General features: G+C 41.7%; 1 protein-coding gene across 2 annotated transcripts; it reads left to right on the top strand.

Moving 5' to 3' along the window:
* The first annotated feature begins 24,523 nt into the window (after positions 1-24,523).
* Positions 24,524-143,915, top strand: SRFBP1 (serum response factor binding protein 1). 2 transcript variants are annotated; one of them, XM_060235550.1, is made up of 8 exons: positions 24,524-24,680; positions 58,126-58,214; positions 61,774-61,846; positions 105,044-105,115; positions 118,778-118,859; positions 140,875-141,595; positions 142,284-142,321; positions 142,813-143,915. In XM_060235550.1, exons 1-8 carry the CDS (start codon positions 24,651-24,653, stop codon positions 142,989-142,991), a joined length of 1,284 nt encoding a protein of 427 aa, XP_060091533.1. In that variant the 5' UTR covers positions 24,524-24,650; the 3' UTR covers positions 142,992-143,915. The 2 variants fall into 2 exon arrangements, with proteins under 2 accessions (XP_060091533.1, XP_060091534.1); XM_060235551.1 differs by lacking the exon at positions 105,044-105,115 and having other exon boundaries at positions 24,555-24,680.
* The last annotated feature ends 264 nt before the right edge of the window (positions 143,916-144,179 follow it).

Here is a 144,179-nt window from a genome sequence, read left to right as displayed (position 1 = left end):
TAAGGTGTCAAGTTTCTTTCCCTTCTTCTCAGGTGGGCCCAGATGACATGTTTGTTTGGATTTAGATGATGTTTTTAAATGTCAGAACCCAAGCAAACCCGTGCAAGGGCTACCTCATTGGAGAAAATGCAGGATTAGCTAGAGGCAATGGAGGTCAGAATGATGACAGGCATGAAAGAGATGATAACTGCATCTAAAAAAGAAATTATAGAAGAGATTAAAAAAGATATTGAAGATCTCAGAAACGAGACAGAGGAAACATCTAAGAAAGTGCAGGAGGTAGAAGGGAGAATGAAAGTACATGATTGTACCTTGTTGAAATTACAAGAAAAAGTAGCAATCCATGACTGCAAATTGATGGAGACTCAGATATGTCTGAGAGGACTACCTGAGAAGTAAGATGGTGATTTGAAAGAATATATAATAAAAATAATTGCAGAATTTTTAGAGGAAGATCCTGAAGAGACTAAGAATATGTATATGTACAGAGTGAACTCACTCTATGCCAAAAAAAATAACTTACCAAGAGATGTTGTCATAAGATATATGACAAAGGAAATGGTGAGAAACTTCATGAACAAAAACTTTGAAAAGACATTGATAGTGGGAGGCAGCAGAGTAAGAATTATGAAGGAGTTGCCAAGGCAAGTGATAAATGATAGAAGAACATACAAAAAACTGACAGAAAAATTACGGGAAAATGAAATGAGGTATAGATGGATAATAGTTTGAACTTCAGGGGAAAAGAACCACAATTACAAATACACAGGAACTGCGTAGATTTTATGAAGAACGTAAAGATTTTGCACCATGATGGATTATGAATTATTGTCTTGGAATGTAAATGGACTAAATTCACCACCAAAAAGAAGGGCAACGTTTCATTGGATTAAAAAGCAAAACTGTAATATAGTTTGTTTACAAGAAGTGCATATTAAACAAAAGGATTATAAATTTTTATGGAATAAGCAATTGGGATTAGAATTTTATTCATTGGCTGAACTGAAGAAAAGGGGAGTGATTTTTTATATTAAACAAGAATTGGAGCCGAAATTAGTGTTTAAAGATAAAGATGGAAGATTTGTAGCAGTGGAAATAATATTAAATACAAAAAAAGTTGCTATTGGGACTGTATGCACCAAATGGTGCAAAGGATGCTTCTTAAAAAGACATTACACAACAATTTGATGAACTGACTTATAACCAAGTTTTGATAATGGGGGACTTTAATGGAACAATTAAGAACACACTGGATAGGTCTGGGGGAAAAAATAATAATAAAGAAGGAAAATTGCCAAAGTCTTCTTTTGAATTGGTCAAACAAGAAAATTTGGAGGATATATGGAGGAAATTTAACCCTGAAGTGCGGGACTATACCTTTTTTTCAGCAAGACATAAAACTTTTTCCAGAATTGACATGTTGTGGGGCACTAAAGACTTAGGTCTTATAACAAAGAAAATAGAGATTTTACCTAAAATTGGAGCTGACCATAACCCAATAATGTGGATTACAAAATTGTCTAAATTGAGAAGATGGAGATTGAATGAAGAATTACTACAGAATAAAGAAATAGTGACATATATAGAAAATGAAACTAAAGCTTTCTTCCAAATAAACGGCAAAGAGGATATAGAATTTCAGACGGTCTGGGACACTTATAAAGCAGTAATGAGAGGAATATCGATTACATTGAATAACAAAGATAAGAGGGCAAAAGAAAAACAGATGTTGGACATTCAAAATGAAATAAAGAAAAAAGAGGGGGCGTTGGAAAAAAGGCCAGGCAAAAAGAAAATTATAAGGGAAATTACAATACTATAAACGCAAATGAGACATTTGTTAAATAAAGAATTGGAATGGAATCTGAAAAGATTGCAGCAGAAATCTTTTGAGAGTGCAAACAAAGCTGGAAAATATTTGGCTTGGCAACTGAAGAAAAAAAGAGAAAACAAAATTATTAATAAAATTGTGGTAGATGGAAGAGAGGTGGTTAGCCAAGATGGAATAAAAAGAGAATTTTTTAAATATTATGCCAAGTTGTTTAAAGGTGTTAAAATAAAGAAAGAAAAGATGGATGAGTATTTACAAAAGATAAAAATAGAATCCTTAACAGAAAATATGCGAAAAGTTTAGAATGATCCAATTGAAAAAAATAGAAATTGAAGCAGCAATTAATGCAATGAAAAATGGAAAGGCACCTGGGCCAGATGGATATACAGCTAAATACTTCAAAACCTTTAAAGAAAAGTTAATACCGAAATTGCAGAAGTTGATGAACATGATGAATAAAAGAGAAAATACCAAACACATGGAAGGAAGCTTTTATTTCGTTGATTCCAAAGGAAGATAGAGATGTCATGAATGTAAAAAATTACAGACCAATTTCGTTATTAAATAGTGACTATATATAGAAGAATCTTGGCAGAATGGCTTAAACAACATTTGATAAATTTTATAAAGGAAGATCAAGCAGGGTTTCTTCCCAAAAGGCAAATAAGAGACAATATTAGAATTGTTGTAAAAGTTGTAGAATATTATGAAAGACATCCAGAAAAGGAAGTAGCATTATTCTTTGCGGATGCAGAGAAAGCATTTGATAATTTAAACTGAGACTTTATGTTTGCAGTAATGGAGAAAAAGGAGTTGGGAGAAAGCTTTATAAGAATGATAAAAGCAAAATATACTGAACAACGTGCAAGGCTATGCATCTTACGGAAGATGTGATAATTAGCAAAGGGACAAGACAAGGCTGTCCGCTTTCCCCATTGTTGTTTATAATGACTCTTGAAATATTATTGATGCAGATTCAAGAAGATAAAGAAATAGAAGGATTAAAAATAAAAGGATTTATTTACAAATATAGAGCATTTGCAGATGATATAATGTTTATAAATGAAAATCCCATACAAGTTACACCTTTGTTGTTTGCTAAAATACAAGAATATGGGGAGTTAGCGGGACTTTGTATTAACAAAGAAAAATCAAAATTTTTATGTAAAAATATGCAAACAAACAAGCAACAGGCCTTGCAGAGACTGATGGGCTGCGAAGTTACCTCCAAGGTAAAATATTTGGGTGTGGAGATAACAATGAAGAATATTTATTTGTTCAAAAATAACTATGAGAAGTTATGGTGTAAAATGAATATATGTCAAAATGGAATAAACAGTTTGTCATTGCTGGGTAGAATAGCTGCAATTAAAATGAATATTCTACCAAGAATAATGTATTTGTTTCAAACTATTCCTATTGTGAAAGATAGTAAACAATTTGATAAATGGCGAAGAAAAATTTCAGAATTTGTATGGGCTGGGAAGAAACCAAGGATCAAAATGAAAATTTTGACAGATGCAAAAGAGAGAGGTGGATTTCAATTACCGAATTTAAAATTATATCAAGAAGCAGTTTGTTTAGTGTGGATAAAGGAATGGATAATGATGTTAAATAAAAAACTCTTAGCATTGGAAGGTCACGGAAATAAATTTGGCTGGCACGCATATTTGTATTATGGAACAAAGAAGACGGACGGTTTTTTCTCTCACAATTATATAAGAAATAATTTGTTAAATACATGGATGAAATATAAGAAATATGGAGATGAGAGAAGACCGCTATGGATAGTGCCAGCTGAAGTAATAAAAATAACAGCTGAGATAGGTGAAGAAAAGTGGTTGTCATATAACTAATTATTAAAAATACAAAGTGGCAAAATAGAATTGAAAACTGCTGAAGAGCTGAATAATAAATATGATTGGTTTCAAATGCAACAAATAAAGAGTTTGGTGGATAATGATATCAAAACTGAAGGAATAAGAAAATAACAAATAGAAATGGAAAAAGTTCTGCTTGGAGACAATGAAAAATTAATTTCAAAAATATATAAATTACTTTTAAAATGGTCTACAGAGGATGAAGTAGTGCAATCTCAAATGATTAAATGGGCAATTAATGTAAATAAAGAAATACAGATGGAAACTTAGGAATACTTGTGGAAGAATTCTATGAAGCTTTCGACGTGTCATAGTATTAAAGAGAACTGTTTTAAAACGATGTATAGACGGTATATGACTCCTAAAAAGATGGCAAAGATGAACAACAAGATGCCAGATAGATGTTGGAAATATAAAAAACATGAAGGTTCTTTATACCATATGTGGTGGACTTGTGTAAGAGCAAAAAACTATTGGCAGATGATTCAACAAGAAAATCTAAGATCTTGGGATATGAATTTAAGAAAGTTGCAGAGACTTTTCTGTTGGGATTCCAAATGGAAACATTTCCAAAAGAAGATAGAATTATAATTTGGTACTTGCTTTCAACTGCTAGGACATTATATGCGCAGTTGGGGAAGCAAGAAAAAATACGAGAGAAATGGGACAGGATTGTAAAAGTTATGATGTGGAGTGAAATTGACAAATTAACAAGAATTCTAAGAGACTATGATTTAGAAGTTTTTAAGATGGAGTGGAAAAAGTTCAGAAGATATGGAAAGTAAAAGGACATTGGACAATTTTTGATAATGATTAAGTCTTTAAAAAAAGGAGAATATTAATTTTTGTTTTTATTAGTTAAGGGTACCTTTAAATATTAATATTTTAAGTACATAACACCGGCAGGGGTCAAGTAACAGGGGGAGGGGTGGGTAGAAAGTAATATATGGGATAGATAAAAGAAGTTATTAATGATGCAAGAAATATAACTTGTTACCATATGTTACCAAATAAAATTGTTTTAACACAATAAGCATGCCTTTACTTGTCCCTCTGTGATTAATTTGATGATTCTGTAACATTTGATCAGGCTAACATTACTTGATTCCATTTTAAACAGGGGTAAAGTTCATTTGGGAGCCAACAAGGCTAGCATATTTTACTTTGTGTCCAACTTCCTGTCATCTGGGCATCAAGACATGGCTCTTCCTCCAGCCTAGTACTTAATCAAGCAGAAGTATCCATAAGCACTTGAGAAGGAACTGATCAGACTAGTCAGCTTGATCTGATTCCAAAATCATCAGTTAAAAAGGGTGCTACTAATCAATCAGCTGAAGTGTTAGTTGATCAAACTATTGCTTGAACCTTACTATAAACTTTTTTTTAATAAATAAAAAAGATCCTTCTATGAAGGAAATTTGCAGTGTGCAAGTGCCCCCAAAGTATCTTTCAGAGCAATTTTTTTTTTTAAAAAGTGGGTGGATATTTAATATTTAGGAAGACGGCTATGGTTGTTATGGATGTATGCTTAAATTTTAGATAAGCACTTTTTTGTTCCAGTTTTGCAACCATCTTTCATCAAGCAACAAACCTCTTCCCAATCCAAGGCATCTTCAGGGCTCTTGAGATCAGGACTGCAGTGGTAGTCACAGCAGGTACACTTCTGTATCCTAAAGAATGGCTGGGGAGGGAAAGGCTGGTCTACTCCTCTCTAGGAATCATTGGGTGACCGCACATGCTGAGGTTGTTCTAGCAGGTGCACTCTCCACTTCAATGGCATAAGCAAAAGGATGAACTCAAGAGGACTTGTAGGGGAGGGAAACTGGGGGTGAGTAGTGTACTGGCCAAGTTTGAAGATTACACCAAATCATTCAGGTGATGAAAACCAAGGCTGACTGTGAAGAGCTCCAAGAGGACCTCCACAAACTGGGTGAATGGATGACATTGTGGCAAATGAAGTTCAGCATTGGTAAGTGTAAAGTGATGCACACTGGGGCAAGAAATCCCAGCTTCAAATATAAGCTAATAGGGTCTGAACTGGCTGAGACTGAGGGAGAAAAGATCTTGGGTCACTGTTGATATGTCCATTGTATTCTATGGGACTAGGGTTGCCAAGTCCAATTCAAGAAATATCTGGGGACTTTGGGGGTGGAGCCAGAAGACTTTGGGGGTGGAGCCAGGAGACATTGGGGGCGGAGCCAGGAGCAAGGGTGTGACAAGCATAATTGAACTTCAAGGGAGTTCTGAACATCACATTTAAAGGGACCACACATTTTTAAATCCCTTCCCTCCATAGGAAATAATGACGGATAGGAGCACCTTCTTTTGGGGCTCATAGAATTGGACCCCTTGGTCCAATCTTTTTGAAACTTGGGGGGGATTTTGAGGAGAGGTACTGGAAGCTATGCTGCAAATCTGGTGCCTCAACCTCAAAAAACAGCCCCCCCCGAGCCCCAGATACCTGCGGATCAATTCTCCATTATTTCCTATGAGAATAAGTCTCCATAGGGAATAATAGAGTTCCCTCCCCTCCCCCCGTTTTCTCTCTCTCACTCACATACACACTTAACTGTCTCTGGTGCAAGTGGGCAGTCCCGTTGGTCTGAAGCAGTAGAACAAATCAGGAGTCTCTGGTGCCTCCACAACAAGGTCTGGAAAGTACAGGGGCTACGCTGCTCTTTTACACACACACTCACTTGTCGGAAAGGAAAGCAAAACAGAGGGGCTGCACTCACGAAATCTGTTGTTGCTAACCCTTCCCCATGAAGTACTTCCTGCTCCAATTTAAAGGCACGCACAGATTTTAAAACTGGACCTGTTTGCAGGTTCTGCCCAAAATGTAGAGGTACAGGGTGGCTGTGGGGGAGGAGCTTCCCCAGCCGGCCAGCTGGCTGGGGGCGGGGGGAAGCCTGTAAAACCAGGGAATCCCCTGCAGGGGCCTGGGGATGGGGAAGCCTATATGGGACCATAGAATAGAATGGCCCATAAGGGGGCGTCATTTTTTAATTTTGCCCCCCCCCGTTCCTGTCCCCCCCGCAGCTGTTTTGAAATATTGAAAAAAGCAGAGGTGTTAAGATTACAATGTTGCATTTGCCACATGCTAGGCAGACTGGAGACCAAGTTTTGTGAGTCACCCGAAAATACTGCACTATGACTGGAGCACTGGAAACCTGTTACTTTATTTTTCAGTACACAGCTGAAAACAGAACAAAGGCACCAATAGAAGAATTAGCAGCTTGCTAGGAGACAATAGCTGCTATTACAAGTACTGTAAAAAAACCAACCAACCACCCATATAACTTCTTTAATAAGACCAACCAAAATAACACAAAACATTGTTCAAGTTTCTAACACCAGGGCTTTTTTTTGTAGCAGGAACTCCTTTGCATATTAGGCCACACACTCCTGATGTAGTCAATCCTTCAGGAGCTTACAATAGGCCCTATACTAAGAGCCATGTAAGCTCCAGGAGGATTGACTACATCAGGGGTATGTGGCCTAATATGCAAAGGAGGTCCTGCTGCAAAAAAGCCATCTGAAACTCTTCATTAAAGTGGATGTTAAGGGTGGGAATGTATCAAGCCATGATCTTAAAGCCTCTTGTCTGCAACTTGTATAGTATGCCAGATATATCTGAAGAGATACAACAATCCTAAGTGGAGCTGATATCTAGTTGCACCTTTGGCAGGGAGCGAAAGGAGGGTGAGAATGGCAGCCTCCAATTGCAAATATAAAAACCAGTAATTAATCAAACATTTCTAGACTATCGTGTTGATGGTGTGATGTCACTTCCATATTTGCCCTGGAAATGATATCACATGGATGATGCAATGACACCCTCCACATGACCCATCTCCTGCCAGGTGCCAACTACTGGCTGGCAACCATGCTGTCATCTTTTGGCATGCTAGCTGTAATAACATAATGCATGTAAACACAAATGTCTTTCTTGGGAAGAGCAGACTTTTTGCTTCAAGGTTTTAGTTTTAAAGTTTAAAGCCTTACGCGGCCTGGGACCAACATACCTGCAGGACTGTCTCCTCCCATATATGCCTGGGAGGTCGTTATGTTCGGCCTCGCAACATCTGTTGGCCGTCCCCAGCCCAAGAGACGCCCACCTTGCCTCAACTAGGGCCAGGGCTTTTTCAGTCCTGGCCCCGACCTGGTGGAATCAGCTTCCTTCAGAGATTCGAGCCCTACCTGGCTTACTAGCCCTCAATAAGGCCTGTAAAACGGAGCTGTACTTCCAGGTTTTTAGTTGAGGCTGTGGGCGTCTAATTCTTGATCTGGTTGGCCTCCCTTGCCGGCACTGTCACCTGTGCTATAAAATGGAATAATATCTGCCATCTCTATGGGTTAACATCTTATTATGATGTGAGATGGCCAAGCTGGGCAATATGGGATGATATTGAAAATTTTCTGAGTGATGTTTATAAAATGAGTTTGTTTATAAAATGTATTTTATTGTTTTATCATATGTTGTACTTCGCCCTGAGCACTACAGGGAATATGCAGAATAGAAATATACTAAAATAAATATATAAAATGGTTGGACTCAGATTTTTTGGTAGAGTGGTCAGTGGGATATAAGATACAAAAAGTAGAAGAATGTGAAGAATGTGATTTTGTGAAGAACATAATGAATTTGAACTATGATGGATTACAAGTTATTATCTTGAAATGTAAATGGACTAAATGTGTTTTTTATTCCTTTGCAAAATTTTATATATATATATCTTTTTATTATTAAGTTTCTTTTAAAGTTAAGGATACCTTTTGATATTAGTATTTTAAGTAATTGGCACCGGTGGGAGTCAAGATTTGGGGGGAGGGGAGGAAGAAAAAGAGTAATGTATGGGGAAGGTATTAAGTGTTTATTAATATTTTATTAGTATTGGATATAATTACCATATGTTACCAAATAAAATTGTTTTAACCCAAAAAGTAGAATAATGTATACAATACACTAAAAATCACAGAACAATTCTTTTTAATCCTAAATTTCACATTTAAGGACTCTGAAAATACATTAGCCCTGGCTAAAATGGAACCCTGGATAAAAATGCAACAAGAGGGGAAATAACAGAAGAGCTTATTAGGGTAGTATTTCTGGAATGAGGAGAGTATCACAATCATAACAATAATCTGGGTACAGTATGGTCATTGTGGAAGGAGAACATAAGATGGAGGATGTATCTAAAGCTTCTTTGCCAATAAAATTTGTATGTTTTCCTATCTGAGTTTAATAGTTTGGACTTTAATAAGAAAAAGGATATTCTGCAGAGCAAAATTATCATTTGGTTACAACCACTGGAGAAAACAAGATGTCAAGTTTATTATTAGTTTCTTATTTATTTATTTAATCTCATTTGGGCCTTTCTCCTCAGTGGGCGCCCAAAAAAGGCTTACATATTATTTTTCGCCACTCCATTTTATCCTCACAACAACCCAGCCAAGTCCAATATAAGTTAGGTGGAGAATGTGTGACTGGCCCAAAGTAGGGTTGACCACTCTGAGTTGGGAAATTCCTGGAGATTTCATGGTGGAGGCTAGAGAGGATGGGACTTGGAGAGGGAAGGGACCTAAGAAGGATATAATGCTATACAGTCTACCCTCTGAAGCCACCATTCCCTCAAGGGGAATTGATCTCTATATTCTGGATATTGGTTGTAATTCTGAGAGATTTCCAGCCTCATCTGCATGTTGGCAACTCAAGCCCAAAGTCACCCAGCAAGTCTCCATGGCGAAGTGGGGATTTGAATCTAGGTCTCTCAGATCCTAGTCTGACACTCTAACCACTACACTGGCTCTCCAGTACTGCTAAATACCTGCCGGTGTAACTTAAATCCCTACAAGATCTGGTTTGTAGAAGTGGATTTTGATCATACAGTGGGTTGGTGGAGGCTAAAAGCAAGCCTTTATGATATACTGCCCTGCATGTAACCTAACTAGATATAGCTGCAGCAACCATGTGACATGCTGGTCCTTCCTAGCACTCCCACATCAGGTCTGAAATGGAGGAAAACAAGAGAGTGAGAAGATTTGCCTCCACATGACTTGATACTAAAGGTGTTTTTCATCATTAATTTGTTAGAAAATTTCTATGACAAATCTCCAGAGAATTTGTTCAAGTAAAATGTAATAAAAAGCACAGAACATCATAAAATTGCTAACAGTTTAAAAACAATTTTAAAACAGAGAAAGAGAGCACAAAACAGCACTGAGAAGTTTATAAGAAGTTATCTAAAACAGGCTAGGAGACTACAAAAATATTAAAATCTCACCCCTTTCAGTTAAACATTTTGGCTAGGCACCTAAAAGAGAGTAGGGTATGTCCCAGGTGACCCTCAAGTAGGGCTGTCAGGTCCCCCTGGCTACTGGCTGGGAATGGGGGTTAGAGTTGCCAGTTCTCAGTTGGGGAACTCATGGAGATTTGAGAATGGAGTATGGGAAGGACAGGGACCTCAGTGGGTTACAATGCCATACAGTACACCTGTCAGACTATCATTTTCTCTAGAGGAACTGAACTCTGTAGTCTGGAGATGGATGTACTTCCAGGGGATCCCTAGGTCCCACCTGGAGTCTGGCATCCTTAAGGGAAGGACAATCCACAGGTAAGGTGCCACCAATTAAAAAGCTCTGTCTCCAGTCACCAACCTTCTCACCTCTACATGGCATGGGCACAGAGGAAGAGGTTAGCTGACAGGCTAGACAGTATAGAAAGAGGTCTCTTCAGCAGGCCTTGGATTCAATGGGAGCTCACAGAAGCACAGCTCCTGAACCTTTCTGAGAATTCCACCTCCTCCTTCTGAGAGTTCCACCTCCTTGTCCATTGAATAGTATGTGTGGCTGCATAACAATCCCTGGATGAGCTCCACCACCTATTTTTCTACAAAATGACCCCTGCCCTTCAGGTTCCCTAGTCCCAAGCCATTTAGGGTAAAAAATAGCACTCTGAACTGTGTCAGACTGTCAGTGCTGATCTTTCAGTACAGAACTGATACAACCCCTGTATCCAGCCCCTGACAGTAGCTTAGTTACCACATTTCAGACCAACTGAAGTTTCCTGACAGTTTTCACAGACAGGATGTATTACAGCTATCTTGTGTGTTTGTACATGTGACTACAACATTGCAATGGTCTCTGTGACCAGCATTCAGCTACTAGCCACCCAGTACTTACAAGGCATTTTCTATTACTCATGGTAGGGAACAAAAAACAGCACAAATTGATCACCTTTTAAAGCCCTACATGAAAAAGGTATAAACTATACTATCTGCAGAGCTTTAATTTAGCCAACAAACACGCACTGAGCTTTAAGCAAAGCAAATTTACCATAAAATTCCATTATCGTTATTTCCATTGTAATTAGGTGCTAACACCTCATTTCACAGCACATGTTAAATATATTCAATAACATAAGAAATCTGTGTGTATTCTGCAAGGCATTACATAGGCATAGGCATTTTTTTCTTTACTACATAAAAGTAGTCAAAGTTCTTATATAATTGTTGTGAAATTAGGGCTGGATTGAGACTCAGTCCCCTGTTAAACCTATTACTTCAATTTCTATAGTAAATTAGCTTCTATAGTTGAATCTTTGGTTTTGTTTCCCAGGAGGCTGCAGAACTCTGCTGGTGTTGTGGCCTTCTGGTACCAATAATCCTGTACATTATTTTTGCCTTAGAGGATGTTTATACATTCCAAGAGTTAGTTGTGCCACTATTAAGGTTTAATTAGCATATCAGAAGCTAGCTTCCTTGACTCTCTGAGTTACCCTAGCTTTCCCGGACTTTCTTCCACCCTCCTGACCCCAGAGATAAAGAAAAAGGGCTGAGCTTTGTTGTGTAGCTCAAGTAGATGTCAGATGCTTAGCAACAGATTTGACTGTCAATTACATAAGCTTCTATGGATGGAAAAAAGTACTTAATGGCTGGATTTACTTTTGTTCGGGGTTGTATGCCAACCACCCCTGTGTTATGGGATTTGGCAGGCAACCAGGACATATCCTTTATAAAATTATAGTGCACTGTAATTGTATGCTGCATACTAGATTCTTATATGTTTTAAAGCGGGGGTATCAAAGATATGGCCCACAGGCTGTATCCAGCCCCCAGAGGGCTCCAATCTGGCCCACTGAATAACTGGCATTCTGCTGCATTGCAGCTCCTTTTGCCCAGTCTCTCTTATTTCGTACTTTGCAGAGGAAAGAAAGTCTTCCCTCGATTGGCTGAGGGAAGGAGGGCAGAAAAAGCCAGCAAAACCTTCCTTCAATTGGTTGAGGACTCCTCCCCCTCCTTCTCCTCTGGGGAGGGAAAGAGCCAGAGAAGGAAAGAGGGAAAAAAATGTCATCCCATGGCTTCAGATCAACAACATTTTATTCCAGGTATAAGATTTAGTGTGCAAGCACACTTCTTCAGAGGGGGGGGGGGAGGAGGGGGGAGGGAAAAAGCCAGATAGAGCAAGCCACAGAAAGAGGGGGGAAACTGAGTCCTCTGTTTAAGACCAACAGTGTTTTTATTCCTGGTATCAGTTTTGTGTGCAAGCATACTTTTTCTTCAGAGAGATGGGGGAGGCAGGAGGGAAAGAGCCAGAGAGAGAGAGAGAGGGAGAGAGACACACACGGAGAGAGAGAGAGACAGAGAGCACTTTCTACTTCTTACAGATGAGCTTGTATTCTTTAAGAGTTGAAGGGAACAAGAGTCTAATAGCACCTTAATGACTAACAAAATTTGTGGCAGGACATGAGCTTTTGTGAATCACTGCTCACTTCTTCAGATACAGCTAGATTAGAATGTGAGTCCATCTGTCATATCTTGGAGAATGAAGTGATTTCAGACATCAAATGACAATAGCAGGCATTGGTAATGAAAGAAGAAACCTATGTTTCAGTCCAGTACAGGAGGATGCATTGCTTTGAGCTTCATTATCAGTTGCAATTCAGCAGTCTCTTTTTCTAATCTCTGAAATTCCTTTGTAAGAGAATTGCTACCCTTAGGTCAGCAACTGAATGGAAGGTTAAAATGCCTACCCTGGTTTTTGAATGTTGTGGTTTCTAATAGGCAGGAGTCATTTTGCAGAAAAATAGGTGGTGGAGCTCATCCAGGGATTGTTATGCAGCTACACATACTATTCAATGGGCAAGGAAGTGGAACTTTCAGAAGGAGGAGGTAGAACTCTCAGAAAGGTTTAGGAGCTGTGCTCCTGTGAGCTCTCACTGAATCTGAGGCCTGCTAATAGCAATAAAAAAGAGCAAGAGTCTTGTAGCACCTTGTGGTAGGGTATGTTCTTTCATGAGTCACTACTCACTTCTTCAGACTTATTTCCATTTATTCTTTGCATCCTCCTGGGCGGAATCCTCCTGTACCAAATTAAGACCTAGGTTTACAGTCTCGTTACCAATGCTGGTATCTCTTTGCTCTGCATATCATACCTAATCCAATCAAGCCTTCTATTGCCATTCGGCATCTGAAATAAACTGTCGGTCTTCAGAATGGTTCCAACTGTAAACTGTAATCTCCAAACTGACTACTGACCTCAACAGTAACACCTTCAGGATGGAACAAAATGGAGTCAAGGTGCATCTTTAAGACCAACTTAGTTTTATTCAGAACGTAAGCTTTTGTGCTTCAGGATGGAAGAAGCCTGTTACCATTCCTATTAGCCCTTTGGGGGAGAAGCCAGAGGTACTAATAACAAGCTGGGCAACCACCAACTGCCACCAATGAATCTGAGTCTTCTGCCAGGTGGAGTCATATGTCTTGCACTCCGTACCTGTGTTGCTATTTAGATTCCCTACCTAGTTGCTATGTGTACCGCTATGCTGAAGATGGCGACGAGGCAGGAGCTCTGGTGCTAGGGCTCCTGAAAAACTGAAACCTTATGCCTACCGCACGCCTGCAATAGTTGCTTCTAAGGGCGGACCTAGCAACTTGTTGCTAGGGAAAGGTGAGGAGCGAAAATTTAAGAACCTGGAGGGTTCCTCAGAGCGTCAGCTAAATTATAATTGCCTACCGTTTTGGTGAGTCGGGTCTGGCGTTGACGTGGAGGGCTGTGGAGAGACAAGTGGCGAGCAGAACCAGGTGGGCCCATACGACTAGCAAAGCGCTGGGCTCCGGTGGAGTCGGATGCCAGAGAGCGGAGAATTGGCGGTGGCGATCAGCCTCAGCTGCTGTGCCTCTGACTTGGGCGAGGAGGGCTTTAAAGCAGCTGCCCTGGGTGTTGACGAACCCACGAGCAGAGCGGAGTGCTACGGCAGCCATCCTGGGCGATACACGGCCCCACGAGTGGAGCTTTGGAGTCTGTGTTGCGTCGTGGGGAGGCACGAGGGGGTGTCTATACCCCTCCCAGGTCTGCCAGGCTGTGCAGGGGGATCGACAAGTTAAAGCCTCCGCTCGAAAGGATGAAAATTGGAGACCTCGCTCTGTACCTCACTGTATGACCACTGCACCTAGCTCTGCACCTTATTGCACGATTACGCTTTGAGAAACTGGGGACCCTGCTTTCGCACAACTGCAACTTGAGGATATTTTGCACAGCATCCGCTTTATAGAAGCACAACAGCACTTTATTTTGTTACAACAACTACCTCCAATTATCTCCGAGCTGCTAGTTTTAATGATTGAATTTTTAAACTGCTAATTGATGAATTATTTTAGCTAACTAATTTATAGAGAAATTTATTGTTGGATTGGCTTTAGACAGAATATATATATTTGGCAAATTAATTAAGGGTGTTTTACTGTTGGGGTTTTTTATAATTAATAATGCCATCAGAATTAAATTAAGTATTTTAGCTAATTAATTTATAAGGGAGATTGTGGATGGGGTTTAAATTTGGTTGGTTAACTTTTAGAATCGGCAGGTTGGTAAATTAAGGGAATTGACTGGCAAGGGCGGAGAGGATTGGGGAGTTAATAAATTGTAGGGTGTGAGTTGTGCTTTCCGCATTGGCTCTGACCGAAGTAGAGACCAGTGGGAGATGACAGGCCTGGGGATTCCAGTACTCCTGGGGAGGGGAAGGTATGATGGTGGGAACAGACAATGATGTAAGGGAAGGAGACCGAGACCAGGTAGTGCTCGAGCACCTTCCGGTCTGTGTCCCATCCTGACGGTGACAGGTAGTGGGGCCAGGTTGAATTACTCACCTTCATCATTGGTGTTATGCAATGCCAGGTCCATAAATAATAAGACCTCCATCCTCCGAGAGTTTCTGTTCGAGCCGGACATGGACCTGGCTTGCGTGACTGCGACCTGGCTGCGAGAGGGAGACACAGTGACCCTCTCCCAAACGGTTCCCCGTGTTACTCAGCCTTTCGCCAATCCTGGATTAGCGAGCAGGGGGGAGGGGTGGCTCTATTAATAGGAGAGGCTTACTCCTTTAGGACTCTCCTGGCCCCAGAGATCAATGTTATTGAATGTGCCGGTCTGGCGTGGGACGTTGGGGAGGGGTTGGCGATTTGGCTGGTGTACCATTCACCTAACGCACCAGCCAGTGCCTTACCATCCTTGACTGAGGCCGTAACAGGCTGGGCATTGGAGTACCCAAGGCTTGTGATCCTGGGTGACTTCAATGTCCATGCTGATGATGCAGCTTCTAGTCAGGCGATGAACTTAGTGACATTGAGACTCTCCCAATTTGTTACATCGCCCACTCACCAGGCAGGGTACATGTTAGATTTGATCTTTGCTGCCGGGGTTATGGTGGACGATATAACTGCGGAGGCGGTGCCATGGTTGGACCACTTTGCCCTTAAGGCTCATGTGGATGCTCCACTCCAAACCTGTTTGGGCGGTGAGCTTATTTTGGCTCGCCTGTGGAGTCTGATGGACCGTGAGCAGTTCCAAATGGTTCTACGGGATCCCTGGCGATTCTCTCGATTATCTGGTTGACTCATGGCATGGCCGACTCTCCAGAGTTATTGATGAGATCGTGCCTCGACACCCTCTGTGCCCACGCATTAAGCTATCCCCATGGTATACCCCGGAGCTGTCACAGCTGAAATGAGGACTCAGGTGGTTAGAGAGGCAATGGCGGTGTACTCGAGATGAAGCGACTAGAAAGTCTTATAGAGAGTTTATGAGGTCCTATGAGATGGCAGTCAAAGGCACAAAGAAGACTTACTTTGTGGCCAAGATTGCGTCTGCAAATTTGCACCCGGCGCAATTGTTTAGGACAATTCGGAATCTTACAACACTGCTGCAAGGCAGGACAAATGCTAAGGAATTAGAGATAGGCTGTGAGGCTTTTGCGAAATTTTTTGCAGACAAGGTCACGTCGCTCCACCACAACTTCTCCGCCACATTGGATATAGTATGTGAACTCGAGGCCCCGTGCCTGTCTTCTGGTTCAATCCTGAATCGCTTCAACACACTCAGCTTGGAGGAAGTTTACAGAATCTTCTCTACTGTACGCCCAACAACTTGTGATCTGGACCCGTGCCCCTCCTGGCTAATTAAAGCTTGCCAGAGGTAGTTTAGGGGTCCTAAACGGGACATCGCAAATAGATTCCTCTCGGAGGGTTTTTTTCCCAACGCCTCTTAAAGAGGCTGTGGTCCACCCCCTCCTGAAAAAGGTTATATCAAATCCGACTGAATTGGCACATTACCGGCTGGTCTCAAACTTGCCCTTTTGGGGCAAAATTATTGAGAGGGCAGTGGCGTTACAATTGCAGAGTTTTCTGGATGACGCTTCAGTCCTAGATCCCCACCAGTCCAGCTTCCGCCTGGGCCATGGGACGGAGACAGTGCTGGTCGCCCTGGTGGATGATCTCCAGCGGCATCTGGATCGAGGTGGTTCAGCAGTGCTGTTGTTGTTAGACCTTTCGGCTGCATTCGACACGGTCGACCATCAGTTACTGACCCGCCGCCTTGCCGATGCAGGGATTCAGGGGCTGGCCTTGCAATGGCTTTCCTCTTTTCTTGATGGTTGGGGACAAAGGGTGACAGTTGGGGGAGAACTGTCCCAGAGGCACCCACTTAATTGTGGTGTGCCTCAGGAGGCGGTCCTCTCCCCAATGTTGTTCAACATCTACATGCGCCCCTTTGCCCAGATTGCCCAGAGGTATGGGTTGGGTTGCCACCAGTATGCTAATGACACCCAGCTTTATCTACTGATGACGGACAGCCTGGTGATGCCCCAGAAAATCTTGACCTGGTGCTGCAAGCCATGGCAGGTTGGCTCAGGATGAATAGGTTGAAGCTGAATCCAGCGAAGACAGAGGTCCTTTGCCTGGGAAGGGAAATCCCCCTACCAGTTTTTGATGGTGTGCCATTGGAAACAGCACACAAGGTCAAGAGCCTGGGGGTGCTACTGGAGCCTTCCTTGTCAATGGAGGCCCAGATAGCAGCCACTGCTAAATCCGCCTTTTTTCATCTTAGGCGGGCAAGGCAGTTGGCTCCCTTCCTGGAGCATGATGACCTGGCAACAGTGATCCATGCAATGGTCACCTCGAGGTTAGACTAATGTAATGCCCTCTACATGGGGCTGCCCCGTGCTGAACCCGGAAACTGCAGCTAGTGCAGAACGCGGCAGCCAGATTGTTATTGGGACTCCCTAAGTGGGAACACATACAGCCCAGGCTATGGGAACTGCACAGGCTGCCAATTGTGTACCGGATTCATTACAAGGTGCTGGTTATTACCTCTTAAAGCCCTATATGGCCGAAGACCTGCCTACCTTAGGGACCTTCTCTCCCCATATGTTCCCCAGAGGGTACTGAGATTTGGCCTGCAAAATCTACTGACAATCCCTGGGCCAAAGGAGGCCAAACTGAAAGTTATGAAAGAAAGGGCCTTCTCGATTACAGCTCCCCACTGGTGCAACCAATTACCAGAAGAGGTACGGGCCTTGCGGAGCCTTAACCAGTTCCGCTGGGCCTGCAAGACCACCCTCTTCCAGCTGGCTTTTTCTTAATGTGGAATTATTTTACCATTGTCATGTAAAACTGTGTCATGATGACTAACATCAAGATTGTAGCACCGAATTAATTTGTTAGTTTTAAATTTGATAGTTTTAATTGATTGTTTTAATGTAATAGTATATTTTAATTGAGAAATATAATTGTTATGTAATTAGCGTATTTTATTATTGTAATGTCTGCATTTTATGCTATGTAAGCCGCCCTGAGCCTGCTTCAGCGGGGTGGGCGGGATATAAATTAAAAATTATTATTATTATTATTATTAACATTCAACTGATCATATATTTTCCTCCACTGATGCTGGAGAAGAGAAGCACCTATCACTCAAGCTCTCCCTTCCAGGAAAAAATTAACTATTTATCTCCCAGTTCTCTGCTTTTGCTGCAATATGAAACCTGTTTTTAGAGTGCAGTCAGTCACAGAGGCCCAGCCAATGTTGCAGTGATGTGTATGCCACTTCTGATACCCTGGTATTTGGGCAAAAACTCGATGTTAAATTTCGATTCTACCACAGAGTTGTTGGCCAAATATCAGAGCATCAATGTAACCAATGTGATGTCACTTCCAGGTCATGTCAGAAATGACATAGACGCATCGCTGCAACATCAAACTGAACCTCACTCTTTTTCTGGGTAAGTCCCCCTTGCTGGCCAGCTGATCAGCAGTGGGGCCTCGCAGCTTGGGAATCCTGCCTCCACTGGGGGGGTTGGCAATCACAGAACTGACTGAAATTGAATTCCACTTGCTATGTGGAGTTTCTTTTTGCTGGTATTTCTTATATGGGGGAGTAGATCTGCTGCCCTGCAAGAGGACTCTTTCCTTCCTCCACTGTTATACGCATATATTTGCAAATAAAGATAATATTACTAAGCCTTCATGCTTTCTTAGCCAAGGAAATCAAATCTGGGAGGCATTATATCTAAAATTTCCCATTGCTCAGAGACAGGGGGCATGCAGTAATATATTTCTGAAAGCTTTACTTGTAGGGTTATCTACATTGATTGTTATATCTTAGGAGTTCTGCCTAAAAAATTTGCTTGTAATACAGAGCCAGATTTGCAAAATGAAAACATAATTCTGGAAATGAAATAATGAAATAATGTCAGATATATTCAACTGAAAGCATATGAACAGTGCTTAGTGAAATCTCTAAAAGTCAATCTAAGCAAGGTTTCAAGCTGTCAAAAGATGAAATTTAAATATTATGTAAAGTTTTTTGCTCCTCTCTATGCCTAAAAGAAATAAAATCACCAAAAAAATGCAGGAGTGTAATACACATTAATCTACATTGGTTGAAGTATTGGGGGGAGGGGATAGCAATTGAGTTATCTTTTAATTCTTTTTGGTTCTGAGTATACAGAGCCATATGTAACAGTTTTTCTGTTATTTAAATCCATCTCATTTCAGAACTATTTGTATTTTTCAAATTTTTAACCATGCACAAAATTTGCTCGCAGTTCAGAAAGAAGAATTGCATATTTATACCCCATCCTTCTCTCTGACTCAGAGACTCAGAATGGCTTACAATCTCCTATATCTTCCCCCCCCACAACAGATACCCTGTAAGGTGGGTGGGGCTGAGAGGACTCTCACAGCAGCTGCCCTTTCAAGGACAACTCATGTGATAGCTATGGCTTACCCAAGGTCATTCCAGCAGCTGCAAGTGGAGGAGTGGCAAATCAAACCCAGTTCTCTCAGATAAGAGTCCGCACACTTAACCACTACACCAAACTGGCTCTCATAGGTACTACCTCCTAATTGTTACTGAAGAAATATTGCCACTAAATCAGGTTATATATTTTTGTAACTTAGTCTAGGTTTTACAGTTTGTTTCATACATGTTAACATGAAACAAATCACCATATGGAAACTAATCCATAAATAGCTCAGTTGCACTGACATTTTCCAGTGAAGAAAGCCAATTCAGAAAATGGCATTACAAAGCTTATGGTTCATGCTTGAAAGGTGTTGTTATTGTTTTCAATGATACTTCCAATTATTCAACATTTTCCAGGCCATGTGGTCTCCTGCCCACAAGAACACTTGTAGTTTGCAGAAGCAGAAAGAGTTGGAAGGGATTGGCATGGATTGGCATCACATCACCAGTTATGCAGGATACAGTGTTGGAGTTACCTTCCTATAGTTACCAGAAGGAAATGTGGTGCATCAAGAGACATAACAAAAGCCCTTGCATCCAGGGCTGCTTCTTGTGTTCCAGTCAGAGCAGAGGAAGACCAGCTGCTCAGTCCCACATTTCTCTGTGCCTGAGGCTCTGTAAGAATTCTGCCTATGACTTGGTTGCTGCTGTCATTAGAGGAGAGAGTATGTTCCAGCCAGAGTTGATGGAGACCAGCTGTTCAGCCTCACCTTCTCATGTGCCATTATAAGAACTTCTGCCTGAAAAAGTCTGCAATCTGCCTTGCCAGATACATTTTTTTTTATTATGGTCTAGTTAAATTGTGGGTAACAGAGAAGGCTGTTCTCTGTGCCTGTGTACTCTGAACTTTAAGTTGTGTAAGTTGCTTTGAGTCCAACAATGCAGGAGAAAACAGGACAGAAATATTTTAATGAATGAATAAATGTGCCTGGTTAAGAACCATTGCAAGATGCAAATCTGTTCTGTAGAATAATGGTTAATCTACACATGATCAGGACATGGCAACTCCATTCTTCCATCTTAATACGGCACATAAGGAATTTAGACTTCCCAAAACTGCCAGTTCCTCCACAATGGCAATTTCGAGTCCATTTGAACTATTACAAAGCAGCCTTCTATTTTTGTTATCCCAAAAGTATTACACTGCATACGGCATAGATTGCAAACCTAGTGACAGAGGCTTAGGAAAGCAGGATTACGTAGGTCTTTAAAAAAATAAAGTAGGCTGCAAATCCTGTGCAAACTTTTTTGAGAGTTATCAAATTTAGTGGAATTTCCAAGTAAGCCTACATAGTACTGAGCTGTAAGAATACAGAATTTGAAGATCAGTATTATGCCATACGCTCTTGTAGAAACAGCACCAAAACACATGGCAGACTTGCATCTTCAGTTTACACTATCTAGGCTGATTACTGTGTTAAAGCAGGCATATTTTTATACAAGCATTGCCTACATTTGGTCAGGTGCAGAACATCCATGAGCTCCTGCCAGAGGTTGGGTTGAATGTGTATCAGCAACCCCAGCCACATATCCACAGAGCCATACCTTTCAACAGCACATTAAACTCAGAACTAATGTTTGTAAAGGAGGAGAAAACAGACACATTCACATTGCTGTCATATAGAGAGCAAGTGTAGTACAGGGGTTAAAAGATTCCCCGTAGACTGACACAGCCATAAAGCTCACTGGATAACTCTAGTAATTCTCTCTCAGCCTCATTTACTTCACAGGTGGATGTGAGGAGAGAATGGAAGAGACAGATGTGTGCCAGCCTCAGCTTCTTGGAAGAAAAGTAGAATAAAATGAAAAACATAATAATTATATATGCATAGTGACAGGAGCTGCCCGCCCAGCAGAATCTCAGTTTTAACTTTCCTGTAGAAAACCCTAAAAAAACACACCAAACCTCATTCTATAGAAAAAAGCAATTGCTCCACTGACTTTTAAAGCAAGCATTCTTTAAAAGCAAAGGCACAGCTAGTAAATCACCAGAATACTTAATGAAATGCCAGAGTTTAATTGAAAACTTCTGCCTCAAAACTAGAAAGCCTCACTATACACTGATTGTACAAATCACAGTGCAAGGTATTCCAGCCACACATGTTTACCAGCACCCTTTAGCCATCACGACCTGAATGTCATTATTACAGGAAATTGTGGGAACAGCACAAATCACTTGTTTGCAGGGCTAGATGAGTACATGGAAGATAAATCATCATCAGCCACTAAGCCAACATCCCTTTTCAGAGAAAGAATGCTCCAACTACAAGATGCTGGGAATTAACAATGTGAAATGAATCTTGCTATCATGTACTGCTGGTGAACCTGCCTGAAGCATCTGTCTAGCTACTGCCAGTAGATGGGGTGCTGAGATAGATGGGCTGTTGTTATGACCCAGCATGCTACTTCTTATGTTCTTAACACCAAAAGGTACATAGATCTAAATGCTACACCATAAATCTTACAAACTAGAAGCTTCTGATATCCATTTAATTTTTTTATTCAGTTCAAAATACTGTAATTCCAAAACAATAGTGCCACCCAGAGGGTGATCAATTGCTAGCTCAGAACCCAAAATTGAATTGATTATATTCAAAGAAAATTCTGTGGATTCTAAACCAATGAAGTATGCTGGTTTCAAGTTTCAGTAACAGACACAAACTGGAGGCACACATACTACTTTGCATTCTTGTATTATTGGCACCATGGCTCCACTTTCAAAATATCCATACTAGTTTTCAGAATGGGTCTACAAAGGATGAAGTGCTTTATAAAACTCTTATCATGTCCACACTTAGGTCCCAAATCCTCCAGCCTTTCCTTGTAGGGAAGGGGTGTGTCCATCCAAACTATGATCATTTTGTTTTCTGCATCTTTTTGTAGTGCCACAATGACCTTTAAGAGGTACAGCAACCCAAACTGTATATAACATTCCAAATGCAGCCACACTATACATGAACATAAAGGCATTAGGATACTGCTCATTCACATATTGGCAGTGACCCATAGTATTTTGTGTTTACAACAAAGTCATTATATTATATTATTTCACTGCTACCATTAGTCTTAGCAAAACTACTTACACTTAACACTTAGTGAAAAAGCGAGTTACCAGGAATTACATAGTGTTAGAAGCATAGTTTAGCATAAAGCATAGTTTAGCACAAGAATCTCCTAGATATTTTTTATGAACTCACAAAGAGGCTTTTGGAAAAGCAGTGTTCCTGCACCTAATTTGGGGGCGGGGGGGGGGGGGAATGTGGATAAGAGTACTGCTCTGTTTTACTAGGTTGTCAATGGATTGCATCAGTAAAGCTTTTTGAATCGACACTATTTATAAAATATCACCAGAAGTCTAGAAGGAGACTAACACAGCCACTTCTCTTGAAATCGTTATAAACTGCTACCTTTTCAGACATCCTCACCCCAGTGTACAAGTGAATGCCAGTCTGTTATTGTCCTCCATTTGTCTGTTCTCTAATCATTTGCTTTTAAAGATGGTGGACTGAATGATTCCCACCGATTCAAGATATTAACATATGAAGCTGCCTTATACTGAATCAGACCCTCGGTCCATCAAAGTCAGTATTGTCTACTCAGACTGGCAGTGGCTCTCCAGGGTCTCAAGCTGAGGTTTTTCACATCTATTTGCCTGGATCCTTTTTAGTTGGAGATGCCGGGGATTGAACCTGGGACTTTCTGCTTACCAAGCAGATGCTCTACCACTGAGCCACCATCCCTCCCCATAATCTCTCTCTGCACGTTCACATTACTTTCCTCCGCAACGATGATATTTCACCCTGATTAATATGAATTTTGAACACTAGCATCAAATCTGTCTGCTTTAGGCGTCTCCTTTAATAAATAAGGCATCATTACTTTGGTTTCATTGCTTTACAATATGAAACAAAAATTGGAGAGGGAGGACCTAAAAACCACTGCCAACACTGCCAACCCTACTTCTTTCTCTCCAGCGCCCAGCCCTCTGCTCACTTCCTCGAATCAACAGTGCACAAATCAAGTAAGCGATTGTGGAAATTTGTATGACAGTGTCGAGGCTGGTATAGTATGACAAGCACATAACTTGCCCAATAAAAAATAAGAGGTGGAGACAGGGCAGGCGGAAAGAGAAAAACACCGAGGTGCATAGAGATTAAAAAAAAAAAAAAACAGTTGAAAACTATCTCACAGAAGCCATTTGCTGCCAAGGCTAACTTGCTGCCATTTGCGGGACAGAAGCCTAGGTCAAAGAAGCAGTTGACCTATACTCCAGCACCTTTTCCCTGCTAAAAAAAAAGTCTTGTGGCAGATTCATAGAAGTGACTTATGAAGGCAGAACTTTTCATGAACTAGCGTTCACTCCCCCTGTACCTGAATAAATCTGTTAGTCTTGTTTGTCTGACTATACCTATTAGTCCTTAAATCGCTACATGACTCCGGCAATAGAGTAAAATGGCTAATGTTTTGGAATATTTTTCATATTTCTCACGAAGTGAGCTTTGACTTACTGATGCTTATATTCTGGGAAATTTTGTTGGACTTTCAAGGTTCCAGTAGACTTGAATTTTGTTCAACTGCTATAATCTAAATCGCTATAAATTAACAAGGCAATGCACCTTAAGCTTCCTATTTCTTTGAGTGAATTACCCTTACACAATCCATTGGGAACGGAACTGTCATTATTTCAAGGAGCCGGTTGTCCCTGTCGGAGACAAGACGCAAATGACTGACAAAGTGAACCACCAATATGGCGTTCTGGAGGACAGTAAATAAATAGAAACAGCCTAGAGTATTTTGTACCTTGAGAGTTATAGACGGAAGTGAGGAACCGGTAGTATTTGTTGTTTTTTTTTAAAGGACAACGGTTACCGCTTTTGACAGTAGTTTGCTCTGATCTAAAATCAGTACCAGGGACAAAACGAACAGCACTTAAGGATGCAATACTGTGCAAACTTATTTGGAACTATTAAAATCAATGGGCTCTTACAATTCTATGCATACTTACCAGGAAGTAAATCCTATCAAACTCAGTAGGATCTGAGTAGATCTGTCTAAGAATGAATTTATTACGAACTAAAGCTTTGGGGTTCAATCCAAACTAACAACGTTTTATCCAAGAAGAGTTAGGGTGAAGGCTACATCTCGAACATTATTGTGGGGGGTGGGGAGACTGAGTCCCAGTGAAGCTGTTTCTATCCTTCTCTATACGGAACTGTACCATAGAGAGTGAGGTTGAGCGTCACGTGGACGGGAAAGAGGAAGGACGCAGGCGCGTGCTTTCGGTTGCCTGGTCCGCGGAGAAGCGTGCGAAGCGGTGCCGGTCCAAGGAGTCCTTGTGAGGGATTCCGGCAGCAGAGGTGATGGCGCAGGTCCTGAACCTCAACAATGAGGTGAGTTTCTCTCTTCTTGCCTCACAAGATGCGGAGGTGTGGGTGCGAGTGGCGGTGCGGAAGAAGACCGGGGCGGAGGTTTCTGGCTTTAGTTTTATTTACTTGACTCATTTTTATCTTCAAGGATGGCAGGGTGGTTTCCCCACTCCTGCTCCTTTTATTCACAGTAGCCTTTGAGGTTGAGTTGGGCGAGGCTGCATGATTGTCCTGAGATCCTGGAGAGGCGTCATGGCAGAATGTGGATTTGAGCCTAGTGTACCCTAGAGATGTGGCGTCACCCCATGGATCGGTAACGTCTTGGTGCTTGCACAGGGGGCTACCTTTCCCTTTTCACTCTAGTGCAGTGGTGGCGAACCTATGGCACGGGTGCCAGAGGCGGCACTCGGAGTCCTCTCTGTGGGCAGACTCGCTCGCTCCCCCCCCCCCCCCCAAAGCACGATGCTCTGGAGTAATATCTCATTGAAGCTCATTCTCTCCCCAAACTCAGGCTCCTTCCCCCAAATCTCCAGGTATTCCCAACCCAAACCTGGCAACCCTAACTGAGCCTCCTTCAGAGACACAACAGGGCATTCCAGTCTTTTTGAGCTCGTGGGCACCTTTGGAATTCTGACATGGGGGGTGGGTGCAACCACAATGAAGCCCCCAAGCCCAACACACAGAGGAAAATTCCTTGCAGGTGTCCCCACAGTTTAAGGGAGGGGGTTAGATGGGACCCACTAGGGCAGGAGTGGTCGAACATGCTTAACATAAGAGCCACATAATAAATGTCAGATGTGTGAGAACCACCAGACACAAATGTCAGATGTCTGAGAGAAGGAAGGAAGGAAAATAGATGGGGAAGGAGAGAGAGAGGTGGAAAGAAAGCAACTTGAACTTTAAATGCATTCTCCAAGCCACTGGCTGGCTTGACTTGAAGAAGTGGTTTAAAGAAACAATTGCCTTCCCTGGTGGGGGCTTCAAGAACCACACGATGTGTGTGAAAGAGCCACATGTGGCTCCCGAGTCACAGTTTGACCACCCCTGCACTAGAGAGATGGGTATAAGGCAGCTTCACATTTTCATGTGGCCAAGACCTGGTTGTGTTTCATATTTCAAAACTGTTGTGACACGGTCCAAGCTGAAGGGAAGAAGAGTGCATGGGTGTGTGGGGATTGGAGGGGGGGAAGGAAGAGATCAGGACCTTGAATCAAGCACTTTTTTTGAAGGGATATGGGTTTATTACAGGAAATGTTGGATCCCACTAATCTGGCAGAAACAGCAGCCAGGATCGCCTCTGGTTTAGTAAAAAGGGAGGAACTGCGGGCTTCCTTGCTTTCAAATACAATGCTTCTGATAGCAGTATCTGAGCAGAGCTCTTTCAAGCTACAGGGTGCATAAGGCAAATGGTTGATAAGCTGTTTTTTAAACTGTTGCATTTGCTGTTCTGGTTTACCAGAGCATCCCTGACAGGTGTTTGTCCAGCCGCTGCTTAAAGACTGCCAGTGAGGGAGTTGATTGCACTGTTGAACAACTCTTAATGTTAAAAAGTTGTTCCTATGCCAGTCCTCTCCTCTGCTGCCAGCAGGAACAGCTTCCTGCCCTCCTCTAAGTGGCAGCCCTTCTAATACTTCAAAAGAGCAATCATATCTTCCCTTAGCCTTTTCTCATTGGGCTAGCTCTCCATGGTTACTCGGAAGTAATCTACAGTGACCTCTGTGGCACCTACTCTCTACACATGCACAGGATTGCAGTTTTAGTTTAAAGAAAGAAGAAGATATTGGATTTATATCCTGCCCTTCATTCTGAATCTCAGGGTCTCAGAGTATCTCACAATCTCCTTTATCTTCCTCCCCCACAACAGACACCCTGTGAGGTAGGTGGAGCTGAGAGAAGCTCTCCCAGAAGCTGCCGTTTCAAGGACACCTCTGTGATAGCTATGGGTGACCCAAGGCCATTCCAGCAGTTGAAAGTGGAGGAGTGGGGAATCAAACCCAGTTCTTCCAGATAAGAGTCCACGCTCTTAACCTCTACACCAAACTGGCCCTCCTTTTTCACATCAGACTTTCTCGTTAATACAATTCATACTATCCCTGAAGTTTCCAAGGGTAGCCGTGCTGGTCCATAGTAGAACAACTAGATTCAAGCCCAGGAGCACCTTAGAGACCAACAAGATTTGGGTGAGGGGGAACAAGCTTTTCAGCATTAGAGCTCCCTGAATTAGATAAAAAGAGCTTTGACTCTCAAAAATCTTGTTCTCTAAGGTGCTGCTAGACTCAGATTTAGCCATATAAATCAGTGGGTTCCTTTCATCAACTTTATTTATTAACTAACATCATGTATCCCCTGCTTCCTCCCCCAGAAGGACACTGAAGTGGTTTGACACACTCTCCCCTTCTCTTTTATCCTCACAATGAACCTATGAGGTGGGTTAACTCAGAGTATATTACTGGTCCAAGGTTTCCCAGCAAGCTGCCAGGGCAAAATGGGCATATGAATCAGGACCTCCCAGATCTGATTTGGACATCCTAACCACCAGCTCCTACTAAACACACTATTTTAAGGTATTCTTTTTTCCTAATGGCAAACTAAAATGATGTTTATAATGTATGTTACATGTTCAAAAGTAAATTAGGCGGACAGGAACACCTCTGGGAAAGGCATGTTCTCAGTTTAACCCAGATCTGCAAGAAACAGAGCAATGAACAGCCTCCATTTAGTGCCTTATGACACTCTCACCATCATTCTCTCATTCTGACATGTTACTATTTTGTTGGTTTCCTAAGCAAATGCTACCCAGACCAAATGTTCTTTCAGTTTATTAATTTCACTATGAGTTGTTTTTTTCTAAACTAAAACCTCAGTATTCAGGTTAAATTGCTGTGTTGGCACTTTGCAATAAATAAGTGGGTTTTGGGTTGCAGTTTGAGCACTCTGTCTCTAAAAGGTTCTCCATTACTGCTCTAGTGTAATGCTGTAGCAGCACAACGTTGATGAGATAGCAGCAAGTGATGGTTTTTGTAGTATTGGCAATATAGTAAAGGACCATTACTAATGGTGTAGATTTTTTTCCTGCTAGTTGTGTATACCTGTAAGCACAAGAGTATTACTACAAATGGTTGCAGCAATAGTCTTGTAAGGTATGGGAACCCCACTGAAGTAGAAGAGAAGTCTTCAGAATCAATCCATGTCATTTATAGAATTGTAATTTATGTGGTAAATAGCACTGGGCAGAGGCATAATTGGTTGGGAAAGGCCTTTTCAGGCTCTGTTTGAAAAAATGTGTGGGCATTTAATGCACAAGATCACACATGTTAGTCTTGGTTTGCCAAACAGATGTGCTGCCATTCACTGTTTATGGGCTATCACTTGCAGTGGGTATATTCACTTGTGAGAGTCAGCACTGTGTAGTGGTTAAAGAGCTTAGGACAAGTTTCTGGAAGAATTGTGGTTGCCAACTCCTTGACCCACCCTGCCTTTGCTTTTGGTTGTGCAGAGATCTGTTAAAAATATTTCAATCTCAAATATGTTTGGTGGTCGCAATAATTCTAATATGCCTGTTTTACTAATCTTTCTGATGTGCACACTTGGTTTTATCACTAGAAGCCTGAGTGATGTAGTGGATAGAGTTTCTGGCTAGGATCTGGGAGACCCAGTTTTGGATCCCTGCTCTGCTGCAGAAGTTAGCTGGGTGACCTTTGGCAAGTCACACAGCCTAACTTTATTCACAGGGTTGTTGTAAAGCTAAAATGAAGGAGAACATTGTAAGCTGCTTTGGGTACCCTTTGGAGAGAAAGGGAGGGTATAAATGAGGTAAATAAAAATACGTTCGTTTTTTGTCTGTTTTTGGGGTGTTAATGCTTTTTTTTTAAAGCATAGAGGCAAGTAGAAACTTTCTGGGGGAAAAGATGTTTTACCTGTAACTAAATAGAAAAAGAAAAAAAATACATTCTTGAAATTATGATGACAGCAACATCTGTGGTTTTTGTGTGTATTTTAAATATTGCCAAGTCCCTTTTGATTTGGGGTGGATCTATGAATTAATGTCCTCCAAAATGTCCTATTGTTAACAGTGTTGCTCAGCTCTTACAAACTGAGGGCAGTAACTACTTGGTAGAGTCAATCCATCTCATGCTGGGTCTTCCTCCTTTCTTGTTGCCTTCATCTTCTCATAGCATTGTTGTCTTTTCCAGTGTCTTCTCATAATGTGACCAAAGTGTAATAGCCTTAGTTTAATAATATTAGCTGCTAGGAAGAGTATTAGCTTGATATACCATACACTTGTTTGGCTTTTTGGCCATCAACGGTATCCATAAAACTCTCCTCCAACACCACATTTCAAACGAATCAACATTCTTTCTGTTGATTTTTTTCTTTGCCCAACTTTCACACCTATACATAGTAATGGGAAATACTACAGAAAGTGTGAGTGACTGGCCCAAGGTCAGCCAGCAAACTTGCACGGCAGGATGGGATTTAAACCTGAGTCTTTGAGAGATGCTGAAGTTGCACCTGGTCCAGGCACTTTCAGTTTATCCTTCCTTTGGACTGCACTACTAATTTGCCAAACAATGCATCTAGGGAAAGGCTATTCCTCATCCTGTACATTTAGAACTGCAGGCAAGTGTGTTTGGAAAAACCTACACAAAGGTACACGGTTAGAGCCAGACTAGATGTGTCCACCATGGATATGCTTCCACCATTTCCTCTGTTTACAAAAGCCATGAATGCCCAGTCCTGATCCAGTTAGGTGTAGTGGTTAAGTGTGTGGACTCTTATCTGAGAGAACAGGGTTTGATTCGCCACTCCTCCACTTGAAGCTGCTGGAATGGCCTTGGGTTAGCCATAGCTTTCGTAGGAGTTGTCCTTGAAAGGGCAACTGCTGCAAGAGCTTTTTCAGCTCCACCTACCTTACAGGGTATCTGTTGTGTGTCTGGGGGGTGGGGTGGGGAAGGTAAAGGAGATTGTGACCGCTCTGAGATTCAGAGTATAGGGTGGGATATAAATCCAATATCATCATCATCTTCTTCAGAGTATTCCTAGTGTTTGGGTTCTTCAAATTATCTACAGGCAGGGGAAACAAGTGCCCCACCTTCCCATCGCTAAGTGTAAGCAAAGGAAATGAAGTCTTGACTAAGGATTCCAGATTCTGGTCTAGAAGCAGCAGCATTGCTAGCGCTTTCACAGCATGTAGGTTACATAATATCAAACTGTCAAGTATAGTACAAGAGGTGTTGAAGGTCCTCACTCCAGCTGAATACTCATTTTCTAATGAAAATTTATTTTTGGAAGAGAATAGGCCCTACTACAGGTGACTTTTCAGAAATTAAAACAATCCATTGCAAAGTTAGTGAAGAGACTTGTAAGGTTTTGCAACAAAACATAGTGTTTGTCAGCAACCTTTCCCCAAAAACTTAAATATTATTGATAACAGATTATAAATCTATAGTATAGTGTACTGTAATACTTTTTCATTTTCTGCATTTCATGTTTTTAGATAGTGTGTGCTTTTAAGGTAAAAATAAAGATTAAAATACCAAATTTTGTATTAGTTGATGTGCAAATTATTCTTGGCAATGTGGCTAGGTGGCAGCATATAATCAGTAATAGATTTCTTTTTGTCCATAGGTTTTTGCCCAGAATACCTTGCAGATATATTTAATACGAAAAGTGATTCGTTTAAATTTTGATTAAATGTTTATATTGTGTATATGTGATGTTTAATATATTTGTTTTTGCAAAAATAATTGTTTGGGTCTCTATTTATTGAAGTGACTCTCTTTTGACTACTTGTGTATCCAAAAACAACTGTGCCAAAAATACCAAACACTTGATGCAAAATTTAGAAAATTGCAATATAATCTGAAGGTGCACAAGCATCCAAAAATTCACCCAAAATAGCAATAATATGCATAATAATCTATAATGAAAAGTCCCATACAACATATGTTAATTGCACTGGATGACTCTGAAGAAATTCACAAGTCTTTCTTGAGTAATTCTACTCAAAAGTAATACATAGAATGGAGTCCTTCCACAGATGTCGACTTCAAAGGAAAATTCACCTTCATATGATCACCGGCTTGATACCACCTTCTGCTGATTACAGCTTCTTCATAAGCCAATTTACAGAGTCATCTTGGCTGGTACTCATACACGCCCATTTTTAATCTCTCAAGTGATGTCAGTTCACTTGAGAGATTCAGTCTCTCAAGTGACATGAATTTTTCTTCGAAGCCAACATCTGTGGAAGGACTCCATTCTACGTATTACTTTTGAGTAGAATTACTTAAGAAAGACTTGTGAATGTCTTCGGAGTCATCCAGTGCAATTAACATATGTTGTATGGGACTTTTCATAATAGATTATTATAGCTATTTTTGGATGAATTTTTCAATGCTTGTGCGCCTTCAGATTATATTGTAATTTTCTAAATTCTGTATCAAGTGTTTGGTATTTTTGGCACAGTTGTTTTTGGATACACTACGCTGTAGATCAGGGGTGTCAAACTCATTTGCTAGGAGGGCCAGATCTGACATAAATGGGACTTTGTGGGGCCAAGCCATGCGTGTCCTAAAATGTAAATGCCAGATAGCAGAGAGATAGACTTTATAGAGGACACAGGCCAAACACAATTGAAGATATCATTTTTTAACTTAAAATACAAACATGATTAATACTCTTGCAGTATTTTGTTTAAAACAGAAAGGGGAGAAAGTGGGATTTTGCAATGCAATTTTAAAAATAAAAAATCAAGAAAAAGCACAAGGATCATAGCAGAAACTTAAGAAAGTAAAATGCTCTCAGCCTGGGAAAACATGAAATGGCAGGCATTGCAAGCTTCTTCCCCGCCACCCCATCCCCAGTCTACTGAGATTAGCAACGGCTCCCCAGTGTAATATCCCCCTTTGACTGTGGGTTCCCAAGGTAGAGTACTCACTAGGCACTAGTTCTCACTCTACTGAGAAGAGACAAAGCTGGCTCAAAGCATCAACGCTTGGTTTGCAAGGACACAACTCCAGGAAGCTTCAGTTGACCATAGGAATGTTGAGAAGTTCCTCTCCATTGAAACACATATAGTATGTCACTCATGCAGCCCCAGACCATGACATTCCCACCACCATGCTTGACTGTAGGCAAGACACACTTGTCTTTGTACTCCTCACCTGGTTGCTGCTGCACACGCTTGACACCATTTGAACCAAATAAGTTTATCTTGGTCTCATCGGACCACAGGACATGGTTCCAGAAATCCATGTCCTTAGTCTGCTTGTCTGCAGCAAACCATTTGCGGGCTTTCTTGTGCATCATCTTTAGAAGAGGCTTCCTTCTGGGATGACAGCCCTGCAGACCAATTTGATGCAGCATGCAGCGTTTGGTCTGACCACTGACAGGCTGACCCCCCCACCCCTTCAACCTCTGTAGCAGTGCCATGGTCTGGGGCTGCATGAGTGCTGCCGCACTGGAAAGCTACAGTTCATTGAGGGAACCATGAATGCCAACATGTACTGTGACATACTGAAGCAGGGCATGATCCCCTCCCTTTGGAGACTGGGCCGCAGGGCAGTATTCCAACATGATAATGACCCCAAACACACCTCCAAAACGACCACTGCCTTGCTAAAGAAGCTGAAGGTAAAGGTGATGCACTGGCTAAGCATGTCTCCAGACCTAAACCCTATTGAGCATCTGTGGGGCATCCTGAAATGGAAGGTGGAGGTGCGCAAGATCTCTAACATCCACCAGCTACGTGATGTTGTCATGGAGGAGTGGAAGAGGACTCCAGTGACAACCTGTGAAGCTCTGGTGAACTCTATGCCCAAGAGGGTTGAGGCAGTGCTGGAAAATAATGGTGGCCACACAAAATATTGATACTTTGGGCCCCATTTGGACATTATCACTTAGGGGTATACTCACTTTTGTTGCCAGCAGTTTAGACATTAATGGCTGTTGCATAATTTTGAGGGGACAGCACATTTACACTGTTATACAAGCTGTAGACTCACTACTTTGCATTGTAGCCAAGTGTCATTTATCACATGAAAAGATATACTTAAACATTTACAAAATGTGAGGGGGTGTACTCACTTCTATGACATACTGTAGATAAAGTTGGAAGGAAAACGTGGAGTGGGTTTTCTGTTCATATCTGCTCCGCTCAGAAGCCTGAAAAGGAAATCCATTCCACATTTTCTTTGCAGCTTTGCTTTCAGCTTTAGCCTTTGCAAAGAGAAAGCAGAAGGAGCTGGGAACGTTGTTGGCAGCCTTGGAGCTTCACAGGGTGAGGACGGGAGGGGGGAGAAGAGAGCCCCGTGGGCCTGATTGAAACCCTGGGCAGGCCAGTTTGGCCCGCGGGCTGCGTGTCTAACACTCCTGCTGTAGATGTCTCAAGCAATGCATCCTGTACTTTTCTACTTTTTAAAAGTCATTTGGTTCTGGTAATATGGGAAATTGGAAAGCTATTTGGCAAATCTCCATGTTCTGTGAAGAAAAGAGGGCGTGCTTTCAGAAGCGCACTATCAGTGCAATCCTAAAAACACTTCCCTATAGTAAGCCCTATTGAATAGACCATAGTAGAATTCAGAGTAGACCTTCTTAGGATTGCTCCCTCTTACAGCTAAACTTAATTTGCCTCTGTGTGCCCTTAGCCTTACCATATCCAGTGATGTCTTTAATTCTGAAAACACAGATTTGCTCACTGAAGTATATTCTTTTATGCCTGGATAGCTCCAGCAGTGGTTCTGGCAAGCTAGATGTCTAAAAGAAAATTTTTTAATTGCCTAGTGAGAATGGGTGAAAGAAAGGCTGACCCAGCATAAAAACAGGAAGTAAATTATTTTTCAGTATTCTTTCTGTTGAGACAGGTTAAGTCAGGTAAGCAAAACTTTAACGTACCTATCAGATTCATAATTAAATTGACTGAACGTCTGCTTTTGTTAACTTGATTAATTTTTTCTGCAAGTATTGTCTATGTGCCACTTTTTATTCATTCATTTTGAAGACATAAATATGTGCAGTGTTAATCTTTGGGTTTTAGTCCATTTAATTTCTTAGGGAATGCATGCAACAAAATTTGTTTAAAATAGTATAATGTGAACAGTTACTCTGGTAGCTAGAGAATTCCCTGACATGGATTGGGTTCTGCTGAAAAATCTGACATTCTTTCACAGACCATGTCACTGTTCTAAGCAATAGTTTCATCAAAGTCTGTGACATTTCCAACTTGCAGAGACTGAAAAATTCAGAGGAACAGCATTTTTGCTAGGAACCACTCCAACAGCTATTATTCAGATTGAAGTTGCCACATCATCAGTTGGAGAACATTAAAGATAAACTGCTATCAGCTGCTCTTAGCAGTTAGTGAAGAAATTAAACATGCAGAAGCAGTCTGCATATTTATCATAAACTGAACAGTGTTAAATTGACTGTTGTTGAAAAACAGTTTCTTGTTAACTTTTCTCAAAGTGACTTGTATAATGTGTATGTGGTTGAGCCACGTAGGCTAGTTAGAGGTTGCCAAAAATAAAACATGTGGCTTTTTACTGGGCCAGTGCATAATTTTAAAAAAGCAGCTCAGTCATGAAAAATCATAGACCACATTTGAAAGCCCTGTAGTTTAACTATAATGAGGGCAGCAGCTAGAGTTCATTGCAGTATGTAGAGATATCTGTAAAGGATCCATTTAAAGGTTTTCTGGCAGTTTATCCCCAGTTGTTGACCTACAAACGCAGGTGTTATGTTTCTAACTTTCATTACTGAGTGTTAATTAGTACTGCAGTTGTAAAGTTCACATAATTCAGTTTTATTTTTAATAGCAGTGAGTAGGATTTCCCCCCCTTACCTTTTCCTAAAAGTTGCCAGCCTGTCATAGTATGTTTTATTGCAAATGTGTCAAAATTATTTAGTTACATATTGCCCCTGTTCATACAGCGTGTCGAGTTCGTGTTAAACTGACCCGGTTCTGTTCCGAATATCTTTGTTCCGGATGTTATCGATCAGACTGTCATACTACAATTCAAATCACTCCGCGGTGAAACCGTCTTCTGCCGTCCACACGACAGCACCACATAGTTCTTTTTTTCCTCCACAATTATGCGCATGCGCACATTATGCACATATGCACGCATGCGCATAGGCTAAAACATTATGTGGTTATCTGCATATTGCTAAGTAGTAAAAAAAAATGGCGACCGTAATCCGGATGTCTGAGGCTCCTTTTGCTCTGGGACAGCCTTCAGACATCCGGAAGTTGGTTAATATCGCAGCAGAACTATCCAGACGGAGAAAACTACGAGGTGAAGCCGGAGAACTCAAAAAACACCGCAAAGGAGCAGGTAACAAAATAATCCAGTTTCGAGAAGGATTGGGGGAGGGCTACCACAAGTTAATACCAGGAGGCAGATGTTGTCTAATCAGCCACTTTAAATCTGGAAGGAAACAGCAGCGACATCTGATTATACTGTGCGTCTGAACAGGGCCATTGTTTTTGTTCCCCAGATTACTTGTCAGGCTCTATCTTGATCCTTACTTGCTTTAACCTTTCTCAAAGTAAGATGTGGAGACTCGTAATTGGATAAAAGTACTCTGTTCTTTAACTACTCTACAATATTTTTTTCTTTGTTTCAGTAGTATTCTGTACAGTAGTATTCTCTTAATGGCTACAATTATGAACATAAGAACATAGAAACATAAGAGAAGCAATGTTAGATCAGGCCAATGGCCCATCCAGTCCAACACTCTGTGTCACACAGTGGCAAAAAAATTTATATATATATATATATACACACACACACATACACACACACACACACACACACATTGTGGTTAATAGCCACTGATGGACCTCTGCTCCATATTTTTATCTAAACCCCTCTTGAAGGTGGCTATGCTTGTGGCTGCCACCACCTCCTGTGGCAGTGAATTCCACATGTTAATCACCCTTTGGGTGAAGAAGTACTTCCTTTTATCCGTTTTAACCTGTCTGCTCAGCAATTTCATCGAATGCCCACGAGTTCTTGTATTGTGAGAAAGGGAGAAAAGTACTTCTTTCTCTACTTTCTCCATCCCATGCATTATCTTGTAAACCTCTATCATGTCACCCCGCAGTTGACGTTTTTCCAAGCTAAAGAGTCCCAAGCGTTTCAACCTTTCTTCATAGGGAAAGTGTTCCAGCCCTTTAATCATTCTAGTTGCCCTTTTCTGGACTTTCTCCAATGCTATAATATCCTTTTTGAGGTGCGGCGACCAGAACTGCACACAGTACTCCAAATGAGACCACACCATCGATTTATACAGGGGCATTATGATACTGGCTGATTTGTTTTCAATTCCCTTCCTAATAATTCCCAGCATGGCGTTGGCCTTTTTTATTGCAAACGCACACTGTTTTGACATTTTCAGTGAGTTATCTACCACGACCCCAAGATCTCTCTCTTGGTCAGTCTCTGCCAGTTCACACCCCATCAACTTGTATTTGTAGCTGGGATTCTTGGCCCCAATGTGCATTACTTTGCACTTGGCCACATTGAACCTCATCTGCCACATCGACGCCCACTCACCCAGCCTCAACAGATTCCTTTGGAGTTCCTCACAATCCTCTCTGGTTCTCACCACCCTGAACAATTTAGTGTCATCCGCAAACTTGGCCACTTCACTGCTCACTCCCAACTCTAAATCATTTATGAACAAGTTAAAGATCATGGGACCCAGTACCGAGCCCTGCGGCACCGCACTGCTTACCGTCCTCCACTGCGAAGACTGCCCATTTATACTCATTCTCTGCTTCCTATTACTCAGCCAGTTTTTGATCCACAAGAGGATCTGTCCTTTTACTCCATGACTCTCAAGCTTTCTAAGGAGCCTTTGATGAGGAACTTTATCAAAAGCTTTCTGGAAGTCAAGGTCCGTGTTATAGAATGTTAGGGGGAAAGGGTATCTGTATGGAGTAGACTTGCCAATCCCCAGGTCCCAGCAGAGGATCTTCCAGTTTTGCAAGCTCTTTCCCACCTCCTAGCTGGCCAGCAGGGGAGGAGAGGAGAGGAGAAGAGAAGCAGGGAGGGGAGAAGAGGAGGTGCTGGCCGGACGCCTGCCTGGGCTGCCCGGCCTTTGTTTCCTGGCGCCTCCGGGAGCCTCTCCTCTCCCAGAAGTGTGGCCTCCTCTGACCTTCCCCCCCCCTTTCTTGGCCCTACCTGGCGTTTTTTCTCTTTTTTTCTTTTGGTCCTCATTAGCAGGCTGGGAGTTCAACGTCGCCCATGGCAACCAGCTCCGCTTCTTCCACCTTCATCTTCCTCACTCCCCCCCTCCCCTCCGCGCTTGGCCCAGATGTGTGGCTTTGCCTTGGCCCGGGCGGTTGCGGGGAGAGAGAGGGGAGGGGAGCCCTGCCTCAGGAATGGTAGAAGAGAGGGAGGGGGAGATCGGGCCAGGGGTCGTTTTTGTAGACAAATAGGTGCTGCCGCAGCGGTGGGGGGTGCGCGCCGCCGAGGCCAGGCGAGGCGGGTGTCCGGCTTGTGCCCCTTCCCAAGGTAAACCCAGCCTTTCTCCTCCTCCTTGCCCTCCCGCTTTTCTCTCCTCCCTCCCTCCCGCGGGGGCCGGTGCTGCCTGGGCGTGAGAGAACCTCCGCCTTCCCTGACTCCCATGCCGTGCCGTCCCTCCCCGACCCCCGGTCGTCAGCGAGTGAGCGAAGGAGCAGAGCGAGGCATGTGCCAGGAGCAGCGGCAGCCCAGGGCTGGGGGGCTTGTGGCGAGCGGTGGCGGCACTGAGGCGAGGCGAGGCTGAGGGGAAGGTGCCCCTATCCTTCATTATTTCCTATGGAGGGAAGGGATTTAAAAGATGTGTGGTCCCTTTAAATGTGATGGCCAGAACTCCCTTGAAGTTCAGTTATGTTTGTCACACCCTTGTTCCTGGCTCCGCCTCCAATGTCTCCTGGCTCCACCCCCAAAGTCTCCTGGCTCCACCCCCAAAGTCCCCAGATATTTCTTGAATTGGACTTGGCAACCTTAATAAAAACTAACACAAGAGCATGGTGGAGGATAGGCTGGCACTAACCCCTTTAAAAACTGGAATAGGTGGAGTGCTAGCAATGTGAATATATCCAGGGGATATGTTAACATATCCAGGGAAGGGCTATGGGTCAGTGTTAGAGCATCTGCTTGGCATGCGGAAAGTCCTAGGTTCAATTCTGCAGCATCTCCAGTTAAAAGGATCAAGTAGTAGGTGATGTGAAAGACCTCTGTTTTGAGACTCTGGAGATCCATTGCCAGTTTGATGATGCTTTCATACTCATTGAATAATGCACTTTCAATCTACTTCTGATGCACTTTGCAACTGGTGTTTAAGTGTGAACGTGCAAAATCTACTTGCAAACAATTGCTAAAGAAGATTGAAAGCGCATTATTCAGTGTGTGTGAATGACTGCTGAGCAGACGATACTGGCCTAGATAGACCGATGGCGTGATTGAATATAAGGCAGCATCATGTGTTCATAAGTGTTCATCTCATAGTTTCATTCATATTAGTATGGCAGTTCTTCAGGCTTTCCATCTTTAAGGCCCTTTTAGTAAATAACATTGGTCAAGTAAATTCAAAGAAAACCCTAAATATAACTTCGATTTATACTTGTGTGTGTGTGGTGGAGAGGTTGTTATAAAAACATCAGGATTGCAGTATTAGTTTGGTGGCGGTGTGGCATTCCCAGTTGGTGTTTGTATCTGATCTGCAAGGAGAAGAGAGGACATTTGGAGGGACAAAACAGTGGATAGGAAGGGGTATTTAACCCTTCTATTGTCTGCTTCCTTTTCTCTTCAGTCTTTACCCTTTCTCCCAACTTTATTCCATAATTCCTAGTCAAAAGTGGGGGGAAACCCCCACTGGGGTGGGGTGGGAGAGTTAAAGAAGAGGTGGAAGCAGAGAAAGTTAAGTACTCTCAAGTTTGATTCCCCACTCTATCACATGCACCTGCTGGGTGACCTTGAGTTGACCACAATTCTTGTAGAGCTGTTGTGCTAGCAGCAGTTCTCTGAGAGTTCTCTCAGCCCCACCTACCTCACAGGGTATCTGTTGTGGGGAGATTGTAAGCTGCTCTGAGACTCTGAGTGAAGAACGGGGTATATGTCCAATCTCCTCCTCCTCGTCTTCATCTTCTCCTATCAGAGGCAAGCATCAGATGAAAATCCTATATTTGCCATTGAACATGTGGCTTTATTCTTGGTTTTCTGTTGTTTTTTTGATGTTGCATTCCACAGATTTTTCTCCCATTTTTATACTTTATTTCAACTTAACAGTTTTGTACACTTAAATTTTGCTATACTGACTTTAATTGTATAAATATAAATAGAGTAACAAAGTGAAAGATTTATTATGTATTCTTTGTTTGCATTTATTGCAAGTGAGAGAAATGGCTGACCCAATCTGAATAAATATAATCCATGAATATAAAACAAATATGCCAAGAAGGGAAATCTCTTAATTTACTGCCAGCTGAACAGAATTGTGGCCATAGCATGTGTGTTTTATATAAAGTTTGCTACATCTGTTTTCATGTCAGTTTAAAGGAGGCCTCGATAGGGGGCTAAAATCTAGGTTTTAAAATTCATCAAACACTCTTTTGAAACTTCTCACTCAAAAAAATGCACTTTTCAGATTTTCCCTATTTGTATAAAACTTTTTTTTTACATGTCAGTGTACCTTCTTACTATTTTAAATAGCTTTAGTATTTATTGATGTTTTTAATTGTCTGTGGTGATGTTATGTGAGCCGCCCTGGGCCCCTTTGCAGGATAGGGTGGGATATAAATTGCAATAAATAAATAAAATAATGATAGAATCTGCGTTGCCTGTTATAAATGTTAAGGCAGTGCTGAGCTGTGAACTCTGCATTTGGGATAGCTTTAGTGATTCCAGGCTCTTAAGTGCTGCAAAATAAAAACTGTAAAAGATTATTTCCTGTCTGAGAAGAAAGTTGTCATCTATGTATGAAAAACTGTAACAAGTGTTAATTACAGGAAATTGTATTTAGCAATATTAAACATGAAAACTCACATGGCCTTCATTTTACCAAGATAATGAACTAAATTAGAACCATGTCTCACAAAAAGGAAAAAAACCCAGCAAAAATTAGCATTTGAGAGAAGAATCTAGGGAATCAGGGCCCTTATAAATTAATTTTTGCCATAGTATATACTTGACCTTTTTAAAAAATAACCCATGACACTAATAACATCCTGCTTACTATGATTTCTTCAAGTCTAAAAGTAGCTGCTTCGCCTCCAGTGGGGGGGAAGTCAACCTTCTCTGGATGACTTCCCACCTACTTACTCCAAGGCAGGATTTATTTAAATTAAATTGATCCCTAAGAGCATCAGTAGGAAGCGGACCTTGGCCAGTAAGAAAGCCCTGCCTGCTCCAGGCATGATTGGTATAGTGGTTAAAAGTGGTGGACTCTAATCTGAGGAACTGGGTTTGATTCTCCATGTCTCCAGATGAAGCCTGGTGGATGACCTTGTGCCAATCACAGTTCTCAGAACTCTCTCAGCACCACCTACCTAACAAGGTGCCTGTTTTGGGGAGAGGAAAGGAATGTGACTTTAAGCCACTTTGAAATTCCGTATGGTAGAGAAAAGCAAGGTATAAAAACTTATTCTTCTGTTTTGCCAGCTCCATCTTTTAGGCTCCCAAAAGAGTGAGAGAATGAATGTTTGGGGCTAGCTTCTTCAGCCGTTAACTATGCCAAAGGCAGTTTTTAAAAAAATCAACTGCCTCAGTTGCCTTAAAGCTTCTTTCATCAGCAGTCAAGAAGAAAAGGGCCAGGGCCTTGCTTGAGGACTTGTTCTTACCTCTCCAGAACTGTGCCAGGCCAAGCCATCATTGCTCCAGACATGGGTGTGTGGTGATAGGCTAGGATTGCCTACAACTAATCCCTCAGAGCTCTCCATAGGCCCATCAGCAGCTGAGTTTCAGTTTTGGCTGCTTTCAAGTGGGCCTCTCTATCCCTCACTCCAAGGCCTTGTCTGGGATGAGCACACAGGTGTTATGGACCATCTCTGCTTCATCATTGGTAGAGGTAGCCCTCACTCATAGTACTACTGGGATGCCCCCCTTTGCCTCTACAGTCCCTGTGCAGGTGGCTCAAAGCAACACAACTGTGGCACTTCCTCAACGCTGCTTTCCAAAATAATGGAATGCTGTGGGTTTCCTGCCTTTCTAAGCACCTTTGGTCACAGCAGTCAGATTCCCTCAAATGTCCTTTCTGCCATGTCTGCTCAATCTTCTGGCTTCAGAAGGGACCTCTGGCATCCAGGGCTTTGTTCCTTGGCAGTATTTTACTCAACTACAAGCAGTTTCCAAAGGGAAAAAGCAGGAGAGCAAGCCCTGTAAGAGACGCTTTGTAGCAATCAGTGAACCCTTCATTCGGATTCCTCATCCAAGAGCCATTTTGGCGTAGTGGTTAAAAGCAGCAGACTCTAATCTGGAGTACCAGGTTTGATTTTCCACTTCTCCACATGCAGCCAGCTGGGTGACCTTGGGTCAGCCACAGTTCTCTCAGAGCTGTTTTCTCAAGTGTATGAAATTAATGTACAGGAAGTTGTGTTTTTTTGTTTTCTTTTGGATGTACAGAAATGGTCCTGAGTTCCCTCTCTATCCCTGGTGAATCTTCAGATTCCTCTCCAGAGCTCAGGGCAGTGGCTAAGGGAAGGGTACAGTCTTGGGGCTTTTGAATCATCTACAATCTGAGGACAATTAGCTAATACAATATGCTTTAATAGCCTCTGACAAAGAAGAGTGGGAATGGTCAGGCAAGGGCATTGTGACGGAACCGGCCCGATTCTGCCTTCAGACCCGGTTCCGTCAACTCCCTGTTGAGTCGCCAACTCCTGGAGAGAGCTATTTCTCCTCCGGCCACTTGGGCTCGCTGCCACCACCTGCTCAGTCTAGGGGTTCAGATTGAGAGGAACAGGACTCCCAATCCCCCTCTCCAGCTATGAGGCCAGGCCTCAAGGTCCTCTGCCACCCTGTACTTGGGTATCACAGAGACCACAGCACTTTTTCGGGGAACCCCTGGAGGATTGGCACCTTATCCAACTGCATGCCTTCTCCCTTCCCCGGGGCCCCCTTCATAAAGCAGCGTGGTCTAAGCAGTTGGGATCTATGTGGTACAGAGTTTGACTGCCAGCATTCAGCATTTCTCCACATGCATCACTATTTCTGAAACTTCCACTGTTGATAAAATCTTCATCCAGGGAAAGTGCCCAACAGGATCTAGAAAAGATCCTCCACCTTCTGCATCTTTATGGTTTTTTAGTGAATGCCTCCAAGAGTCATCTTATCCTGACCCAGGACATCTTCCATCTGCGAGCAAGAATTGTCACCTCATGGGGAAAGGTCTTTTTTACAGAGGAAAAAAATAATCCAGGCTGTTTAAAGCCTTTTAATCAAGAGATCAGGGGATGACATGGTCCTAACCAAACTTCTGGGCCTCATGATTTCATGGACACGGTTCAAGGGCTCATTTCACTCTTGTTCCCTCTTATGGGCTCTCCTACTATTTGAACAGAACGTTCTAAGCCATCACGACAGGAAATTCCATTCCCACCATCTTTACATAGATTCTGGCCTGGTTGTGCAATGAAACAATCTGAATAAAGAAGTTTCATTCATATCCCCTGGTTGTGACAACCAACACCAGTCTTCTGGGTTGAGGAGCCCATTGTTTGGGTCAGCTGGCCCAGGCAAAGTGGGCAATGGTGGAACGGACCACAGCATTTGTTAGCTAAAGTTGCATGCTCTCAGGTTGACACTGGTAGCCTTACAGCAACTGATAGTCAGAAGGCACAACCTAGTCAAGACAGCCTGCACAATGGTAAAATCTTCAAAGCCCTGTGTGGTTTCCAAGACTTCTCTACTGGTGTGCTCAAAAATGATGATTCATCAAGTTGTCCTGAGTAGACAGCTTCTTAAACAAAAAAAACCCTGAAAAAGCTTAACTCATTTTGAGTTTGATATGTGTATTATGCTACATCTACAGTGCGGGGCTCTGGGCAATTTACAATAGTGGATTATAAATACAATCATATAAAAACCAATAAAATCAATTAGCTAAGGTTATAAACCCTGATGGCATCCTGTTTACATTCTTCTAATCCCAATTTCCGGATGCTGCATTGGGGGAGGAGACCCCATAGAGGTGGAGGGGGGAAGTGCCAACTCGCTAACCATCATTATCCGAATCAGAAGCCTGGCAGAAGATTTCTGCCTTATGGGCCCTGCAGAACTGTAAAAGATCTTGCAGAGCCTTGATGTTCTCTGGCAGAGAGTTCTACAAGTGCCCAAATGTGGCAAAAAAAGAAAAAGAAAAAAGAAGCAGCTGGAAATACTTTCTTTATATACAATGACAGTTCGTGGCAACCTTCCATTAATTCAACTTCTGCTTGCAAACAGTGTTTTCTGCCATCTTTTTCAGATGGAGATTTCATTCTTTAGATGGTCATGTTATTTTTGTGGGTTCCTGTATGTGTTTGATTACAGGTAATGAGCTATTAGCCATGATTACAATATGTCTCTAGGAATCTCCCAGTTACAGATTTTTATCCAGATCTTCAAATCTCAATACCATAGTACAGTGGCTCCCAACCTTTTTGGCACCAGGGACTAATTTTATGGAAGACAGTTTTTCCACAGACTGGTGTGGGATGGTGGTGCTGGGGTTTTTGCCACCCCAAGCTGCCCCCCACCCTGGCCCTGCCCCCATGGGGGTCTTTAAATGAGGGGTAGGCAAAGATCACTGCCCCTTTCACCAGCCTGGGATCTGGGCAGATGAAAGAGGTGGAGCTTTGGAGCGAGGTCACGCTGCCTCTTTCATCTGCCTGGGTTCCTGGCAGGTAAAAGGGGTGATGGGGCTGCTCTGCCTCACTCTGTTCAGGCAGAGTGAAAGAGGCAGTGTGAAGCCTCTGCCTCGCTTTGCAGTCCGGTTGCTAACAGGCCATGGACCAGTACCAGTCCGTGGTCCAGAGGTTGGTGACCCCTGCCATAATTCATAGGCAGTGGGAAAGCCGGAACAACAATTCCTTGTAAACAAATACATAGAAGATGGTCAAATGAAGTTCTCAGAAACCACAAGCAGAGAGCTATCATGACTCAGCTGAGAGTTGGAAATGAGGACTGTATTTGCCAGTAATAGTGATTATCACCTCACCAACATGTCTACCTTTCAGTGCTCCCTTCAGTGTTAAACAAATTGCTAACAAATCCACAGAATTCATTGTGTGTAATCCAGTGCCTGAATAGCCTAGTTTTATTTCTGAACAAAGGTATTAATTTGTATGATCATTTCATGCTTTTTTTTTTTAATTACAGCCTGGCTGACCTGAGGAACCAATGAGGTCTGGCTGCTAACAGAAGCAAAAATTTTGCATGAACTGAAAAGAAATTGTAGCTATGCTGTTTGGAATGAAACCCCAAGGCTCTTTTTTGTAAGCTCTTGGAGGATTGGTTACATCAGGGGTGTGTGGTCGAATATGCAAAGGAGTTCCTGCTAGAATTCCACCCCTGGTATGAGTTATATACTTGTTGGGTTGTAAAAATATCTTCCTATGATATTTAGAGTTAAATCTAGAGATATGAAAAGCAGTGTTCCCTCTAAGCTGAGTTAGCATGAGCTAGCTCACAGATTTATAGCCTCCAGCTCATACATTTTTGTCTTAGTTCAGGAAGGATGGCCCCAGAGCACAATAATTTATGCAGTAGCTCACAACTTTAATGCCAGCAGCTCACAAAATAGAATTTTTGCTCACAGGACTCTGTAGCTTAGAGGGAACATTGATGAGAAGTACTCTTTTTGTTTGGTTTTACAATTAATAGTCTATGGTTCAGTTTCCTTTTGACTTCATAATGGCATCTCAGTTATGCAATTCCCTCCCAGTCAATGCCCTCCTGTGTTATCCCAAATGCTATTGATTGCCCCAAAGGAGCACTATCTCCTGTTTATGTTGGAGAATTAGCCAGGAGACAGATGTCTTGTGAGAGGGAGGTAGTGAGACTCTTCGCCACCCATGTTTTACAAGGATTTTTCTCCTAGAGAACTCTTTGACATAACCAGTCCATTGATTAACCAAGAAAGGTTACGGAGAAGTAAAATAATGCACACATAAAGAGAATAAAATGCACAATGGAAGCAACACACAAGCTGGCTCAAATACAGGGGTGAGAGGGGATATAGCAGGGATTTAAGGGGTGATAGCTACCTGTCCAGGAGAGCTGTGTTCTGTAGAGAGAAGGCTGTGAAATGAACCATCATCTCATGGAAGGACCCAAATGGATTTGGGGGAGAGATGTCACTGGGCACCCTGGACAAGAGCTGTGTGCATCCAGTTATAGGCAAAATGTAACCTAGTGGTGCGGGGGAGAGGATGATGATGCAGTTGCCCTTTGAAATAATATACTGATGGGATTACCTGAGCAGTTGAATGCTGTTCCCAAAGAAACAGGAGATGGTTGGGAAGAGTTCCTAATGACAAACAAAGCTTGGCTTGAAACTCTGTTTCCTCTGATGAACCAGAGAACTAATGGTTTGCTAAGTAATTAGATTATTATATTTGTTTTTAACTGGAGCTATCCACTGTGAGATGATATTGTGAGATTATTATTGTTAGCCGCACTGATTTGTTTTTCCACCAAAGCCAGAACAGACATTTTCTAAATAAGGAGACAGGACCCTAGGACAAGTAATATAGTGGTCTGAACAGGAGCTCCCCAAACTCACTAGCTTGGAAGAAGGACCCCTCTAATCCCTGGCTGCAGGGCCTGTAAATTTCATTGCCTTTTATAATGGTTCATATAATGTGAAACACATGCCCTTCAAAATGTTTTGAGATTTCACATCTCTAGCTGTCTTAAAGCAAAACACATGTATCAGACAGGAATTAAACTGAAATGGATGTCACTGTGAAATCTTGTATAATTTGCTGAATATCCTGAGAATATAAGAAAACTCTTCTAGGTCTGGAAAAGAATGTAAGAATTTTGATTAAATGAGTTCCTTTTCAAAAAGATGATGTTGCATTCAGACTAACAATTTACAGCTGTAGCATTTGAAACTGCAGTTAGGATGTGTATTATTTGGACTTCAATTATATATACTGTGTTTCTTCACTTGTATGCCAGTTTAGTGCCATTTCACACTGCCGCTCAGTGCATGGGTCTTGCATAGGGTTGCCAATCCCCAGGTGGGGGCAGGGGATCCCCCGGTTTGGAGGCCCTTCACCCGCTTCAGGGTAATCAGAAAGTGGGGGGAGGGGAGGGAAATGTCTGCTGGGTACTCATGATTCCCTATGGAGGCGTATTCCCATAGAAAATAATGGAGAATTTATCCTCGGGTATCTGGGGCTCTAGGGCCCCTGTTTTTTGAGGTAGAGGCACCAAATTTTCAGTATAGTATCCAGTGGCTCTCACCAAAATACTCTCTAAGTTTCAAAAAGATTGGACTAGGGGGTCCAATTCTATGAGCCCCCAAAGAAGGTGCCCCTATCCTTCATTATTTTCTATGGAAGGAAGGCAGTTAAAAGATGTGCAGTCCCTTGAAATGTGATGGCCAAAACTCCCTTTGGAGTTCAATTATGCCTGTCACACCCTTGCTCCTGGCTACGCCCCCAATGTCTCCTGGCTCCACCCCCAAAGTCCCCAGATATTTCTTGAATTGGACTTGGCAACCCTAGTCTTGCATGTGTCATCTCTGTGCCACAGCTACTATTAGTTGTGCAGAATTAAGTTTTTTTTGTGTGGCATTGCAAATACTTGACATGACACCAGCATTTAGGCAGCCTCTGTGTGCTACAGATAGGCAGAGAACTAGCATATGTGGGACTTTGTAGTACCCAGTTATCACGTATACTGTACCTCACTGTTACCAGTGTCTGTGGGCTGGCATCCATTTACTTAATGGATACCTAGAATCATTGTCAAATTGATTTAAGCTGGTTTATAGATCTGGCCATCCAAGTCATTTTATATCATTACACAGTAAAAAATCAATATTTCCTTATCTTTGTATTGGTTAGCTGTTCAAGAGCATGGGTCTGATTCTTAAAGAATAGCACAGTTTTGTTTAACTACTTTTCTGTATCTATATAACCCTGATGTATTGTACCTTTCACAGGACCCGTTCTGTGCCTGCCCTTTGAGTTGACATTCCTAATAGCTTTCTTAAATTCTTGGCTTTGTCTTAGCTTAAGTTGGAACCCTTTTCTAAGTTCAGACTTAAAGTGAGCCCCAACGTGGCCAAGCATAACATTTTATTTTAATGCAATCGTTATTTCCATACTTGCCACCCCTTACAAGGGCCTTGCAATGTATAATTTTTGGCCATAAACCTCTGAGTCCTGAACACACCCTCTTGTTGCTCCCTTACACACACACCTCCCCCTTCCAAAGCACTAAACTTCTTCATTGTTAACTTGAATAGGTGCTGGAGTAACCCCTCCCCCATACACATTGCACCATACTTGTAATGAATATAAATTATTAAATTCTTTACATGGTGGGGGAGGGGAAGGGGTTAGAAAATATATTTGGTCATATTTCCCTAATAAGATTTGTAGATAATTTCTCACATCAAGTTTGAACTAAGAAAAAGTCTACCAGGTTTGTTTTGGTTCTGTAGGAAAACATAATTGCTGTTGAGTAACTGCATGAGAGTTGTATAAAATGAAACCTGAAAAGCAGGCTTCAGTAAAGAATCATTCCTATATGCCATATTGACTGAAGCAGATTAGTACTTATGAATTTTTCTCAGATGGCATAGCCATGTCCAGAATGAGCATTCTAGTTTCCTGAGTCTTCTCTAGCAGTAGCTCAGCCCAGACTCCAGACCATTATTTTGCATGATTTTGCCTCTTCCATGTGTAGTTCCTTGGTCAACTCAGCAATCATGTTTATATTTTTTCTATTCCAAATATATATTTTACCAAATGTCCACTACATATGATTTTCTGATATCCAGCTGTGTTCAAGTTAACGGTTCAAAATCCAAAATGCTATTGTATATAAATATAAATTCTTAATAATTTGAACACTGCTGTCTCTACTGAAAGTGCAGTTCAATGTGTCCTACTATTTCTAGCTTTTTTGGACTTCATTGGCTCCACTTGGATGAACAGACAGTTTGTATTTTAAAACTCGTCTATGTATATAAAATGGAGTATAGTTTAGGAGATGTTCACTAGATTGTAACTGTAAACAGAAATGCCCTTATCTATGTTTGTAGTAAAAAATCTTAATATTTCCAATATTTTTTAAAAATGCAAAATTTGTTAGCAAACTTGAAAATATACAAGAGTGTGTGCAACATGTAAAACTGTAGTACATGCTGCTTCTGCTTTTTTTTCAGAGAAGCCAAAACTGAACTATTTCTCTGTTTTTAGAGGTTGTCACTTTTCTAAAAATTTTCTAAAAATTTAATGAGTGTAGCACCAGGTTTACAGTGTGCTCCTAACCTGAAAGACACCCTTCTAAGTTGACTTTGAAGGGTGTAACTCTGATTAGGACGGCACTGTTAATTTGGTAGGTTTGATTTAGTATGCTTAGAGAAGTCATCACAAATGTTAACAGTCTATCAAGCTAAACATTACTTCTTCAGATATTCCTCAACTGAGTTGGGAAACCACATGCAACATGTCAAGTAAATCTGAGGCATCCCATTTATGATCCAAAAGAATCTTTGTAAGCAGGTCCACAAAAGCAGCTATTTCCTGTGGTCACTTATGCCTATGTTAACTATCAACCACATGTTTTTTTGTTCCCTATGAATCAGGATTCCCAACATTAATTTAAACCTAGTGTGTTCAGAAAAAATCACAGGAGAGAGTAAATTGTCTCTGTTCTATTTCCTCACTACTATCACCATTTATAAATATAAGAAGAGCCCTGCTGGATTGGATCAATGGTCTAATCCATCTTCTTTTCACACACAGTGGCCAAAGTGTTATTTTGGAGAGCCACCAACATGGCAGAGAGGCCAAGGAGTTCCCCTAATGTTGCTTTCCATTACAAAGGAGCATTGTCTTAGCTGATTTTAATTTGTTTTAGCTTTTGTTTTAAATAGTGATCTTAACTTTTGTAAACTTTTGTTTTAAATAGTGCTCTGTTCTTAAATGGTGTTTTATTCTTTTTTGTTGTTTTTAATTGGTTTTAGCTTAATATGTTGTCGAAGGCTTTAACGGCCAGAGTCCATTGGCTACTGTAGATTTTCCGGGCTGTGGTCTTGGGATTGTGAGATCTGATGGCCACACAGCCCAGAAAATCAACAACAGCCAAAGGTTTTAGCTTATTTAAAAAATTTTTTAAACAGTTTCTTCTTTTAACTTTTAAATAATTTTAGATCCTTTTTAAAAGTCTTTTTTTTAAATCTTTAAAAATTGTAGTTGCTTCAATTTAATATAGAGCTAACCAGCTGCATATTGATTATAGGGTATAGAGTTATATTGGTGATTATTGATCATTGAGAGAAAGCTCATGTTCATGAATCAGATTTATTTGACAGAATGATGTGTGAGAGTTTTAGCCAACCAGATGAAGGCAAAAATCTTTCACCCTTTGTCATCTCCCTCAAAAGATAATGGATGCAAATCTTGTTCAGTCATTTCATTCCTTACCCTTTGAGGAACAAGGAAACTAGACTGACTTTGCAATCTTTTGGAGGCAGATGATTTGATTATTGCCTTCCTATTAAAGTTAGATGACATGACAGTTATCCTTTTCTCTGTTTATGTTCCGCCTTCTAGTATATTGGTCCAGAGATGGGATTGCCTGGGTAAAATTGTTGATGACTTGCAAGCCTGTTTTCCAGAGACCCTGTTGCCGCTATTGGGGAACTTTAATGCAAGGATTGGCAGTGACAATTTTATGCTGTTCTCTAAATTATTAGGCTTTGATAGTGATGAAGCCCTGTTTGGCACAATAGGAAAATCTAAGGATGATATAATAAACAGAGGTAGTTTGGAGCTGCCTAATTTTGAGATTCAGAGAAACTTTATCCCTCTGAATGGCTACTCAAAGATTGATGGAGGCAGTGACTTCAATTATGTGAGTCCCAAAGGAGCCAGTATAATAGATTATATCCTGGCCCCATTTGAATATATCCACCATTTTAAGTTCCTAATAATTGGTGACTTCTTGGGAAGTGATCACCTCCCAGTCTTTGTATATATAGGCCTATCCTTAGAACACTGTCTTATTCCAATACAAAGTTTCCCTCTCTCATGAAATCAAAATATAGTCTGTCAGTTATACTGGAGCTCTAACTCTAGTGTTAAGATTTGAACTATAATGGGCTCCTTATCTTCCAACACTCTTGTTAACAAGGCTTTACAGTTTAACTCAGTGTGCAATTGTTTACATATCTAGATGAGCTATTAAAACTGTCTAGACTACTTTATGTAAAAAATAATCTCTATAGGAAATTCCCTGAAGAGGAATAGCTGGTTGAATGGTGACTGTAAAAGAATGAAAAGACACATTCAACAGAAGCATTGGGAGTTTAAAAGTAACTGTACAATAACAGCCTTCTAAGAGTTGATGAATGTGAAGAAAATGTACAGAGAAATTATTAAGACTGGTAGATGGGTGGCCTTAACAAAGAATGGGAATGTTTTATCTCAGCTTTCAATAATAATGACAATGCCTTCTAGTCTATTGTCAATACTACTTTAAACTCAGCATCTAAAATTCCATGCTGTATTGCGCCTTTGACGTGGGAAGTCTGTTTAAAGGAGCTATTCTCCTATGTTAATGAGTCTAGTACATCTGCTATTCTTCTTGATGCAACAGCATTCCTGGCCCGCGGTGAGAGATCATTTGCCTTATCAAGGGATTAAAATTAGGAAAAGCTCTGGGCTCTGATCTAATCCCTAATAGCCATTCAAGGCTGATTATGGTGGGCCCCAATCCTGGCCCCAGTTTTCACTCAAATTAGCGTCAGCAGACAAATACTTGATTGATGGAAATAGTCTTATTTTCCCAATATTTAAAAAGGGATCCAGAAGTGACCCATCCTGTTATTGACCAATCAGCCTTCTCTCCACTCTGGGAAAACTATATTCTGCTTGCTTACTAAAGAAGCTCCTTAATTGGATGGAATCAGAAACCATACTAAGGGGATGAACAGATAGGATTTAGGCAGGGTTCCTCGACATATTACCATTGTCTAGTTCTCTATCACTTTTTTGGGGGGGGGGGGATGGGGATTATATGTGGCTTTTATTGACCTTAATGGGGCTTTTGACCATAGATTGCCCTGGACTGGGTGAATCAGGTCCCTGGAAAGCTCCTATTAGGTCCCCGAGCAACTGGCTGCTTTCTTCTCCCTGTCTCTTTTTTCCTACTGCATCACAGCTTGCCTTGCCAGGCTTGCTCATTCACACAGGAGCTACAGAACAAAGCTTCTGTTTTCTCCATTGGATAAGGCTCCTCCCTTGGGGAGGAAGCGGGGGGAATTGCTTGCTTTGCCAGGCTCTCTCAGCTACTGAACCAAGCCTCTCTTCCTTTTATTGGCTGAGGCTCCTCCCCCTCCTAGTCCCCTAGGGAAGGAAGGAAAGGGCCACAACTTCCTTTGTCCAGTTCCCTGGATCACACAGTAGCAGGGCCAGATCTGGGGGGGGGGGCAGAGAGGGGGGTGCTTGCCCTGGGCGCTGACAGAGGGGGGGTGCCAAATTGGGTATGGAGTCCATTGTATTCTATGGGACCATAAGATAGAATGGTCCATAAGGGGGCGTCATTTTTGAATTTTGACCCCCTTCAAAAAACATGTAGATCTGGTCCTGCACAGTAGAGATACAAAGAAAGCACCTTTAAGACCAAGTGCTAATGCTTTAAGCATGTTTTATTTAAAGTTTTTTAAATATTCAGTTGTGTTTGTCTATGTCCTTATAAAGTTTATATCTCTTCTACTTGGCAGCACATTTTATGACACTCATGGCCCAACAAGGTTACATTTATGCCAGATAACTGCTTTGCCAGACTCTCTCAATTAAGGCCTATATTGCTTATAAGACAGCCTACCTGGAGCTTATTATATCCAAAAAGAAAATTTTCTTTCAGAATAAAATCTAATGATAGTAAGGCTTTCTGGAGAATCATTTCGGGTAATGAAAAAAACAATTTTGTTACTGACCCAACTATTTCTGCGCAAACATGGGTTGATTACTTCTCTAACATTTTTGCTGCTCAATGTGTATCCCCTTCCATTTTAGTAAACCCCATAGTTACTGATATTCCGGTCTGGCCTCCAGTAACTATAGAGGAAATCAGCAGTTTATTGAAGGATTTAAAAGTGGGTAAAGCACTGGTCTTCCTGCTGAGGTATTCACAAAGTTTGCCGACTGGTGGCTTTTGCCCCTTGCAAAATTGTTCTCTTTCATTGATCTGCATGGTTCCATCCCAGACTCTTGGCTTGATTCTATAATTATCCCAATTTACAAAAAGGGGGGATTGGAGTTACCAGAAAATTTCCGCCCCATTAGTTTATTACCTAAAGTGGGCAAATTGTATGCCAAACATTTAGAACTCCGATTGACTGGATGTGCCTAGATAACATCATAGGTCCTGAACAGATTGGCTTCTCCAAAGGCAAATCTGCTATGGACCATTTCTGTACTCTGGCCTTCCTTGCTGAAAAATATATGCATACCGGGACAAAAAAATTATATGCTGCCTTCATTGAACTGAAGGGCGCATTTGCTTCAAAAGATAGAGCCCATCTATGGATTAAGCTAGGATACCTGGGAATGGACCCTTGTTTGCTGTTTCTCTTGAGGAAACTTCATTCCAGTACCTTTTGCCAAGTGAAATTTTCTTCTAGTGGTGACCTGACTAGTAAAATCCTAGTGTTAAAGGGGGTTAAACAAGGTTTTGTGCTGGCCCCACATCTTTTTAATTTATTTTTAACTAACCTGGCACAATTTTTGAACCCTGTTAATGGTCATCTGCCTAAACTAGCAGGCCGAGCAGTCCCCTTATTACTATATGCCAATAATACTACCATCCTCTCTTGCACAAGTGTGGGCCTGCAAAGGTATTTGAATGCCTTCTATGACTACTGTAATTGTAATTCATTCTCTATCAATTATGCCAAATCTAAAGTAGTTGTCTTTTCAAATTGCTGGCACCCACAGAGATGGTTTATTGGCAACTCAACAATTGAGCAAACAAAAAATTAGTTCTGGCAGCAATTAAAGTGTTCAAAGCTAAAACACTAGCCCAAATTCTCTATGGTATCCCTATATGGATCTCAGCATTTACCAGGAAAGTGGAGGGTATTCAAACCCCATTCTTTAGACATTCTTGGTATGCCAAAATGTGTGTCCTACTTTGCTTTCTGCTCTGAAGTGGGTCAGTCTTTGGTGGAGACAAAAGCCTGGATTGCAGTGTTTAAATTCTGGCTCAAAATTCACTTTAAAACAGATCCTAACAACCTTCTTGATTGTCTGCAAAGAGACCCTTATATCTCATCCTTGTCAGCAGTTGTTATGTCCAAACTTAACCAGTTGGGGATAGATGTTGATGATTTTTTTTACATCTGATGAGTCATATATCTTCAGATGTATTAAACTGAGATTGTTGGAGTTGGAGGAAACGAAACTACGCTCAACAGACCCTTATATTTGCTCTCCAGCATCCTTAGGTCTTTTTTAATCTTTCTGTGGCAAAATGCCCCTTATCTATCAGACTTAACCATTCCAAATCATCGCAGGGCATTTATGTTGGCTAGACTAAATGCATTTCCCTTCAAAGTTCTACAAGGGAGATATCATCGAGTCCCTTTAGGCGGCAGACTCTGTTCCTATGGAGCAAATATTCTCGACTCAAGCATATATTGCTTGATTGTTCCATTTATCACAACCTCCATAAATTTTGCAAGCCTTCTTTCTCCCCAGATTTGCCTATTCTGCCACCCTATTATTTATTGAATGATACTGAGTGGGAGGTTAGCGTGGCTGTGGCAAAATTTTTGGCTGACATCCTTAAATTTAAATCTGACCATGTATGAATGCATCTGTAAACTCGGTTTCGTTTTGATTTTATCTCCAATGTTTAAATTTTATATTTTGCGTATTTTTATTCGCAACTGTTATGCCATTAGAGGTTTGGTTTATTTATGTCAGATCTGGCCCTCATAGCAAATGATTTCGACACCCCTGCCTTAGATTGTGGAACAAACCATCAAACTACCATGCACAAAGGGGTCCTAGGACTTCTTCAACGCTTATACTTGGGCTTGACTGCCCAAGTACAATATGGGTAAGATGGGAATTTAACAGATCCATTTCATTTGGAAAAGGGAGTTCATCAGGGATGCTTGTTGGCACCTTTCTTTTTAAATTTAAAATTATGCAGCATCAATTTTTGCATCAAAATTAGCTGAGATTGGTGTACTTATTTTGCTTTATGCGGATGATGTTGTAATTTGTCCCAAACCAGGGTTGGACTAAAAAGGTCCTTGTACTCTTTTGCCAGTTATTGTTGGCAGGAAAGCCTAGTGATTAACTACCCAAAATGCAAGATCCTAGTCTTCACCAAGACCAACAAGTGGAACCCATCTCAATAGTCTTATCAAGGGCTCCAATACTGAGCATGTCAAGGCTTTCTAGTATTTAGGGATTTTGTTCTCGGCAGACCTATCTTGGACCCCTCCCCCCAAATTAGAACAGAGCTTAATAAAGCAAAACCTTGTGCAAATGCCACATATAGGTTTTTCCACAAAAAGGAGGAGAGTATATTCCTGTAGTGGTACAAGCCTTTAGTTTGAAAGTGGTTCCCATCCTTTATAGTTTAGCTATTGAAATTAAAGCTATCTCTGATAATATCGATTGTGCACTAGCCCATTTCTTAAGGAAAATATTCAGTATTCCCTGCTGTGTGTCAGACATTGCATTATGAACAGAATTTGCACAGATATCCAAGCAAGAGCATGGCTTTTTGTCTTCAACTTTTGTTTCAGCTCTTTGCTGAAGATGGTTTGTTATCCACTTTAAATTGGGATACCCACAGATCAACCTGGATGAAACTCCTGTATGAGAAACTGATGAAAGTTAGAAGGGCAATTGATTATATTTTTGAGATGGGCAAAACCAAAGTATTTTCTGTGATCAAAAAGCAAGACCTCAAAATCAACCATTGTAGTTTAAACCTGAGAGCCTGCAGAGTATGATCACCCCTATTTTTCAGTCTCTCTAACCCAAAATCTTTAACCCCCCCCCCCAATAAGGGGGTATCTTACCATTCCACATTGCTGCAGATCCTTTTTGTTTGCATGACAGAACATTATACCTACAATGGTTTGCAAGGGAGATTTTTTAATAGACCCTGCACTGATAGAATCTGCCCTTGTGGCCTTAACAGGATTGATACATCCTTTCATGCTCTGATAGAATGTAGATTTTTTTTGAGATTATGAGGATTACTATATTAAGCCTTTATTCAACCAACTGTCCCCCCATACTCTGGAAACCTTGGCTCTTTCGCTCATTAATAAGGATGAGGGCACTGCGATCAAGCTCAAAAAATCTTCTTGAAATCCCTGGGCCAAAAGAAACTAGATTAAAGGCTACCAGAGAACAGGCGTTCTCTACAAAGGCCCCCCAATGGTGGAATCAATTGCCGGAAGAGGTGCGGGCCCTACGGGATCTTAACCAGTTCCGTAGGGCCTGCAAAACTGCCCTCTTCCAGCTAGCTTTTTAAGACAGAACTCTTGATAAGATCAGTAATACCAAGCCATCTTATACGCCATTCGAATGTATTTTAATGTCATAATATCATACTGTTTTATTGGTTCTATTGTTTAAATTATTAATTATATTATCTGTTATTTATCTGTATCATGGTTTACCATGTCCTGTTAGCCGCCCTGAGCCTGCCTAGGTGGGGAGGGCGGGGTATAAATAAAAGTTTATTATTATTATTGTTGTTGTTGTTGTTGTTATTATCCTAAGATCACTCTAGCAATCACAAAATTTGTCTTGGACCTTTTAGCCCTTGTATCAAAAAAGAAGGAATAAGTGTCTTCTGCTGTTCAAGATTTGTGAATCAATGAGCTTCTAAGGGGGAAAGGAAAGGAAATCACTTTATGAGATTCAGTTTATACACACACCACATGCAATGCATGTTCACAGATTAGTCTGAATGTGTAACAGAGAACAGTACTATGTCTGAATAGCCATTAATCTCTGTGGAAGTCAGTTTGTTTTAATGCTGCTTTTGCTTTACACTGATTAATCTCTGTAATGGACTGTACTTTTAAAAGCTTAGAAGTGCTGTACAAACAACTGAAGGACTGTGAAGGGTTAGGGTTAGGGCCCTGGGCCAAAAGAAACTAGATTAAAGGCTACCAGAGAACAGGCGTTCTCTACAAAGGCCCCCCAATGGTGGAATCAATTGCCGGAAGAGGTGCGGGCCCTACGGGATCTTAACCAGTTCCGTAGGGCCTGCAAAACTGCCCTCTTCCAGCTAGCTTTTTAAGACAGAACTCTTGATAAGATCAGTAATACCAAGCCATCTTATACGCCATTCGAATGTATTTTAATGTCATAATATCATACTGTTTTATTGGTTCTGTTGTTTAAATTATTAATTATATTATCTGTTATTTATCTGTATCATGGTTTACCATGTCCTGTTAGCCGCCCTGAGCCTGCCTAGGTGGGGAGGGCGGGGTATAAATAAAAGTTTATTATTATTATTATTATTGTTGTTGTTGTTGTTGTTGTTGTTATCCTAAGATCACTCTAGCAATCACAAAATTTGTCTTGGACCTTTTAGCCCTTGTATCAAAAAAGAAGGAATAAGTGTCTTCTGCTGTTCAAGATTTGTGAATCAATGAGCTTCTAAGGGGGAAAGGAAAGGAAATCACTTTATGAGGTTCAGTTTATACACACACCACATGCAATGCATGTTCACAGATTAGTCTGAATGTGTAACAGAGAACAGTACTATGTCTGAATAGCCATTAATCTCTGTGGAAGTCAGTTTGTTTTAATGCTGCTTTTGCTTTACACTGATTAATCTCTGTAATGGACTGTACTTTTAAAAGCTTAGAAGTGCTGTACAAACAACTGAAGGACTGTGAAGGGTTAATTCTTCACAGAGAGGCTTGAGTAAGAGGCTGCTCCAAATGATCAGGTTGGTTAGCATCATCTGAGCAGAGGGAGACTTAAGAGCTGCATGATGAGCAGAGAGTCAGTTAGATCTCTGCCTTAAATGAGAGCAGTTTTACACAGATGGAGAATGGGGGGAAAGTTGGCTAGGAAGTTTGGGAAGTAGACAGACTCCCATTTAGGCAAAAGAAAGGGAATAGATATAGTGAGAGGAGAATTTCCCTACTCAAACAGGGAGTTAGCTTTAAAAAGTGCAGAGATTTCTGGTCTGGTGTTGTTAGAAACTGCTTTTAGAGACTTAAGAGTCAGTTAAAAACTCAGGATGAGTACTGGTATTTCCAAATAAAGGGTTTGGATATTGGAGAGAGTGTACTGGAACAAAAGCCTCTTAACATAAAGGTTTAAGAAACTGAATAGCTTAAGAAACTCTTATTAGCCTGAGAAACAACAACTAAAGTCTGTGCATGTTCTGGTTTTACCTCAAGAAATTTCAACACCTGATTTCACCTGTCCTTTCCCCTTATGTTAAATAAAATATTTTGTTATTTTTGAATTTCAAATGCCTTGAGTGCCATTTCAGTGTAACAGAGCTCCTGAACCTTCCTTCAGATTCCTGGGCTGTGCCATCAGCCAAAATACTGTGCCATCAGCCAAAAAACAGGGTGGGACAGCCATAGTCTTTCAGCAGAGAAGAAAATGCATTACTAGAGTGACACAGTCAGTAAGGGAAAGAAAAAAAGGCGGGAAAATCCTGCCTTTGCAAGAGCGAAGTGGAGAGGGCCATCATAGCCTTATACCAACCACCTTCTGTGAGCAGTTAGCGTTCATATAGTGCATATCAAATGTTCAAGGTATTTCACGTATCTCCTGTGAATCTTCATAGCAGCGCTATAAAGGAGGCCAATGGTATTATCCACATACCACATATGATTAACTACAATTAAGAGAGGAACAGTTTCCCTAAAAGCCCCTGATCAGTTGCTGTCTGATGTAAAATGTGGACCAGGGCCTTCTTGGATGTCATCTCTAACTTGTTTGCTGGACAAGGACAGAAAGCTCGCTTTTGACTTTAAAGTGATGCTCGATTGAAGAAGTAAGGGTTTACTTTTAGGATCTTCTTAACTGAAAACATGTTGTGAACTGAAAGAATCCTTTTCCTGAAGTACAGGTATGTTTGTGGCAGTGGTTGGGTACAGAAATGAACCAATAACAAAAATGAGCTAATATTTAACAGAAGTCTGAATGTAGAATTTTGTGAAGTTAACAAGGCTAAATATACCTTAAATTCATGTAATGCAAATGTTACTTAAATAATTTATTTTTTCTTTGTAAAATTAGGTTGTGAAGATGAGAAGAGATGTGAAGAAGGCCAGAGTTTTAACAATTCGTAAGCTTACTCGACACATTTCAAAACTGAAGGCAAAAAAGTGAGCTGTTTCCTTTATTATCTTTATAGATTTCACTGTAGTGTGCAGTTCTTTCCAGTGTCACAGTGAATACTCCCTCTAACCTGTGGAGGTTAGAGGGAGTTTTATGTGTGTATTGGGAAGCTTGCTGATGCAATATTTGGGTGTGCTTCACTTTAATTTTAAAATTCCTACCTGGAGAAAATCCTTTTATCCCTAAAACTGTTAATTTCTCTTATCTGCACTTAAGTTTCAGCAACCGTCATATTCATGACTTGGTTTTGGAATCGTTCCTATCATTATATTCCCAGGGTGCCTCAAGGAGGCGGTGGGGTGACTATACTTGAAAAAACCATCATTAGACCCTGTGGTCCTAGCCAACTACTGCCCAGTGTCAAACCTTCTATTCTTGAATGAAGTAGTTGAGAGAGCAGTAGCTGAGCAGCTCCAGGTGTTCTTGGCTTACTCCTCTACCCTGGATCCATTTCAGTCTTACTTTCACCCTGGCCATTGGATGGATACTATGCTGGTTGCCTTAACAGATAACCTCTGGAGACCATTGGATTGAGGCAGGTTGGTACTGCTGTTGTTGCTTGATCTTACAGCAGTGTTCAACACAGTCGACAACAATCTTCTGACCCACTGCCTTGCCAATGTGGAGATATGGGGAGCTGCCTTGAAGCGGCTGTTTTCCTTTCTCAGACAGAGGGTGGCACTAGGGGAAAAGATTTTACCACCTTACCCTATGGTATGTGGTGTCCCGCAAGGGGCAATCCTTTCCCTCACTCAGTTAATCCAAGAGTTCAGGCTGAGTTGTCACCAGTCCTCTGATGACACCCAGCTGTATCTGGGTTTTTTTTTTTTTCGATTTTAATATTTTATTTTCATCCTTTGAAACATACAAACAAAACATATTTAAACAAAGAAGAGGAAATTAGAAATAACATCGTCCTAAAAGAATAATAATTAACATACAAAAAGTAGGATTATCATCCTATAACAGATATTACATACAAGATAAGATGGCACTGTGGTAATAAAGTCCCCGAATCAGCAATTACTGTCTTGCCTCTCTTTCTTATTTTTCCAGCCATATATATACTTTTTCCCATCTTTTTTTTGCTTCTTCCTTCGAGTTTCCTTTAATCACATTAGCTAAAATGTCCATTTCCGCCACTTGTAAGATTTTCTGAATAACTACTTCTCTCTGTGGGAGGACTTTAGACTTCCAATTTTGGGTAAATAAAATTCTGGCTGCTGTTATAATATATACTGTTATGTGTTCGTCTTCACGGGGAACCATCTCTCTTACTAACGAAAGTAACATAAATTCTGGCTTGAAAGGAAAATTTACTTTAAGTATGTCTACCAACATTCTATGGATATCTTTCCAGAATCTTTTGGAAACACTGCACGTCCATCATAGATGGTAGTAAGTACCTACCATCGATTCACACTTCCAACAGTTGGGTGGAATAGACTGATTAATTTTGTTTAGTTGCACTGGCGTGATGTGCCATCTATGGAAGAGCTTAAAGAAGTTTTCTCGAAAGTTAACAGGCTTTATAATCTTATAAGTTGTTTCGCCATAACCTCTCCCATTGTTCCAAAGTAATATTAAACTTTAAATTATTAGACCATTTTAACATCACATTTTTAACAGTTTCTTCCTCAAGTTTTATTTGTAGTAGATAATTGTAAACCTTCTTGATCAATTGTCCATTTCTTGCCGTTATTATTCTGTCGAAATCAAAATCCTTTTTAGTAAAACCTACTATTTTGTCTTTATTGTACTTTGCCAGAATTTGTGTCATTACCCACCAGTCCAATGTGATCCCTCTTGCTTCTAAATCATCCTTCTTTCTTATTTTATTACTTTCATCTAATAAATCTGCATATCTTATTACCCTTCCATAAGACCACAGCTGCGGCCTAATTGATGCCTCCAGTGGAGATAACCACCTAGGTGTTTTGTCATATATTTTCTTCTTTATTTTTATCCAAACTTGCAGTAACGATTTACGTATTAAATGATTTTTAAAATAGTTTTGTGGCTTTTGAGTATACCACATATTTGCATGCCATCCGGCTTGTAGATCAGCTCCCTCTAGTGTTAGTATCCGGGTATTTTCCAAGATTACCCAATCTTTGAGCCATAAAATTGAGCAGGCTGTATGATATATCTTAAAGTCGGGAAGGCCCCAGCTGTATCTGTTGATGGATGGACTCTACTCCAGAATTCTGGCTAGAACTCTAGAAGCTGTGCTGATTGGTTACAACAGAACTGAAACGTAATCCAGCTAAGACAGAGGTTCTGCTCCTGAGTTGTGGGGGGATAGGTTTGGGAATCCGACTCACTGCCCTTGTTGGGCACCATTGACACCAGCACCAGATGTGAAGAGTCTGGGAATGATCCTAGATACCTCCCTCGTTATGGGGGCCCAGGTCACCAATGTTGCCAGATCAGCCTTTTACCATCTTTGGCTGATGAGGCAACTGGTTCCCTACCTCTCCTCCAATGTTCCCTCTAAGTTGTGGAGTCTTGTGAGCAAAAATTCTACTTTGTGAGCTACTGACATTAAAGTTGTGAGCTACTGCATGAATTAATTTGCTCTAGGGCCATTTTTCCTGAACTGAGACAAAAGTGTGTGAGCTGGAGGCTAAAAAATTGTGAGCTAACTTAGCTTAGAGGGAACACTGCTCTCCTCCAGTGACTTGGTGAGGTTTGACTACTGCAACTCACTCTGGCCTACCCTTAAAACCCTGGAAATTTCAGTTGGTACAAAATGCAGTGGTGCACCTGCTGATTGGAATGTCTGTGCGAGCACACATTCAGCCAGTGCAGCACCAGATACGTTGATTACCAATTGAATAGCAAGTCAGATTTAAGGTTGTGGTATTGACTTTCATGGTGAGGGGACAAAAGTAGCCTTTTCTCTTCCCAGCAGAGCTGTGGTGATAGGAGAGAGAGGAAGGAGCTATTTCATTCTTTTTCCCTCCTTGATGCAGCTGCCCCAACTTATTAGGCAATTATTCCATATTCCAATTATTCCAACAAGAGCAGGCAGCATTTCCAGAGAGATCAGGAAGGGACTGCTGTGGGGAGAAGAAAGAGAAAGCAGAGAAGTTCTGCATGCCTTATGTGATTAGATTGCTGGATCCAACCCAGTGGTTTCATTATTCTAAGCATTTTGCATACATTGTCGTCTTAGAACATCTCTGTGAACCAAGTCATGTTTCAGACAGCTGAGGCTGAGAGAGAATAGCTTGCTGAAGACTTCCTAGCAAGTTCATAGAAGTTGCAATATTTGAAAAGCAATACATAGTACTACTATGTATGAGCACAAACAGAAATTATTGTTGTGGCTTCTTCTTTAAGATTTTCATGTAGGCGTTCTTGAACAGAGTTTGCTTGTTTATATGCATGAACATGTCCTCAGCAAATGTATATATAGGCAGAGGAAAAATGGGGTGGGAGCTATTGGCATTCAGTTGTTAATTATTAGCATAACATTTTACAATGCTTAATAATGAACATAATAAATGTGCCCCTATAGTGTTAACCATATTTCTCATTCAGGGGTACTGAAGATGCAATACTGAAAAATCATAAACGTGCACAGAGATTACTGGAAGAAATTCATGCTATGAAGGTAATGTCATGCATCTGCCCTGAATTTGTCACATACCGTGTTTAAATTACAAACTGGTGCAGAGGATTCTTTTGAAATGCACTTCAGTAAACACATTTGAGATTGTGTGTAGGCTGAGTTTTGGCTGCCTGTGTAATATCTGAGAGTGCAACAGAATGAACTTGATGGAAGACTATTTTGAATTTGGATTTTACTGTTTAGTGCTGTAACTGTCAATGTGCTAGATTAATTTGACTTTAGGAATTGCCAAGTTATACTTGTGCTTTTGTCAATATCCTTGTAAGCCTCTCGTTTTAATTTCTGTTGTAAACCTATTACTGTGAAGGGTCCATACTAGTTAGAATTGTGGATGGCCATTCTAGAGGCTGACATCATTCTTCTTTGTTACAAGATCCTTTCATTTTTAGGTGGTTCTGTCACTGCTCTAGTGTGTGATAGGGTTGCCAAGTCCAATTAAAGAAAAATCTGGGGACTTTGGGGGGGGAGCCAGGAGACTTTTGGGGTGGAGCCAGGAGACATTGGGGGTGGAGCCAGGAACAAGGGTGTGACGAGCATAATTGAACTCCAAGGGAGTTCTGGCCATCACATTTAAAGGGACAGCACACCTTTTAAAATGTCTTTCTTCCATAGGAAATAATTAAGGATAGGGGCACCATCTTTTGGGGCTCATAGAATTGGACCCTCTGGTCCAATTGTTTTGAAACTTGGGGGGTATTTTGGGGAGAGGCACTAGATGCTATACTAAGAGTTTGGTGCCTCTACCTCAAAAAATAGCCCCCCCCAGGGCCCCCAATACCCACGGATCAATTCCCTATTATTCCCTATGGGAATCGTTCTCCATAGGCAATAATAGAGTGCCCAGTAAACATTTCCCTCCCCCCCACGCTTTCTAAAGGGGGGGAGAGCCTCCATACCAGGGAATCCCCTGCCCCCTCCCTTTCTCACACGCACAAATACTTACTTGGTCTCCTTCCAGCAGAACTTTGCTCGCTGTGAAAACGAAAGCAGAGGAAAGGGAGGGGCCATTCTCCATGGAAACTGTTACTGACCCTTTCCCATGAAGCCTTTCCTGTTTCCTGTGCAGCCTTAAAGGGGCACACATTTTAAAAACTTTTTGCAGGATTCTAAACCTGCAGGAGCTCTACAATTATATGATGTCTACATGCATGTTCTCTCTCCCCCCACCCCCCACTTCTGGATTTTTGGAGAGCGGGGGAGTACGCCGCAAATTCGGGGGTCCCCCGCCAGGGCGGGGGGGGGGGGGTTGGGAAGCCTATTGTGTGATGTAGTAACTAACAAAATGGACTGAAACCAAACTATTTTCTTCCTTTTTGAGCCAGGGCATTCATTAGCATTTGTAAGCCTCTCTTACTTCTCTTACACTGACAGGCTGGGCTATAAAATGTCTGGGAGGTAGTTGTGCTTCAGCATTTTTTGGTAGTAATGAGCTTCTTAATTACAGGATGACTTTCTTCTGACTTCAAAAATTATAAGTACTGCACAGACATACAAAGAACTGTTTTTGAGGTCTAACCACATGATTAATCTGCAGGAACACTGTTTTGTTCTATTATCATAAACACATGGATCATAATTTTTCATTACGTATTAACACTTTGAAAAATTTCAAAAACAGAAATTCTTGCCAGAGGAACGAAAAATAGATGAAACAGCGTTTTATGTGCCAGGTGAAGGTCTGCAGCACTTAAAACTACATAGACATTATTAAACAGTAAAGACTATAAAAATAGAATTTTTTTAATCCTCTCACTCTGAGATTTCTTTATGTGGGTTTTGTATTGATCTTAGCCTAGGATCTACTCTGCAGTAACTGCAAGGAAGCTTACTACAGGTGACACAACGTTATCAAGGCAGAACATTTCCTTTGTAAAAATGGTAACCGTGGCACTTCTTTTGGCACTTTTTCCTTGGCCTCTTGGTGCTTTGTTGTTGTTGTTCAGTCATACAGTCGAGTCCGACTCTTTGCGACCCCATGGACAAAGTCACATCAGGCCCTCCTGTCTTCCACCATCCTCCGAAGTCTGTTCAGATTTGTGTTAGTTACATCAGTAATGATGTCCAGCCATCTCATCTTTTTTGTTTGTTTGTTTATAACAATTTTATTATCCTGTAATATTTTGCAATAATACTCATAATCTATTATTAAACATTCATACAAAAACATTACATTTTTCTCCTCCCTCCCCCCCTTTTCTTGACCTCCAACGGTGTATTTTAAGTAAATTGCTAAAACTAAAAGGTAATTTTTTCATATAAAGAATCTTCATAAAAAAATCTTACAGCAAAAAGATAAAAAAGAAAGAAAAAATCATATATAATAATTATAATTCATCTCCATTATAATCCTTTAGTCCTTATCAAAAGAAAATTAAAAAGAAAGCATATTCCCGCTTTTTGACTATAATCCATATATACTTCCTCCAAAGTTCAACTATTGTCAAAAATCACCAAGTAGCCTTTAACCTTCCATTGTTTTTCAACAAATATTTGAAATTTTCCCCATTCATTTTTAAATTTCTCTAGATCATTTCCTTTTAAGATTCTTGTAAATTTGTCCATTTCACTCCAATGCATAACTTTTAAAGTCCAGTCCCACTTTTCTGGTAATTTATCCTGCTTCCATATCTGCACATATAATGTTCTTGCTGCTGAAAGCATGTACCAAATTATCGTTCTATCTTGTTTCGGAAATTTTTCCATTTGTAATCCCAACAAAAAGATGTCTGGTGCCTTCTTGATATTATAACCAAAAGTTTTGAGATCTCTTGCTGAATCATTTGCCAAAATTGTTTTGCCTTTTCACAAGTCCACCACATGTGGTAGAAAGATCCTTCATGTTTTTTACATTTCTAACATCTGTTTGACACCTGATTGTTCATTTTTGCCAGTTTCTTAGGTGCCATATACCACCTATATAACATTTTAAAACAGTTTTCTTTAATGTTATAACATGTCGATATCTTCCTAGAGTTCTTCCATAAGTATTCGCATGACTCCATCTGTATTTCCTTATTTATATTTATCGCCCATTTTATCATTTGAGATTTAACTATTTCATCTTCCGTAGACCATTTCAACAATAGTTTATAAATTCTTGAAATCAATTTTTCGTTATCACCAAACAGCATTCTCTCCAGTTCTGTTTGTTCTTGTCTTATTCCATCATTTTAAATGTCCTGTTCAAGCAAACTTTTAATCTGTTGCAATTGAAACCAATTATATTTATATTGTAATTCTTCAGCAGATTTTAATTCCACCTTCCCTCCATGTATTTTTAACAATTGTTTGTATGATTTATCTTCATTGATATCCGAATATAATTTTATTACTTCTGTTGGCACAATCCAAAGCGGTTTCATCTCCATATCTTTTATACTTTAACCATGTATTTAACAAATTGCTTCTTATATAGTGATGTGTGAAAAAACCATCCATCTTACTTTTTGCATAACACATATATGTGTGCCAGTCAAAGACATTTCCATTACCTTCTAGTACTAGTAGTTTTCTATTTAATGTCATCCATTCCTTAATCCACACAGGCATACTGCATCATGGTACAGCTTTAAATCCAGCAATTGGAAAGCTCCCCTTTCTTTTGCATCAATCAAAATTTTCATTTTAATTCTTGGTTTTTTCCCTGTCTATACAAATTCTGAAATTTTCCTTTGCCATTTACTAAATTGTTTATTATCTTTCACTATTGGAATTGTTTGAAACAGGAACATAATTCTTGGTAAGACATTAATTTTAATTGTGGAAATTCTGCCCAGTAAAGACAAATTCAACTTGTTCCATTTTATCAAATCTCCATCAATCTTATGCCAAAGCTTCTCATAATTATTTTTGTACAAATCAATATTTTTTGTTTAGATTTCCACACCTAAATATTTTACTTTAGAGGTAACTTCACATTCTGTTAAATTTTGTAGTTCTTTCTGTTTACTCTTTGACATATTTTTACACAATATTATCGATTTTTCTTGGTTTATATAAAAACCTGCCAATTCTCCATACTCTTGTATCTTACGAAGCAACAATGGTGTTACCTGAGTGGGATTTTCATTTATAAACATGACATCATCTGCAAATGCTCTGTATTTGTAATAAAAACCTCTCAATTTCGAACCCTCTATCTCCTTATTTTCTTGAATTTGCATAAGCAAAACCTCTAAAGTCATTATAAATATCAGTGGAGATAGAGGGCAACCTTGTCTTGTTTCTTTACTAATTGTCATCTTTTCCATCAAATCTGCATTTATACAGAGTCTTGCTTGTTGTTCAGTATATATCGCCTTCACCATTCTTATAAAATCTCCCAATCTCAGTTTCTCCATCACTGCAAACATAAAATCCCAATGCACATTATGAAATGCTTTCTCTGCATCAGCAAAAAATAATGCTACTTCTTTTTCCGGATGTTTCTCATAATATTCGATAATATCTACCACTGTTCTAATATTATCTCTAATTTGCCTCCTGGGAAGAAATCCTTCTTGCTCTTCTTTGATGACATTGTTCAAATGCTGTTTAAGGCGTTCTGCTAAAATCCTAGCATATATTTCATAGTCATTGTTAAGTAGTGAAATTGGTTTATAGTTTATTACATTCGTGGCGTCTCTGTCTTCTTTCGGTATCAACGAGATAACTGCTTCTTTCCATGTATTAGGTATTTTCCCATCTGTTCTTTGGCCAGCAAGGTTTTACTTCCTGGTTTAAATTGCTCAGTTCTCTTCCACCAAGTATCGCAGCCTTTGGAGCTTGTTATGTTGATTACCAGTGTAGAGCGAGAAGCGAAATAGCCTGTGTCATCAGCCACAGGTATTCAAAACAATTTCATTCTTTTTCAAGTTCTATTAAAGTTTTTAGTTTAAAAGAATCCAAATTAGGCAGACCCTTATCTTCATTCTGTTTCGCATCAGTTCCAATTATTTTTAATTCTCGCTGTCATTTAGATTAGCTTAGAAAAGTCCAGGAGCAGAAATATAAATCAAAGTACCTTATCTGTTATGTTCTTGCACTTCAGCCTTTCTGTTCATTAAGTTGTAAATCAGTCCTTAAAGTGAATGAGGTCCGACAGGCTTAAGCCAATTTTTTGGCTTTTAATCCTTTGTAGATGATAGAAAATGTTCCCTCTTAAACGCCGGATCTTCAAGGCTTCCAGAAGGCAGGTTTAATTGCCTAATTTCAGCCAAGATCTATGACTGAAGGTATTCGACGTTATCTTGGTCCAATATCTGACTGATATTGGTGGGCAGAGATCCCTGGAGGGGTCTTTACTACCCTGAACAAAGGAATAAAATTCCCCCTTAGTCAGAGGGATGCAGCTCTGTCGGCACACTCAAACCGGAAGCCTTTTCCCATCTGTTCTTATAATATTCATCAATTTCTGAAGTTTTGCTGATAGCACTTCCACAAGCACTTTATAAAATTTAGCCGTAAAACCATCTGGACCAGGTGCTTTGCCTAATTTCATTGAATTAATTGCCACCTCTACTTCTCTTTCAATTGGTTCATTTAGTACCTTCTCCATATTTTCTGTTAGGGGGTTTACTTTAATTTTCTGTAGATATACATCAATTTTCCCATGTCCACCTTTTGACCTTTAAACAACTTAGCGTAATATTTATAAAATTCTCTTTTGATTCCTTCCCAGTCGACACTGTCCTTCCCTCCCTATACAATTTTATTAATAATTTTAGTCTCCCTTTTTTTCTTCATTTGCCAGGCTGAATCTTTTCCAGATTTATTCACTCTTTCTAAAGATTTCTGTTGAAGTCTTTTTAAATTCCATTCCACTTCTTTGTTTAACAAATGTCTCAATTGACTTTGTAATACTGTAACCTCCCTTATAATTTTCTTCTTCCCAGGTCTCTTTTTAAGCTCCTTCTGCTTTATTCCAGTCTCTTTCTGAATATCCAACTTTAGCTTGTCTTTGGCTCTTTTGTCTTTATTGTTCAATGTAATTAAAATACCTCTCATTGCCGCTTTATATGCATCCCACACAGTTTGAAATTGAATGTCCTCTCTTTCCTTTATTTGAAAGAAAGACTTGGTCTCCTTTTCCAGAGACACCACTACTTTCTTTTTCTGTAGCAAATCTTCATTTATCTGCCATCTTAGAGTCTTTTTCACATGTTTTGTAGACCACATTAATGGATCGTGGTCTGCCCCTACTTTAGGAAGAATCTCTTTTTTTCGTTATAAGTCCAAGATTTTTTGTACTCCATAGCATATCAGTTCTTGAGAAAGAATTATGCCTTGCTGAAAAGAAAGTATAATCACGATCTTTAGAGTTAAATTCCCTCCATATATCTTCCAGACTTTCTTGTTTTGCTAGCTCAAAAAATGACTTTGGTAATTTTCCTTCATTATTCTTTTTCCCAGATCTGTCCAAAATATTTTTAACTGTTCCATTAAAATCCCCCATTAACATGATCTGCTAATACATCACTTGGTCTAATTGTTGCATAATGTCCTTAAAGAAAGAGTCTTTTGCTCCATTTGGGGCATACAATCCCAATAACAAAGTTCTTTTGTAGTTCAACATCACTTCCATTGCAATATATCTGCCATCATCCTTAAAAATCAATTTTGGGTCCAATTCTTGTTTAACATAGAAAACAACTCCCCTTTTTTTCTCCTTAGCCAATGAACAGAATTCCACACCAAGTTGTTTATTCCATAAAAAATTGTAATCCATTTTTTTAATGTGTACTTCTTGTAGGCAAATTATATTAATTTTGTGATTGTAATCCTTTTCCCTTGAAGTTCAAAGCTCAAACCTTCAGGTATTATCCATCTATACCTCATTCCATTGTCACGTAGTTTTTCTGTCAATTTTTTATATGCCTTTCTGTCAGTTAACACTTGTCTTGGCAGTTCTTTCATAATTCTTACTCTACTGCCTCCCACTGTGAATGATTTTTCAAAGTTTTTATTCATGATCTTTCCCACCATTCCTTTTGTCATAAATCTTATGACCACATCTCTTGGCAAATTATTCTTTTTTGCATAGAGTGAATTTACTCTATACATATAGTCATACATATTTCTATTCCCTTCAGGATCTTCCTCCAAAAATTCTGCTATTATTTTTATTATGTATTCTTTCAAGTCTGATTCTTCATCTGCAGGTACACCTCTCAGACGGATCTGAGTTTCCATCAGTTTGCAGTCATGAATTGTCACTTTTTCTTGTAATTTTAACAAGGTGGAGTCATGTGTTTTCACTCTCTCTTCCACTTCTTGTACTTTCTTTGTTATTACCACAGTGTCATTTCTGAGATTCTCGATTTCTTTTTTAAATTCTTTTTTTGAGTCCTCAATATCCTTTCTTATTTCTTTTTAGAGGCAGTTATCATTTCTTTCACCCCCTTCATTATCCTAGCTTCCATTGCATCTAACTGGGCTTGCATTTTCTTTATTGAAGTAGACCTATCACGAGTCTGTATCAAGTCTGACATGTAAAAAAAAAACTCAAATTTTGATCTCGCCAAATTAAATTTGAACCATCAGGTTGGATAAAGTGAAGCTTGCCCTTTCCAATGCACCCAATTTTACTGTCCTCTGAGCCTCCCAGGCTCAGATATTAGTGTTTAAAGTTTTTATTTCTCCCAAAATGGCAGTCACAACTTTTGCTTCACTTTAAAAAAAAAATTCTTTTTTCTCTTTTACCTGTTCAATTCTTCTTATCTACTATCCAACAGTAGTAATTTTTTAATTGCCAAATCTGTTAACTCCACCAATATTTAATGTCCCAATCACTTTAAAAACAATATTAAAACTTAGTCCTCCTAACAACAATGGCCACCGATGTTTCTCTCTGGTATTATAATTCTAGAGTAGGCTGTTTGCTTCGTTGACTTCCTTCGTCTTCCTCCAGTACTTCCTGATTTTCTTGCCTTCAAATCTCATTTCACTGGTAGAGAAATCTCACGATATCTGATGTATTTCCTGTGTTGACTGTGAACGTTGCAGATCTGTAATGCTGGGGCTGCCTCCTCAACCACAGATAGACTAAACAATAAATTCCTTTCTTCTTTTAACACTGTCTTTTAAGTTTACAAAGTTCAAATTTAGCCCCTTATCTTCTCCTTTCAGGCTTTCAGTATTTCCAACTCCCACCTTTTACTTTTGTTTTGTTTAACTTTAATTAGTTCCGGAATGAAGAGGTAGCAATCAGTACCTTTTTTCCGTAGTTTAACCAAATCAACACCAGTCCTTTATAGATTAGATGTTTAAAATTATAAAAGAAGGTTTGGATCCTCCAATACTTCCTGCTTTTCTTGCCTTCAAATCTCGTTTCACTGGTAGAGAAATCTCATGATATCTGACATATTTCCTGTGTTGACTGTGAACGTTGCACAGGGGAGGGACTGTGGCTCAGTGGTAGAGCATCTGCTTGGTAAGCAGAAGGCCCCATGTTCAATCCCCAGCATCTCCAGCTAAAAAGGGTCCAGGCAAGTAGGCATGAAAAACCTCAGCTTGAGGCCCTGGAGAGCCGCTGCCAGTCTGAGTAGACAATACTGACTTTGATGGGCCGAAGGTCTGATTCAGTAGAAGGCAGCTTCATATGTTCATATGATCCTGTCGAGCTTATGCCAAATTGATGACTGGAATCTTCTGCAGACGATGAATATGCAACTTCTCTCCAGAGATTCTCAAAGCCTCAAAGGAACCCTCCCCCTGGGACTCCCTTTCAGCCCTTGTCAGCCAAAGTAAATCCCCTCAGAATTTAACAAGCATGTCTTGGGCTTCTCCCTGCCTGAGAGAAGAAGGTAGCAGGCGTTAGGATCGCCTTCTCTGCCCAGAACAGAGGCTCTGGTCTGCTCCTCTAGTGAGAAGCACCTCAATCCTCCATGACTCAAAACCAGAAGCCCCAGCTATCTCATCTTTTGATGTCCCCTTCTTCTTTTGCCTTCTGTCTTTCCCAGCATCAGGATCTTCTCCAATGAGTTCTCCCTTCTCATTTGATGGCCAAAGTATTTGAGCTTCAGCTTCAGCATCTGACCTTCCATGGAACATTCAGGGTTGATTTCCCTTAGGACTGACTGATTTGATCTTGCAGTCTCTACTTTTTATTATATTGCCTAGGTTCACCATAGCTGTCTTCCCAAGGAGCAAACGTCTTTTAATTTCATGGCTACAGTCACCATCTGCAGTGCTCTTGGATCGCAGAAATGTGGTCTGTTACTACTTCCACGTCTTCCCCTTCTATTTCCCAAGGAGTAATGGGGCTGGATGCCATGATCTCAGTTTTTTTGATGTTGAGTTTCAAGCCTACTTTTGCGCTCTCCTCTTTCACCCTCAACAAGAGGTTCTTTAGGTCCTCTTCACTTTCTGCCATTAGAATGGTCTCATCTGTATATCTGAGGTTGTTGATGTTTTCCCCGGCAATCTTGATTCCAGCTTGTGCTTCATCCAGGCCAGCATTCCGCATGATGTACTCTGCATATAAATTAAATAAGCAAGGTGACAATATACATCCTTGTCAAATTCCTTTTCCTATTCTAAACCAATCAGTTGTTCTATTTCCCGTTCTGACAGTTACTTCTTGACCCTTATACAGGTTTCTCAGGAGACATGTGAGGTGGTCTGGTACTCCCATCTCTTTAGGGACTACGCACAGTTTGTTGTGATCCACGTAATCAAAGGCTTTAGCATAGTCAATGAAACAGCAGTGCTTATATGTATCTAAATCATCCATTAATCACCTTTATATTTGATGCTTCCACTGAGGTGCCCAGTGTGGTATACAGAGTGGCATGCTACCCCCTCCAACATCTCGATGAGGCTGATAGGAATGCCAGCCACCAGGTGGGACCCAGGGATCCCCAGGAATTACAGTTCTTTTCCAGACTACAGAGATCAGTTCCCCTGAAGAAAAGGGATGCCTTGGAGGGTTGAAACTCTCAGGCACTGAACCCCAATGAGGTCCCTCTCCTCCTCAGGCTCCACCCTGAAATCTCCAGGAGATTCCCAGCCTGCATCTGGGCAACCTTCCCCCCATCTCCTGCAGGTGGCTAATGGGCACCTGACATCCCTAGCTGAGTCAAGTCAGTTGAGAGAGAATGACTAGCTCAGGATCACCAAGCAAGCATTATGGCCAAAGGAGCTTGAACTTGGATTTTTCTTCAGCCCCAGATCAGTGCTATAACCTACGCAAGATCAAAAATGATTCTGGAAGTGGAAAGAGGGTCTCATTGCTTTGAGTGGGTGATGCATCTTTGCTTATTTCCATTTAAGCAGTGTTTTCATGTACTGAACCTGAAGATGGATATGTTTTCATCCCTTTTGTAACTGAATGTAGAATTGGCTCTTTAAGAAATACATCCTGATACAGGCATAAAGGGGGCATAAAGTATTTCATAGAAACTATTTCAATTAAAATCTTGTAATTGTGCTATGTGAAAATTTAGAAAAACAGTCCTTTTATTTATCTCCTCATGTTCAGCATCCATGTATATCTGAAAACATGTCAAAAACACAAAGGCTTCTCAAAATTGGAAAGTTCCATTAACTTGCAGTCAGACTGGGTATGTGGGCAAATAGATTCCATGAATCGTCTCTGCTGATAGTTGCACCTCTGTCTGATAAAAGTTGTATTCCCTCTATAGAAAGGGACATTTTTACTGAATAACCTTTTGCGTAGGAAAAGACTTTTTGTACTGGGGAAGGTATGGCTGTTAATGGAACAGATTTGCAAACTCATAGGGTTGCCAAGTCTGTGTTGGAAAATTCGTGGAGACCTTGAGAATGGATCAGGGTTTGGGGAGGGGAGGGGCCTCAGCATGGTACAATGCCGTAGAGTCCACCCTTCAAAACAGCCATTTTCTCCAGGGGAGCTGATCTCTAACAGCTGAAGATCGGTTGTAAAAGCAGGCAATCTCCTGGCCCCACTTGGAGGCTGGCAACCGTATCCCATAGAATTGTTTACATTTGATGGAACTGGAGAAGTTCCTGTGTGTTAAGCAGAATAGTGTGTTCTCTACAGCAAATTTGATCTCAGAGTGCATTGTGCTTATGCAGCCTGTCATAAACCTCCTTTCCCTCAATATTATCACTTGATTTTTATTCAAGACAACTAATGAGTGTATTCAGTAGTCAAATGATCAAGCTTAAAGGTGAGAAATGCCCTTCTCTGTGGGAAAATGACACTCATTAAAAATTTCAGCTGCGTGGATGCAAAAACTTGGTTAATTGTTTGCAGGAGTTTTTGGAGCTATTGGAACAAAAAGATGTTTTTGGATATTTTAAGGTTCATTATGCCAGAACTATATAAAACTCTTATTTTAAAATTCAAGGAGACAAAGAATACTATGATCTTGACTGTTTCTTCCTTTGTACGTGACTTATTTCATAGACATCCAAAATGGTCACGGGAGACTATGTAAGGGAGAACAGTTTACAACACTTTTCTTTGTTATTAAAGAATTATCAGTTTTATTTTATGGATATGATTTTTCCTGAACTAGGGAACAAATGCTAGTGAGTCAAGGTCATCTGTCAATCAGTTTTGTCAAGGTTGATTTTGTCTATCTGACTGGCTGCAGATGGATAGCCTTTTTGGTCTGAAGAGAAGAACAGTTTTCCTTTTGGTTTTCTGACTGGAGATGTTGGAGTTTCATCCTGGGACTTTCAGCATGCAAAGCAGATGCTTTACCACTGAACCGTGGCCCATCCCAAAGGACTGAACTTTCCCTTGATCAGAGTTTGAAGTTGGTTAGAATGATGTGAACATTCTGTATACAAATATATAGTCTCAGTTTTCAATGTACACTTGTGTTTTTACATCCTAGTAGTTCTTTGTGCTGAAGTCTTTTAAATCATGACTACTGTTGAAGGCAGATGGATATTCGTGCCTTACTTTTTTTCCTTGGTCTGGAGACTAATTTTATATTGGACACAGAGAACAAGTAGGGAGAAATTCTCAAAAAAATAAAACTATTATTGCTATAGCTGAAATTATTTTAGGCAAGCAAACTTACTGAAGTAAGGGATTTGCCTTTCTATGTTGTAGTAAATCATTACAGTGAAGTATCCTCTTATGTGCCATTTAATAACTCACTTTATTGATGCTTATCCTTGTGCATGGTAGGGTACAGTTTAGCTGCAACACTGCAAAGAGTTAGGAGAAGCCTGCCTGACAAGAATACCATATTACGTTACATTATTTAATAGAGTGTTGTTAGAGGATATCAGTTTGGGCAGATGTGAAGTACATCTAATAACTCCTCTAGAATGATACCTGGAGGAGGAAGTGATTGCACATAATAAATTCAAGCCTTCTCACTTGCCCTTTCTTTATGTAATAGACTTTTCTCTATCATCTGCCACCAGCTCTGTTGCTAGGATTGGAACCCAGCATAATGCTTTAGTCTTTACGTTGGAACCAAAGGTCATTTTCCACAGTTAGGCACTTCAAGAGGGGCACCTTTGGTCAGTTCCCCCCCATCCCCCGCACCACATCTCATCGGGCTCCCAAGAATATTGCTGCTTAGGAACAGGGATCCTGCACTGCCTAATGGTAAAGCAGGAGAGTATTCACTGTGGGGTGGGTATTACAAAAAACTACCCTTCCATTGACTGAAAATGACCTTTTGGATCTAGCTTTTTTTCTCTCTTCTGATCTCAAGGATCAACTGCAGTTCAAGGATGAAGGAAGGAGTTCATATGCTCACACACATTGATAGTACACTGCAGTATTCTCACAGTACGGGGAGGACTTTTTTTTTTGGAGGTAGTGCTATGATGCCTGTATGTGTTATTGTGCATATGATATCACTGTTGTCCTTAAAAAGCTTCTTCTAGAAAACATGCAAGGTTACTGGGGGCAAGGGAGCTTCTGAACTAATGTTAAAAAAGAACCTTGCAAATTTTTTATTAAAGGTATTTGTGACATCTCTTTGAAAGGTGTGGCTTTTACAATGCTTCTTAGCAGGTAGTGACAGTGCTTTCAGTTGCAGTTCATTGTTTTTCTTCTATTACAGTGATGCATCTGTGATGATGCAGTATTGGATTGGTGCAATATCTTTAAGATAAGAAAACATGGTTTGCAGATGGAATTATCTGCCTTTTCAATTCATGAAGCAATGTCATAAACATTAGGTAATAAGAGCTAATAAAATGCAGAACAGCTAGATGGATTGCCCTTGTGCCTAAAAATGAATTTTAAAAATCTTCTTTGTGTTCTCCTTGGGTTGGTGCAATGGTGGGTGCACCATAGCAAGGGAGGGCCGGCTCTGAGCACCTCCAAGTGCACATGCCACCCTGCCCCCACTCAGCTTTCCCAGGTCAGTGCTCCAGACCCAGGAAGGCTGAATGGGATGGCACATGCACTGGGCAGCACTCAGAACCGGCCCTCCCTTGCTGCCACTGCTCACCCTCGCCACTGCCCAGGAAGGTTGTGGGGATGGAAGCGGCTGAGCAGGGGTGGTAGGGGTGCCATGGCAAGGGTGGGCTGACTCTGAATGCCTGCCAGGCAGCACATGTGCCGCCCCACCACTGTTCATTGTTCCATGGCAAGGGAAGGCTGAGCAGGGGTGGGGCAGCGCATGCACTGCTTGGTAGGTGCTGAGAACCAGCCCTCCCTTGCCATAGTGCCGTGTACTTGCTGCTGCCCATTCTTGCTGCCACCCAGGAAGGCAGCTGGGAAGGGGCTGAGCAGGGGTGGTAGGGGAAAAAGCATCCCAGACTTCCTTCACTCCATCTTCATTGCCACCCCTCCCCCTCACTATTTCACCTCAGCTTCTTGGGCCCATCCCAGCTATTTCCTTTATTTTTTCTTCACAGCTTCAACCGCACACATCTCACTGTATGTGCCTGCTCATCTGCTGTCCCCCCCAAACAGCCTCCTGCCTTCCCTCCCTCACACCAGTTGCTTACAGACCAGAAAAGAGCCCTGGATGGGCCAGTTCTGGCCCCCTGCACCATACATTTGACACCTTTTTTTTTTAGAAGTCTGTGAAATGTATGCCAGGAATCCAAGACCTGATTCCAAGAGAAGAGTTTATGTGTTTAGCAAAGACTTCCAAGGAACTGGAATTCAAATTTCCTTTTTAAAATTGAGTTGAAAGCTTCCTACATAATTCCTAAGGGATGAGAGTAAAATATCTGTAAACATTTCATGGATTTGCAACAGACTTTAAAAGGAAAGGGTCTTTTTCTACCATGCTTTACAGCAGGACATGCACACCTATTGTGCTATGGTTGCAGAGCATTGATTAAAGTGCTGAAACTGTGCCTGTGAAATAAAAGAATCCAGGTCAATTATTCACTTTGAAAGTCTTAGTTAGAATTTGTTATACTACTTCTATCAGAAAAGGTTTTGGCAGCATTGACTGTATAGCATCAGTGGCCAAGGATAAGTCTTCTATTTCTAGGTAATAATTCATTGCTAAAATGGCTCTGACTAGAGAAATAACAATTTATCAAATAGTAGTTTCCAAGAGAAATTGTGGGAGCAGATGAAGGTGTGGAAGGCAGTGGATGTGAAAATTCTAATAGAGGGTGAAAACACAGGGAGAAGGCAGCAAAGATGGAGCATAGTCATGGGAACACAGCTGTGTAGTATTATGGTGCACAGACAGTGAGCACTTTCAAGGTAGTCACATTACTATGGATAGAAAATAATGGTTGATCCAATAAACACTTTCATTTTGAAAGGTATTTGGAATAGTTCAGTGCACCAATATTGTATGAAATTTGCTGCCAGATTCAGAAATAACTCAAATTTCAGGGGAAGAAGATGGTGCCAATCCTAATGGATTGGATTTCAGACTACCAAAAACTTTGCCCTTTTTAAAGTGAACCCATAGTGACAAATTTTGGAGAGTCCCGTCTTCCAGGTTGGAACATGTAGTGTGTACCACTCTCATGTAGGACTGAGGTGCGTGGCCCCCACAACACAAATTAAGTCTGTTTGATTGTCCTTCCGGTGAGTAATGTTCATGTTGTATGCAGTCTTATGTTAGTCTATCCATATTTACATAGCTTCAGGATGCATTTTTGGGTATAAATACATCTCACTTTTTGTCATGATCTGAGTTCTGCTGACTGATCACAAAGCAGCACTCCTGGCTCGTGTCACCTATTTTCTGTGTAGAGTGCTGGTCATTCTACATGCACCCCTCCTTTTGTCCATCTTCAGCCTGAACCATTCTCCACGATCTGGTGGAGTATTACCCTGTCTCTCATACCCATATCTCCTCTCTTCGTTTTTATATGTGGATGTTTAGATTTTATTATTTTCTTTTTTATAAATAAAACCAATTTTATTTGACTACTTGGCCTTTGTAGGAATTGCCTACAGTTGGCCTGGTTATTGGCTCAATGAGAGGGTCTATTTGGGACTATCTCCATAAACACAAGATAAAATATCCTGCTTTGCCCTACCTTTTGCTACGCTCTGGCCTTTGAAGCTAATTTTCCCTAAATAAAGATCAAAGGCCGTAATTTATAATTCTGTCAGGGGTAACATATTTCTACTCACCATTTTGAAAAAATCCATTACTAACTTTTATTTACATGGATATGAAGAATCCAGCACAACTAACCACTCCTTGCAATTTGTCCAAATGATTACCAACTCTTATTTATGTGGAAACAAAGAATCTAGCACAACTGGAAAAAAACATTTTTTGAAACATTCCTTGAAGTTTGTCCAAATGATTGTCATTTACTTTCCCCTGCATGCCTTACACTACATGTGATGTAATCACCCTTTGTTTTGTAGCCCTTTACAAACCCTTATCCTTCTGTGTTCCTGGACCCAAGTGTTAGATCAAACCAAAACTTGCTGAAGCCATCTAAAGCAGAAAAAGAAAGGTGTAATGTCCCTAAAAAAAAAAAAAAAGCTGTACATCAGCCTGAAAGCCCCACATCAAGCAAACACTCAGGAAATAGTCCAGGGCGGAGACTTCGCATGGCTTTGAAGTCAATCGATCAGGTGGAACTCCACAGCAAATCACAACTCCACTTCCTTTAAAATTGACCCCTCTCCCATAAGAGGGGATGAAATATGTATTGCTTTCTGTATCCCCTGGTGTGCACCAGCCAGGAGAAGTGCCAGTCAGAATATGCACGTGAAAATGAAGTCGTCAAAAGAAAACCAGTTAACTCAGAAGCTTTTCCAGGAACGTTAATGATCCGAAAACACACACAGAATTTCTGGTTGTGGGGACCAGAAGAAACAAATCAACATATGAAAAAAAAAAACAGAGTGACTGGGGCTTTAAAAAAATGTAGTAGGCATAGCAAAGAAGACTTCTCAAGAGGATTTGCTTTTTTTCTAAGCCTGCTTCTCCAAGATCGCCTCCTCTCCTTGCCTCTCTACATAATGCCCTCTCACACTGCCTGGGCACTCTCTGGCCATGCCCCACCTCTGCAAGGCTGGAGCCACCTGCTGCCCCTCTGGAGAGGCCTGGTTGCACCATGGTTTCCCCAGGCCACCCAGGGAAAATGAACAGCCAGGGCAGGCCTTGCATGGTACAGGCACTCTATAATAATACTTTTTTTATTTATATCCCGCCCTCCCCGCTGAAGCAGGCTCAGGGCGGCTCTCTGACCACCACCCCCCTCCGCAAGCTGGAAGAGCCACCTGCTGCCCCATCTCCCACCCCAATTCACCCTTCTGGACTGGCTCCCAGCAGCAGCAGTGGAGTAAGGGCAGTGCAGCACATTTAATCCCCAGCTTGTCCTGGCCTGACATAGGGGGCTGGGGCAGGGCTAGGCTGCTCTTGGCTGGCTGCCTGCTCTCTCTCACCAGTCTTTCAAAGTGGAGGGGGAGGTGGCTGGCAGAGGTGGGGAGGATGAGGGGGTGGGGAATGCCAGAGCTTTCAGAGCACCGCCTTGGGGCACTCCAGCTGGAAATTAGGCCTGCACGGATGCTTCTAAGCAACAAGGAGAGGTGGTATCTGAAATGCCAGTTTGGATTTGGCTTACATCTTTGTGAAGAAGAATTGCAGATTTATACCCCGCCTTTCTCCCTGAATCAGAGACTTAGAGCGGCTTACAATCTCCCATGTCTTCTCCCCTCACAACAGACACCCTGTGAGGTGGGTGGGGCTGAGCGGACTCTCACAGCAGCTGCCCTTTCAAGGACAACTCCTGCGGTAGCTATGGCTGACCCAAGGCCATTCCAGCAGGTGCAAATGGAGGAGTGGGGAATCAAACCCGGTTCTCCCAGATAAGAGTCCGCACACTTAACCACTACACCAAACTGGCTCTCCAAACTGCGCATAGTGTTCTTTTCATAAAAAAAAATTATGAATTTGCAGAGTCTATGCATTCCTGATTGTTACTAGTCATCTCTACCTCTATAGCAACAAAGGAAGGAAAATACCTTTACTATCATTTTGTGACTTCTTTCACTGGTTCTCTAAAAAATATTTTCTGGAAGTGGAGTAAGTCCTGTGAATGCATTGAGTTCACAGAGGCATATCTTCCCCACCTTCCTTTCTTAGCAGATCTTTCCCACCTTTTATCTCTAAAAAAAAACAATTGTTGAAAGTATCTCTAGAACTGTGTGGCAGGAGGGAACTGCAGCGCAAAGGAGGATTAAGCCAAGATCACCTTCATCAGTGTTGTGTGAATGGATCTTATTCTACAAGCTCGAGTGCTGTACACACAAGATTGAAGGGAGGGAGAACTATTTTGACTGTTCCCTCATCCTTGATGAAGTCCCTTCTCATGCTGCATGGCATATTGAGAAGTCCTGCACTCCTCAGTTGCAGTAGCTTTTTGAATTGGTACTGTAAAAAGAAGGAGGTAGGAAATGATTACTTCTATTCATAGGTGTTCAGAAGACTCCATGTGTGTCTTGTGGTGCTTCAGTTGCACAGAATTGATTTGCAAAAAGTAAGGAGACACTTGACACAAGAAACTGCCTTATAGTGAATGGATCATTGGTCCATCAAGTCAGAATTGTCTACTCTGACCAGCATTTCTCTCCAGGGTCTCAGATGGAGATCTTTCATATCACCTACTACTTGATCCTTTTATGTGTATCTGGGACCTTCTGCAGGTCAAGCAGATGATCAGTCACTGAGTCACAGCCCCTCTCTGAAGAGAAGGGAAGAGCCAAAGAATAAAAACAGCAGACATTTGTATGCATAGTTCTCTTGTCTGATCCTTTATTTATTTAAAGGAGACAAGGGCAGAAATATCTCACTCCTTATATCATTGAAACTGTGATTACCTAGAATTAAATAGCCAGTCCGATCACACACCGAAGAAGTTGCTAGCATGTTACTCCTAGTATTGCTCATAATTGTAACAATCATGACTTTGGAGCAGATAATCTAGAATATGCTGCAAGTCAAAATTAGAGGATACTATCCCAAGCAAAACCAAGCGCTTTCTAAGGAAATGAATGTTGGTGCATTATAATTTTGGCCTTTTTGATTGCCCACTGAATGATGCTATGACCTAGTTTCTTCCTTTTGCCGAAGATGTTTTTGCTGTGTGATAGCTGAGATACTTTGCTGCAGTATTTTAAAGTGTAGTTTGAAATAGCAACTACTTTTAAAATTCCCACAAAATTACTGTCTTGCTTATTGGTGCTTACACCTTAGTGGAAAGATGGTTAGATATATTTTCCTTATGCTGAATGGCGTTCTTCCAACTGAAATGTTGTAATCTTCAACAGTCTTTGACTGATGTTTTATGTTATTCCGCTTTTTGAGACCCTGCAGATACCCTCAGCTTCAAGCAGAAACATGTGATTCAGACTTATTCTGGTGTTTAATGTGTATGTTTATCTTTCTCATTAAGGGCCAAACTATACTTTATGTAGGAGACCCATGGACAGACCTTCCAGCATTTTCCTTAGCACTAAAAACAACAACAACAAAAAACACCCTTATAGGCTGCTTTTTGAATTGGGGCTACAGCATTGGGGCAGCATTTCCTCAATATATTTATTGGGGCAAAAACCAGCCCCCTGGTTTACCACAGAGCTGGGTGACCTGAATGGTGAACTGGTACTAAATTTGATAGCTATAGACCCTATTGGAAGAACTGTGAAGTTGTAGTGATGGCTCCAAAGAAATGTTTCTACTCTGCTACTGTAGCATCAGCTAGTTCACAGCCATCCCAATTGCTCAAGGTCATTCAACACCTGCTGATGCCAAAATCTGAGTCTTTACTGTCTGCAGAAGAAACAGTTGGTTGTGATACTTATGCTTTTTTTTTGCTGATGAAATGTTGAGAATATACCTTCTGGAAGTCAGTTGTAACACAGAAGAAAGACCTAATGCACTGCCTGGTCTATTTATAGAACTTTTTTCCCCAATTGCCATAAAGGATGTCAACAAGCTCCTGGAATCAGTGAAGCCCTCTGCTTGTACTCTGGATCCTTGCCCATCATGACTGTAAAATCATGTACAACAAACCCTTCACATCTATTATAAATTAGTAACTCATGTCACCTTCCCTTGGCCACTTGAAGAAGAAGATGATGAAGATATTGGATTTATATCCCGCCCTCCACTCCAAAGAGTCTCAGAGCGGCTTACAATCTCCTTTACCTTCCTCCCCCACAACAGACACCCTGTGAGGTGGGTGGGGCTGGAGAGGGCTCTCACAGCAGCTGCCCTTTCAAGGACAACCTCTGCCAGAGCTATGGCTGACCCAAGGCCATGCTAGCAGGTGTAAGTGGAGGAGTGGGGAATCAAACTCAATTCTCCCAGATAAGAGTCCGCACACTTAACCACTACACCAAACTGGCTCTCCTTGCTATTTAACAAAGACATCTCTACAGAAAAATGATGTGGCCTGGCCAATAATCACCTAATCTGTCATCTTGCCCAGATTGCCCGAAGGTGTGGGCTAGGGTGTCACCAGTATGCTGATGACACCCAGCTCTATCTACTGATGGACGGCCAGCCGGTCTGCGCCCCGGAAAATCTTGATCGGGCACTACAGGCCGTGGCTGAATGGCTCAGACTGAGGCTAAACCCTGCGAAGACAGAGGTCCTTTGCCTGGGTCGCCGCGGGCCGGGAAGGGGAATCCCCCTACCAGTTTTTGACGGTGCGCCGCTGATAGCGACGGACAGGGTCAAGAACTTGGGGGTGCTATTGGAGCCTTCCCTAAAGATGGAGGCTCAGATAGCAGCCGCTGCCAAGTCCACGTTTTTTCATCTTAGGCGGGCAAGGCAGTTGGCCCCCTTCCTGGAGCGCGACGACCTAGCAACAGTGATCCATGCTACGGTCACCTCGAGGTTGGACTACTGCAATGCCCTCTATATGGGGCTGCCCCTGTCCCGAACTCGGAAATTGCAGCTGGTGCAGAATGCCGCGGCCCGGCTATTACTGGGTCTCCCATAGTGGGAACACATTCGGCCGGGTCTTCGGACCCTGCACTGGCTTCTAGTGATATACCGAGTCCAGTACAAGGTGCTGGTTATTACCTTTAAAGCCCTATATGGCCTGGGACCTGCCTACCTGAAGGACCGTCTCTCCCCACATGTTCCCCAGAGAGTACTGAGGTCGGGAACACAAAATCTCCTCACTATCCCCGGGCCAAAAGAAGCCTGCTTGAAATCCACCAGAGAAAGGGCTTTCTCTGTTATGGCCCCTACATGGTGGAATCAGCTGCCAGAGGAGGTGAGGGCCCTGCGGGACCTTGTTCAGTTCCGCAGGGCCTGTAAGACTACCCTCTTCCGGCTAGCTTATACCCAGCTAAGATGAGAACTCAATGTAGCTTGCCAGACTCTTGTTTATATGTATATATCTGGAATGTTTACTGGTTTTTAATGTTTTAACAGTTTTAAATGTTTAATTGTTTATATATTTAAATATTGTTTATTTTTATATTTGACTAATTGTTGGAAGCCGCCCTGAGCCACTAGTGGGAAGGGCGGGATACAAATCTTAAATAAATAAATAAATAAATGCTTTCTGGGCAAAATGCCTAAGAGAGCACCAGCAGACCAACTCCAAATTTTCTTGAATAACCCATCTACTCTAGATCCTTTTCAGTACGGCTTCAGGTCAGCCTATGTGACATTGACAGCTCTGCCGGCTTTTGCTGATGACCTCTGTTTGAATGTAGACTAAGGCCATGCCTCTTCGTTGCTCTCATTGGACTTACTGTCTACTTTTGATACAGTAGATCATACCATCTTGTTGTGGCATGGAGACAGAAGGATGCACACTAAACTGGTTCAAATAATTCCTCATGGATTACACTCAAAGGATTGCTATTGGAAGCCAGTTATCATCCGTGTGGGACCTATCCTGTGGACTTCCATGGGTTGTAATTCTATTCCCCATGCTTTTTAATCTATTCAAAGCTCTTAGGAGAAATAATTCATAGTTTTGGGGTTTGTCATCAATATCCAGATGACACCTAGCTTTATATATCCATATCCAAATCTTTTGGTAATGTAGTAGAGGTCCTGAATAACTATCTGGCTGCTGTGGTAGAGTGTAAAATTAAGCTCTGAAAAGACTGAGGCAATGCTGTTTAGGAAGGCAGAGATCTTGAAGGACCTTTTTGATGGAGTTCTGCTGATCCTTGCTGACTGTTAAGAACCTCTGGGCTATACTAGACCCAATGGTATTACTGGAGCAGCAAGTTAACACCATTTTAAAAGGTTTTCTTTCAATTCAGCCTAGCCTGTAAGATGGCCCTGTGGTATAGCTGATCTGGCCACCTGGATCCATGCCACCGTAACATTGAAACTAGATATGGTAAATACACTGTACATTTGCTTCCCCTCACAATCAATTCAGAAATTCCTATTTAATGCAGAATGCCACAGTTTGGGAACTAGGTCAGTTAATTATTATGGGGAGCTAGAAGGCGCATTCATATTTCTCCCATTCTGCAGTCACTCCCATCGACTGCCAGTCAGTTACCAGGTTCAATTTAAGGCATTGGCTGCGAAATACAAGCCTTTCATGGCCTTGGAGCCTCATATCTATGAGATCACCTCTCCCCCACTGCTCCTCTACGATGGCTTCAGTCATCTGAGCAGTGTCTTTAGCAAGTGCCAACCTGCAAATGGGCAGAATTAAGAACTGCCTGTACATGTGCCTTCTCCGTTGTGGTCCCATTTTATGGAATGGCCTGCCTGAGAAGATCAGGAAGGTACCCACTCCTTTTGGCTTTCTGCAAGCTATGCAAAACAATTATTCAAGAGGTCCCTTCTACACAGGCAATCAGGTTGCACTGTACAAAATGGTTAGCAAAAATACTTGCATAAATTAAGGACTGTGGTCTACTAGTATGTATAGCTTGTTGTAAGTAGAATTCTACTATGTAATTTTTGCATCATTTAATGAGTCATGTTAATTACTTAGGTTTTGCTTCTGTTTTTAAGTTTCTGATAGGTTCTACAACTTTAATCTTATTGTGTTGTTTTCTGAATGCTCCATCCTATTGATTATATTGATTTACTCTGTGTATTCCACGTTGAGTCGAAGTGAAAAGGGCAGACTATGAATAATGTAAATAAATACCACAAATTTATTTAGAAAACTTGGGTCACAAGAAAATCTTCTCCCTTCTGGCTGCTGCATTTAGAACTGCCTCTACCTGTATCAACCTGCCTTATCTAAGACAGGGAGAGAAAGTCTGTGCAGCATCTGTCCCTCAGGTTTAGGGAAAAGTCTGTGGCCCCAGGGCCCGTCTTCTGCTGCCTGTCACTCATGTCACCCTTGGCCAGTCTCACACAACCTGAACTGAGAGTGGTTTTTTTTACAAACCTAACTCACTGCACTGTACCCTGAACCAACAGGTGCCCTGACTTCTTTTTAAAAACCCTCCTACCAAAACTTGTTTGTTTTTTTGGTTCCTAACCTGTCCTTCTTTGGGGTAGTAGTAGTCTGTCCTTCTAACCTGTCCTTCTTTGGGGTAGTAGTAGTCTGGTAAAGTTTAGGAGACTAGGTGATCCTGCCTCTGCCTGGCTACAGTTTTTAAAAGGCTGTAGATGAAGGCAATATCCTCCTAGTTAAACTTCTCCTAACTAGATCCTGGGACAAATCGGATTTCCTTGCAAACTAGAAATCAGGTGTCCCCTATAACGTAAGAGAAGCTGTGGTTTACCCTATAGAAATCTAAGGATACACCAGCTTTCAGTGGCTGAAAGCAAGATGCACTGCAAGCCTAGTCTCTTTAAAAGGGAGCTTGATGTGGCCTAGTAGTCACGCTGCCTTTTATGAGAAACCTAAAATCTTTTTAAATCACCCCTATCTGGCCTAGTTGAATTTTGAAAGAAGATAAATCCCTAAATGGATTAATTTTTTTTTAAATTTCAAAAAATACAATCCCTAAAAACACCCTTATTAGTGGGGCAGCCTATTTAGTGGCCCTAGGCAAACCAAAAGCACCCTCAGACTCCAAAAATAACTCTATAAAAACATGAAAGTGACCCAGCCCACACACCAACCCTGACACCAACCAAAGGTAATTTAAAAAAACCGAAACGTGACAGAAAGAAACTTAACTTTTAACCCCCCCCCCCAAAAAAAAAAACTAGAACCAGGAAAAGGGACAATAGGACAGGAGGATGCAAAACCAGCAGCAACAGAAAATAGATCCAAACAGATCACTGAGAAAAGGCCAAACTCAACTGTTAAAAAAGTGACCTTTTCAACAAAAACCTCAGGCCAAATCAGTCAACAACACCCCCCCCCCCCAAAAAAAAAAACAGAACCAGGAAAAGGGACAATAGGACAGGAGGATGCAAAACCAGCAGCAACAGAGAATAGATCCAAACAGATCACTGAGAAAAGGCCATCAAACTCAATTGTTAAAAAAGTGACCTTTTTAACAAAGAAAATTAGGCCAATCAGCATCCCCTTCCCAAGAACCAGAACCAGAAGAGAAAAGGAACAACAGCAGCACAACACAGCAGCAACAAATCAAACATAGAATCCTTTTAAAACAGTAAAAAACTTGACTTTTAACAATACAGGAATTTTACCAACCCCTCCCCCCAAAAAAACCTTTCACCCTAACCCCAAGAAATCCAAGCCACCCAAATCAGGAAAAGTGAAAGGACACTGTACTTTTAAAAGTCCTCTCACTAAAGTAAGATAATGGCAAATTGGCAAACCCCCCCACCCCAGGCCCCCACCCCCAGCAAAAACCCCTAACCCCAAATAAGCTACCCAGTACTCACCCACCCAAATCTGGATAAGTAAAGGGACTCTGAGTCTTAAAAAGTCCTTTTGCTAACTAAAATAAAAACCAGAACCCTAAGACTGTCTTACCTTAGACGTCTTCTCTTCTCCAGGCAGGTCAGGCAAGGCTGAGAGAGAGCAGCAGCAGCTGAGGCCAAGGGCCAGCACAGGACAATCTCTCTCTCACACCAGAACACCAACACAGCAGCAATGGAATGGAGTCCAGCCAGGTAGACTCCTTAAAACGGTTCTCTGGCCTTACACAGAGCTGTTTCAAAAAACCTGCTCTGTGATTGGCCAGAGAACACTGTTTACTTGGGTACTCAAGTAAACAAAAGAACAAAAGAAACAAAAGAACAACAATGTTGCTGATGGCTGGGGGATTAGCCCAGCCATCAGCTACACAACAGCCCTGCAAAGCATGCAAATGCATGCTTTGAATTGGCTGCTGGGCTGCTGGGGTTCCTCTCCCCCTCCTCTCCCTCTCCCCCTCCCTCCCTGATCCCAGGGAGGCTATGGGAGGCCAGGGAGGCTATGGGAGAGGTGGGAAAAGGCAGGAAAGGAGGCAAGCAGCTCCCCTGAGGCTGTAGAAGCTCCTTTCCTGCCTTTTCCATGGACTTCCGTGTACTTCTGAATATCTATTCGGAAGTATACGGGGAGCCATATACAGCTCCCGTATAATGGGATCCAGTATACGGTGCCATATATTTCCGAATCAGGTGTGATTCGGCGGCTTCTTTGATTCAGCTGAACCAAATGCACACCCCTAGTCTCAGGCTCAAACACTTTCTCTTCTTTGTACCTGAGTCACAACCAATAAAAGTATAACAGACAGCAGCTGGCAACACTTTAGAGAGCCCCATTCCAGCTCTAGCCATAAGTTCCTGTGAGGGGGCCCCAGTCCAGTTATAAATAAACATAGGGCTGAGTATGTCCGCTATCTGTCTCGATGGGTCTTTGACTGTTTTGGGCATTGTAGGAATTCCCCACAGACAGGATGAAAATAACTCGTCTCCTGTTAGACCATTATTTACACAAAATTTGGTAAGATTCAGACTCTTTGCTAGTCCCACCCACAGGTTTGCCCTCTTACTCAATTCAGGTTTCTCAAGTACAAATTCCAGTGAAGAGGTGAATCTGCTAAAAATTATGAGACAAAGTGCAGTTATTACAAAACTTAGAATTCTAGTGAAGGACTCCATTTTTCTTAACCTGTACAGTTAACGTTCAGTTCTGGCCAACCCAAGAGGACCAGGCTGGTCTGCTTCTCCAGTTAGTAGGGGAACGATCCCTCCTAACCACTCTGTGGGGTGTTACATACTGGTGTCTCCAGCAATGATAGCGCTCAAATCCTCTCTCACCCCACCAGTCTCTGGAGTGTAAGGATAGTATGTCTTATTACATTACAGCACCTGGGGAAGGGGTTCTTGGAGTGCTTGCAATTCATCAGCCATGGCAGCTGCAGCATAAGGCTGTTTTTTGATGAGGAACTCTCTTAAAGGGACAGTCTCTGACCTACATCCCCACAGGCATCAGAGCAGCTGCCAGACCCTCCCTCCACCCGGTGCCCTTGAATTGTGCTGGAAGTTAAATAGAAAGGCAGCATAAAAATATTTTAAGTGCTTTCTTGTTTTACGTTTTCGACCCTCAGAGGATTCTGGCACAGGGTGAGGGAACAAATTGTGACCTTTAGAAAAACAATTCCCCAACTCCATATGGTTCCGCTGCAAATAAGTGAATGTAGACATACTCCCACTCACAAGACATGCCCCCCCCCCCAGCTTGTTCATGGGCCTAGGTGTACAACTCTCTGCTTCTGAGTTTCAGCCACTAAAATGTTTAAAACCTGCTATTTTAAAATTGTATGCTAGAATGTTTTATGTTTTGAACTGGTTTTTTTTGAGCTGCCATAAATACCATCTGAAGGGTATAGAGAATAGAATTTTTAAAATTAAATAAGATTTTGGAATCTCTGTAGTATTTATAAGTATATAAATAAAAAACTGGCAGTCATAATGGAGATGCCAATTTTCCACCCAGTGGTGCAAAACAAAATCACAGGTAATGTTGGCAGGTACTATGTGAGGTGGGGCCTGACGATTCAAAGGAGGCAAGTTCTAACTGGCTTAGTAGAGCTTCCAGCTAAAATAGTATTTTCCTTGCTAATATATAAATTATGTGTACTGTAAGTGCTTCCTTCCTCTTGTGTAAATACTGGATAATTATATTTAAAATTTAGATTATTTTACTTAAATTAATGTTCTCTCCAGTTACAGTGAATTAAACCTGGATGGGTGTGATGGTTTATAGGACTTGCTATTAAGTCATTGCCTGGGTATGAGTAAGACTGGTGGGTAGACTGATGTGGTATGCTTGGACTTCTCCAGTCACTTTTTAGTTTCTATTACTTAAATTTTTGGATAAGATGGCTATGACCACATAGATTTTTCATTCCCTCTCATGCACATTTTCTTGTTACAGTTTTCCCAGACTTTCAGGGAGCTTATTTCCTTGTCTGTAGGATAAGACATTTTGCAGCCTGTCTTGTTTGTGTTAAAATATAGGCTTCTTTAGAATTATGGACCATGCTATTAAGAAGCAAATCAGCACAATGGCATGGTTCAGAAACAACAACAATCAATGCTTGGTTATGTGACGAAGTCTAGAAGGAACCTCAGGCTTGCTCTCATGAGATGGTCTTTCTCCTCCAGTGAGCAAGATAATTTGTCTCTGCTTTTGTGAAATACCATGGTTTGCTTTGCATGTAAAGTAGCAAACTGTGGTTTATGTTTTCTCTGACAATCAGGATTCCAAACGAGGCTGTTTTGCAGACCAAACACAAACCATAGTTTGCCAGTTCAAATGGCAAGACTGACTTTCTGTGAAAACAGAAATAACCAATCTCCATGCTACTTTCAAGAGTGGGAGAGAAAGAATGAAGCATCCATCCATTAAATGCTTGTTCACACTGCTGAACTATTCTAATTTCAAATTGTTTTAGCCCAGGGCTCACAAGTCTGACTCCATCTGCTGAAGATCAGAATAGGCAATAAGTTTTGGAGGAAAAAACCTCTGAAAATGGTTAGAATAGCATGTGACTTACCTGTCTTCCTTTAAAAAAAATCCTATTCATCGTGGTCTTTTGTATTACTACAAACTGTTGTAAATGAGCATTTTAAAAAACTTCCGTAATTCTGTTAGATGTCATAAGAATGTAGTTGTGGATAGAAATGGGCACAAACCTGCCCAAGACCTTAGAATCCTGGAATCATAGAATTATAGAGTTGGAAGGACCTCCTGGGTCATCTAGTCCAACCTCCCACACAATGCAGGAAATTCACAAATTCCTCACCCTAAGTTCACAGAGTTCAGCATTGCTGTTAGACGGCCATCTAGGCTGTAAAAACCTAAAGGAGAGCTCACTAGCTTCTGAGGAAGCCTGTTCCACTGTGCAACTGCTCTGTCAGGAAGTTCTCTCTAATGTTTACATGGAAACTCTTTTGATTTAATTCCAACCCATTGGTTCTGGTCCGACCTTCTGGGACAACAGAAAAAAACTCTGCACCATCCTCTATATGACAGCCCTTCAAGTACTTGAAAATGGTGATTGTATCACCTCTCAATCATCTCCTCCCCAGGTTAAAATCACAGGGGTTGTGGTTCATGAGCTGAAGTTCGGGCAATGTCAATGACTTTCTACATGATTTCTGGAGGTTTGTGCATCTTGTGGTGGAGTGTGTTGGCGGCAGCATCCACAGCAGACATGTGGGTGCTGATGGGGGATGGACTTGTGCACCCCTGGAAACACCAATAGTGGCCCTCTGAAGCTCAGCAAGCAGTGCTGGCTGCCAGTAAGAGAGCATTCTGCTCTATGGGAGCAGAATGATAAATACCCCCAGCTCATATGCAGCCATTGATTTCTGTTGGTAGCATGCATGCCACACAAGTTAGTTTAGAGGCGGAGAGGGAAGGGATTAGGAAACTGGAAGCTAATCCTCATGTGAACAGTGGGGTTGGTGTTTGATGCTTGTCAGGGCTATAAGGTACTGTCTTTCTGCTCACACCAAGCCCAGGGGCTTAGCTACTGGGCTCCTAGAATGAGGACCCGCCCCCCGCTCCACACACACATTAAGTTTTGTGTGACTACTAACTGGCTGGCTGGGATTATGTGAGGTGATGTGGAATCAGGACTCTGAGCCGCATGTCTCTCTGCCTATGGTAGCTTGGCAGAAGGGTTTAGCTAATGGTTGCCTTATCAAAACACCCCCCCCCCCTCCTTCATACTTAACACCTCTCCCTGGCTGGGGTTGTGTTTGGTGCTGGGCTGTGCCTCTGAGGCCTACCAGATTGAGGTACATGGAGGTGCAGCCCAATGTTTTGTAACTTGCATTTTGCTGCACTCATGGCAAAAGGCATTTAGCCCAGATGGGTTGGATGACCTTTTTGACAGAGGCTGCCATTTCTGTCTCAGAAGACTCTTACTACTCATAGTGGCTGTCATTCCGGTTGTGAAGGCTGTCATTTTAGTACCAGAACACTTCTGCTACTCTCAGTGGCCCTCCTTCCATGCATTCCAGCTCTCAAACACTTCCGCTAGTCCCAGGGGCTATCATTCCAGCCACAGAGCACTACTTCTATTTCTGGGGACTGTCATTCCACTTGGGGGCCTGTTATTTCAGTCACTCTGCAGTTTATCTGGGCCCAGAGACATTAACTGAAAATCCACTCCACATTTTAATTGCAACTGTTTTGTACTGTACTGTATTTCAATGGAGCCTATGCAAATCAGTTGGCATTCCTGGCTCTCATTATCTCTAATAGGTCTTCAAACCTCTCCCATTGTTTGCAGTGGGCAAGCCTGTCATTTCTTTTTAGTACATACTTTCTGTTGTGTGGCTAGCGTTCTTTCCAAACTGCTGTGAGGTTACTTTTCGGAGCCCCTGTTGATACTCTGCAGATGTCTGCCTTTCTGTCCCTCAGAACCTGCCTTTGGAGACTTGGGGGTGGGCTGCTTGCTTTGCTTCTGGTGTCTGTAAGTTCAGTGTCACTGTGAGTTTGGTGTCATTGGCTTGTTCCTGAGCTGTTCCATAGACTTCTTTAAGACCAACACAATTTTATTCAAGGTATAAGTTTTCGTATCTGAAGAAGTGTGCTTACACATGTGGGCTTATACCTTGAATAAAATTGTGTTGGTCTTCAAGGTGCCACTGGACTCAACATTTGTTTGACATAGACTGCCAAAGACTCCTATCTTTTTCAGATATGGGAGGCCTTTGTTGGGGGTAGCAGGGACCTCAGAAATGTAATCCACCCCCCACTTGGAGAGATTGCAAAGGAGTGGTCAGCAGGGCAAGGTTTACTGTGCATTTGGTGTGCATAGTTTGCAGGGGGTCCATTCTATACACTTTTGAGCCAGTGCCTGACATTTTCCCTAAAAAGCACTTTCCTAGGGGTGTGTCGTCTTTGTGCAGCCATAACTCAGTTCTCCTAAGTCCAGTCTGCACATAACTTGAAGGGCATGTAGAGGAGCATCAAGGGAAAGTCCCCAGCACCTCTGATGTCTCTAGCTTGCACAGGCCCATTCCTGAATAGTGGTTAAGAGCTGTGAACTCTACTCTGGAGAACTGAGTTTGATCCCCCAATCCTCCACATGCAGCCAGCTGGGTGATCTTGGGTCAGTCACAGTTCCCTCAGAGATGTTCTTGCAAGAGATATTCTAGAAAAAAGTTCTCTCAGCCCCACCTGTCTCACAGAGCTGTTATGAAGAGACCCTGTGAAACTCCGAGTGAAGGATGGGGTACAAATCCAATCTCCTCCTCTTCTTCTAAAGCTCTACCTGTCATTTCCTCTGAAAGCACTTTCTTGGGGGCACCTTCTTTGGAGGGCAGGTAGAGGAGAGTCAGCTGGAGACTCACTGTGAGCTTGGCTTCTCCAGCCCGCAGAAAGGCCACTCTACTGCATTACGAACCTCATGAAATGAACCAGTTCAATAAACAAGAAGGCTCTCATTAAGGTTCGTGGTTTGAGATTCATGTGACCCCACATATCACAAATCTCAGTTTTCCCAGTTCTCACCCATCCCTAGTTGTGAATTACAGGAACTGGTTTTGAAGGCCAGAACAGTCATGAATTCCTTCAATGAGATGGTGTGTATGTGTGAACAATGTAATGTATGGAACAAATAGATTTCTGTAGATCCATACATGTTTTATATGCCATGTTCACGGTTTCTTGTGAGTTGTCCTAGAAACAGGGAGGGGGCATGACTCAGTAGCAGAGAATTTATGTTATATGCAAAAGATCCCAGGTTCAGTCGCCAGCATATCTAGCTAAATGATTCAGTTAGGAGGAGACATGAAATACCTCTGTCTTGAGACCCTGGAGAACTGTTGTCTGAGAAGACAATACTGACCTTGATAGACTGGTGCTCTGACTTGCTATAAGGGAGTTTCATGCAGATTTACTAACTACCCCCTGTAAATCAGGGGTATCAAACTCATTTGTTACGAGGGCCGGATCTGACATAAATGAGAACTTGTCGAGCTGGGCCTTGTGTGTCATAAAATATAATGCTAGGTAGCGGAGAAACTTTATAAAGGACACATATAATTATAAAGGGTATAATTAAAGATTTATTTAAAACTTAAAAATAAAATATGCTTAAAAGATTAGCACTCTTGCAATATTTTGTTTAGCAGTTTCTGATAACTGCTGTCTGAATTTTGACATCAAAATCTGGAGACAATGTCTGTGCTATAGCAATCTTGAGTATGCTGTTCAGGTATTGTTCAGGTATGTGTCTGTAAGTTGCAAACCTACTTTTGATTTATTGAAATACATTACAGAAATCTCATGGTCAATGCTTTGAGCATAAGATCCAGGGAGAAACATGAAATGGCTTGGAATTGCGAACTTTTGTACATAAGTTGCATCATGTGCTAGTCAGCCAATGGAGAAAATAGAGGCTTTGCTCTGTAGCTCCTGTGCAATTGAGGAAGCCTGGCAAAGCAAGTTATGCCACAGAAGGAAGCAAGAGAGAAAGAAGGAAACAGATGACAGTGAGTTGTTCACAGGCCTGATAGGACATAGGGGTGTGCAAAAAAAAATGGAATTAATTGGAATCGGAAATATACGGGGCCAAAATATTCAGAATACCGTATATTTCCAAATACCAGTATTTGGAATAGCTGTATATACAGGAGATATACGGCGATTTCTGAATATATGGCCCAATTATACCCTATAGGCCATTGAAATCAATGGCAAAATAGGGTATATTGGAAGCCGCCTGGAGGGGAGGGGGTTTGAGGGAGAGCTCCCAAATTTGCAGGGGACTCTCCCCTATGAACCCCCCAAGTCCCAAAAAGATTGGGCTGGGGTTTCTATTCCAGGGGAACCCAAAGAGGGTGCCCCATCCCACCATTATACACTGTGGGCCATTGAACTCAATGGCAACATAGGGCATAATCAGAGGCTACTGGGGGGCAGGGGGTTTGAGGTAGAGCCCCCAAAACTGCATGGAACTCTCAGACTCCAAAAATAGCTCTATAAAAACATGAAAGTGACCCACCCCACACAGCCCACAAACCAACCCCCTCACAACAACCAGAGATAATTAAAAAAAACAAAACATGACAGAAAGAAACTTAACTTTTAACACCCCCCCCCCAAAAAAAAACAGAACCAGGAAAAGGGACAATAGGACAGGATGCAAAACCAACGGCAACAGATCCAAACAAATCCAAGAAAAGGCCAACAAACTCAACTGTTTAAAAAAGTGACCTTTTTAACAATAAAAATTAGGCCAAACAGCCCACCACCCCAAGAACCAGAACCAGAAGAGAAAAGGAACAACAGCAGCAACAATCAAACACAGAATTCTTTTAAAACAGTGTAAAACTTGACTTTTAACAATACAGGAACTTAACCAACCCCTCCCTCCAAAAAACCCTTCACCCTAACCCCAAGAAATCTGAGCCACCTAAATCAGGAAATGTAAAAGGACACTGCACTCTTTAAAGTCCTCTGATTAAAGTTAAATATGGGCAAATTGGCAACCCCCCCACCCCAGGCCCCCACCCCCAGCAGAACCCCCTAACCCTAACCCCAAATAAGCTACCCACCCAAATCTGGATAAGTAAAGGGACTCTGAGTCTTAAAAAAGTCCTTTTACTTTCATCCTAACTAAAATTCTAATAAGAACCCCAAAACTGTCTTACCTTAGATATCTTCTCCAGGCAGGTCAGGCAAGGCTGAGAGAGAGCAGCAGCAGCTGAGGCCAAGGGCCAGCGCAGCACAATCTCTCTCACACACCAACACAGCAGCAATGGAATGGAGTCCAGCCAGGCAGACTCCTTAAAAATGTTCTCTGGCCCTACACAGAGCTGTTTCAAAAAATACCACTGCTCTGTGATTGGACAGAGAACAGTGTTTACTTGGATACTCAAGTAAACAAAAGAACAACAATGTTGCTGATGGCTGGGGGATTAGCTCAGCCATCAACTACACAACAGCCCTGCAAAGCATGCATTTGCAATGCATTTTGCAAATGCATGCTTTGGATTGGCTGCTGGGGCTGCTCTCGCCCTCCCCCTCCCTCCCTGATCCCAGGGAGACTATGGGAGAGGCGGGAAAAGGCTCCCAAAGGCGGGAAAAGAGGCAAGCAGCTTCCCTGAGGCTGCAGAAACTCCTTTCCCGCCTTTGAGTTCTGCATACTTCTGTATATGGCTCCCGTGTAATGCCTTCCGAATCAGCGGGTATTCGGTGAATGCCTTCTGATGCCGTATACTTCCGAATCAGCGGGTATTCGGCGGTCTATTCGGTTCGGCCGAACTGAATGCACACCCCTAGATAGGAGCCCTCTGCAAGCCTGATTTTACCCTTGGGCTGCATTTTCAACACCCCTGCTGTAAATCATCTCACAGATGAAATACTGAGACAATTAAAGGTGAGGTGATGCTGAAAAGGTATAGTGACTGGTACAATGATGTTTAACGAGACTGAAACAGGTTGACTCAGGAATATGTCCGTTTGTAGGCAAAAAATTTGCTTGGTTCAGGGGTCCTTCTCATTTTTTCTTGCTTACTTATATTTTCTTATAAATTGTCCAAGTTTTAGGATAAAAAATTACTTGCATTTTGATATTTAGGTTGTTTTTTATTCAAATTATTTTTTCAGCTTTCAGTTTCCCCTCATGTAAAATTTCATTTATTGAATATGATACTGTGAAACTGATTTTTTAAAATCATCCAGTTATACAATTTTTTTTATAGTCCTGCCATCACAGCATTTTTACCAAAGTCCCTAGGTAGTTCTCTATTGCTACATTGGTGTGTTGGTTGCAGTTTGCCATCAGTACATCAATGTCATACATTTTGACCAACATCAATGAGAGAGCTGCTTTTGCTCCAATTCAACCATATTTGACAGGACAATTCAGATATATTGTTTATTTGGCTAGTGGTATGATGGTTATTGTGTGCAGACTAAGTGTATATTTATTGAGTCAGCAAATAATGTGCAGTGAATTTCAAATTAGTTTTGTTGACACTTTTGTGGGTGTTTTATTGACACTTCTGTTAACTTCTTGTGAATGGTAAATTATTCTACAGCTGGTAAAATGGTTTTTTCAGATGCAATGATAATTTGTGCCCCCCCCCCCCCACCAGCAGTGAAATTTAAATGATATTTCCATCTGCAAAGTTAGCATAAATTTGGACCACAGTAGTGGTCATAAGACTGGAACTTTCCCCACCATATTATGACAAAATATTTTCCCCTTGCTGTTTCAAATCAACTGTTCCCAATTTTGACACATTGCTCACATTTCTTACCACCAGTCAAGTAACAAACAACCAGTTTTAAAATAGGCTAGTAGACTCAAAACTCAACAAATGGAGTGAATCCAAGCTTTTTCCATTTTGTAGTACATTTGGAAAGAATTAGTATATGAAATTGTCAGGTTGCTCTAGTGAACTACATGCTCAGCCCTGGAAATATCTGTTTTATGCAGCTGCCAGTGCGCAGAAGAACATATATTCCAAGTAACATAAGACCTTACAGTTATCAGATTATTAGTGATTTAAAATTCTGGGGCAATTTTGTCTCTGTGTGAAGCAGGTTAATATTTAAATACAGTTCAGAGTTCCTAAATAAGCATGCATGCCTGTTGGTTTGTAACAGGATGCTGAGGATCCAAAAAACAAAATTGACCAGTGGAAAGATCTTGGCTTCATACACTCAGTGACATTTGTGGTATTCCTCCTGATTACTTAAGCTGCCAATTTTTAGGTATGCAAATAGGCTGTCCATGTGCTGATTACAGTATCTAACAAAGCAGTTTAATTATTGTTTGCTTCCTGTTGCCCAGTTATGACCAGTCTACGGAGGCACTCAAGCAGCTTACCTGTGAGAATTACAAGTCTAGGTACATTTTGCAGATAATGCAGATTCCTGCTTGGTGTTAGTAGCAGACTGGAGGAGTATGGCTCTCTGTCATAGTTTTCTTCTTGCCAGTTTTCTTCTCTTGGGAATATTGTAGTTGTCTCCTTTACTGAGTGGCATATTAAATCACATAGATGGCTTCTAAAGAGGTAAAGTTTGTCCCATCTAGGCTGGCATGCAAGAATTCATCCCAATAACACAGTTTGTGTTCTCAATCATTTTCAAGGGCCATTGCTTATCCTTTCCTAAGTTTGTCATGGAACTTTGATGTATTCTCAATGAGGAATAAGAACATAGCAGCATTATTTTTGCCTGTTTTTGTTTATTCTTAGCTTCTACTAACAGGAAGTCAGCTGTCCTTGCCAACAGACTTTGCTTTTTGACTACTGTCATTAGAAGCTGCTTTATAGACTTATACAAGTGGGGACCCCAAAAAACTTGACAGGTGGCTATCCCATTCCCCCCACCTTTGCTTCCTTCCCTTCCCTTCCCTTCCTCTACCTCAATCTTTCTCCCTTCTTCCATGCCTTTTCTTACACACACACTCTCCTCCATGCCTCTCACTACCTCTCTTTCTGCTGCCATCATTCTGCCTGCTTCCTCTCCTCACACAGCAGTGGTGGTGGTGCTACCAGCCACCTGCCTGCTTCCTCCCCTGCCCAGCAGCAGTAGTGGCAGCAGCTCTCCAGGAATCACATTGTATCTCCCAGCTACAGTAACCAATTCCCCTTAGGATTTGCCAGCTCCAGGTATGAAAATTCCTGTACATTTGGGAGGTGGAGCCTGGGGATGGTGAGGCTTTCAAAAGGAAGCAACGTCAGCAGGGTACCATAGACTCCATCCTCCAAAGCAGCCAGACTTCATTCAGTTAGCACTGGAACAATTGCTTGTAGGCACAACTGTTGTACTATCATTGAAATGACCATGACGACAGGCATCCTAGGTCTTTTATCAAGATGTTTCAAACAACATGTCCTTCAGGTTGTATTAATCCTTGTGGAACCACTGCTCACAAAATATACATGCAACACACAGTTGTCGTCACTCTACTGTGGGCCGGGGTCCCCAACCCCCAGGCTGCAGACTGGGACCAATCCGTGGGGTGTTAGCAACCAGGCCGCCCCGCTGCCCTGCCCCCCCGCAGTGACACGCAGCCTCGCTGCCCTGCCCACCCCCACAGCGCCTCCTCCCCCCTCTATTTGTACAAGTTTAAGGCCGGGGAAGGCGGTGGTGAAGTGCCTCCCCGGCTCTTTAAAGGCCAACCTGTCAATCAGCTGATCAGTGGGCAATCTTCCTGTCAATCAGCTGATCAGTGGGCAAACCGTGGCAGCAGCGCGAGTGACCACTGAAAAAGCTGCGTTGCCCTTGCCTCCTCCCCACTTCCTTCCTGAGGAGACAAGGGCAGTGCAACTTTTTCAGCGGTCACTCGCGCTGCTGCCATGGTTTCCCTGGTGATCAGCTGATCGGCGGGGGGGAGGGGTCGGCCTTTAAAGAACCGAGGAGGTGCTTCACCGCTGCCTTCCTCAGCTTTAAACTTGTACAAACGGAGGGAGGAGGAGGCACCAGGGGGACCCTGGGACCGCGAAGGGCGGACTAGCCCTGGGGCCAAAAAGGTAGGGGAACACTGCTTTTGGGCAATAGAACCTTTGTAAATGAACAAAGTTTGGACATTGTAGTTTCATATGTGATTATTATTGGAAAAGCAGTTGTTTAGTGTCAAACAAATGAAGTTTGGGCATTGCAGTGTTGAGTGGAGTTTCATGGTGATTGAAATTGGATTCTTTGATGTGATATTGGAAAAGGACTTCTATATGATCTTATAATTATATTCAAGTATAATGCAAAAAGGTGATTAAGAATAATAATTGGTTAGTGAATTTATTAATTTTTTCATGGCTTTCATAGAGTGGCTGCTGTTGAACTGTAACAGGAAAGCGAGGAGAAACATGGAACAAGAGGTCACAAAAATACAAAAGTATACAACCATGAACATTTACTAAGTACTAATTAAATAACTTATTTATATAAATATTGTGTGTAGATTTTCATAAACAGTGTAAACAATTAAAAGTCACATAACTATAACTATACAATAGCTATCTACATTATTACAAACTCTTATCAAAGAACAGGATGCAACCTAGAGTAAACCAGAATAATTTCAAATACACAATCTTAATGTTTGTGCTTACAATCAATAACTATTTTCTAGGAGATTTGAATTACTAACTCTCATTGATGAGATAAGCATGCAGTGTTTTCTACAGTCTATTTCAGGGAAGGAAATCTTCAAGGTGGTAGTTTAAATCCTTTGAGAGGGAAGTACTTTTACTTTAAGTAGTTCAAATTCTTTGAGAAGGCTGTGGTTTTTCCTTGTGACTCTATTGACAGAGGGCTAGCTTGGAAACGCCATTTCAGTCTTATTTATCGAAGACAGAATCACTTTGGAAGTTTTACCTTTCACAAGGGAGAATTACTTAATCCAATGTTTTCCATTTGCAGGGTCGCAACCTGGTACCAGGCCATGCAAGCCTCAATGCTGGGTCATCAGGCCCAACTGCCCTTCCCCCTCCCCTCTCTATTTATCTTTGGCACTCCAGCCCCTGCGCCCCATGCTACTGCCAATTATAGCACTCTCTGATGAGGTGGAGGACGCTCAGAGAGCACTACAGAGACTGCACGCTGGCCAGAATCCCTTCCCCATCCCTCTCTGATGTTCGGAAACATCAGAGAGGGCTGGAAAGCTCCTGGCCAGCGTGCAGTCTCAGGGAGCGATACTGAGACTGTGTGCTAGCCAGGCACACTCCTCCGCTTCTCTCTGATGTTCGGACTATGGGGAAAAAACCTCCGTCCAGATCTCCCCCCGGGCCACAGGGAAAAAAAACGGGCCACGGGGAGGGGGGGAGTTTGGGAAACCCTGACTTAATTCATTGTTTATTCAAGTAATTTCATCTAGTTCTGTCATTATGTTTCCTTCTTGTTCATTTTGAGGAGCCTGAGAAAAGCTCTGTTTGGATTTTACAATCTAGAATTCTTTTGGTTGAATCCAGTGGCTCTCATCCTGAGAGGAAATCCTTCTCTGTTGGAGGAAATCTTAATGGAAGAGAGTTATTGGATCCACCCTTATATGAGTTTTGACACCATCACTCACTGTTTTCTCTGGACAACTTATGATAAATTCTATGAAGGGCAACTTTGTTCAAGGAGCTAACAATTCTCTCCTTCTCTTTCCCCCTCCCCCCCCCAAAATAGAGGATGGATGATAATACCCTGTTTTCCGTTAACTTGCTAGAATTAAGCTAAAAATGCTGTTACTGTTTGGCTTATCATAACAAAATGATCAAAAACATTACCTTTATTAGAACAAGAATATTTTGATAATGACTAGGTCTCGTATTTGTGCTAATTTTCAAAAATAGTTAACTGCTACTGTGCAACAATGAACTTACCTTAAAATAATTACAATGAAATATAACTTTGAACAGTTTTCTATAAATATGGACAACACAATGAAAAATTCTTTGCTTTGGCTCTTATCCTGGAACCTGTGTTGTTCTCCAATGTCTTCATTTAAAAAATCAAAACAAATACAGGCATGACAGTGTTATTATTTTAATCCTGTTTTTGTCAGAACTTGAAGAACTTCAAACGAGGCCCAGTACTTTATTACAAAGTTAGGTATTTATTGAGAACTAGGTTCATGAAGGCACAGAATAACTCTGATAACGGGGTTAGCAGTGGTTACAACTTTATGCGGTTGTTTCAGAAACAATAAAGCCAGTTCCCACACTTCCAGAGACGCTTGTCTGTTCCCAAAGTCTGTTATCAGAAAAGGGAGAAAGGAGTCCTGCTGTGATGTCCCGAGCGGCTGTCTTCAAAGGACACCTGCAAACGACTCCCAGAGGCTATCTGTCATTCCTTCCATGGCTACAGTTTGTTTGAAATGCAAAGCGCTTTGATTAGTGGCCTAGCTATGAGTACATAGGGTTAGTATCAACTTACAAGATGGAGTCAGTTAGGCTAACATTGCCCAGCTAAGCAAGCATGAAAAGCACAAGTTCTGACAGTTTTAAAGTCTAACTCGTTACCAGTCCAATTTATTCTGTTTGGAGAGGCATGCAGGTATAGGAGATGGCCACTAGGAGAAGGTTTGCTTTTCTGCTTGGTTTGCTTCTGACCATTATGGAGGGCTCCTGCCATTTCTAACAAATAACAAAAAAAGTAAATTTCCTACTGTACAATGGCATTCTGGACTGCTTGGACAGTGGCCAGCTAATAGTCTAATAGAGAATATTTGAGTGGTCAGCATGTCCACCCTGTTTTAGCTTTAACCTCCCCCCCCCCCGCAAAAAAAAGAACATCCTTTGAATGGAAATCTCTAAAGGGCTTGTTTATGCATACTTTTGTTTTTTGTGCTATCAGTAGAAGTGAGCATTCACAGTATTTGCCTTATATAAGTTTTTCTTCAAGACTTAGTGGCAATATTAGAATATAGGAGCCTTTCCTTGTGATGCATATAATTTTGATGTGGCTCTAGAGAGTTTTTCCACAAGGTTACCTTCTCTTCCCATAGCAGCCGGGATTGCCTTTGAAAGAGCATACCTGGATATAGGAACAGCATTAGGGGGCATTTTGGGCAGCAGCAGGAGATGGGAAGCGAAAAAGTTATACTCCACAGGTAGAAATCCTTCCGTTTGTGCAAATGCTCTCATGGATCCCAGCCTTTGATTAAAGTGCTTTATGACACTAACTGGCAGGTACCAGTTTTAGTAGCCTTTCCCACTCTTCTGATTCCTGTACTTCTAACCTGTTAACCAACTAATTGATCAGGGTGTCTGCTAAATTATTATATTTGACATTTACTAATTAAACTGGAAGGTTGTATTTTTGAGCAGTCTATTTTACCAGAAGCTGGCTTTTGTGAGGGCAGATCTCTCATTGATCATCAGTGTGCACTGAGTTACCTGTACTACTATATTATAGGACGGGCAGATCTCTCATTGATCATCAGTGTGCACTGAGCAGTGGTGTAGGGAGGGGGGGGCGGGTCGCCCCAGGTCTGGGGGATCTGGGGGGCCCCCGCATTGCCAAGGGGGGTCCCGAACAATGGGCTGGAAGCGAATGCAGGCCCTTGGCAAGTTGTAGGGGGAGCGGCGGCAGTCTGGAGCCGGGGAAGGCGCATGGCTGGTTCCCTGCAGCCCGAGGGGGACCCCGGCAGGCGCCACCAGTGACTTCCTCCCGCTGCAGTGCTTGGTGATCCGGTAGGTCCCCGGGACGGATGGGCTCTCTCGGGCGCGCCTCTGGGGGAATGAAGCCAGGAAGGCGGCAGCCAAGGGAGGCTGGGATCCTGCGCACGCTGCCCTGGTACGGCGGAGGGCTTGCTTGCGAAGAAGGCGGGCTTCAGGTCGGGCTGCCTTTTCGGGCGTCCCCTTTCCAGAGCGGCGCTTTGGAGCGGTTTTCTTTGCAAAGCGTTTTTTTTCTTCTTCTTTGCGAGTTCGTTTTTTAAAACTGTTATGTAAGGCTTTGTAGATCGCACATGTAAGGAACGGACGGGTTGTCATGCTTGGAACGTGTGAAGCGCTCGTGCTCTCCCCCCCCCCACATAGGGGGGCCCACATAAATCTTGGGCCCCAGGCCCCCAAAGCCCTAGCTACGCCCCTGGCACTGAGCCCTGGCACTCCATTCAGCTTTGTCCCGGAAGGAAGCAATAACTTGTTTGCCACATTTGTTCTTTTAGCTTATACTTTTGACCATATACACTGAGAGCACCAATGGCAAAAAAAATGAAATAACAGTAAATGTCTTTGTATTCATCTAAGGAAAGTTTGATATCAAGCTTAGATTCAAATACATGACCATTGACAAGTCTAATACAGGCCTCCGTATCATCCCTCCCTCCTCCTATCATTGCAGCAAGCCTTCAGTATGTGCTTCTTTGTGGTCTGCTGCCATAATTTTTGTTACTTCTTAAGGTGCTATTGGACGCCCTTCCAATTTTGTCACAGAACTGATACTGAATATACCTACAACATCATCTTTTCCATTTACCAGCCAAGCCAGGCCAAGGTTGTTTTTCATGTTGTATCATTGCCTGATGTGACACCAAGCTGCTTTTCAATTGGCTAAGCAGTTGGATTTTGATCAGTGCTCCAGAGTTGTTTTATAAGTTAATGGATCTCATAGTAAGGAAGGCCCCTTTTTCCTGTTCTAAATTTTCATTGTTTATCTATTGTCCTGTTGTTCTTGGCTGTGGAGCAATTCAAGATGTTTTATCAACAAATTGAGATACAGGACCCCTTAGAAGAGTTTCCTATTAGGCAAATATAATGTCTGCCAAAGTATTGTTATTTGTTTAAACAGCACCATCAGCGCCTTATAGAGTTTTATAACCAAAACACAGACAGGTTCTTGTCCCCTAAGAAGCTTACAAGAGTAAGCAAAACACTGCTGCTTTGAAAAACCAGGGGTTCCTTTCAGGACAAGAATGAATTAGTCTGTTGCATTTTCTGCCTTTTCTAGAGACAAAGGAGAGAAAGACAAAGTCACACAGTAGTCCCAGTAGAATCCTGCCGCCCATCTGTTGTAGACCCTGTTAAAAAAGAGTGTGTACCCTTTTAGGAATTTCAAAGAGAGCTTCAAGGGTCAACTTTTACACTCTGTGGAGTATAGTCATTTATAGGTGAAAAATAGGATGCAATCAAATTGATACAAATTGTAGGAGAGTTTGAGACTTGTAGCAAAGCAAGAGGGATGATGTAGAATTCCAGTGTCTCCTAAAGGCACAATTACATTGATGACTACTTGTGTCTTGATTGTCATATTAAGTAGGTTTTTATTATTATTAATACTACTAGCAGTAAAGTCTGTTGTAGGAAGAAATACGAGGCCTAGGAAAAATATTGAGGAGGGGGGTGATGAATGTGTAGGTGGAAGGAAGGAAGGTAGACAGAATGAAAGATAAAGAAAGAGAAAGACAGAGGAAGAATGGTAGGGAAAAGATAGGAAGAAAAGAGTGTGAAAAAGACCCTTTCTCCATTCAGCTTTGTCCCAGATCTACTGAGCACTGAATCCGCCTTCTACAAACTCACATCATTCAAAATGCTTCTACATTTAAAAATATGCTCCTCATCTTTTGCAGAGTTTCACTTCTATATTTGAAAAGAAGGAAGCGCCAGGCAAGAATCCCTGCCCGCTGCAAGGTGCTGCACATTGCTGCTGCGTGCCGACTCTTTTACCTGCCTGGGACCCAGGCAGCTGAAGGAGGTGGCAGGGTGCCTCTCTGCCACTTGGAGGCTGCCTTCCTTTGCCACCACCTCTTTCGCCTGCCTGGGAACTGGATGGGCCTGATGCTTGGGCCTTGGATGCCCCAGGCTGGCACCTGTCCTGTGCCCTCCACCTGCACTGCCGCCACACCCCCGCCCACTGGGAGAGCAGGTGCAGTAATGTGGAAGGAGGGATGGGCGAGCTCCGGTTAAGCTGGGCCTGTGCAGTGCACTCTTGGAGGTACAGAGTACCTCTAAGAGCGTACTGCGGAGATGTTTTCCTCTGAGTTGTGATCAGAGAAGCCATGCTGACACCCTGCCCAGCTGCTTCCAGCTTGAAGGTGAGAGCACCTGGGCAGGGCACATTCTCCTCCCAAGTTCAGGTCTACCTAGTGAAGGAAGCCGAACTCAGAGAAACCCCGCTGATGCCCCACCTGGCTGCTTCCGCCTTGAAGGCAAGAGCAGCCAGATGAGGCACGTTCTCCTCCGAGCCGGGCTTTCCTTGTGAGGGAAGCCCTGCTCAGAGGAGAGTACACGTCAGTGCACCTCTGAGCAGTGTACTTAGCGACTTCCTCAATCAGTGCTCCCACAAGAGGACAATGGGTGGGGCTTTGGGGAGGAGTTTTAAAACTCAGAGGGAAAGTTCTACAATTATAAACTTAGATCCGCATGTTCAGGAAAACTCCTCTTCAAAGGTACTCTTGAGAACTGCAGGGCAACTCCAAGATGAAAGCATTTTTGGAGCCCTTTCAAAAAGATGAATGTTGAAGACTGACGAAAATGCAAAGTGAGACAGAAGTGACAGCTATATGCAATGTAGACGATTAGTTTTAAATACACACAAAGGCAGGATTTTCTGCCAAGTGTAGAAACAACCAAGGACAAATGGAAGGAAAGATGGTAGACAGACAGAGGCTGCAATCACACACGTTAAATAATGCAGTTTCAATCCGGTTTCAAAGTGCTTTCCATTTAGATTTTGCCAATTCAAACAGTTGAAATGGATTGAAAGTTGGGTTGCCAGTCCCCAGGTGGGGACAGGGGATTCTCCAGTTTGGAGGATCTCCACCCAATTCAGGGTCATCAGAAAGGAGGGGGGGAAGAAGATGTCTGCTGGGCATTCCATTATTCCCTATGGAGACCAATTCCCATAGGGTATAATGGAGAATTGATCTGTGGCTCTAGGGGAGTTGGTTTTTGAGGTAGAGGCACCAAATTTGCAGCATAGCATCTGGTGCCTCCCCTCAAAAAACTTTTTGAACATTTATAGCTATTTATACTAATTACAGTAGTTACAAATGCCTAAGAAGAATAAATCAATTTTTTTTCTTTTTCGTAGGAAATAAAACTTGATCAAGTTACCAAACTAGCTCTTGGTGGAGAAATTAATTTTGAACTTGTCTGCAAAAAGGTATGATTTTTGGTGTGTCTTATTAGCATAAATGTAACTGGTAAAACACTTAATATAGTCAGGGTTTATCACAATAAGAAATAAATATGTTGTGAGCCGCCCTGAGCCTGCCCTTGTGGGGAGGGCGGGATACAAATAAAAAGTATTATTATTATTATTATTATTATTAATACTGAATGAGGCTTTTTGTTAATGTGCAGAGCATTGCTGCATGTAATGTTGTGCTAGTGAATATGCAGTAGCAGATGCTTCAGAACATTATTTTGACTATCTGACCTCCAAATTACATTGCCCAGACACTACAAAATAAGGATGCCTGCTATTTGATCTGTATTGTTATTGTTGTTGTTCCCTCCCCACAAGGCAGGCTCAGAGCAGTGTACAAGTTAATAGCATATACATAATAATTTAAACTGTTAAAAGTTATACAACAAGGTCCTACCATAGAGTACTTCTTAGTAGCTGACATGTGTTTAATTAGATTGCCAGTGCTTCCAGTCAGAGCCGGATTAAACCCTGTGGAGGCCCCGAGGCAGTTGAAATCTTGGGGCCCCCCTCACAAATTATCTTCTACTCAACCTATATGTTAATCTAGCCCTGCCTGGCCTTGTACACTTACCTGCAAAAAAACTCCCACTGAACATAGCAGGATTTACTTTAATAGAAATATATGCAAGCCTCATTTTGGGTAGGAGATCACAGGAGCGGAGCTCCGGAACCTCTAAATTTTATTGTGCTCTTTCTTTCTTAATGCCTCCCCCCCCAAAAAAAGCTTCTGGGCTCCATTGTTCAAACCCCTTTTGAGAATTTTGCTGAACTCTAAGATTGGATAAACTTTCTAATATTTTCCCCCACAAAAAATAGGAAAATAACCAAAACCTATAAAGCAGACAGATGGAAGTCTTCATCATGCCACTGCGGCTACATAAGAAAAAGTAATTTTAAAAGGATGCTTTTTGAATTACAGTTGTCATAATAAAACCTTACTCCCATCATCCCACAGTGTTTTATAATAAGGTAGATGCTTAGCTGATATAATTCAGTACACCTTCCAGTGTCAGGGGCATGTAGCATATGCAAATGAGGTGCTAATGAGCTCTGGCACCTCTTTTTCTATGAAATGACCCCTGAATATATGCAAAATCAGTCTGTGAATATGACAAGGATGAGAGAAACAGCCTAAATAATAAAAGCCCCTTCATTTAAATATGAAGAAAAACAATTATATTTTAATTGAAAAATTCACCAGAGTAGTTTACATACAAGCTGGAGAAAAATACGTACTACTCTTAAGAATACCACAGCTATATTTAATAATAATAATAATAATTTTTAATTTATATCCTGCCCTCCCCGCCGAAGCAGGCTCAGGGCGGCTTACATAGCATAAAATAAAAATATTACAATAATAATAAAATACCCCAATTACATCATAATTCTATGTCTTAATTAAATATACTATTACATTTAAAACCAACAGTTAAAACTAACAATTTAAACCATAGATTAATTTGGTGCTACAATCTTGATATAACACAGTTTTTATATGACGATGGTAACATTCCACATTAAAAAGCCAGCTGGAAGAGGGTGTTCTTGCAGGCCCGGCAGAACTGGTTAAGACTCCGCAAGGCCCGTACCTCTTCTGGTAACTGATTCCACCAGTGGGGCGCTGTAATCGAGTAGGCCCTCCCCCTCCTCACCTTCAACTTGGCCTCCTTCAGCCCAGGGATTTTCAGCCGATTTTGCGAGCCAGATCTCAGTACTCTCTGGGGAACGTATGGGGAAAGATGGTCCCTAAGGTAGGCAGGTCCTCGGCCATATAGGGCTTTAAAGGTAATAACCAGCACCTTGTAATGAATCCGGTACACAATTGGCAGCCCGTGCAGTTCCCATAGCCTAGGCTGTATATGCTCCCACTTAGGGAGTCACAACAACAGTCTGGCTGCCGTATTCTGTACTAGCTGCAGTTTCCAGTTTTGTCACAAGGGCAGCCCCATGTAGAGGGCATTACAGTAGTCTAACCTCGAGGTGACCATTACATGGATCACTGTTGCCAGGTCATCACGCTCCAGGAAGGGAGCCAACTGCCTTGCCCACCTAAGATGAAAAAAGGCGGATTTAGCAGTGGCTGCTATCTGGGCCTCCATTGATAAAGAAGGCTCCAGTAGTACCACCAGGCTCTTGACCCTGTGCGCTATTTCCAGTGGCGCACCATCAAAAACCGGTAGGGGGATTTCCTTTCCTAGGCCGCCACGGCTCGGGCAAAGGACCTCTGTCTTCGCTGGATTTAACTTCACCCTACTCAGCCTGAGCCAACCTGCCACGGCTTCTAACACCAGGTCTGGATTTTCTGGGACATCAGGCTGCCCGTCCATCAATAGATAGAGCTGGGTGTCATCAGCATACTGGTGGCAACCCAGCCTATACCTCCAGGCAATCTGGGCAAGGGGGCGCATGTAGATGTTAAACAACATCGGGGAGAGAACTGCCCCCTGAGGCACCCCACAATTAAGTGGGTGTCTCTGGGACAGTTCTTCCCCAATCGCCACCCTTTGCCCCCGAACCTCAAGGAAAGAGGAAAGCCATTGCACGGCCAGCTCCTGAATCCCTGCGTTGGCGATGCGGCAGGTCAGTAGCTGGTGGTTGACCGTATCGAACGCAGCCGATAGGTCTAACAGCAACAGCACCGCCAAACCACCTCGATCCAGATGCCGTTGGAGATCATCCATCAAGGCGACCAGTACTGTCTCCGTCCCATGTCCCGGGCGGAAGCTGGACTGCTGAGGATCTAGGAGTGAAGCGTCGTCCAGAAAACTTTGCAATTGTAACGCCACTGTCCTCTCAATAAGTTTGCCCAAAAATGGCAGGTTTGAGACCGGCCGGTAATGTGCCAATTCGGTCAGATCTGATCTAACTTTTTTCAGGAGGGGGAAAACCACAGCCTCTTTAAGAGGCTTTGGAAAAAGACCCTCTGAGAGGGATCTATTTATGATGTCCCATATAGGACACCTAAACTCCCTCTGGCAAGCTTTAATTAGCCAGGAGGGGCACGGGTCCAGATCACAAGTTGTTGGGCGTACAGTAGAGAGAATTCTGTCAACTTCCTCCAAGCTGAGTGTGTCGAAGCGATCCAGGATTGAACGGGGCTTCAAGTTCACATACTGTATCCAATGTGGCAGGGAGGTCATGGCGGAGCGACTTGACCTGGTCTGCAAAAAATTTCACAGAAGCCTCACAGCCTATCTCTAATTCCTTAGCATTTGGCTTGCCTTGCGGCAATGTTGTGAGATTCTGAATTGTCCTAAACAATTGTGCCAGGGTGCGAATTTGCAGACGCAATCTTAGCCACAAAGTAAGACTTCTTTGTGGCTTTGACTGCCATCTCATAGGACCTCATAAACTCTCTAAGATGTTCTAGTCGCTTCGTCCTGAGTATGCCGCCATTGCCTCTCTAACCGTCTGAGTCCTTGTTTCAGCTGCTGCAGCTCCGGGGTATACCACGGAGCCAGCTTAATGTGGGGACGCAGAGGGCATCGAGGTGCGATCTCTTCAATGACTCTGGAGAGCCGGCCATGCCAAGAATCAACCAGATCATCGAGAGAATCACTAGAGGGCCAGGGATCCCATGTAGCCATTTGGAACCGCTCAGGGTCCATCAGACTCCGCGGGCGAGCTAAAATAAGCTCGCCACCCAAACGGGTTTGGAGTGGAGCATCCACACGAACCTTAAGGGCAAAGTGGTCTGACCATGGCACCGCCTTCACAGTTATATCTTCCACCATAACCCCGGCTGCAAAGATCAAGTCTAACATGTGCCCTGCCTGGTGAGTGGGCGATGTAACAAATTGGGAGAGTCCCAGTGTCGCCATGGATGACACTAGGTCCATCGCCTGACTAGGGGCTGCGACATCAGCATGGACATTGAAGTCACCCAGGATCACAAGCTTTGGGTACTCCAATGCCCAGCCTGTTACGGCCTCAATCAGGGATGGTAAGGCGCTGGCTGGTGCGTTAGGTGGATGGTACACCAGCCAAAGTGCCAACCCCTTCCCAACATCCCACGCCAAACCGGCACATTTAATACCATTGATCTCCGGGGCTGGGAGAGCCCTAAAGGAGTAAGCCTCTTGTATGAATAGAGCCACCCCTCTCCCTCTGGTCCGTGATTGGTGAAAGACTGAGTAACCCAGGGGAACCGTTTGGGAGAAGGCCACCGTGTCTCCTTCTCGCACCCAGGTCTCAGTCACCAAGCCAGGTCCACTTCCTCCTCGAAACTCTCAGAGGACGGAGGTCTTATTATTTATGGACCTGGCATTGCATAACACCAATGATGGAGGCGAGTAATTCAACCTGGCCCCACTACGTGTCACCATCGGGATGGGACACAGACTGGAAGGTGCTCGAGCACTACCTGGTCTTGGCCTCCTTCCCTTATATCATTGTCTGTTCCCACCGTCATACCGCCCCCTCCCCAGGAGCACTGGAATCCCCAGGCCTGTCATCTTCCACTGGTCTCCACTCTAGCCAGAACCAATGCGGAGAGCACAGCTCACCCCAACAATTTATTAACTCCCCAATCCACTCCGCCCTTGCCAGTCAATTTCCTTAATTTATCAAAACTGCCAATTCTTGGGGTTTTTTAAAATTTCAGTTTATATCCCGCCCTTCCCACCGAAGTGGCTCAGGGCGGCTTACAACACATAAAAACTAACATAGGTTTTGGATTTAAAATACAACAAATTACACCGTTAAAACAGTAAAATGGTAAAACATAAAAACAGGCGATCAATCAGACTACTACATTGCAATCTTCTATAGAGTTTCTAATGCCAGTTAGTTATACGCCAGCCGGAAAAGGGCTGTCTTACAGGCCCTGTGGAACTGGCCAAGGTCCCGCAGGGCCCTCACCTCCTCCGGCAGCTGGTTCCACGAGCAGGGGGCCGTTACCGAAAAGGCGCTGCCCCTGGTGGATTTCAGACGGGCCTTTTTTGGCCCGGGGATATCAAGCAGATTTGAGAGCCCGATCTCAGCACTCTCTGGGGAACATGTGGGGAGAGACGTTCCCTAAGGTAGGCAGGTCCTAGGCCATATAGGGCTTTAAAGGTAATAACCAGCACCTTGTACCAGACTCTTTATATTATTGGCAGCCAGTGCAGGTCCCAGAGCCCTGGCCGAATGTGCTCCCATCTTGGGCGCCCTAAAAACAGCCAGGCAGTGACATTTTGCACTAACTGCAACTTCCGGTTTCGGCACAGGGGCAGCCCCATGTAGAGGGCATTACAGTAATCCAACCTCGAGGTGACTGTTGCATGAATCACCATTGCTAGATCGTTGTGTTCCAGGAAAGGAGCCAACTGCCTCGCCTGCCTAACATGGAAGAATGCGGACTTAGCAGTGGCTGCTATTTGAGCCTCCATTGTTAGGGAAGGCTCCAATAGTACCCCCAAACTCTTGACCTTGTGCGCCGCTGTTAGCAGATTTCAATGAAAGATTACAGATTTTTGTCAAAAGATCCACAAGTTCAACTTTGAGTTCTTTCAGAACTCTCGGATGTATGCCATCCGGACCCGGTGACTTATTAGTTTTTAATTTGTCTATCAGTTGTAGGACCTCCTCTTCTGTCACCTCAATCTGACTCAGGCCTTTCAACACCCCTTCCAAAATTAGTGGTTCTGGGGTGGGCAAAAAGACCATGGCACTGCTTTGGCAGTAATATCGTTCACTAAAACTCCCGCCGCGAAAACCAAGTCTTAACATGTGCCCCGCCTGATGAGTGGGCGTTGTAACAACTTGGGAGAGTCCTAGTGTCGCCATGGATGACACCAGGTCCATCACCTGATTGGAGGCCGCATCATCGGCATGAACATTGAAGTCACCCAGGATCAAAAGCCTTGGGTACTCCAATGCCCAGCCTGCTGCAGCCTCCATCAGGGATGGTAAGGCGCCAGCCGGTGCGTTAGGCAGACGGTACACCAGCCAGATCACCAACCCCTCCCCAATCTCTCACATCAGACCGGCACATTCAATGCCCTTGATCTCCGGGGCCAGGAGAGCCCGGAAGGAGAAAGCCTCTCGTATGAATAGTGCCACTCCTCCCCCCTGCCCGCTAGTCCGTGACTGGTGAAAGACCGAGAATCCTGGGGGGGCCATCTGGGAGAGGGCTACGGTCTCCCCAAGTCTCGGTCATGCATGCCAGGTCCATATCCTGCTCGAGCAGGAATTCCTGAAGGGTAGAGATCTTGTTATTAATGAACCTGGCATTACATAACACCAGTGACGGAGGCGAGTAATTTCGCCTGGCCCCACTACCTGTCACCGTTGGGATGGGACGCAGGCTGGAAGGTGGTCGAGCACTGTCATGTCTCAGCCTCCTTCCCTTATAGTTCTGCCTGTTCTTACCGTTATACCTTCCCCTCCCCAGGAGTACCTGAATCCTGGGGAGGATTCTAAAAGTTAACCAACCCAATTTAAATCCCACCCACAATCTCCCTTATAAATTAATTAGCTAAAATACTTAATTTAATTCTGATGGCATTATTAATTATAAAAAACCCACCCCAACAGTAAAACACCCTTAATTAATTCGCCCCAAAAATATATATTCTATCTAAAGCCAATCAATCCAACAATAAATATCTCTATAAATTAGTTAACTAAACAATTCCTCAATTAGCAGTTTAACAATTCAATTATTAAAACTGGCAACTCGGAGATAATTAGTGGTAGTTGTTATAACAAAGTGCTGTTGTGCTTCTGTAGAGCGGATGTTATGCAAAGTTATCCTCAGGTTGCAGTTATGCGAGAGTAAGGTCCCCAGTTTCTCAGGGTGTAGTCGTACAGTAAAGTGCAGAGCTAGGTGCAGCGGTCATGTGGCGACAGAACGAGGTCTCCAGTTTCCTTCTTTCTGAGTGGAAGCCTTAGCTCATCGATCCCCCCACGCAGCCTGGCAGGCTTGGGGGGGTAGAGACCCCCCTCGCGTCCCCCCCCCCCCGCCACGCAGCAAGGACTCCAAAACTCCATTCGTGGGATCGTGTATCGCCGCAGACGGCTGCCGTAGCACTCCGCTCGTGGGCTCATCACCACCCAGGGCAGCTGTTTCAGAGCCCTCCTCGTCCAAGTCAGAGGCCCAGCAGCTGCAGTTGATCACCACTGTCAACGCTCCACTCCGCGTGATTCTGTCTATGAAAAGTATGGTACAGCCAACTTACGGTGACTCCAGAAGAGGAACTTTAAGGACAAGTGAGAAACACAGGTGGTTTGCCATTGCCTTCCTCTGCAGAGCCTTCCTTGGTGGTCTCCCATCCAAGTACTGACCCTACTTACCTTCAAAGAGAAGATCAAGCTATTCAATGCCTCTTTCTCATTCACATAATGGTTACAAAAGCCATACATTGTAAAAGGAAGCTAGGCAATTCAACCTGCACAAAATGAAAAACAGCCCATATTGTCTGTAGAATTTCAAAGGCAGAATTCAACCATCTCAGCAAGTGAAGTGCTGAATTAACCAAGAAAGCGGGAGGGTGGGAAGGCTGAAGCTGAAGTGGAAGGAAGTGGGGAGAGGCAGTGGCTGAGGAGGGAAAGCAGCGAATTGAGAAGGGGGGGGCAGGGAGAGAGCGAATTGGGAGGGTGGGAAGGCTGGAGTGGAAGGAAGTGGGGAGAGGTGGTGGCAGAGGAGAGAAAGCTGCAAATTGAGAAGAGGGGGCTTGGAGAAAGCACGGGAAGAGAGTGAATCAGTCTCTAGGACCAGATTGAATAGAGAGGCAAATAATTTAATATCCAGACAGAACAAACTGGGGGTGGGGAGCTGGGCCAGGGCCCCTAAAGGCGTGGAGGCTCCTAGGCCGGTGCCTACTTGGCCTATTGGGTTAATCTAGTTATGCTTCCAGTTTTTGCCAAATTAGATAGAATTTTGAAAGCAGTTTGTATAGCAAATAAAATTGGCTTAACTGCTGTTTTTTGCAGTGTCTTTTTTATAAACCAGTATTTTCTGTTACTGATAGAAAGTCAGCATTTGTTTACCTCATTGCTAACAGATTACATAGTATGGATTATCAAAGATTTCAGGTTTTCATGGCTGGTAACATCATTAGGGTTTGTAGAATCTTTCGGGCTCAAGTGCCGTGTTCTACTGGAGAAAGTTTTCCTTCCAGACGTTTCGTTCTCAGCTGTGGAGATCATCCTCAGTGGCGTTGCAGCCGGAGCAGGCGCTCTGACCTTCTTGGCTGCTGTGCATTCCACTGAGGATGATCTCCACAGCTGAGAACGAAACGTCTGGAAGGAAAACTTTCTCCAGTAGAACACGGCACTTGAGCCTGAAAGATTCTACAAACCCTAATAGTATGGATTCTTAACATTTCTTGCTTTTTGGGAAAAATAATTTGCAGTCAAGAAGAAATAAACTATATGATTGCACTTGACTTGAATCTTATCAGCTACTGTGGTATTTTGTCATCAATATTGTGTTCTTATTGCACACTTCAACAATAGATAGGTCTATATTGTATTTAAGATTCTAGCAAATAATGGACTTTTTGCTATTTGAATGGCATGTTGAAAGATGCATGCAAAAGGCTGTTGTGATAACCAGTACTTCTACAGAATGCAGGGCTTTTTTTCTAGAAAAAGCCCAACAGGAACTCATTTGCATGTTAGGACACACACCCTGATATCACCATTATTTCAGACAGGCCTTTTGTGTGGGAAAGCCCAGCAGGAACTCATTTGCATATTAGGCCACACCCTCTGGTGCCAAGCCAGCTGGAATTGCATTCTTGTGTGTTCTTGCTAAAAAAAAAAAAAAAAAGCCCTGACGGTATGCACATCTTCAGGAGGAGTACTAGGTCTAGATTGTTCCATGTTCTGCCCAGCAGGCTAAAACACTGCTCCACACTCTTTAGATTCAAATGTAGTAAATTTACTTGTAGTCCAGGGGGGAAAAAAAATAAACTGGTTGATGAGTAAATTTTAGGCAGCTGAAACATTTCCCTGAATCTGTCTAAATGGAAATGATTGTCAGTATATGAAAACTGCTGTTTCCTGAGAATTGTCCATGGAAAACAGATGCTGACTTCAAACTCAAATAACTGTGGTTACTTTGAGAACACTGGTGATGTGAGAATGTTGCTTGAAGGTATGAGATTTGTCTGCCTGTGACTAACCGTATCTGTAATGTAGATGATTCAGCCTTGTGTTCCTCAGGTTTGTATTTTTGAACTGTGCACTTATGCAATCTGAAACATTTTTGAATTTAACTTAATGTCTTCACAGTGATGAAAGTACATATTCTGTTCTATGACTTTGGCCTTTGAGCCAGACATGGGTTGGCTTAAAAGCAGCTTCAAGTGTTATATGTAAACATTAATTAATTAAACATTAATTCTGTATGTTGGATCAATATACAAATGAAACAATATCCAACCAGACTTTTCAGATTTGCCGTTATGATTTATTATGGTTTTGAGCTGATGAGTTTGCTTCTTGAAACAACATGGTTGGTTGTACAAGATCTTGTTGAAATACAAGTGGAGATATGCACAAGTTAGTACAAGCAACTGTAGCAGTGTTTTTCTTGGGGTTCTGCTTGCACAAGAGCTCTAGCACAAGTGAAAATTTTGCACTGATTCCAGCCAAATATATGCAGCAGATTGCCTCATGACTAGAATATCTCCTCCTCACCAGTGATTTGGGAGAGCACAGTGGTGATGGTAACAATTGTTATGGGTTATCTGATGGTCACTGTATGCAACAGCTGCTATGGAGCGGCTCTTCCATGAGTTGTTACAATGGTAAGTTCCTCAGGATATAGATACTCCAGACTTCAGATATGGTAAACTTCAGCCGAATTATGAGTCAGAATTTTTGTTCTTTCTTTATCTCATTTCCTTCCATTTCAAAATCCTGCCATACTGTTAGTTTCTTTAAAAAGCTAGGCATACTTCAGACAACAAGGAATACTGAAGCATTTATTCTGATGAGTACAAAGGCTGTAGTCAGTGTATGAAATATTGTAAAACCTTTTTGTATGGATAAGCACTTAATAACTAGTTGTTAACAAGAATAGATTAATTCTTACACAGTTTACTAAGTGTGTTTTACTTGGTTTTTGTGACTGGTTATGTTAAGCAAAGCAATTTATTAATTAGAACAGCACCAGGGGGAAAAAATCACCTACAACTTTTTTCCACTAAGTAGGATACTATAAATATTTAAAACACTGTGCATATCCATAGTTTATTTCAAAATGAACAGACAGCAGTTAAATATCTGTTTATGAAAGATTTAAGATTGGGTAGGTTTAAAAAGGCACAAGAGACCCAGAATATTTTGAATAAGCAAGTTATTTTTAAATTTATTTTTCAAATTTCTATTCTGCCCTCCCAAAGTGGGCTCAGGATGCATCACAACAGCAAATAAAATTCATTACAATAAGTTACATTGATATAAAATCATATCAATTTTAAATCATTAAAACAATAAATCACAGGTAGCAGCACAAGGTGTTGGCCTGGGCCACACATTTGGGCCACATAGATACAGTTAAGTGCTTTAATAGGTTGGGAGTTGCTGGACTGATATAAGTGAGAAGATTGTCCTTTATTTATGTAAAGGTTGGCCCTTTAAAAAAAACATAAGAGAATCAGACATGAATCTTATTTGTTGAAATATGCTATGGCTCTACATAGCTTGAATTCTTTGGAAGACTTAAGATTATTTCTGGCATAGCATAATATTAGTATAACGACTTTTGATCACAGAAAAAAATATTTTGTTCTTTCCTTCAAAAGCTGGCTATTTCAGAAATGTATATGTATAGTTATTAGTTACTATAACATATTTGATGGAAAAGTAATCATTATGGTGTCTTTGCCATGTGGTGGAACAGTACACCCCTGAGGGCTTTGGGCTTGTGTTTGAGCAGTACCTCCCCCCAAGTGTTCCATGGAAACTGCTTCTGGAACTTAGGGAACTTTCAAAAATAACTTGTGATATGGCATGGGGTACTGTCATTTGGGTCAGGGGAAGTTGAAAAATCCACTGGAAACACAAGTAGTTTTTTACATGGTCTCCAAAAGTCTAGTTAAAAGAAATGTACACAATGTTCCCAGTAAACAAGGGAAATGCTTGTGCTCTGACAAGAAAGGAGAGAATTTAGGAGTTGTTATAACAACTGCTTGAATATTCCATGTGGTCACTAGGATGTCAACATACTAATTGGCAGTATTGCTGAAACTTTTCTTGGAGTATCCAGAAACAGATATTCCAACAAATGTATGGAAACTATCAGGTTTGCAGAAAAAATTGAAAAGTTAAAAAAGAAATGGGTCTAAATACTCCCAAACAGAGTAATATTGTTTGTTCTTGTGTAGACAGTGCACCTCCATTAGCCCAGCCTGAGTGGATGATGGGGGGAAGCTACCACCACATCACTTAGAGGCTTTGAGAGGAAGGAAGAGTGGAAGTTGCTATTCAGTCTTAATGCTGTTCAGTCTTAATTCCTTAATGAAGGAAGAAAGACAGGAGAGAGGAGAAGGTCAAAGACGGGGCAAGTGAGCAGAGTGGTGATAGGCAGGCAGCGGCAGAAAAGAGCAGGCAGGGAAATGGGCAGAACGGGGAGAGAGGCAAATGAGCAAGTCTGGCAGGCCCCCTGCTTGATTGTATCTATTAGACTTCAGGGGAAATCAGACCAGGCATTTGGTGTGCCATGCATGTTGAGCCCAACACTTAGGAGTCTTCTACATATCAGTGCTTTTCTATTCAGGGGTATTTTATCTGCCACTGTGGTTCCTGCTGAAATGCTGTAGCAGCAGAGCTTTGATGTTGTCGCTGAATCTATTCATTCCTCAAGCTGTTGTGTTTTTGCAGCAGTCTTTCACTTATACACAATACCACACTTTTCACTGGGTAGTGATGATGCCCCAGCTTCCTTCCACTTCAAACTGGCTGTAACTGGACAATTGGTTTCCTGCCTCTGAATTTTTGTAGACTTTAGTTGAATTGCTCAAGGGACTCTTCTGATTGTTGAACCATAAGGTAGTTGAGAAATATCCCCAGCTGGTCTCCTTCTCTAGTTAGCTGTTCATTATGTGCTAAAAACAAGTTAAAATGCAATAAAGACATTACAATAAGTAATTCGCTATTAAAACTAACATCAAATTCTGAACATTTAAAAAATCCTTTCTAATGATCACATAAGCTAAGTACATTCTTTTTAAAAGAACATTTTGGCAACCTAACCAGGCCTCAGATTCAGCAGGAGCTCACAGGAGCACAGCTCCTGAACCTTTCTGATGGCTCCCCTTCTTCCTCCCCACCAACCTTATCCATTGAATAGTAGGTGCAGCTGCATAACAATCCCTGGATTAGGAGAGCAGGTAGCCAGCCAGCCACCAGGGGCTTTGGCATACCCCAGCAGCCCTCATTAACCCCTGGAGAAGCCCACAACACCCTTTCTCCACTTCTTATGTGATTTTGGGCAGCGGGTGGCTTGCTGGCCTTTTGACCGGGGATGGAGGCGGCCCAGGAGAGCCCAAGGCGAGTGAGGCCTGCTTGGGCTGGCTGGATCTCTGTTCCAAATGCTCACAGGAAAAAAGCCCACATGGAAACAAACTCGCATGGAAAGAAGCCCATACTGAAAGAAGCCCACATGGAATAGGGTTGCCAAGTCCAATTCAAGAAATATCTGGGAAGTTGGGGGTAGATTTGCAGCATAGCATCCAGTGCCTCTCCCCAAAATACCCTCCAAGTTTCAAAAGGATTGGACCAGGGTGTCAAATTCTATGAGCCCCCAAAGAAGGTGCCCCTATCCTTCATTATTTCCTATGGAGGGAAGGCATTTAAAAGGAACATGGTCCCTTTAGATGCGATGGCCAGAACTCCTTTGGAGTTCAAATGTGCTTGTCACAACCTTGCTCTTAGCTCCACCCCCAAAGTCTCCTGGCTCCACCTCCAAAGTTCCCAGATATTTCTTGAATTGGACTTGGCAACCCTATTCCATGTGGGCTTCTTTCCATGTGGGTTTGTTACCATGTGGGCATGTTTCCATATGGACTTTTTTCCTGTGAGCATTTATGTCCATTTATGGGTTTTTTCTTTGGGCTTTTTTCCAGTTACCAGCTCCCTCATAGCCATTTTATGGTGGCTCCCCTAATTGCATGGAAGGTAGCTATATGATGTACAATATAACTACAGTCACATTATATTATAAAATTCTGTGCAAATACACAGAAAATCAAAGAATTGAAATGTCTAATACAAGTTTAATAGCCCATGTTAAATAACAAATTGTAATAGATTGGTGTTGCATGTCAGCATCCTCATCCCAAACACTGGTCGTATAGCAAATAGAAATAAATTGAGTGTGCTTAGTATAGAAACAGTCTTGCCCTCTTGTTTGCTGTTGTTTGTGACATGACAGGATCTGATTTCTGCCTCATATATTTGAGCTAATCATCTCAAGAAGAACTGGCCTCACTTGCTTTACTCAAAGAACCAGAGTGGGTTTTTATTTATAAGCATTCCCTTGAATTGGTAGAGTACAAATAAGGGCTTACATAATGATATTCATAATTTTCTTAATATAAACACATATAGATGTATTTCACCACAGTGGTAGCTTGTTGTGTTTTGTCATTGAACAAGATCTGCCTTTTTTTAATGCAGCCTGATTCTACAGCAACAGACAGAGCAATTGCTAGACTGACAACTCACCCACTGCTGAAGACAAAAATTGCTGTCATTAAAGGTAAGTCCAAATTAGTCCAGCCAGCCAGAAACTCTTTTGCTGGACGGTTATTCCTCCTATAGTTTACCAGCAGTTCCAGGAAAAGGTCCAGGGAGGTTAAGGGGAGGCTTGGGCATTTTTATCTCCAATGCCCTTAAGGTTCAGTGTGTGTTGAAACCCTCGCTGTCCCATTTAGCTATGGCTATATTGGTGAGATGGGATAGGGGAATCCTGATTATTATAAATGTATACCTCCCACCTCTAACAAAACAGACATCTATAGAAGAAAACTGGGCGTCACTAGACCAATTTATAATAAATCTTTCCCTGGAACACCCGGAAGCTCAAATCTTACTGGCAGGGGATTTCAATGCCCGTATGGGAATGAATGATGCCTTCTTAGCAAATAAATTTAATTCCCTACTAAATGAGCAGGAACAAGGCCAGAATGGACTTCCCTTCACAAGAGATTTTAAAGATTGTAAGGCAAACTTTGCCGGCCTATGTTTAGCTAAATTAGCAGGCAGAAGAGAGTTCCATATCCTAAATGGGGCATTCTATGGCGATCATCCAGGCGAATATACTTTTATGTCTGGGAATAGAATGAGCACTATTGATTATATGTTGGTATGCAATTCTCTATTACCTCTGATTAAAAATTTCCAAGTACTCCCATACTTGGAGGGTGACCATCTACCTCTATGTCTGCAGATAGCTCTCCCATTAAATCCTAACCAAAATGAGGTATGTTATACAACAAGGATAGGAATTATGGGGAAAAGAGTAAGGTGGGGTGGGGAATTGGATAAAAAAGTGAAAGAAATCTTAACTCCAGAAAATTTGCAGAAGCATGTGTTAGTGTTCACAGCTTTAGAGGAAAACCAAGACCCGTTAATAGTTTACCAAGATATAATCCAGGAGATTTACTCTATTATGACTGTGCCAGCAGGGAATAGATTACATCAGCATTATAGGAAAACAAAACGTTGGTTTGATTCTGAATGTGTCCAAGCAAAAAAAGAACTAAATCGTTTGTATTATCTTGCTATGAGAAGTAGCATAGAAAAAAGGGTAGAGACACAAAGTGCCCTAGTGAGCCATAAAAAAACCTATAAAGGCATTATTCAAAGGAAGAAGAAAGAGTATACTCGGAAACTATGGGAGGAACTTATACAGGCTGTAAAACTAAAAAATTCTGCGCTTTTTTGGAAATTAACAAAGATTGGGGGGGTTAAGATAGCCTCTCCCCTGGACATGTATATTCCAGCGGAAACATGGACTGTTTTCTTCCAGAATTTATATGATGACAATGTCCAACCCTCCTTTCCAGGTAACATAGAGAACTTCCCTCAGTGGCCACCAGTTAGTACGCAAGAAATAAAAGCCCATATAATGCAACTGGAAAATAGGAAGGCTCCAGGTATAGATGGCATACCAGCTGAGATGCTTAAAGAGAATGTAAATTGGTGGGCACAATTTCTGGCATCTTTTTTCACTTATGTTGATCAAACAGGCCGAATCCCAAAGCAGTGGGGGACAGCTATAGTTGTCCCTATTTTTAAAAAAGGCAATCGAAATAATCCCGCCAATTATAGGCCCATAAGTCTTTTAAATATAATAAGTAAGATCTATACAAGACATCTTTTAGAAAAACTAGAAATATGGATGGAACAAGAAGAAATTATTCCCCTGGAACAGGCTGGATTTAGGAAAGAAAGGTCGACAATCGAGCACTGCCTGATATTGCAACAGTTAATTGGGAAGTACTCTGCCAGAGGTACAACTGCTCTATATGCTGCTTTTATTGATTTAAAGGCAGCATTTGATTCCATTTCAAGGCAACGATTGTGGCAAAAACTAGCGGCTTCTAATATTGATAAAAGGCTGCTATTTCTTATTCGTGGACTCCATGAAGAATCATTTCTTAGAGTGAGATGTAATATGCAGGGATTACTTACAGAACCAATAAAAACTCAGAAGGGTGTAAGACAGGGTTGCCTTTTGGCCCCCATCCTATTTAACTACTATATCAGTGATATGGTGGAACATATGACTGATACTAAATTTCACCCCCCAAAGCTGGCTCTTCGCCATCTTTCAGTACTGCTATATGCAGACGATGTGGTACTGTTATCTAGAACACCTATTGGGTTGCGGAGAGCATTAGACAGCTTTGTTAAGTACTGCGAAAATGAACGGTTGGTAATAAACTTTGAAAAAACAAAAGTGATGGCATTTGGCAAAAAAGCCAAGAAGAGGTATTGGACTATGAAAGGGAAGAAAATAGAACAAGTAACAAAATTTACTTATTTGGGAATGGTAATTCAGAATACAGGTGCCTATACTGAACATTGTAATATGAGGGTGGAGAAAGCTGAGAAAACAATGTACGCTATCCTGAGATTTTTTCGCTCTAAGGGGGCCTTCTATGTCCCGGCAGCACTGAAACTGTTCCAATACAAAGTGTTAACACAATTGCTCTATGGTATTAACCTGGGCATTTCGGCTAAAAAACTGAAGGCTCTCGAGAAAGTGCAATCTAAATTTCTTCGTAACGTTTTGCAGCTTCCGCCAGGTGTGTCAAATGCCCTTTTGCGTTTAGAAACTGGGCAAATGAGAATTGAGGCCAGAATTATGTTATCTTCGGCATATCAATGGCTAAGGATCCATAAAAACAAAAAAGGCCTCTTCCCTTTAATAACTCAGGACCCCTATAGGCCAAGGTGGCTGCAATTGGTCAGAAGCAACTTAGAAAGTATAGGATTCTCACTTGAAAACCTCTTGGCGCAGAGCTATGCCAAAGCAAAAAGTATTATCAAACAAAGAATCTGCGATATAGAGAGACAAAGGGATCTAGAACAGGCCCCCTCTTTTTTAGCAGCTACTGAGACCAAATATGTTATGAGGACGGCCAAGTACTTTTTTTATTTGGAGGTACCAGCCCACAGAAGAGCCTTTACGTTGGCTCGATGCGCAGCCATGCCCTCAAAGGTGCTAGAAGGGAAATATAGAAAAGTCCCGTATGAAGACCGACGCTGTCCTTGTGCTATGGGAGAGGTGGAGTCGATGACTCATATGTTTTTTCGATGCCCTTTCCACCAAGTACAGAGGGATAGGTTAGTTTCCCCGTTTGTAGTTAAACCAATGGCAGACGCGGACGAGGCATGTTTGGAGAAACTTTTGGTGGATGCAAGTCCAACTATCTCTAGACAGATAGCCAAATTTTGCCATTATCTTGTGAAGTTCCATACTAAGAAACAAGAAACTGCATGTCTTGTATGATCTCTTGGAATTTTAGTTTATAAATGTTTTTATATACTCTGATTTAAAGGATTTATATAAATTGGAACTGACTTGAATTTTAAAATTGGTTAAATTATATTTTAGCTATCTTGGATTGTATAGGTGGGGAAATGTTTATGTATTTTATTATATTTTATGTTTTTTTAGGAGGGTATTTATACTATCTTAGGTATTTTAGGAGGGTTTTATATGATGTGTTATAGTTTTTATATTGGTCTATGACTGTAATAAAGTTCATTCATTCAGTCAGTATTCAAAATTATGTTGAATCTTCTTCGTTGGTCTCTGTGCATCACACCCTTAGGATGCCTATTTCATTTTGACCATCAGGTATTGGCACAGACAATACTTCAGGTTTGCAGTGGCGCAGACCATTATCGGTACACCACACTACCTTTCAGACTCTCAACGGCCCGCAGGGACTTTACTAAGACAATGGTGGTAGTTGCTAATTTTGAGAGTTGCCAATCAGTAACCTGTCATTGATGTAAGGAAAGATGATAGTCCTTTGAAGACAAAGATAAGCCGCAAACACCACCATTGTCTTGGTAAAGACCCTGGGGGCCATTGAGAGTCCAAAAGGAAGTGCAGTGTACTGATAATGGTCTGGGCCCACTACTAATCTGAGATATTGTCTGCGCCAATGCCTGATGGTCAAATGGAAATCAGCATCCTGAGGGTGTGAATACATATATTACTGCTCAAAGATAATCAGTTACAGGTAAGCAACTTTTAAGAAAATGTGTTGTCTTTTTATGAACTTATGAAAGAACTATTATAGCACCATAATGTTAATTTTAATATAATCTGTAAATTGATTTATGATGATTTTATTGCTATGAATGATTTTATTGTATTGCATTTATACGTTGTGAGCCGCCCTGAGCCTGCTTGTGCGGGGAGGGCGGGATATAAATAAAAAGTATTATTATTATTATTATTTTTCTGGTCCTCCTTGCACTATAATGTGCCTAGACCAGGGGTTTCAAACATGCCGCCCAGGGGCTGAATTAGGCCCCCGGAGGGCTCCTATCAGGCTGTCATCGGCTGGCTGTCATCTGCTTCTTTCTTCCTCTCTTTCTTCCTTCTGCATCACAGCTTGCTTTGCAAGGCTTGCCCAATCGCACAGGAGGTACAGAGTAAAACTTATTTTTTCTCCATTGGCTGAGGCTTATCCCTCGGGGAGGAAGGGGGCGAGGCAGAGCTTGCTTTACCAGGCTCTCTCAATCACACTGCAGAGTTGCTGAGTCAAGCCTCTCTACATTCTATAGGCTGACACTCCTCCCCCTCCTGGTCCCCTATGGAAGGAAGGAAAGAGCCAGAGCTTCCTTTGCCCAGTCCCCTGGCTCCCATGGGGGAAATACAAAGAAAGCACTTTTAAGACCAATGAGTACTAATGTTATAAGCATGTTTTAAGATTTTTTTTAAAAAAATCTTTTAATTGTGTTTGTCTGTGTCCTTTATAAATTTTGTATTTCTGCTACCTAATCTTAAATAGGTACACATATGGCCTGGCCTGACGTGGTTCAGCCCAACAAGGTCTCATTTATGTCAGATCCAGCCCTCATAACAAATGAGTGTGACACCCCTGGTCTAGACGATACTAAAAATTTAAAAGAATTGTAGTTACAGTTGTGAGAAATGACTGTTCTCTCTGAAGCCCTGCAGAACTGCTGCATCAGGCCTAACTGCCCATTACATTTTCTCTGGGGGAAGATCCCTGGGTTGTACTGAGAGGCATGTTCAGGAATTTTGCACTTAACAGTCATGCAGCCCTGATTTTGATGAGGACTGCAGAGAGAAGGAGCTTGGACCTTCTGTTGGACTTAGGCTTCCCAACCCTCCCGCCCTGGCGGGGGACCCCCGAATTTGAACCCTCTTTCCCCGCTGTGCAAAAAAAACGGAAGCGGGGGAAGGAAAGGGGGGAACGGCGCAAAGGCCGCGAGTCCGGATCCTTCGGAGGCTGCTGAGCCCGTCTTAGAGGAGCAGCAGCAAGTTGAAGGCGAGAAGAGGCGGCAGTTCGCAGTGCGTGGCGGCGGCCTGCTCCGTTCCCCTCCCCTCTGAGGTCAAGCAGAGTCTCTGATTGACCTCCCAACCCAGACTTGGCAACCTAGCTAAATCTTAGAAAATTGCCACACCAAATCTCCCCTGACGATGCAAGAACTCACTTGCACGCGAACCCTTGTGTGCTCCCTCGTCCCCCTCCTCATGCAAAACGAACGTTCCCAACAGCACTGAGTGCAATTCCGGCTTTCCTATCTGCGGGGGGGGGGGGGGGGCTTGCGTAGGGATCGGCGCTAATTGCTCGAATCTTTGAGGACGCCCCTCCCCTCAGCCCTCCTCCACCCGACGCTTTCCCCTGGAGCAGGTACGCCAGGGCGGGCGAGCGAAGCGGGAGAGTCCTCTGCCACACTCCAAGCCCCCTGAGCCTGGCCGACGGCGGGGATGCCGCTGAAGGTAGTGGTGGAGCTGCAGATCCATGTGGTGAGAGAGGCAGGCAGGCAGGGAGGGGAGAGTGTAGACCCCTGGGGAGAGAATCCCGAGCAGGTAGCTGGAATGTCTGTTGCTTAACACATGCTTCTCTCCACGTGTCTTTCCAGCGCCAGGCTTGTAATGCCTCAACCACAGATCGCAGGGGGAGAACTGGGATGTGTGTATGCTGTTTCCAAAAGGAGACATGCTAGGGCTCTAAACTGCCCCAAAGCAGCATCTGGACAGAACTGGAATCCCTGCTTTTCTCCAGACCAGATCTGCAGATGGTTCTTGGTGCTCTGCATAAACCCAGAGGCGCTCTCTTCTGTATTACTGTCCCTTTTAACCCTGGAAGTTTGCTTATCCCAACCTGTCCTTGAAAATCAATTGCAACTGGCAAAGGCAGCCTTTGATCACACAATTGAATCTCTGAAGATATGCATTGTCTCATAAGACTTGCATTGATGCTGTGAGCAGAGGTAGATGTCTGGTTGCCCAAAAATCACTGATACAAGAAGAAATGATGTAGAGCAGGGTTTCCCAAATTTTTCTTTCCCGTGGCCGTGTTATTTTTACACTTCTCCTTTGTGGCCCACTAAAATTTGGGGGTGGAGCTGGGAGATAGGAATTATGTCATTTCTTGTGGTGTCACTTCCAGGGCACACTGAACCAACACCCCACCTAAACCAAAACTCCAACTTTTCTGTGATGTCACTTCCAGGTAGCGTTGCCAATCCCCAGGTGGGGGCAGGGGATCCCCCAGTTTGGAGGCCCTCCCCCCGCTTCAGAGTCGTCAGAAAGTGTGGGGAGGGGAGGGAAATGTCTGATGGGAACTCATGATTCCCTGTGGAGACTTATTTCCATAGAAAATCATGGAGAATTGATATGCGGGTATCTGGGGCTCTGAGGGGGCTTTTTGGGGGGGTAGAGGCACCAAATTTTCAGTATAGCATCTAGTGCCTCTCCCCAAAATATCTCCCAAGTTTCAAAAAGATTGGACCATGGGGTCCGATTCTATGAGCCCCAAAAGAAGGTGCCCCTATCCTTCATTATTTCTTATGGAAGGAAGGTATTGAAAAGGTATGCCGTCCCTTTAAATGTGATGGCCAGAACTCCCTTTGGAGTTCTGTTATGCTTGTCACAGCCTTGATCTTGGCTCCACCCCTAATGTCTCCTGGCTCCACCCCCAAAGTCCCCAGATATTTCTTGAATTGGACTTGGCAACCCTAGTTGGACTGTTTTCCTGACCTGAAACAGTCCTGAGGAGCCCATTAGCTCCACGTTACAGTTCAGGTCTGGAAAACTGAGGGTATGATGATTCCCTGCTTCTTTCCCCCCACCTTTGCTGAGCAGCAGACCCTTTTTCTTTGTTTCTCTGACTGTCCCCCCAGCTTAGGATGCTGAGGAACCCCCCAAAAAACCCCTTTGTTGGTATATGTTTTATTATTATGGCACACAAGAGGCTGATATTAATTCTCAACACATAAACTGTTTTATCTCACTTTTATGGGAAATGGTCAAGTTAGACTGTCAGAGAGGTTTCAGTTTTAAACATGGCAGGCGAAAAGGCAACAGGGAAACTTTGTATAACTGTATACAATAGATATTAGTCACAACAATGTATCTGTTTTGTTTTACTGATTGGCATTTATAGCTGTTGCGAGAGAGATCACTTGGCTTTAATAAATAAGCATAAACTTATTTGTTACAAAATTACTAAGATCTGTGGAGGCAGGAATATACACATGGGTTCTAATTTTTCTTCTTTAACACTTGATAGGGATCACCCCCTCTCCTATTACCCTCAGACAGGGTTGCCACTTTCTGAAAGGTCAGGGAAATGGAAATTGGTCAGGGAAATTGGTCTGAAGTCAGGGAAAGTCAGGGAAATTGTGATTAAAATATATTCAACCTGCTGCAGCAAGAGCATGATCTGTTCTTGTAATTGGAATAGAGAAGTAGTAGAATACAAGTAAAATGTAATGATGCCCAGCTTTTTTTCTCAGCTCCACCCCCAGCAACCAGCCTAATGTGTTTGTTGAGCTCTGTCCCTGCATGATTTCCAAGGTCTGCCTGTAGCATTTGCAAAGCAAGGCTGGTTTAACCGTTTAGCAATAGACAAACTTTAAACATCTAACCTGCTAGTACTGCATTAAACCCTACCTGCTAGTACTACATTTAACTTAGATATAAAGATAAGCATGTTTTTGAGTCATGCTTGTGTATGGAATGGTTGTTTTGTCCCCTGCTAAACCCAGCACAGAGCTGGAAATGAGTTTTGCCGCTGTTGGATTTCACAGACAGCTAGCACTTTCTACTCTGCACCATGCAAAGTAAATTTTGCAAATGTGATTGCTTGTTCTTGCTGGAGTTTACAGAGTACCAACTCTCTCACCCTCTTTCCTGACTTCTCCCATGTATAAAGGTTGCAAATGAAGGTTGTCTGCTTCTCTAGATTGCAGAAACTCTACCTCCTTTCTTGCTGTTGATCTGTTCATTACACTTTCTGGAACTAGAAAGTGAAAGTGAAACTTTCCCAACTTTGGAAAGTTTCTACTTGATAGCATTCAGAGTTTACTTGAATTGAAGTTTGTATCTTGGTGTAATTATTGGTGCAATTGAAAAACAAGATGATGCTGCAGTTAATGTTGAAAGAAGCTGATATTAAATCTCTGACAAATATTTTTGCTGTTGAGACTTGTGTAGTTGTAGAGTGGAACATTTCATTAAGCCTTGCATAAATGCAGTATGACCTATTCATGTTTAACATGGTTATATTTGAATGGTATATTTGAATAACAACAGTGCCGACAGGCAACCAAAAGGTTAGGGAAATGGACATTGACTGTGAGGTTTTTGCAACTTATTTCGCAGATAAAGTCCTGACTCTCCGCCAGGATCTCCCAGCCACAGTTGATTCAGGACAAGAACTGGAAGCCCCATTGTCCATCTTCTGGCCCTTTTTAGGACCACTTCAGTCAAATTTCTCTGGAATATGGAGATAGGATCTTGGCTGCAGTGAAGCCTACCACTTGTCCTCTGGACCCCTGCCCATCTTGTCTTGTTAAAGCAGTTGTGCCGATGTCTAGAGTCCTCTGGTTGACATTGTTAATCTATCACTATCATCAGGGACATTCCCAGTTAGGCTCAAAGAATTCGCTTTTAAAGAAGCCATTTTTGGATCCTGTGGTCCTGGCCAATTACACCCAGTTTGGAATCTTCAGTTTCTGGGCAAGGTAATTGAGAATGCTATGGTGGAGCAATTTCAAGCTTTCCTGGAGGATACTTCTATCCTTGACCCTTTCCAGTTCGGCTTTCACCCTGGTCATGGGACGGAAACTGCTTTGGTTGCCCTCACAGATTACCTCAGAAGGCATCTGGATCAAGGCGGGTCAATGCTGCTGTTATTGTTAGATCTTTCAGCAGTGTTTGGCATGGTCAATTATGATCTAATGACCCACCGCCTTGCCGATATTGGAGTTCAGGGGGTTACCTTACAGTGGTTTTCTTCCTTTCTCTGTGGTCGGGGAAAAAGGGTGGCTCTTGGCGAGCAGACCTCCATGCTTCACCTACTTGAATGTGGTGTACCGTAGGGAGCTATTCTCTTGCCAATTATGTTCAACATCTATATGTGCCCCCTTGCCCAGATTGCTCACGGTTTTGGGCTGGGTTATGTGGATGATACCCAGCTCTATCTGTTGCTGGATGGCCAAACAGATTCTGCCCCAGATCATCTGACTAGGGCTCCAGAAGCTGTGGCTGGATGGTTGCAACAAAGCTGGCTGAAGCTTAATCCAGCTAAAATGGAGATCCTGTACCTGCAATGCCAGATTAAACCTTTGGAGGCCCCTAGGCAGTCAAAATCTTGGAGGGCCCCGAGGACTTCCAGAGTTGGAGCATGATGAGCTGACCTATTTCTCTTAAGAGGAACAGACCGAGATCTTTGTTTTGGGCATAAAAAGCACTTTAATGCCTGCTGCCTACATTTTCCAGCAAAGGAATCTGTCCAAGACGTGCATAATAATTCGAGGGGACTTACTTTGGCTGACAAGAGATCCCAGGAGGGGTTTTTTTCGGCTTTGAAGGATCCCCGATGAGAGTTTGCATTCCATCATCTACAAAGAATCTCCAGAGTCATTGATTTGACATAAACTCATCAAGGTTCCAGCTTTCTATGGACTATAACAACATCTGAAAACAGAGTGGACGGTATAATTAATGATAAACGTCGTTAAGGTAGAAGATTCTTATCTTTCACTTCGGACCAGATTAAGACTTTAAAAAAAAAAGTTTTAAGATCCAGAACTATTGGCTACAATATGAAATTAAAGAGAAGTGAAAGGGGGTGAAAATGGAGTTTTTGGAATTAAGAGAAAGCAGTTAAATGCAGAAAAATACTTGCTGTTGAAAATTCCTGTGGCTTCTGAAAAAAACCCCAGCCATAACAAAACTGCAATCTCCTATTACAAAGCAGGAAGTGACGTGTGCTTCAAACATCGTGAGATTTACAACCAGTGAGAACGGGACTTCATTGCCAGAGAGTCAAGAACTAATTGCTGAGAGAAAGAGGAACTTCCAAACATCCGGGTATTTTCATAAACCAGAAATCATAGAGAACCATCGGAGGCCATTATAGAAAGGTCAAAGTCTTTTTATAAAATAAACTGGAATTGGACTGTAATAATACTCAAAACCAACATAAATCATCCCCAAAAGGTCAAACAATCTGGACTGTGTGTTTGGAAATGAATAATAAGCCCTAGGGGAAAAAGGAAAAGTTTTTTTAAAAGAGAGGCTTGAAAACATTGCGGCCGCCATTTTGGAAATTTAAAAATTAATTTCTCGAGCCAGGGAGCTCTGAGCTACAAGGGCAAGAGCCTCCTCGTTGGCAGAAGGGAAAATGTTTAAACAAGGGCAGGACCAACTGGATGCTATGGAAGCAAGACTGGTAAAAGCAATGAAGGACTTAATAACAGGAAGTGCGAAGAAACTCACAAAGGAAATAACTAATGAAATAAATTCAAGTGCTGAAGAAGTAAAGAAGGATATTAAAAAAGAGATTGATGAATCAAGAAAAGAGTCTCAAGCAACAGTTAAAAAGATTGAAGAGATTGAAGTAAAAATAAAAGATCAAGACGCTACCATTAAAAAGATGCAGGATAAAGCAATACTATAAGGTTGTAAGCTGATGGAGAACATGATTAGTCTCAGGGGAGTACCTGAGACTGACCAAGAGGATTTAAAAAATTATATTGCCACAATAATAGCTGACTTTATGGAAGATGACCCTGTGGAGATGGGACATTTGTGTGATTATGTTTACAGGGTCAATTCAGAATTTGCCAGAAAGTGCAAGCTACCCAGGGATGTGGTAGTGAAGTTTACCACAAGAGACGTGGTGGGAAGGATCTTAAGCAATTTGAAAGCCCATTGGAAGTGGAGGAAAGCAGAGTGCAGATGATGAAAAACTGCTGAGGAAAGTTATAACTGACAGAAAACAATTCAAGAAACTGACAGATAAGTTGAGAGACATGGATATAAGATACAGATGGATTTTACCTAAAGGTCTTAGCTTTGAATATAAAAGACCGACGAAAACAATAGTGGACATGCAAGGCATGAATGAATTTTTGGCGGACAATAAAGAATTTGAGGATACAAAATAATAGAAAAATCATTATGTATTACAAATTAATTTCTTGGAATGTAAATGGACTTAATTCACCTCAAAAAAGAAAAGCAATTTTTCATTGGATTAAAAAGCAGAGATGTAATATAGTATGTTTACAAGAAGTACATATTAAGCAATTGGATTACAATTTTTTGTGGAATAAGGCTTTGGGGGAAGAATTTTTTTCATTAGCTAAAGAAAAAAAAAGGGAGTAGTCTTTTATATCAAAAAAGAATTGGAGCCAAAATTGGTTTTTGAAGACAATGAAGGCAGGTACATTGCTGTGGAGGTGTTTATGAATTAAAAAAGACATTGTTGTTGGGACTATATGCCCCTAATGGGGCAAAAGATGCTTTTTTAAAAGACATTCAGCAACAACTTGATCAAATGACTTATGAACAGGTAATGTTAATGGGAGATTTCAATGGAACAATTAAGAACTCTCTTGATAGATCGGGAAACAAAAAGAAAAAAGATATTAAGCTGCCATAGTCTTTTTTTGAAATAATAAAGCAAGAAAGTTTGGAAGACATCTGGAGAAAGTTTAATCCTAATGTACGTGACTATACTTTTTTTTCAGCAAGGCATAATTCCTTCTCAAGAATTGATATGATGTGGACTATGAAGGATTTGGGACTTATTACTAATAAAATAGAGATTCTTCCGAAAATAGGTGCAGACCACAATCCATTAATGTGGTCAGCAAGCAGAAGGAGAAAGAGAAGAAGATGGAGACTAAATGAAGACCTGTTGTTAAAAGCTGAATTAGTGAAATCTCTTGAAAAAGACACCAAAGCTTTCTTCCAGGCTAATGAAGACCAAGAGGTTAATATTCAGACTGTATGGAACGCTTATAAAGCTGTTATGAGAGGATTACTAATTACATTGAACAATAAAGATAAAAGAGCTAAGGAAAAACAACTGAAGGACTTGCAAGCAGAAATAGGCAGAAAAGAAAATGATTTCAAGAAAAGACGGGGGGGGGGGATAATGGAAGAGATAACAATTCTACAGTATCGAGACATTTACTGAATAAAGAGGTAGAGTGGAATTTAAAAAGGCTACAGCAGAAATCATTTGAAGGCGCTAATAAACCAAGGAAATACTTGGCCTGGCAACTGAAAAAAAAAAAGGGAGAAAAAGTTCATAAACAAGATTTTTTTGGAGGGTAAAGAAATTGTGGACCAAGCTGGAATTAAAAGGGAGTTCTATAAATTCTATGCCAAATTATTCAAAGGTCAACAAGTAAATAGAAAATCAATGCCTATTTGCGAAAAATTAAAGTACAACCCTTAAGTGAGAATATGGAAAAGATTTTGAACAATCCAGTTGAGAAAATAGAAATTGAAGCAGCAATTTGTTCAATGAAATTAGGAAAAGCTCTGGGTTCTGACAGCTTTTCAGCAAAATTCTATAAAGTCTTGGGAGAAGTACTAGCACAAATCTTCAAAAATTGATGAACTGTATAAGGCAAGATGGGAAGGTGCCAAATACATGGAAAGAAGCTGTTATTTCTTTGATTCCAAAAGGTGATAGAGATTCCACGAATGTAACAAAACTATAGACCGATCTCACTATTGAACAACGACTATAAGATTTTTGCTAGAATTCTAGCGGAACGACTCAAACAGCATTTGAACATTTCTATTCAAGAGGAACAAGCAGGTTTTCTCCCCAGAAGGCAAATAAGAGACAATATCAGAACTGTAATAGATATTGTAGAATATTATGATAAGCATCCAGAAAAAGAGGTGGCTTATTTTTTGCTGATGCAGAAAAAGCTTTTGACAGTCTCAACTGGGACTTTATGTTTGCTGTGATGGAAACAATGAAATTAGGAGATGATTTTATAAGAATGATGAAGACAATATACACAGAACAACAAGCTGAACTTTGTGTGAATGCTGACTTGACTGAGCAGATGAAGTTTAGCAAAGGCACAAGACAAGGCTGCACTCTATCTCCGTTATTGCTTATAATGACCCTAGAGGTCTTGCTGTCTCAAATTGATGATGATAATGAGATTGAGGGTTTGAAGTTGAAAGGTTTTTCATATAAATACAGGGCCTTTGTGGATGATGTGATGTTTATTAATGAAAATCCATTGCAAGTGACACCCTTGTTAAAGAAAATTAAAGAGTATGGTGAGCTAGCAGGCTTTCATATTAACAAAGAAAAATCGAAAATCCTTACTAAGAACTTGTCATCAGGCAAACAGAAAGAGCTACAAAATGTTACAGGTTGTGAAGTTGCTTCAAAAGTAAAATACGTAGGTGTAGAAATTATGATGAGAAATATTGATTTATATAAGAATAATTATGAAAACCTTTGGCATAAGATTGAAGAAGACATGCTAAAATGGAATAAATTGAATTTATCTATGTTGGGGAGGATCTCTGCTATTAAAATGAACGTTTTACCAAGAATTATTTTTCTTTTTCAAACCATTCCAGTTGTGAGAGATAAGAAACAATTTAATTGTTGGCAAAGAAAGATCTCAGAATTTATATGGGCGAGCAAGAAACCAAGAATTAAGATGAAAATCCTGACAGATGCAAAAGAAAGAGGTGGCTTCCAGTTACCTGATTTAATTCTATATCATGATGCAGTATGTTTGGTATGGATTAAGGACTGGATGACTTTGATCTATTAAAATTATTGGCTTTAGAAGGGCAAGGAAATATTTTTGGTTGGCATGCATATATGTATTACGGGAAAGAGAGGATGGATGTTTTTTTTTCTCACACCATTATATAAGGAGGAACTTGTTGAATACATGGAAAAAATACAATAAATATGGTGATGAGAGAAAACCACTTTGGATAGTGCCGACTGAAGTTATAAAATTGTCTCAAAGTCCACGAGAAGAGAAATACGTATCATATGAACAACTGCTAAAATTTCAGGGAGGTGAAGTAGAAATGAAATTGGCTGAAGAATTGCAAGGAAAATTTGATTGGTTTCAATTGCTTCAGATTAAAAGCTTGGTGGAAAAGATATTAGAAGTACAGGTATAAGGTTTGAAAAAAACGGAAATGGAAAAAATGCTGTTGGGTGAAAATGAAAAATTGATTTCAAGGACTTAGTTGCTATTGAAATGGTCTACAGGAGAGGAGGTGGTGAAACCTCAAATGATTAAATGGGCAATAAACTTTAATAAAGAAATACAAATGGAGACGTGGGAACACCTATGGAAAAACTCTATGAAAATTTCAACGTGTTATAATATAAAAGAGAACTGTTTTAAAATGCTGTATAGGTGGTATATGACACCTAAAAAACTAGCAAAAATGAACAATCAAGCTTCAGATAGGTGTTGGAAATGTAAAAAACATGAAGGTTCTTTCTACCATATGTGGTGGACTTGCGAAAAGGCGAAACAATTTTGGCTAATGATTCAACAAGAGATTTCGAAAATCTTGGGATATAATATTAAGAGAGCCCCGGATGTCATTCTGGTGGGATTACAAATGGAAAGGTTCCGAAGCAAGGCAGGACATTGTGGTATTTGCTTTCAGCTGGGAGGACACTGTATGTGCAAATGCGGAAGCAAGATAAAATACCAGAAAAATGGGTCTGGATCTTAAAGGTTCTTAATTGGAGTGAAATGGACAAACCTACTAGAATCTTAAAAGACTGTAACCTGGAGAAATTTAAAGAAGATTGGAATAAATTCCAAAACTATGTGGAGATACAATGGAAGGTAAAGAGCCATCTAGTGGTTTTTGATAATATTAACTGAACTTTAAAAGAGAAAAAGGATTGTGTTTACTGAGTATTGTTTTAGTAATGAAATATAAGTAGCTGAGTTCATATAGTAAGTTTATGTGAGTTAAGATAAGATTAAGATTTGAATAATTTTTAGTGATGATTTAATGACTACGAAATCTATGTTTAATGTTTAACAAGTAATAATTGGTGTTTTAAATTGAAAAGGAGAATAGATTATGGCTATCTGATTAAATGTGTAATATTGATGATTAAGTAGAAAGTATTAAGTAAAGGAATAAGAATAGTAGTTATATTGGAGTTAAGATAAAGCTAAGTGAATGATTTTTAGTTACATTTTAGTTGCTTTTAAAAGGTTTTTAATTTGTTTTGTATATCGGCGGAGGTCAGAATTTGGAGAGTGGGATGGATGGGAAAATGTGTAATGTATTGATGAACTATGTTTAGATTCTGATAGTAGAATATTTTTCAATATATTGCAAAGTAAAAATTTGTTATTTGAAAATCTTGGAGGGCCCCTTGCAAATTATCGCAGAGTTGGAGTGCTTGCCCCACTGCCTGTGGCCCCTGCTGCAGCCTGCAGGCACTTTCCCAAAAGCCCTTTTGACAAAACTGTGGGGCAGTCAGAGAGAGGCAAACTTGGTAATAACGGTGGCCGCAGCTGCACCAGGCAAATTGGGCAAAAAGCAGCTCAGTTGCTGCCTGTGCATGGAGGCTGGGAGGGCTGCAAACAGGAGCGAAACTGGGGAAAGCCAGCCCAAAGCCCCTAAAGACTTGGGGGCCCATAGGCCAGTGCCTACTTGGCCTGTTAATCCGGCCCTGTATACCTGAACTGAGGGCCCCTGACTGCCAACCCTGGAAGGTGCATCTCTTGTGCCGACTCAAAAGGTGAAGAGTCAGGGAGTGATACTGGATGCCTCACTTACGATGGAGGCCCAGGTGACAGCAGTTAATCAATCTGCCTTCTGTCATCTTCGGCAGGTCAGACATCTGGCACCCTACCTTTCCGCCCAGGATTTAGCTACAGTGATCCATGCAACGGTCACTTCCAGGCTGAACTACCGTAACTCACCCTACACAGGCTTGCCCTTGGGGCTGATCCGGAAACTCCAGCTGGTGCAAAATGCAGCAGCAGAGCTCTTAACTGCATTGCCTTTATGGGCAAGCATTCGGCCGGTGCTGCACCAATTGCACTGTCTACCAATTGAGTACTGGATCTGCTTCAAGGTTTTGGTACTGACGTTTAAAGTCTTACATGGCCTGGGACTGACATATTTGAGGGACCATCTTTCCCCATATATGCCCTAGAGGGCATTGCGGTCTGCTACACAACACCTGACCACCCCTGGCCCAAAGAACGTCTGTCTTGCCTCGACCAGGGCCAGGGCTTTCTCGACTCTGGCCCCTGCCTGGTGGAATCAGCTTCCTATGGAGATCTGGGCCTATCTGAGTCACTAGCATTTCATAGGGCCTGTAAGACGGAGCTATTCCACCAGGCTTTTGGTTGAGGCAGCAGGCATCCTATTCCAGCAACTATTCTATCAATTAGCCTCCCTTGTTGTGATATCATGCTTTACAGCCTTGTTGCGGTGCTGAATCTTATTATTAACACCATCACTACTTCTTGGGCCAAAAACTGCTGTATTTTGTGAAATGTGCCCTTTCTGCCCGTGAAGCACTTTATCTTGTTTTATTGTTCTGTTGTTCAGGTTTTTATTGTATTGTTTTAAATTTAAATTGTAGGGTTTTATTGTTCAATTTATGTTGTGATTTGCCTTGAGCCCATTATGGGAAAGGGCGGAATATAGGCCTAATACATAAATAAATAGTGGTCAGGGAAATTGACTAATGTTGGTCAGGGAAAGTCAGGGAAATGAAAAATAAAAATTTAGTGGCAACCCTGTCAGAGAAGGATAACTGGTTCCTCTTCCCTATTTCATAATCCTCTTCAATCCTTCATTGTTCTCAACTACCACTCCCTCAAGTCAGTAATAGAATTCGATTTGAACCCCCAGAAAATCAAGGTTCCCATACTAGTATAATGCATCAGCAATTAGTTATCCATTATAGGGGGGAAAGGTGTTTGGCCTGTGCATGCCTGGGAAGCATGGAACTCCAGACTTTCCAGACTTCTCTTATTATGTTTTCTTCAGGGACATCCGAAGAACAAGAGAAGTCTGGAAAATATAATGTTTAGTTAACCCCTTACAGTAGGTTAGTAGTACTAAGGTATAATAACTAATGGTCTAGTTCCATATAAGACAGCTTTATCTATCCAAATTAGATAAACAGAGAAATTTAACTTAATACATGCATGGATACCTGATTTTGGTGCAGTCCTCTTTCATTATATCAAAGAAATAAAGTGCCATTGTGTAAATGTAGATATATACTATGTTCTATTTGCTAGCAAGGTGAGAAGTGACATGGTTCAGTAATCCATTCTTTTTCCATAGTTTCAAGAACCAGTGAACTAGAAAGGATGGTTTTAAAGGTTCTGATAAAACTATAGTTACAACACAGTTTAAGAAAGGACATTTCTAAGTTAGGGAAATAGAGAAAAAATATCTAATTGTTTGCATTTGAAACATCCCACATAGAAAGAGTTCCAGTGTTTCCACCTCTGTCGCATGGGAGATACTACTTGCACTACCACTTTTGTCATTTTCTTTCTTTCCTTTATGGGTTGCTAAAAGTAGGGCGTTCAGGAGAGCGAAACATGTGTGATTGTTTTCAGATACTCTGTTTTTCCTTAATGCAGGTAATGTGCATGATCATATTGTATTTCCATGCGAGATGATAATGATAGCTCAGTAGTTCCTGTCACACAGACTGGGATCCTCTGAGGAACTGTAAAGGGACTAATCCCATTTCCCACTCCAGAACTCTCTACGTTCCTAGTGGTTTGAGAAGGCTGGTTTCTTCTCCCCCCCCCCCTTTTATTGACTGATAGTCAACATTCTGTCCAGTATTCCATTTTTATCAGGCCACTTTTTGAGGGGGGAGAGGTTCTCTTGGTTAATTAATTAATTTACAAAGTTTGCATCCCACTTTTCTGCCCTTACAAGGGCTACCAAGATGGTTAGCAATTCAGAAGAAGAGAGAAGAGATTGGATTTATACCCCACCCTTCACTTGGAATCTCAGAGTGGCTTACAGTCTCCTTTCCCTTCCCCTCCCCACAACTGTGAGGTAGGTGAGGCTGAGAGAGCTCCTTTAAGAACTGCTCATAAGAAAACAGCTCTTTCGAGAACTGTAACTGACCCAAGGTCACTCAGCAGCTGCATGTGGAGGAGTGTGGAATCAAACCCATTTCTCCCAGATTAGAGTCTATGCACTTAACCACTACACCAAACATACATGATAAAATCACATTTCAAAACTATTAAAAGCAGCCCCCCAACACATATCAAAACAATTAAAACATTCAAAACATTAAAAGAGTAAGTCAATTATTGGTTAAGAAGGAGGGTTCATTGAGGGAATATACAGACTAACTAAAAAAGTCTTCACCCACTGGTGGAAGATGGCAACAGAAGGGGATGGATGAATTTGCCTAGGAAGAGAGTTCCAGAGCTTTGGTGTCATGACTAAGAAGGCCCTCTCCCAGGTTACCATTTACCTAATCTCAGAAGTTTGGGAAAACCCAAAGCAGGGCATTGAATGATAAACATAATGGCTGGGCAGATTCATAAGAGAGTAGTCCTTTGAGTATTTTGGTCCCAAAGCTCAAAAACAACACCTTGTATTGTAACAGGAAACAAATTGGGATCCAATGTAGATGGGCCAAGTGATATGGTCCCTGTGAGCCACTCTAGTCAGTGTCCTGGTTTTAGCATTCTGAACCATATGACATTTCTGAACACTTCTCAAGGGCATCCCCACTTAAAGCACACTGCAGTAATCTAATCTAGATGTAACTAGGGAATGCACCACAGGGTCTAGATATTTTCTGCCTAGGAAAGGCTGCAGCTGGCTAACCAGTCAAAGCTGATAAAAGCCACTCCTGGTCACAGATACCATCTGCTTATCCAGCAGTAGGCCTGGGTCCAAGAGTACTCCCAGACTATGGATTTCTTCCTTTGTGAGTGTGCAACCCCAGCCAGAATGGATAAATCCCAAGTCAGACCTTCCGCTCACCAGTAGCACTTTTGATTTTTTGATATTAAGCTTTAGTTTATTTTGGAGTTTATCCACTCCAAAATTGCCTCCGGGCACAGTTCAGGGCTTCTAACAGTCTCCCTGGGAACAGCCAGAAATGCAAGATAGAGCTGAATGTTATCTTCATGTGACAACCCAGACCAGATCTTGAGATGATCTCTCCCAATGATTTCTTGCAGATGTTAAAGAGCATAGGAGACAAAATAGAACCTTGCAGGGCCCTATAGGCCAAAGTCCAAGGGGCTGAGCACCATCCCCAGCACCTAGTCTCCAGGTAGGACCAGAACCACTGTGATATGGTGTCTACCAATCCCATCCCAGATAGGCGATCCAGAATAAGTCATCCATTAGGGTAGCAAAGGCTGATTAAGTTCCATAACTAGGCCTAAAACCAAGTGGAAGGGATCCAAACAATTTGCCTTATCTAGGAAAGCCTGGAAAGCTTGGAGTTGTCCAGCCACCAAGTCACCTTGCTCAGAAATGGAACTGGCCATTTTTTTTAAAATATCGCCTGGGTTGAGGGTAGGCTTTTAAAGAAATGAATGCTTATTAAATTTAATATTAAATTATTAAATATTAAAATATTAAATTACTAAATTGGGAGGGGTTGCAAATACAGTAGAAGACAGAAACAGGATACAGGATGACCCTGACAGAATGGAAAATTGGGCTAAAATCAATAAAATAAATTTTAACAGGGATAAATGTAAAGTTCTGCATTTAGGTAGGAAAAATCCAATGCATGGTTATAGGATGGGAGAGGCTTGTCTTAGCAGTAGTATGTGTGAAAAGGATCTAGGGGTCTTAGTGGATCATACGCTGAACATGAGTCAACAGTGTGATGCAGTGGCTAAAAAGGCAAATGCAATTTTGGGCTGTATCAACAGAAGTACAGTGTCCAGATCATGTGAAGTGATGGTATCGCTTTACTCTGTTCTGGTAAGACCTCACCTGGAGAATTGTGTTCAGTTTTGGGCATCACATTTTAAGAAGGATATGGACAAGCTGGAATGGGTCCAGAGGAGAGCGACGAAGATGGTAGGGCGTCTGGAGACCGTCCTATGAGGAAAGGTTGAAGGTGCTGGGCATGTTTAGCCTGGAGAGGAGGTGGCTGAGAGGTGATATGATCACCATCTTCAAGTCCTTGAAGGGCTGCCATCTAGAGGATGGTGTGGAATTGTTTCCTGTGGCCCCAGAAGTTAGGACCAGTACCAGTGGGTTGAAATTAAATCAAAAGAGTTTCCGGCTCAACATTAGGAATAGCTTCCTGACTGTTAGAGCGGTTCCTCAGTGGAACAGGCTTCCTCAGGAGGTGTTAGGCTCTTCTTCCTTGGAGGTTTTTAAACAGGCTTGATGGCTATCTGACAGCTATGAAATTCCTGTGAATTTAGGGAGAGGTATTTGTGAGTTTCCTGTATTGTGCAGGGGGTTGAACTAGATGACTGAACTAGATGACCCAACTCTATGATTCTATGAATGCTCCACAAACTGTTTCAACTGGTATGACCACCCACCCTCACTCTTAAGGAAGCATTAGCGACCTCTTGAAACCTGTCAGTCAGCTTCTTTCTGGAAGATTAAAGTAGCCAGGAAGGGTAAGGGTAAGACAAGCAGATGTCTTCTGCTTCCAAGGATCCTGTTCACATCCTCAGACTAAGATAAACTGTAAAGTATCCCAAACAATTTACAAAGTCACATTTTTCTGCACATCTGCAAAGTCCCCAGAGTAGGTAAGACGTTACCTTGTCTTCAGATGGTCCTGTTGTATAACTTTGGTCAAGGATACAGGGAATTTTACAATTGAATATAATGATGAATATTCATGGTAGCAACTTCCAGTATCTCTGAATTGGTTTGGTGACCATGTTAGCAAAAGAGAACCCTTCTTTGGATAGACTTTTTGTATTGTACATTAGGGTAACCAGCCTGCTGCACAGATTCCACAAGTGGCCGCACTAACAGGAGCACCAACATTTGTGGGCCTGCCTACAACATAATCACTGTGGGAGTTATTAACCAAGTCATTGCATAGCAAATAAAAATAGAAAATTCTTCCCTCTTTCCACTACTTCAAGTATTACTGCTTATTCTGTGGCTCAGCAAGCCAGAGGCAAAGGCATGAGCAAAGGAGTCTTCATGTACTCTCTAGTGAACACTAAGGGAGCATTATATCATGTTTTGGACTTGGCTGGTGGCACACTTGACCCCAAGAGTTTGGCCTCCGCTGCTGTACAAAATTTACTGTACCTGATAAACAGACCTTAACCTATAAAGCAGAATCAAAAGTTAGGTCTCTTAGGTCTGATGCTGTCTGCTGGACTGCCAGTGAATGGTTCTCTTAATGTTTCAGGCAGGGATCTTTGCAGCCCTGCTCCTGGAAAAATGTTTAATAGAGATTATCAGAATGAACATCAGGTGCTATATCTCTTAGCTATGGGCCCTCTAAAAACACTTGCATAAACAGCCAATAATTTATTTTTTCAGTAGTTGATCAGTATCAGAACATACAGAGTTTAGTGGCAAGCACTGTATTTGGCTACCCAGAAAGATGTTTGTTTTGTAAATGATATGGTGAGAAATACAAAAATATATCCCAAGGAATTTGTTTTAAATCCCTGACCTTAGGGTGTATTTTTTTGGCATTATAGTGACCATTGTTGTTGAAGGGATTTTTTTTAAGTCACTTCTTTTTCTTCCCTAGCTGCTGTAAAAGCCTTCAAAGATTCAAGAAAGAAGCCAGCTAGAACGATTTCTTTGGAAAAGCATAAATCAGAAGAACAGCTTACCAAACAACCTGAGGTGACCCAGCATTCCAGTAACAGTGAATGTAACCAAATGTTTAAACAAGGAAGAATAGAAGTGAGAGAGAAGTCAGACACTGACAAGAGAAAGAAGCAAATCTGTAAGAAAGAGAAGCAAAAAACTGTGGACAGTGAAAAAAAATGGGCCTCAGTTGATTCTACATTGCAAGCTTTCAAGCATCATAAATTAGTTTCTAAGAGTCAACTGGAAATGATGGTATGTCCAGAAAGAAAGAAATGTCTAGGTGATCTTCTTAATGGGGCAGAAGATGAATCAGATAGTGGTGCAAGTAACACTGAAGAAGATGCAGCAGAAAAGTACTTTGATGACAGCACTGAAGAGAGATTCTATAATCAGTCTTCTGGCTCTGATGAAAGTGATGATAATGATGATTTCTTCATTGGCAAAGTAAAGAGGATGAAAAAGAAGGGTGCAGCTGATCTTTCATCACTGGCCAAAGATAAAAACAAGACCATAATAAAAGAAAAGGGTTCACAAACTGACACAGTGCAAGATCCAGACATACAAGGCAGCTATCCAAGGGCAAAAGCCAGGAAGCTAGAATCCGTATTTTACACTTCATTGTCCAACTTGAAACAGAAACCCAAGAATGTAAAAAGGTAAGGATTTGCATTTTTAAAATTCAATAATGTTGGTGACAAATTTTGGGCGAGTTGGATGAAGAATGCTTGGCTTCTTACCACAGTGGTTCAGACCTTCCTGTTTTCCTAACTGCTCTGTTAGGTCAGTTTTCATTTTAAAATGTGCCTGGAAAAACTACCTGTGTAACAGCATCACTGACTGGTTTGGAAAAAGTGCAGTCTATTTATAAATTAGGCTGAGCGAGTGTGACTGGCCTGAGATCACTCAGGAAGCTTCCATGGCATGAGCCATTCAAATCACTACTATACCAAACTGGCTCAAAGCATGCGAAGTCTTATTTATGACAGGGCAAAAAATCACTTGGGTTGTAAAACTGATATCTATAATAACCAGTCATTTGTGGGTTGGTTTACATATGCTTTACTTTCATCTTTATTTATTTGTTTTAAAACATTTCTGTGCTATTTTTGCACCCAAATGGGGTCCCCAAGACAGTGAATGAACATCAAAATATTTTGACATTAAGAAGTCTTTTTAAAGGTAAGAGTATACAAAATATATAAACAATTCAACCAACACATTATCAAAACTAATTGCAAACAATGTGATCTTGACTTTTTTTAAAGTAAAATATGGGGAAATTGTACTTCCACTCAACTATAATAGCTTTTCCTCCTCAGTCCGCTAACCTTTTTTCTTTCCTAGAACTCCTATAGACCATCTTTCCAAAAACAAAATGATGGGTAAGTTAGGTTGCTTTTGCTGTTTCATTTTGGATTTATGTAGTTTCTGAAGTAAAGCATCATTTTGCATTAAAAGGGTAATAACATTGGCTTGGGTCCAAAGATTCCTTTCTGCTAATGCTGGAATCTTCCGTTGGCTGAAGAAGAGTATCCTTCAACCATTTCTTCACCATTTATATAATTTTTTGAAATTATTTTGGTGTAAAGTGCTACTACTATTATCAATATTTCAAAAAATGATAATTAAAATGAACACTAGCTTCCACTTGGGTGTATTTGTCCACTTATGTTTAGTTTCCCATATAATTATTTTTTATTTTGATTATTACCTGCATTCTCCATTTTTTAAAAAAAAACAAACTTTATTTAGCTTATAGAAAATTAAAGCAAACATAAAGTTCACTTTTCTGTTTATATTTGGCTTTAGACAAATTCTATTACTTTATATTAGTATCATTGGTGGTAATATCACACTGTTCATTCTTGCACAGTTTTTGAAAGAAAATGCCCTGAGAAACAGTTGCCCAAATGTGCAGGTACAAAGCAAGAGCTTAAGAGAAAACAATCAGCACAACCTCTTCATCCTTCATGGGAAGCAAGCAGGAAGCGTCGAGAGCAGACTTCTCAGATCACAGTGTTCCAAGGAAAGAAGATTATATTTGAAGACTGATTTTTTTTCTTGTAAGTCCAGACTGCTGCACCTTTAACATATCTCAGAGAGGAATTTTGCTTGCAGCCCCCCCACCCCAAAGCCACTTCTGAAGGTCAAGAGAGCCTTGTTATTAGGATGGGAAGTGGTAAGAGCCAAAAGCTTTCAGGAGAAAGGAAAATCCCCATCATTCCCTGATGACCTCAACTTTTGCAAAGAATTTTCAAAGGAGAATGAGGCTATGTGGGGAAAAGAAGTCAGCAACGTATCTTTCACAAACTCTGTTCTCCTTGCAGTAGTTAATGTCTAAGCAATGTAAGATAAACATTAAGATTTTGTGGACAAAATCATTTTTAATGTAATTTTCATTTTTCTAACTTTATTGTATAAAGTTCTGACAGCTGTAAATTTGTTCCTGGGTTCAGGAGATCCATCTGGTTGATTAGCCATGTAGGTTGAGAGGCTGCAGTGGGGAAGGAGAAGGGAGACGAAATTTCCCATGTTTCCTCATTCCCCCTTCTCATTTTAGCTCAGTGATCCACATGGCTTCCACAACCACAGGAATAAACGTTTTTGGAGTCAAAAATGGCTGCTGGAGGGCAGGGGGAAAATCTTTGTTTTGGATCCAACCCAGTAACTGTAAGAGCCTTTTTAAAAAAATAGTCCTCTTGGAACATGTCTCTCAGCGAGTGTACTTAAAGGGAAATTGCTTGAAGGGACTTGAAGGGAAATTGCCTGAAAAGTGACATATTTGTTTCTTGGGCGCCAGTCTTTGGAAATCTTATTGACAGATGTCCATGTATATATGTACATACACTTTTTGTACTTAAAGTCTTCTATCTCTTGGTTTTTCTAAAATGTCATTTTTCATTTGTATTTTTAAATTAAGGAAGCCATTGACTTGCAAACAGGTGGATAAATTCTGAAGTATTTAGACCTAAAGAATCCTTTACCTTGGCTTGTGAACTTCTTTCATTTGATCAGCTGCTATACCAGAAGACTAGAGATCAGTGTTCCCACTAAGCTGTGCTAGCATGCACTGGTGCACTAATTTTGAGCCCATAGCACATAATTTTTGGCCGAGTGCAGGGCAACAACAAAAGGGAGAGAGAGAAAGAGCTTAGCGGGAAAACTGGGGGCATCTGACACAGCTGTAGCCAGCAGGAGCGAGGGAGGGTAAGCAGGGCTTTCCTTGGAAGCTGCCCCGGT

This window comes from Heteronotia binoei, chromosome 4 (assembly GCF_032191835.1).
Source record: "Heteronotia binoei isolate CCM8104 ecotype False Entrance Well chromosome 4, APGP_CSIRO_Hbin_v1, whole genome shotgun sequence".
Taxonomy (NCBI): domain Eukaryota; kingdom Metazoa; phylum Chordata; class Lepidosauria; order Squamata; family Gekkonidae; genus Heteronotia; species Heteronotia binoei.
This window is presented reverse-complemented; position numbering and strand designations above follow the sequence as displayed.

What these genes read in the sequence shown, in the direction of transcription:
- SRFBP1 (XM_060235550.1), top strand. Translation starts at nt 24,651, where the DNA reads ATGGCGCAGGTCCTGAACCTCAACAATGAG. An exon ending in TCAAAACTGAAGGCAAAAAA is followed by an intron (nt 58,215 to 61,773) that starts GTGAGCTGTTTC and finishes TTTCTCATTCAG; the next exon opens with GGGTACTGAAGATGCAATAC. An exon ending in AAAAATTGCTGTCATTAAAG is followed by an intron (nt 118,860 to 140,874) that starts GTAAGTCCAAAT and finishes TTTCTTCCCTAG; the next exon opens with CTGCTGTAAAAGCCTTCAAA.